The sequence below is a fragment of the Ascaphus truei genome, chromosome 8, assembly GCF_040206685.1.
Source record: "Ascaphus truei isolate aAscTru1 chromosome 8, aAscTru1.hap1, whole genome shotgun sequence".
NCBI lineage: Eukaryota > Metazoa > Chordata > Amphibia > Anura > Ascaphidae > Ascaphus > Ascaphus truei.
In genome coordinates this window covers 4,580,959-4,725,137 of record NC_134490.1, presented here as the reverse complement: position 1 = coordinate 4,725,137, position 144,179 = coordinate 4,580,959, and the positions used below count along the sequence as shown (strand labels likewise).

General features: G+C 50.3%; 2 protein-coding genes across 7 annotated transcripts; one reads left to right on the top strand and one right to left on the bottom strand.

Annotated features, from left to right (window-relative positions):
• Positions 1 to 54,794: 54,794 nt before the first annotated feature.
• Positions 54,795 to 63,170, bottom strand: RPS24 (ribosomal protein S24). 3 transcript variants are annotated; one of them, XM_075610364.1, is made up of 7 exons: positions 63,079 to 63,170; positions 61,293 to 61,358; positions 60,301 to 60,510; positions 58,927 to 59,037; positions 57,456 to 57,473; positions 55,412 to 55,435; positions 54,795 to 54,872 (listed from the first exon to the last, which is right to left on the bottom strand). In XM_075610364.1, exons 1-5 carry the CDS (start codon positions 63,079 to 63,081, stop codon positions 57,468 to 57,470), a joined length of 396 nt encoding a protein of 131 aa, XP_075466479.1. In that variant the 5' UTR covers positions 63,082 to 63,170; the 3' UTR covers positions 54,795 to 54,872; positions 55,412 to 55,435; positions 57,456 to 57,467. The 3 variants fall into 3 exon arrangements, with proteins under 3 accessions (XP_075466479.1, XP_075466480.1, XP_075466478.1); XM_075610365.1 differs by lacking the exon at positions 57,456 to 57,473 and having other exon boundaries at positions 63,079 to 63,169; XM_075610363.1 differs by lacking the exons at positions 55,412 to 55,435; positions 57,456 to 57,473.
• A 1,935-nt stretch (positions 63,171 to 65,105) lies between these two features.
• POLR3A (RNA polymerase III subunit A) lies at positions 65,106 to 128,916 on the top strand. Of its 4 annotated transcripts, XM_075610359.1 has the most exons (32): positions 65,107 to 65,284; positions 69,468 to 69,603; positions 70,660 to 70,797; positions 74,991 to 75,162; positions 77,410 to 77,564; positions 78,726 to 78,965; positions 80,189 to 80,351; positions 80,887 to 81,023; positions 81,362 to 81,465; positions 82,157 to 82,298; positions 84,810 to 84,950; positions 85,109 to 85,178; positions 87,043 to 87,170; positions 87,356 to 87,494; positions 87,734 to 87,898; positions 88,531 to 88,703; positions 89,293 to 89,404; positions 90,628 to 90,746; positions 95,515 to 95,652; positions 102,509 to 102,679; positions 103,699 to 103,812; positions 105,206 to 105,241; positions 108,108 to 108,194; positions 113,662 to 113,744; positions 114,637 to 114,807; positions 115,722 to 115,815; positions 116,095 to 116,187; positions 117,290 to 117,454; positions 124,166 to 124,333; positions 124,669 to 124,800; positions 126,971 to 127,103; positions 128,560 to 128,916. In XM_075610359.1, the coding sequence occupies exons 1-32, from the start codon at positions 65,244 to 65,246 to the stop codon at positions 128,709 to 128,711; spliced, it is 4,212 nt and encodes a 1,403-aa protein (XP_075466474.1). In that variant the 5' UTR covers positions 65,107 to 65,243; the 3' UTR covers positions 128,712 to 128,916. The 4 variants fall into 4 exon arrangements, with proteins under 4 accessions (XP_075466477.1, XP_075466474.1, XP_075466476.1 ...); XM_075610361.1 differs by lacking the exon at positions 95,515 to 95,652; XM_075610360.1 differs by lacking the exon at positions 105,206 to 105,241.
• Positions 128,917 to 144,179: the final 15,263 nt, after the last annotated feature.

Sequence of the window (144,179 nt, the reverse complement as noted above, 5' to 3'; positions counted from 1 at the left end):
TCTTTCTTTCTGTGTCCGGCCCTTCCCCGTCCCGTCTTTCTTTCTGTGTCCGGCCCTTCCCCGTCCCGTCTTTCTTTCTGTGTCCGGCCCTTCCCCGTCCCGTCTTTCTTTCTGTGTCCTTCCCTTCCCCGTCCCGTCTTTCTTTCTGTGTCCTTCCCTTCCCCATCCCGTCTTTCTTTCTGTGTCCTTCCCTTCCCCATCCCGTCTTTCTTTCTGTGTCCTTCCCTTCCCCGTCCCGTCTTTCTTTCTGTGTTCTTCCCCATCCCGTCTTTCTTTCTGTGTCCGTCCCTTCCCCATCCCGTCTTTCTTTCTGTGTCCGTCCCTTCCCCATCCCGTCTTTTTTTCTGTGTCCGTCCCTTCCCCATCCCGTCTTTTTTTCTGTGTCCTTCCCCATCCCATCTTTCTTTCTGTGTCCTTCCCTTCCCCGTCCCGTCTTTCTTTCTGTGTCCTTCCCCATCCCGTCTTTCTTTCTGTGTCCGTCCCTTCCCCATCCCGTCTTTCTTTCTGTGTCCGTCCCTTCCCCATCCCGTCTTTCTTTCTGTGTCCTTCCCCGTCCCGTCTTTCTTTCTGTGTCCTTCCCCGTCCCGTCTTTCTTTCTGTGTCCTTCCCTTCCCCGTCCCGTCTTTCTTTCTGTGTCCTTCCCTTCCCCATCCCGTCTTTCTTTCTGTGTCCTTCCCTTCCCCATCCCGTCTTTCTTTCTGTGTCCTTCCCCATCCCGTCTTTCTTTCTGTGTCCTTCCCCGTCCCGTCTTTCTTTCTGTGTCCGTCCCTTCCCCATCCCGTCTTTCTTTCTGTGTCCTTCCCCATCCCGTCTTTCTTTCTGTGTCCTTCCCTTCCCCATCCCGTCTTTCTTTCTGTGTCCTTCCCTTCCCCATCCCGTCTTTCTTTCTGTGTCCTTCCCTTCCCCATCCCGTCTTTCTTTCTGTGTCCCTTCCCCGTCTTTCTTTCTGTGTCCGTCCCTTCCCCATCCCGTCTTTCTTTCTGTGTCCTTCCCTTCCCCATCCCGTCTTTCTTTCTGTGTCCTTCCCTTCCCCATCCCGTCTTTCTTTCTGTGTCCTTCCCTTCCCCATCCCGTCTTTCTTTCTGTGTCCGTCCCTTCCCCGTCCCGTCTTTCTTTCTGTGTCCTTCCCTTCCCCATCCCGTCTTTCTTTCTGTGTCCTTCCCTTCCCCATCCCGTCTTTCTTTCTGTGTCCGTCCCTTCCCCGTCCCGTCTTTCTTTCTGTGTCCTTCCCTTCCCCATCCCGTCTTTCTTTCTGTGTCCTTCCCCATCCCTACTTTCTTTCTGTGTCCGTCCCCATCCCGTCTTTCTTTCTGTGTCCTTCCCCATCCCGTCTTTCTTTCTGTGTCCTTCCCTTCCCTGTCCCGTCTTTCTTTCTGTGTCCTTCCCCGTCCCGTCTTTCTTTCTGTGTCCTTCCCTTCCCCATCCCGTCTTTCTTTGCACGTCCGTCCCTTCCCCATCCCGTCTTTCTTTCTGTGTCCGTCCCTTCCCCGTCCTGTCTTTCTTTCTGTGTCCTTCCCTTCCCCATCCCGTCTTTCTTTCTGTGTCCCTTCCCCGTCCCGTCTTTCTTTCTGTGTCCGTCCCTTCCCTGTCCTGTCTTTCTTTCTGTGTCCGTCCCTTCCCCATCCCGTCTTTCTTTCTGTGTCCGTCCGTTCCCCGTCCCGTCTTTCTTTCTGTGTCCTTCCCTTCCCCATCCCGTCTTTCTTTCTGTGTCCCTTCCCCGTCCCGTCTTTCTTTCTGTGTCCGTCCCTTCCCCGTCCCGTCTTTCTTTCTGTGTCCTTCCCTTCCCCATCCCGTCTTTCTTTCTGTGTCCTTCCCCGTCCCGTCTTTCTTTCTGTGTCCTTCCCTTCCCCGTCCCGTCTTTCTTTCTGTGTCCTTCCCTTCCCCATCCAGTCTTTCTTTCTGTGTCCTTCCCTTCCCCATCCCGTCTTTCTTTCTGTGTCCGTCCCTTCCCCGTCCCGTCTTTCTTTCTGTGTCCGTCCCTTCCCCGTCCCGTCTTTCTTTCTGTGTCCGTCCCTTCCCCGTCCCGTCTTTCTTTCTGTGTCCTTCCCTTCCCCATCCCGTCTTTCTTTCTGTGTCCTTCCCTTCCCCGTCCCGTCTTTCTTTCTGTGTCCTTCCCCATCCCGTCTTTCTTTCTGTGTCCGTCCCTTCCCCATCCCGTCTTTCTTTCTGTGTCCTTCCCTTCCCCATCCCGTCTTTCTTTCTGTGTCCTTCCCTTCCCCGTCCCGTCTTTCTTTCTGTGTCCTTCCCCATCCCGTCTTTCTTTCTGTGTCCGTCCCTTCCCCATCCCGTCTTTCTTTCTGTGTCCTTCCCTTCCCCATCCCGTCTTTCTTTCTGTGTCCTTCCCTTCCCCATCCCGTCTTTCTTTCTGTGTCCTTCCCCATCCCGTCTTTCTTTCTGTGTCCTTCCCTTCCCCGTCCCGTCTTTCTTTCTGTGTCCTTCCCTTCCCCATCCCGTCTTTCTTTCTGTGTCCTTCCCTTCCCCATCCCGTCTTTCTTTCTGTGTCCTTCTCTTCCCCGTCCCGTCTTTCTTTCTGTGTCCTTCCCCATCCCGTCTTTCTTTCTGTGTCCGTAACTTCCCCATCCCGTCTTTCTTTCTGTGTCCGTCCCTTCCCCATCCCGTCTTTTTTTCTGTGTCCTTCCCCATCCCGTCTTTCTTTCTGTGTCCGTCCCTTCCCCATCCCGTCTTTCTTTCTGTGTCCTTCCCTTCCCCGTCCCGTCTTTCTTTCTGTGTCCTTCCCCATCCCGTCTTTCTTTCTGTGTCCTTCCCTGTCCCGTCTTTCTTTCTGTGTCCGTCCCTTCCCCATCCCGTCTTTCTTTCTGTGTCCTTCCCTTCCCCATCCCGTCTTTCTTTCTGTGTCCCTCCCTTCCCCATCCCGTCTTTCTTTGCACATCCGTCCCTTCCCCATCTCGTCTTTCTTTCTGTGTCCTTCCCCGTCCCGTCTTTCTTTCTGTGTCCTTCCCCATCCCGTCTTTCTTTCTGTGTCCGTCCCTTCCCCATCCCGTCTTTCTTTCTGTGTCCGTCCCTTCCCCATCCCGTCTTTTTTTCTGTGTCCTTCCCCATCCCGTCTTTCTATCGGTGTCCGTCCCTTCCCCATCACGTCTTTCTTTCTGTGTCCGTCCCTTCCCCATCCCGTCTTTCTTTCTGTGTCCTTCCCCGTCCCGTCTTTCTTTCTGTGTCCTTCCCCATCCCGTCTTTCTTTCTGTGTCCTTCCCTGTCCCGTCTTTCTTTCTGTGTCCGTCCCTTCCCCATCCGTCTTTCTTTCTGTGTCCTTCCCTTCCCCATCCCGTCTTTCTTTCTGTGTCCCTCCCTTCCCCATCCCGTCTTTCTTTGCACGTCCGTCCCTTCCCCATCTCGTCTTTCTTTCTGTGTCCTTCCCTTCCCCGTCCCGTCTTTTTTTCTGTGTCCTTCCCCGTCCCGTCTTTCTTTCTGTGTCCTTCCCTTCCCCATCCCGTCTTTCTTTCTGTGTCCTTCCCCGTCCCGTCTTTCTTTCTGTGTCCTTCCCTTCCCCATCCCGTCTTTCTTTCTGTGTCCTTCCCTTCCCCATCCCGTCTTTCTTTCTGTGTCCTTCCCCATCCCGTCTTTCTTTCTGTGTCCGTCCCTTCCCCATCCCGTCTTTCTTTCTGTGTCCTTCCCTTCCCCGTCCCGTCTTTCTTTCTGTGTCCTTCCCTTCCCCGTCCCGTCTTTCTTTCTGTGTCCTTCCCTTCCCTATCCCGTCTTTCTTTCTGTGTCCTTCCCTTCCCCATCCCGTCTTTCTTTCTGTGTCCTTCCCTTCCCCATCCCGTCTTTCTTTCTGTGTCCTTCCCTTCCCCATCCCGTCTTTCTTTCTGTGTCCTTCCCCATCCCGTCTTTCTTTCTGTGTCCTTCCCCGTCCCGTCTTTCTTTCTGTGTCCGTCCCTTCCCCATCCCGTCTTTCTTTCTGTGTCCTTCCCTTCCCCATCCCGTCTTTCTTTCTGTGTCCTTCCCTTCCCCATCCCGTCTTTCTTTCTGTGTCCTTCCCTTCCCCATCCCGTCTTTCTTTCTGTGTCCTTCCCTTCCCCGTCCCGTCTTTCTTTCTGTGTCCTTCCCTTCCCCGTCCCGTCTTTCTTTCTGTGTCCTTCCCTTCCTCATCCCGTCTTTCTTTCTGTGTTCGTCCCTTCCCCATCCCATCTTTCTTTCTGTGTCCTTCCCCGTCCCGTCTTTCTTTCTGTGTCCTTCCCTTCCCCGTCCCGTCTTTCTTTCTGTGTCCTTCCCCGTCCCGTCTTTCTTTCTGTGTCCTTCCCCATCCCGTCTTTCTTTCTGTGTCCTTCCCCGTCCCGTCTTTCTTTCTGTGTCCTTCCCCGTCCCGTCTTTCTTTCTGTGTCCTTCCCAGCACGTACATGTTACTTTGTCATGGAAAAGGAAAAATAAAGTGTTAAAAATATGTGGACAGGTCAGGCCCTCCCAAAATAAGCCTTACAAGCAAACAATATGTATCCCTTTAAAAAATATATATATATATATATATATATTTATTTAATATTTTATATATATATGAAGAATTCTTAACCCAAATGGTATGGATTATACATGATTGTCCATAGCACATGCAACTCTTTTGAGGACTGATTGCTGGCTGGTTCGTGTCTGTCTTTTTTAAAGAATTGCTGATGCAAAAATGTTAAATATAGCAATATCAGATCATGCCCCAATCTTTTTTGATTTAGGTTTAAAGCTGCAGACCAAGCAATATCCTACATGTTTTTTTTTTTTTTTAATAAATCAATTCTGTACTATGAAAAAATACTTGTAGCATTTTTTTTTAAACAACTCATTTTTAATGTGTTTTAATGCAACAAGCCTTTTTTGTTTCTATAGCAACCATTTACAAAGTCAAAGATACTGAGTCAATACTCCTCTGCAGCCATTTAGTGAACCCCCGGAGCCGAATCTTCGGCGAACAATCAGCAACTTAGCACTTATCATTGTGTGGTTTGTATTGATGCACATATTAAAGGGGGAAAATAAATTTAAATAAACTTGTAAACCCAGATCATGTCAAAGGATTTTTAAGATGAGCTGGGATGAGCTGGGATGATTATATATTTAAGCATAAAAATGATTTTATACTTTGTTTGTGAAACATAATTGTATACACAGCCAAAAAGAAGAGACCAATTCGGTCTCCAAAGTGACTATCTAACAGATGATAAAAATACAAAGTTGAACCCATCAGAGGATAACAAAACACTGTATTTAGAAATTATTTGGAGAATATAGATGTGAGTATATATATGTATATGTATATATATATATATATATATATATATATATATATATATATATATATATATATATATATGTATATATATATATATATATATATTTATATATATATATATTTATATATATATATATTTTTTTTTTTTTTATATATATATATATATATATATATATATATATATATATATATTAGAAGTATAGATGTTACAAAGTTGATTAAAAAAAATCAGTAAAATGTTTCGCAGTCTGGGAACACCTCTGAAAAATAAGAATGAACATTTAAATTTTAAAGGCAATAGAATCGTGGCGATTCTTAGCGAAATTTAGGAGAGTTTATATTGCTCTGAAAATACAAATAAACGCAACTGGAAAAAATAATTTCATATCTCTCAGATCCATAATGAATAACTAAGAAGTCCTAGTGATGGTATCGTTAGGGAAACAGCGTTACACGGTATAAACGCGTCGGGTCCCGAGGAGTGTACGTTACAATTCTAGAAGCTGGTGGTCTGGGACAGATGGCCGCTGCCGTTTCACCGCAACCAAATCACCGCCGGTGCTTGGCTGCAACTCACCTCGTTGCCGGGACACTCCGCCACCACCCGCTAAGGTAAGTCCTTAACCAGTACCCTAAAACTCCCTAAAGTTAACTGCCAATACTAATGCTATCTCCTACCCTACAAACCTTAACCCCTTACCCTAAAACCCCTAAAGTTACCCCCAACCCTAACCACTAAAACCCCTAAAGTTACCCCCTACTCTAACCGCTAAAACACCTAAAGTTAACCCCCTACCCTAACCACTAAAACCCCTACAGTTAAACCCCTACCATAAAACTGCTAAACTCCCTAAAGTTAACCCCCTACCCTAACCGCTGAAACCCCTAAAGCTAACCCCCTACCCTAACCGCTAAAACCCCTAAAGTTAACTTCCTACCCTAACCGCTGAAACCCCTAAAGTTAACCCCCTACCCGGCCTCTCTCAGATCCCTAAAACTGACCTTATGTTAGAAGCCGCCGGCGGGGGGGGGGGGGTTCCAGTGGCAGATCAGCTGTGGAGGGGAGTCTGTCTGTGTCCGAATGATGGCGGTCATTTAGTCTCGGCGAAACAGCCACAACCCGACGTCCCATTCCACCAGCTCGCACACCAACTAGCGGATTTATTTAATGATGTATTAAGAGGCAAAGAGAGTCCCAATAATTACCCCGCTTGCTCCACTTTCTCAACACCTATTCTCTCCTAGACCCTCTACAATCTGGCTTCCGTACTGCTCACTCAACTGAAACAGCCCTCGCTAAAATAACTAATGACCTCCATGCTGCCAAAGACAGAGGTCATTACACTCTGCTCATATTACTCGACCTCTCTGCTGCATTTGACCCAGTGGACAACCCTCTTCTCCTCCACATTCTCCATACTCTTAGTGTTCGTAACAAAGCTCTATCCTGGATCTCCTGTTACGTCTCCCATCGTACTTTCAGTGTCTCTTCTGCTAACACCTCCTCCTCCATAGATCTCTCTGTGGGGGTGCCGCAGGGTTCTGTCTTGGGACCTCTCCTCTTTTCTCTGTACACACTTTCTCTAGGTGACCTAATCACATCCCTTGGGTTTAAATATCACCTCTATGCTGACAACACACAAATTTACTTTTCAACTCCTGATCTTACACCTGCTGTACAGACCAAAGTTTCTGAATGTCTCTCTGCGATATCATCCTGGATGGCCCTACGCCGACTTAAACTCATCATGGTAAAAACAGAGCTCCTCATACTCCCTCCCAAACCTGGCCCTACTACCTCCTTCCAAATTACTGTTGGAAGTACCATCATTCACCCAATAGCCCAAGCACGCTGCCTAGGAGTCACACTCAACTCCTCTCTCACATTCTCCTCTCACATTCAAAACATCTCTAAAACCTGTTGCTTTTTCCTCCCCAATATCACTAAGATACGCCCTTTCCTCTGTTGCTCGACTGCTAAACCTCTGACTTAGGCCCTCATTCTCTCCTGTCTTGATTACTGTAACCTCCTGCTGTCCGGCCTTCCTGCCTCTCACCTGTCTCCCCTACAATCTATCCTAAACGCTGCTGCCAGAATCATTCTACTCTTTCCTAAATCTGTCTCCGCGTCTCATGTTGTCTCTGGTTAATTGCTACGTAGCTTTTGTGTAATTACACAGTTATTGTGTATTTAAAACCAGAGACAGAACATGAAACATAGACAGAGCTCAGTACACATCCAGTGAAACCTATACAAGGTACAGTGCCTAAACATATATGTATAGATATCTATTAAATAAAATGGTCTTTTAGTTTAACATTTTGGCCAAAGTGTTGTAAGCCCCTGAGCCACTACACGACAGACCACATCTCAAGGGTCCCTAACACTAATATAAATTCTTAATAACCTGTGCATTACCAGGAAGAATGATTTATAATAAATCTGTCAAAATTAGTTGCATAGTTCTAAGTCTGATTGAAGTTATTATTAACCTGTACATTACCAGGAAAAGAACTCTGTATTAGATTTGTCACAATCATACTGCAAGCAAGCAAGTTCCCCTGAGAGTGGGAGATGCTATGGAGTGTGTATTGTCATGTGGTAGAATCACAATGTACCTGTGTAATTACAAAGTAACGCCTGTGTGCGCCTTCCCGTTATGTAATCACTGTGCTTTTATTTTGGCCTTGCTCGTTAAATACTATGTAATTACTATGTAACTAATTGTTTCTGCCCAATTAATGAAACTCCTGAGTATTTCCTCTTCTACAGTATTTATTCATGTGTTTAATAACTTCAATATATTATTTACTAGCTGAGAGACCCGGCGTTGCCCGTGAGTTAAATTTCCCGCTATGAGGGGGGGGGGGCAGTGGACAGGGGGGGGGGTGACGACAGTGGACAGGAGGGGGGGGGACAGTGGACAGGAGGGGGGGCAGTGGACAGGAGGGGGGGGGACAGTGGACAGGAGATGGGGGGGGACAGTGGACAGGAGGGGGGGGTTGTGGACAGCAGGGGGGGGGTTGTGGACAGGAGGGGGGGGACAGTGGACAGGAGGGGGGGTCCCCACCCCACCCTACAGTGTCTGAGACACACACAGTGACACACACACACACAGTAACACACACACACAGTGACACACACACACACACAGTGTCCCACACACATACAGTGACACACACACAGTGTCACACACGCACACACACAGTGTCACACACGCACACACACACACAGTGTCACACACACACACAGATATGTCACCTCTCTTTCCGGGCGCCGCCATCTTAGGTACTCGGCGCCGCGTGCCTGCCCACTGCCTGTCCCCCTGCCGGGGAGGGAGAAAGAGCTGAGCGCTGGGGAGGGAGAGAGAGCTGAGCGCCGGGGAGGGAGAGAGAGGTGAGCGCCGGGGAGGGAGAGAGAGCTGAGCACCGGGGAGGGAGAGAGAGCTGAGCGCTGGGGAGAGAGAGCTGAGCACTGGGGAGGGAGAGAGAGCTGAGCACCGAGGAAGGAGAGAGAGGTGAGCGCCGGGGAGGGAGAGAGAGCTGAGCGCCAAGGAGGGAGAGAGAGCTGAGCGCCGGGGAGGGAGAGAGAGGTGAGCGCTGGGGAGGGAGAGAGAGCTGAGCACCGGGGAGGGAGAGAGAGGTGAGCGCCGGGGATTGAGAGAGAGCTGAGCGCCAAGGAGGGAGAGAGAGAGAGTTGAGCGCTGGGGAGAGAGAGCTGAGCACTGGGGAGGGAGAGAGGTGAGCGCCGGGGAGGGAGAGAGAGCTGAGCACCGGGGAGGGAGAGGTGAGCGCCGGGGAGGGAGAGAGAGCTGAGCGCCAAGGAGGGAGAGAGAGCTGAGCGCTGGGGAGAGAGAGCTGAGCACTGGGGAGGGAGAGAGAGGTGAGCGCCGGGGAGGGAGAGAGAGCTGAGCACCGGGGAGGGAGAGAGAGCTGAGCGCCGGGGAGGGAGAGAGAGGTGAGCGCCGGGGAAGGAGAGAGAGGTGAGTGCCGGGGAGGGAGAGAGAGGTGAGCGCCGGGGAGGGAGAGAGGTGAGCGCCGGGGAGAGAGAGCTGAGCGCCGGGGAGGGAGAGAGAGGTGAGCGCCGGGGAGGGAGGGAGAGGTGAGCGCCGGGGAGGGAGAGAGAGGTGAGCGCCGGGGAGAGAGAGCTGAGCGCCGGGGAGGGAGAGAGAGGTGAGCGCCGGGGAGGGAGAGAGAGGTGAGCGCCGGGGAGGGAGAGAGAGGTGAGCGCCGGGGAGGGAGAGAGAGGTGAGCGCCGGGGAGGGAGAGACAGCTGAGCGCCGGGGAGGGAGAAAGAGCTGAGCGCCGGGGAGGGAGAGAGAGCTGAGCGCCGGGGAGAGAGAGCTGAGCGCCGGGGAGGGAGAGAGAGGTGAGCGCCGGTGAGAGAGAGGTGAGCGCTGGGGAGGGAGAGAGAGGTGAGCGCCGGGGAGGGAGAGAGAGCTGAGCGCCGGGGAGGGAGAGAGAGCTGAGCACCGGGAAGAGAGAGCTGATCACCGGGGAGGGAGAGAGGTGAGCGGCGGGGAGGGAGAGAGAGGTGAGCACCGGGGAGGGAGAGAGAGCTGAGCTCCGGGGCGGGAGAGAAAGGTGAGCGCCGGGGAGGGAGAGAGAGGTGAGCGCCGGGGAGGGAGAGAGAGGTGAGCGCCGGGGAGGGAGAGAGAGCTGAGCGCCGGGGGGAGAAAGAGAGGTGAGCGCCGGGGGGAGAAAGAGAGGTGTGTGTGTGTGTGTGTGTGTGTGTGTGTGTGTGTGTGTGTGTGTGTGTGTGTTTGTGTGTGTGTGTGTGTGTGTGTGTGTGTGTGTGTGTGTGTGTGTGTGTGTGTGTGTGTGTGTGTGTGTGTGTGTGTGTGTGTGTGTGGCCGAGGGGGAAGAGAGTGGCAGTTGAGTGACGTCAGACCCACCAATCTGATTGGTCAGAGGCTGAGGACCAATCAGATTCACTGCAGATAGCACTAACCTTTCGATTTTATATTTATTTATAAAAATATTTTACCAGGAAGTAATACATTGAGAGTTACCTCTCGTTTTCAAGTATGTCCTGGGCACAGAGTAAAACAAATAATACATGGTTACAAATACAGTTACATAAATGAACAAGGTATACATTTATATACAAGACATTGCATGCACAGTTAAAGAAAATATATATTATGAGCGTATGAAACAGTTACAGACCAGATTAAAGTGTGAGACAGCCTTAGATTTGAAAGAACTTAAGCTGGTGGTGGATATGAGAGTCTCTGGTAGGTTGTTCCAGTTTTGGGGTGCACGGAAGGAGAAGGAGGAACGTCCGGATACTTTGTTGAGTCTTGGGACCATGAATAGTCTTTTGGAGTCTGATCTCAGGTGATAGGTACTGCATGTGGTAGGGGTGAGGAGCTTGTTCAGGTAGCTGGGTAGCTTGCCCAGAAAGTATTTGAGGGTGAGACAGGAAAGGTGAACTTTGCGCCTAGACTCTAGTGATGACCAATCTAGTTCTTTGAGCATTTCGCAGTGATGTGTGTTGTAGTTGCATTGGAGAACAAAACGACAAATTGAATTGTAGAGGGTGTCAAGTTTGCTAAGGTGGGTTTGAGGAGCCGAGCCATATACTATGTCTCCATAGTCAATAATTGGCATTAGCATCTGCTGTGCAATACGCTTTCTGACCAGGAGACTTAGGGAGGATTTGTTCCTGTAAAGTACCCCTAGTTTGGCATAGGTCTTGGTTGTCAGGGTATCAATGTGCATCCCGAATGTTAAGTGGGAGTCAAACCATAAGCCCAGGTATTTAAAACTAGTGACAGGTGTTAGGGTGGTTTTAGCGTTGGTTCTAATCAGGAGCTCAGTCACTGGAAGCTTTACAAATTTAGTCTTGGTCCCAAATACCATTGTTACAGTCTTGTCAGTGTTTAAAAACAGTTTGTTTTGGGAAATCCAGTTTTCGAGTCTCAAAAAGTCAGACTGAAGTATGTGTTGAAGGTCAGAGAGGCTATGGCTGTGTGCATACAGGATTGTGTCATCTGCATACATGTGTATTGAGGCTTCCTTACAAGCTGTGGGAAGATCATTAATGAACACTGAGAAGAGTAGGGGCCCCAGAACAGAGCCTTGCGGGACACCACAAGTGATATCCAGGGGGTTGGAGTTAGAGCCTGAGATGGACACATGTTGGGATCTTCCTGATAGGTAGGACTGAAACCAGTTTAAAGCATGTTTCCCTATTCCAGAGCTCTGGAGTTTGTTAAGCAGGATAGCATGATCAACTGTGTCAAAAGCCTTTGCAAAATCTAGGAATACTGCACCAGTGAGTTGTCCCCGTTCCATTCCACACTGGATTTCATTGCAAACTTTTAGCAGGGTAGTTACGGTGGAGTGTTTGGGACGAAACCCAGACTGGAATTGGCTAGGGAAATTTGTCTTGGTGTAGAAATCGCTTAATTGGGAGTGGACACATTTTTCCATAACTTTGGATAGAATTGGGAGAAGTGAGATTGGCCTGTAGTTTGAGACAGTGTTTTTGTCCCCACTTTTGAAGATTGGGACAACTCTGGCAGTTTTCCAGGTCTTAGGGATATGGCCTGCAGACAGGATAGAGTTGACTATGGACGCAATTGGTTTGGCAATGGTTGGGGCACCAAGTCGTAGGAACCTAGATTGTAGTAAGTCGGGTCCACATTGGCTGCTTAGTTTTAGTTTGAGGAGCGCTTGTGTAATCTCCTCTTCAGATACTGGGCTAAATTGAAAATTGTGAGCAGTGTTGGGAGGGGGTGGGACTATAGGGGTACTCCCAGGATGAGATTCAGGTTTGGGGTTTGTGCTGCGTTTCGCTAATAAGTTAGTGGCACACCCCACAAAGTAATCATTGAATGCATTTGCAATGTCAGTGGGGTTTGTCAGAGTAATATCCCCCTTAGTGATATTACTTGGTTGTTGATGGTTAGGAGGCTGGAATATATTGTTGATAACCTTCCAGAAATTAGCTGGGTTTGATGTATTCTGGAGGAGATTGTCAGAGTAATATTGTGCTTTTGCATGCCTTGTTTGCCTTGTGCACACGTTCCGCAGGCATCTGTAGTGATTGAGATCCTTGGTAGTGCCAGTTACTTTGTAGTTTTTCCACAAGGCATCCCTGAACTGGTAGAGTGCTATAAGGTCAGGTGTAACCCATGGAAGGTGGGCCCCCCGTACCCTTATTTTGCGTAGTGGAGCATGGGTATCGCAGAGTTTTAAGAACTCGGATTGGAAATAGTCGAGCGCAGAGTCAGGGTCGGGGATTAAATCGATTCTGTGCCATGGGCAGTTGGTAAGGTCATCCAGAAACTGTTGTGGGTTAAAGTTTTTAAATGTTCTAGTGAGGAGAACTTTGGGGCTTGAATGGGGCGGTTTAATTTTCCTTACACAGTACACTATTGCATGGTCACTGAAAATGTCAGGAAGGATGCCAGAGGATTGGATTCTGCTGGGGTTTGAGGAGAGAATCCAGTCTAGCAAGGAATGGTTATGCGACTTCAGGTTTATTCGTGTCGGTTGGGAAATGAGTTGCGATAGGTTAAGTGACTTGAGTTGTATCTGGATTTTGTGGTTTTTAGGGTCAAGCCAATTGAAGTTGAAATCCCCTAGAACTAGCAGCTCACTCTTCTCATTCAGAGAGGAAATGGAGGCAAGAAATTGGGTGATATCAGTCAAGGATTGTAGAGGGGCTTTAGGGGGGCGGTAGATGCCAGCAAGCAAGATGGGCTTAGAAAAGGGGAGGCAGATTTTGCCAACTAGAGTTTCAAAAGAGGGTGGACTTGGTGGGCAATGTAGCAGTGTAAATTGTAAGGTGTCTGCAATATAAAATAACACCCCTCCTCCTCTCTTTGACCTATTATTAACATTTATTTAATGTGTTACCAGGAAGTAATACCGTGAGATTTACCTCTCGTTTTCAATGTCCTGGGCACAGAGTTATGATTACAAATAATACATGGTTACAAATACATAGTTACATTAAGTGAACAGGGTTATACATTATATACAAGACATTGCATGCACAGTTAGAGAGAATACATGTTATATGTGTATGTAACTGTTACAGACCACATTAAAATGTGAGACGGCTTTAGTTATTAAAGAACTTAAACTGGCGGCGGCTGTGAGAGTCTCCGGGAGACTGTTCCAGGTGTGAAGTGCTCGGTAAGAGGAGGACGAGCGGCCGGATACTTTTATATTTCCTGTGTATTGCTTTTGCTAGTGTACAGTAGTTACAATGCAACTCATATGTAACATAGTCATGTATATCAATTTCCCAGAAAATACTCTCTGACACACATCTAACTTTAATATTCTTAATCTAATGCAAGAAGCCTGGGAATGAAGTTTCTTTAAAGCAGCAAAATGTGAAAAATCCTATGTTTTGTTAATAAATCCGTACTGTAGTATTAAATAATCCTGTCTGCATTTTTATAAAACTCCTAATGCCATTTCTAACGATTTTTTTAATGGAATGATCATCATCTGATTGCTATAGCAATCATTTAGAAAGTCATATTCACTTCCTCTTTTGAAACAGGCTCTGACACACACCTTTTGAGCTCTGCCCTTTGGCAACAAAGTATCACAAACAGATATGCTGCTGTGTTCCAAACAGCAGACTGCCTATTACTCTGGAAGCAGTAACAATAATGTGTTACACTTAGTAATAAAATGTTACGGAGCAGCTGCAGCATTTCCCAGACCACAGCACAAATTTACAAGGCGGCCATTATGGTAGTCACACAATTAGGAGTTTTACAGATTTGTAACAGGAGCCCCAGACGACTGCCAGTTTAGGTAATAATGTAGAATGATACATTGTCACACGCTTTACATAAAAAAAGAAGAAGAAGAGAAAGGGCAGTGGGGAGGAATGTAGTATTTCTGTTTTAAATTAGAATTTTCTTGGCACAAATCCGTTTGGTAGATTACTCCGATCCGGTGGATTTTGAATGTGAAAGAAAGTCGAAAAAGGATCTCTCAAAAAACACAGAAATTTCACACATCTCAATCTAACTGGCGTTGTGTAGTGCTCCCTTAACCCTTTGAATGCTGGAGGACCCTGCAAAGAATTGCACTGCTTTCACAAGGGGCGAGTTATGGGACCAAACCCAAATGAGGTAAGAACGTGCGTTGATCCCAACGTTGCGGGGACTTAAACATGATTTCATATAAAACTCACCGTGGAGGCCATATTTAAATATCCCCGCAAACGTGAATCCACATCAGTATTTCCCGTGGAAGGATTGGACAGGGAAAAGTCAAATGAAATGATGAAATAAAGCTATGGATAGAGTTAGGGTGATGGCGATGGGGTTTGACCCTCTGACCCAAACAGGGCACATGGGTGCAGAACACGTGGATACGTTGATGCTGAGAGATGCGTGCGGAGAGTATCATTGTGCTGGCAGGAGCGCCATTGTTAGAGCCTCACACACGGACCCCTGGGGCCCTCGGTTCTAGGGCAGTGCCGGGTTCTGCTGCTCTGGCAGGCGGGGAAATGTAAAACACATGTATTCCTGCATCCAAGTCACTGCGGCGGCAGCTGAAATATTCATCAGGGCTGTCTGTGCACCTATTCCTGCGTGCCAGGGTTCAGCCAGAGGGAAATGCTTTGCAGGCCTGCGTACGGATAACCCCTTCACTGCCAGAGAGGCTGGACATGCATTTGAAGGCGCTGTTGACCCCTGTGACAGTGAATGGGTTAACGGTTCAGCCCCACACACTCACCAGTAGAGTGGATCCCTCTCTCTGCAGAACACGCAAAGTCATTCCCAGACATAAAGAAAAGTGGACAGAAACTCCTCCAGCGCAGTCACGTGTCTCAGACAGGTCTGCAACCCTGCCCTTCCCCTTTATCTCTTAGCATACAATCAGGGCCGGCTGGGTATATGGTGGGGCCGGGTGCACTGTGTGCGTGGCACCTCTAACCCCCGCCCGGAGCCTCGTCTCCCGGCACATGATGATGTCATGGGGTGCGTGGGCCTCTTGCCCGCTCTCGTGATGACATCATGTGGCGTGGCGTTGTGAAGGCGATGCGTCATAGCGTGGTGCCTGGGGATGGCGGCTCTTACAGAAGCTCCGCGCTCTCCCCCGGCCCAACTTCGCTAATCACAGTTTAAATGTTGTGGCGTTTATTGTAACCACCATAACATTTAAGTTGGTCCGGGTGAGAGTGTGGGGCCTCTGTAAGCGCGTGGCCCAGTGCTGTGGCACCGCCATCAAGCCGGCCCGGCAATGATACAATGCTTCCACTGCAGCCAGGGATTCTGGGTAAAGACATGCAGATGAATGCTCACGGTAGTTCCAATACTATTGCCTGCAGAGTTCTAGAACATACCCTGGCCTTCTGATTGGGGGCGTTTTATTACGCACCCTTTTGCACTGAGCACGGTCTGTACACAGCACTCTGGTACTGCCCGGATTCTCCATGAGGAGAGATGTCACAAGTCGGTCGGACATCGGAAAGCCAGTGAACAGAAGACCACCCAAGACTGAGAGAGGTCCCGGAGATCCAGACTGGCCGAAGTCTCAGCTCAAAAGAGCGCGGTTGTTTCGGCACCACACACGGATCCCTGGGGGACCTTTCTCTGGTCACTCTGTGCACATACACCCGGGCTTCTATACAATTGTTAACCAAACATATAAGAGGGCCGGGCAGTAAATATGTGTAGGATCTTACATATCCCGGTAACTGGTTAAAATAAAAACACGTTCATTCTTCACAGGATAAAAATAAAATACAATGTTTCATTGAATAAGGAAACCAATTATACTGATACATTGTTCCAGCAATATATTGTCTTGCCCACGATGTGAGACTGTATGTATGTATGTATGAGTGTATGTATGTATGTATGTATGTATGTATGTATGTATGTATGTATGTATGTATGAGTGTATGTATGTATGTATGAGTGTATGAGTGTATGTATGAGTGTATGTATGTATGTATGTATGAGTGTATGTATGTATGTATGAGTGTATGTATGTATGTATGTATGTATGTATGTATGTATGTATGTATGTATGAGTGTATGTATGAGTGTATGTATGTATGTATGTATGAGTGTATGTATGTATGTATGAGTGTATGTATGTATGTATGAGTGTATGTATGAGTGTGTGTATGAGTGTGTGTATGTGTATGTATGTATGTATGTATGAGTGTATGTATGAGTGTATGTGTGTATGTATGTATGTATGTATGTATGTATGTATGTATGTATGTATGTATGTGTGAGTGTATGTATGAGTGTGTGTATGTATGTATGTATGTATGAGTGTATGTATGTATGAGTGTATGTATGTATGTATGTATGTATGTATGAGTGTATGTATGTATGAGTGTATGTATGACTGTATGTATGTATGTATGTATGTATGAGTGTATGTATGTATGTATGTCTTTATTTATATAGCGCCATTAATGTACATTGCTCATCACTGACTGTGCCTTTAAACTGCAGTGCCACGTCCACACAGAACAAAAGAGCGGGTGAAATAAGTGAATATTGGCTGATTGATGACAATACAGTTTCATCCATTTTTGTCCTGGAAATGTTTAACACACTGATCGGAAGTTTCGGGGCGTCTCACAGCCCCAATTTCTGTTTGATCACCCCACTATTCTTCCCCCGTCTGATCACTTTTTGACGGGTATATAGGGCATGCAGAAATCTGATCTCGTTATCATTGGGATAGGGCAAACACACATTTCCCAGCCAGAGCGCCCCACACCCCTAGTCCCCCCAGAAATAACCCCAGAACCCTTTCCATCTCTGACTGGCGTAGAGGCGACAATGGGAATATTCGATGAATATACCTAGCACACGTGTGACTTCAATTTGGTCCAAAATGGGGTTTGCTTTCACCAAGTAGATGAAGCCTAATGGACAAAAGTGTGTAGTTATACTCCTCACTCTCCTATACTGCAGCATATTCTGTTCCAGTGGAGGGGGGCTGTGTTCGTGAACAGGCCATTGCCGGACGCTGTCACAGGCTACTTTGCTTGCGCTTGGTTGCCTGTGTTCCCCGGGCTGCACTAAATGAAGCCCCTCTTCCCCGCACCCCATGCCTGCCCCCCTCCCGCTCTCCTCCTGTGCTGGGGCAGGAGCTGGGGGCATCTTTCACCAACGAGGGATCTAATTAGCAGTAAAATTGAGCATCGTGTCCAAACTCATCAGTCTCAAAGCTTGGTTTCCACAAGCATCCTCCGGAGAGCCCTCAGATTGGGTTTCATTCCTGCACTTGTTTTATCTGGAGCTGACAGTGCGCCAAGAGAGAGCGAATCTCTTCCCCAAAGAGCTCACAATCTAATTCACATTAGCGACTCTAGGACTGTTTTGTAACATCTACAATCGAAATAGGTGCCATTTACATCTTCTCGCAAGAAAAATCCCTTCGCTGACTCAGAGTGCTCAACTCCAGTCTTCAAGACCCCTCAACAGGTCAGGCTTTCAGGATATCCCTGCTTCAGCACAGCTTGCTCAAGCAGTGGCTCAGTCGAAGAACTGTGAATGAACTGTTTCTTTTCAGCTGCGGGGATCCCCTGCTTCCGGAGACACTTACCTCCCAGTCAGAGAAACTGTGTCCTTCACATAAAGGCAGCGTTTAAATGTCCCGCGTCGGGACTTATGGTGACGTCATCGGGAATGGATACCTAGAGAGGGGGCTCCTGAGACCCTCGCATGTGTAACTCAAATTAAGCGAATTTCCAACTCACAAGAAAGATCCAAAACACATCCCAAAGCCGCAAGAATACTCCAGGATGTCGGCAAATGTTGTATATGTATTGGCAGGGTTGGTTTTTTATATGTATTGTTTTATTTGTTTTAATGGCTTGTGCTCTTTTGGAGATGTATTGGGGAATTTTTTTTAGATGCACTGGGGTCTTTTTTATATGTATTTGGGTGGGTTTTATATTTATTGTTTTTTAACAATATATATGCTTCAAGCCCTACTTTGATGTTGTTGAGTGTTAATCCCTCCGCTGCCAGAAGGGCCTGGAACCTATTGGGACTAAGGACCACCCCAAAGGAATCATGTATTTATGTATGTATGTCTTTATTTATCTAGCGCCATTAATATACATAGCGCTTCTCAGCAGTAATACACGTGACAATCCTTTAAATAACAAATAATAGACCATGGGAATAAGTGCTTCAGACATAAAAGTAACATTTAGGAAAAGGAGTTCCTGCTCTGAAGAGCTTACAATCTAATTTTAAAGACGGTGACTGGCACGGAGTTTGAAGCAGGGGAACCTAGGTTCAATTCCCACTGCTGGCTCCTTGTGACCTTGTGCAAGTCACTTTATCTCCCTGTGCCTCAGGCACCAAAATAACATAGATTGTAAGCTCCACGGGGCAGGGACTGTGTCTGCAAAATGTCTCTTTAAAGCGCTACGTAAAACTAGCAGCGCTATACAAGAGCAAGCTATTCTAATTAATTAATTGGTAGGTAGGAAGAATGTACAGAGACAGTAGGAGGGCGTTCTGGTAAGTGTGTCTGCAGGAGGCCAAGGTTAATGTTTGAGGTGTAAATTATCAGCCACGGAGCTACTAATATGCTTTGTTAGGCAGGTGTGTTTTAAGGTGTGTCTTAAAGGTGGATAGAGAAGGTGCTAGTCGGATATTGAGGGGAAGGAAATTCCAGAGGTGTCCAGGGGATCCCCTGAACACTCCACATCCCTGGTGCTTCCTCCTTACTGCGCCACCTTAAAACCCCACGCTACCATTTGACGAGGAGGTATAAAAATACGCCGTGTGACAGCGAGGAATTCCCACTAGACAATCGTGTTTCCAAATCTTCTCATCAAGCTGTCAAAAGCTTTACAAGGCATAATTTATACTCGTCTGTGAGACTTCTAAGCGCTGCTGCCTGGCACAATTATCCGTCAGCGCACAGCGCAGAGAACTAGTCTCACGGCGAAGGCGGTAATTCTATTTCACACACTAATACGGCAGAATTACAATGACAGCTGCAAACTCCCCCCCAGTCCCCTCCCCGAACATCAGGGAACAGCCCAAAAACGTACTTGGCGAGAATTTACTTACCCCACGGTGGACACGCGCGTCATAGGTATTACGTGATAAGCGAGCGTAAAGCTGCCCCCCCCCCTCCTCTGACAAATGTCATATCAACTAGATCAATATGAAGGCCTTTACAGAAGATCTGAAATCTTATTCTTTTTTTCCCCCCTATCTGTTCTTAATTTTAATTTCTATTTAAAGGCATTGCACAGGCTATAAGGAAACACAGAGCTGTCATTCCATGCGAACTGCAAAGGGTCTTATCAGCGAAGAAGCTTTTTCATGGTATTTTCAGATCGGGTGTATTCAAGCCCATTTTTGTCCCTAATTGAGAGAGAGGCCTAGCAGCGATTTCAATTTTAGTTTTGGGCTCATTTTTTAGGAATAAAATTAAGAAAATCGGTGAGCAGGCAAAGACTGGAGCGGGAAAAATCAGACCCCTTGTTGTACATTATGGTGAAGGCGGGCCCCTTTAATGCTATGGGGAGGGAGATATTTAGGCTTACAGTATATTGATCCAGAATACGGCAAACACAACCCAGTGCAACATTTGCCAATTATGTTACACAAAGGGGTAGAAACCCTCCCTGACGGCAGTAAATGGCTCTCCGATCTGTCAGCAGATTAACAACCTGTATGTTTTAACTCGGTCACTAATCAAATCAAATCAAATAAGCTTTATCGGCATGGCGGAAGAACATTTCAGTATTGCCAAAGCATGAATAACGGGGGGGGGGGGTAGGTATAATGATTACACAGTACATGAATAACAGGGGGTAGGGTATCATGATTACACAGTACATGAATAACAGGGTAGAGTATAATGATTACACAGTACATGAATAACAGGGTAGGGTATAATGATTACACAGTACATGAATAACAGGGGGTAGGGTATCATGATTACACAGTACATGAATAACAGGGGGTAGGGTATAATGATTACACAGTACATGAATAACAGGGGGTAGGGTATCATGATTACACAGTACATGAATAACAGGGGGTAGGGTTTAATGATTACACAGTACATGTATAACAGGGGGTAGGGTATAATGATTACACAGTACATGAATAACAGGGGGTAGGGTATAATGATTACACAGTACATGAATAACAGGGGGTGGGATATAATGATTACACAGTACATGAATAACAGGGGGTAGGGTATAATGATTACACAGTACATGAATAACAGGGGGTAGGGTATAATGATTACACAGTACATGAATAACGGGGGGTAGGGTATAATGATTACACGGTACATGAATAACGGGGGGTAGGGTATAATGGTTACACAGTACATGTATAACATGGGGTGGGGTATAATGGTTACACAGTACATGAATAACAGGGGGTAGGGTATAATGATTACACAGTACATGAATAACAGGGGGTAGGGTATAATGGTTACACAGTACATGAATAACAGGGGATTGGGTATAATGATTACACAGTACATGAATAACAGGAGGTAGGGTATAATGATTACACAGTACATGATTAACAGGGGATTGGGTATAATGGTTACACAGTACATGAATAACAGGGGGTAGGGTATAATGATTACACAGTACATGAATAACAGGGGGTAGGGTATAATGGTTACACAGTACATGAATAACAGGGGGTAGGGTATAATGATTACACAGTACATGAATAACAGGGGTAGGGTATAATGATTACACAGTACATGAATAACAGGGGATTGGGTATAATGATTACACGGTACATGAATAACGGGGTAGGGTATAATGATTACACAGTACATGAATAACAGGGTAGGGTATAATGATTACACTGTACATGAATAACAGGGGGTAGGGTATAATGATTACACAGTACATGAATAACAGGGGGTGGGGTATAATGATTACACAGTACATGAATAACAGGGGGTGGGGTATAATGATTACACATTACATGAATAACAGGGGGTAGGGTATAATGGTTACACGGTACATGTATAACAGGGGGTAGGGTATAATGATTACACAGTACATGAATAACGGGGTAGGGTATAATGATTACACAGTACATGAATAACAGGGGGTGGGATATAATGATTACACAGTACATGAATAACGGGGTAGGGTATAATGATTACACAGTACATGAATAACAGGGGGTAGGGTTTAATGGTTACACAGTACATGAATAACAGGGGGTAGGGTATAATGGTTACACAGTACATGAATAACAGGGGGTAGGGTATAATGATTACACAGTACATGAATAACAGGGGTAGGGTATAATGGTTACAGAGTACATGAATAACAGGGTAGAGTATAATGATTACACAGTACATGAATAACAGGGTAGGGTATAATGATTACACAGTACATGAATAACAGGGGGTAGGGTATAATGATTACACAGTACATGAATAACAGGGGGTAGGGTTTAATGGTTACACAGTACATGAATAACAGGGGGTGGGGTATAATGATTACACTTTACATGAATAACGGGGTAGGGTATAATGATTACACAGTACATAAATAACAGGGTAGGGTATAATGATTACACAGTACATGAATAACAGGGGGTAGGGTATAATGATTACACAGTACATGAATAACAGGGGGTAGGGTATAATGATTACACAGTACATGTATAACAGGGGATAGGTTATAATGATTGCACAGTACATGAATAACGGGGTGAGGTATAACGGTTACACGGTACATGAATAATGGGGGGTAGGGTATAATGGTTACACAGTACATTGGGTGTACACAGGGATGTGAGGGTTAGTGGGCGTCTCAGCCTGTGACAGGTGCTGATATAATGTGCAGCCAGTTCTGAGCGGGTTTCATCTTCCCCAAGGAGGATCGCTATTTTTTGGTGCTCTTCTATAGTATTAAAGTTCTGGATAAGAGCAGTGAGTTTCTCTAGGAGGGCACTACTCATTTCAGCGTATTGTGTGCAGCACAGCAGGAAGTGTGTTTCATCATCTACCTCTCCTAGCTCACATCGCTGGCACAGTCTTATCTCCCGGGACTCCCAGTCCTGTCTGTGTCTGCCTGTGTCTCTCACACACCTCTCCTAGCTCACATCGCTGGCACAGTCTCACCTCCCGGGGCTTCCAGTTCTGTCTGTGTCTGCCTGTCTCTCACACACCTCTCCTAGCTCACATCGCTGGCACAGTCTCATCTCCCGGGACTCCCAGTCCTGTCTGTGTCTGCCTGTGTCTCTCACACACCTCTCCTAGCTCACATCGCTGGCACAGTCTCACCTCCCGGGGCTTCCAGTTCTGTCTGTGTCTGCCTGTCTCTCACACACCTCTCCTAGCTCACATCGCTGGCACAGTCTCACCTCCCTGGGCTTCCAGTTCTGCCTGTGTCTCTCACACACCTCTCCTAGCTCACATCGCTGGCACAGTCTCATCTCCCGGGGCTTCCAGTTCTGTCTGTGTCTGCCTGTGTCTCACACACCTCTCCTAGGTCACAGCACTGGCACAGTCTCATCTCCCGGGGCTTCCAGTTCTGCCTGTGTCTCACACACCTCTCCTAGCTCACATCGCTGGCACAGTCTCACCTCCCGGGGCTTCCAGTTCTGTCTGTGTCTGCCTGTGTCTCTCTCACACACACCTATCCTAGCTTACATCGCTGGCACAGTCTCACCTCCCGGGGCTTCCAGTTCTGCCTGTGTCTCTCACACACCTCTCCTAGCTCACATCGCTGGCACAGTCTCATCTCCCGGGGCTTCCAGTTCTGTCTGTGTCTGCCTGTGTCTCTCACACACCTCTCCTAGCTCACATCGCTGGCACAGTCTCATCTCCCGGGGCTGTCTCTGCCTGTGTCTCTGACACACCTCTCCTAATTCACATCGCTGGCACAATCTCATCTCCCGGGGCTTCCAGTTCTGTCTGTCTGCCTGTGTCTCTCACACACCTCTCCTAGCTCACATCGCTGGCACAGTCTCATCTCCCGGGGCTTCCAGTTCTGTCTGTGTCTGCCTGTGTCTCTCACACACCTCTCCTAGCTCACTTCGCTGGCACAGTCTCATCTCCCGGGGCTTCCACTTCTGTCTGTGTCTGCCTGTGTCTCTCACACACCTCTCCTAGCTCATATCGCTGGCACAGTCTCACCTCCCGGGGCTTCCAGTTCTGTCTGTGTCTGCCTGTGTCTCTCACACACCTCTCCTAGCTCACATCGCTGGCACAGTCTCATCTCCCGGGGCTTCCAGTTCTGTCTGTGTCTGCCTGTGTCTCACACACACCTCTCCTAGCTCACATCGCTGGCACAGTCTCACCTCCCGGGGCTTCCAGTTCTGTCTGTGTCTGCCTGTGTCTCTCACACACCTCTGCTAGCTCACATCGCTGGCACAGTCTCATCTCCTGGGGCTTCCAGTTCTGTCTGTGTCTGCCTGTGTGTCTCACACACACCTCTCCTAGCTCACATCACTGGCACAGTCTCATCTCCCGGGGGTTCCAGTTCTGTCTGTGTCTGCCTGTGTGTCTCACCACCTCTCCTAGCTCACATCGCTGGCACAGTCTCACCTCCCGGAGCTTCCAGTTCTGTCTGTGTCTGCCTGTGTCTCTCACACACACCTCTCCTAGCTCACATCGCTGGCACAGTCTCATCTCCCGGGGCTTCCAGTTCTGTCTGTGTCTGCCTGTGTGTCTCACACACCTCTCCTAGCTCACATCACTGGCACAGTCTCATCTCCCGGGGCTTCCAGTTCTGTCTGTGTCTGCCTGTGTGTCTCACCACCTCTCCTAGCTCACGTCGCTGGCACAGTCTCACCTCCCGGGGGCTTCCACTTCTGTCTGTGTCTGCCTGTGTCTCTCACACAGCTCTCCTAGCTCACATCGCTGGCACAGTCTCATCTCCTGGGGCATCCAGTTCTGTCTGTGTCTGCCTGTGTCTCTCACACACCTCTCCTAGCTCACAGCACTGGCACAGTCTCATCTCCCGGGGCTGTCTCTGCCTGTGTCTCTGACACACCTCTCCTAACTCACATCGCTGGCACAGTCTCATCTCCCGGGGCTTCCAGTTCTGTCTGTGTCTGCCTATATGTCTCACACACACCTCTCCTAGCTCACATCGCTGGCACAGTCTCATCTCCCGGGGCTTCCAGTTCTGTCTGTGTCTGCCTGTGTGTCTCACACACACCTCTCCTAGCTCACATCGCTGGCACAGTCTCACCTCCCGGGGCTTCCAGTTCTGTCTGTGTCTGCCTGTCTCTCACACACCTCTCCTAGCTCACATCGCTGGCACAGTCTCACCTCCCGGGGCTTCCAGTTCTGCCTGTGTCTGCCTGTGTCTCTCACACACCTCTCCTAGCTCACATCGCTGGCACAGTCTCATCTCCCGGGACTCCCAGTCTTGTCTGTGTCTGCCTGTGTCTCACACACCTCTCCTAGCTCACATCGCTGGCACAGTCTCTCCTCCCGGGGCTTCCAGTTCTGCCTGTGTCTGCCTGTGTCTCTCACACACCTCTCCTAGCTCACATCGCTGGCACAGTCTTATCTTCCGGGACTCCCAGTTTTGTCTGTGTCTGCCTGTGTCTCTCACACACCTCTCCTAGCTCACATCGCTGGCACAGTCTCACCTCCTGGGGCTTCCAGTTCTGTCTGTGTCTGCCTGTCTCTCACACACCTCTCCTAGCTCACATCACTGGCACAGTCTCACCTCCCGGGGCTCCCAGTTCTGCCTGTGTCTGCCTGTGTCTCTCACACACCTCTCCTAGCTCACATCGCTGGCACAGTCTCATCTCCCGGGGCTTCCAGTTCTGTCTGTGTCTGCCTGTGTCTCACACACCTCTCCTAGCTCACAGCACTGGCACAGTCTCATCTCCCGGGGCTTCCAGTTCTGCCTGTGTCTCACACACACCTCTCCTAGCTCACAGCACTGGCACAGTCTCATCTCCCAGGGCTTCCAGTTCTGCCTGTGTCTGCCTGTGTCTCTCACACAACTCTACTAGCTCACATCGCTGGCACAGTCTCATCTCCCGGGGCTTCCAGTTCTGCCTGTGTCTGCCTGTGTCTCACACACACCTCTCCTAGCTCACAGCACTGGCACAGTCTCACCTCCCGGGGTTTCCAGTTCTGTCTGTGTCTGCCTGTGTCTCACACACACCTCTCCTAGCTCACATCGCTGGCACAGTCTCACCTCCCGGGGCTTCCAGTTCTGTCTGTGTCTGCCTGTGTCTCTCACACACCTCTCCTAGCTCACATCAATGGCACAGTCTCATCTCCCGGGGCTTCCAGTTCTGTCTGTGTCTGCCTGTGTGTCTCACACACCTCTCCTAGCTCACATCACTGGCACAGTCTCATCTCCCGGGGCTTCCAGTTCTGTCTGTGTCTGCCTGTGTGTCTCACCACCACTCCTAGCTCACATCGCTGGCAGTCTCATCTCCCGGGGCTTCCAGTTCTGTCTGTGTCTGCCTGTGTATCTCACACACACCTCTCCTAGCACACATCGCTGGCACAGTCTCACCTCCCGGGGCTTCCAGTTCTGTCCGTGTCTGCCTGTGTCTCACACACACCTCTCCTAGCTCACATCGCTGGCACAGTCTCATCTCCCGGGGCTTCCAATTCTGTCTGTGTCTGCCTGTGTCTCACACACCTCTCCTAGCTCACATCGCTGGCACAGTCTCATCTCCCGGGGCTTCCAGTTCTGTCTGTGTCTGCCTGTGTCTCTCACACACCTCTCCTAGCTCACATCGCTGGCACAGTCTCACCTCCCGGGGCTTCCAGTTCTGTCTGTGTCTGCCTGTTTCTTTTTCCAGGCTGTGGGCGCTCATTCTGGACTGGCCCAAGGTCTGTCTCTGCTTTGGGTCTTTTACCTTCAGTAGATAGGGGGCCAGAGTGTAATCTCCCTGTAGGCTGTAGTAGGTCTCCAGCTCCTGTGAGCGCTGGATGTCATTTTCCCACATAGTCACATATTGTTCCTTCATTTCGCTGGCGGTTGAGTTTATTTGTTTTTTCGGCAGGCTGTTGATCTGTGTGGGGTTTTGTTCTTGGAGCGAGAGGACAAGTTGTTTGATGGCACAGGGGTTTAGTGAGGAGGTCCTGGCTTCTCATTGTTTCTCAACCAAGGTGTCGTGGAGCTGGGGGGGGAAGACTCAGAGTGCACGTCCTGTGCTGCCTGGAGACGTAGAGGCTGGATCCGCCGCCCAGCACAGAGGAGAAAGAGGAGCCTCTTCATCTCCAGACGGCGCAGGAGGCGCCCCGCTGAGCAGCTGACATGTTTGAGGCAAGTGGGTAGGTGGAGGGGAGAAGTGAGGGCTTTGTGTGTGCCCATTACCTCCCTATACCCTGCGCCCCAGGCCCATTACCTCCCTATACCCTGCGCCCCAGGCCCATTACCTCCCTATACCCTGCTGCCCAGGCCCATTACCTCCTATACCCTGCCCCCCAGGCCCATTACCTCCCTATACCCTGCCCCCCAGGCCCATTACCTCCTATACCCTGCCCCCCCAGGCCCATTACCTCCCTATACCCTGCCCCCCAGGCCCATTACCTCCTATACCCTGCCCCCCAGGCCCATTACCTCCCTATACCCTGTGAGTGAGGAGGGGGTGAGTGTGTATGCGTGTGAGCGAGGAGGGGGGAGTGTGTATGTGTGTGAGCGGGGAGGGGGTGAGTGTGTATGCGTGTGAGCGGGGAGGGGGTGAGTGTGTATGCGTGTGAGTGGGGAGGGGGTGAGTGTGTATGTGTGTGAGCGAGAAGGGGGTGAGTGTGTATACGTGTGAGTGAGGAGGGGGTGAGTGTGTATGCGTGTGAGCGAGGAGGGGGTGATTGTGTATGTGTGTGAGCGAGGAGGGGGTGAGTGTGTATGTGTGTGAGCGAGGAGGGGGTGAGTGTGTATGTGTGTGAGCGGAGAGGGGGTGAGTGTGTATGCGTGTGAGCGAGGAGGGGGTGAGTGTGTATGCGTGTGAGCGAGGAGGGGGTGAGTGTGTATGTGTGTGAGCGAGGAGGGTGTGCGTGTGTATGCGTGTGAGCGGGGAGGAGGTGAGTGTGTATGCGTATGCGTGTGAGCGAGGAGGGGGTGAGTGTGTATGCGTGTGAGCGAGGAGGGGGTGAGTGTGTATGCATGTGAGTGAGTAGGGGGTGAGTGTGTATGCGTGTGGGCTAGGAGGGGTGAGTGTGTATGCGTGTAAGAGAGGAGGGAGTGAGTGTGTATGCGTGTGAGCGAGAAGGGGGTGAGCGTGTATGCGTGTGAGCGAGGAGGGGGTGAGTGTGTATGCGTGTGAGCGAGGAGGGGGTGAGTGTGTATGCATGTGAGTGAGTAGGGGGTGAGTGTGTATGCGTGTGGGCTAGGAGGGGTGAGTGTGTATGCGTGTAAGAGAGGAGGGAGTGAGTGTGTATGCGTGTAAGAGAGGAGGGAGTGAGTGTGTATGTGTGTGAGCGGGGAGGGGGTGAGTGTGTATGCGTGTGAGCGGGGAGGGGGTGAGTGTGTATGCATGTAAGAGAGGGGGGTGAGTGTGTATGCGTGTGAGCGGGGAGGTGGTGACTGTATATGCGTGTGAGCGAGGAGGGGGTGAGTGTGTATGCATGTGAGCGAGGAGGGGGTGAGTGTGTATGCGTGTGAGCAAGGAGGGGGTGAGTGTGTATGCGTGTGAGCGAGGAGGGGGTGAGTGTGTATGCACGTAAGAGAGGAGGTGGTGAGTGTGTATGCATGTGAGCGGGGAGGGGGTGAGTGTGTATGCGTGTGAGCGGGGAGGGGGTGAGTGTGTATGTGTGTGAGCGAGGAGGGGGTGAGTGTGTATGTGTGTGAGTGAGGAGGGGGTGAGTGTGTATGCATGTGAGCGGGGAGGAGGTGAGTGTGTATGCGTGTGAAAAGGAGGGGGTGAGTGTGTATGCGTGTGAGCGAGGAGGGGGTGTGTGTATGCGTGTAAGAGAGGAGGGGGTGAGTGTGTATGTGTGTGAGCGAGGAGGGGGTGAGTGTGTATGCGTGTGAGCGAGGAGGGGGTGAGTGTGTATGCGTGTGAGCGAGGAGGGGGTGAGTGTGTATTCGTGTGAGAGGAGGGTGTGAGTGTGTATGCGTGTGAGCGAGGAGGGTGTGAGTGTGTATGCGTGTGAGCGAGGAGGGGGTGAGTATGTATGCGTGTGAGTGGGGAGGAGGTGAGTGTGTATGCGTGTGAGTGAGGAGGGGGTGAGTGTGTATGCGTGTGAGCGAGGAGGGGGTGAGTGTGTATGTGTGTGAGCGAGGAGGGGGTGAGTGTGTATGCGTGTAAGAGGAGGAGGTGAGTGTGTATGCGTGTGAGTGGGGAGGAGGTGAGGGTGTATGCATGTGAGCGAGGAGGGGGTGAGTGTGTATGCGTGTGAGCGAGGAGGGGGTGAGTGTGTATTCGTGTGAGAGGAGGGTGTGAGTGTGTATGCGTGTGAGCGAGGAGGGGGTGAGTGTGTATGCGTGTGAGCGAGGAGGGGGTGAGTATGTATGCGTGTGAGTGGGGAGGAGGTGAGTGTGTATGCGTGTGAGTGAGGAGGGGGTGAGTATGTATGTGTGTGAGTGAGGAGGGGGTGAGTGTGTATGCATGTGAGCGGGGAGGAGGTGAGTGTGTATGCGTGTGAAAAGGAGGGGGTGAGTGTGTATGCGTGTGAGCGAGGAGGGGGTGTGTGTATGCGTGTAAGAGAGGAGGGGGTGAGTGTGTATGTGTGTGAGCGAGGAGGGGGTGAGTGTGTATGCGTGTGAGCGAGGAGGGGGTGAGTGTGTATGCGTGTGAGCGAGGAGGGGGTGAGTGTGTATTCGTGTGAGAGGAGGGTGTGAGTGTGTATGCGTGTGAGCGAGGAGGGGGTGAGTGTGTATGCGTGTGAGCGAGGAGGGGGTGAGTATGTATGCGTGTGAGTGGGGAGGAGGTGAGTGTGTATGCGTGTGAGTGAGGAGGGGGTGAGTGTGTATGCGTGTGAGCGAGGAGGGGGTGAGTGTGTATGCGTGTGAGCGGGGAGGGGGTGAGTGTGTATGCGTGTGAGCGGGGAGGGGATGAGTGTGTATGCGTGTGAGCGAGGAGGGGGTGAGTGTGTATGCGTGTGAGCGAGGAGGGTGTGAGTGTGTATGCGTGTGAGCGAGGAGGGGGTGAGTGTGTATGCGTGTGAGCGAGGAGGGGGTGAGTGTGTATGCATGTGAGCGAGGAGGGGGTGAGTGTGTATGCGTGTGAGTGGGGAGGAGGTGAGTGTGTATGCGTGTGAGCGAGGAGGGGGTGAATGTGTATGCGTGTGAGCGAGGAGGGGGTGAGTGTGTATGCGTGTGAGTGAGGAGGGGGTGAGTGTGTATGCGTGTGAGCGAGGAGGGGATGAGTGTGTATGTGTGTGAGCGAGGAGGGGGTGAGTGTGTATGCGTGTGAGCGAGGAGGGGGTGAGTGTGTATGCGTGTGAGCGAGGAGGGGGTGAGTGTGTATGCGTGTGAGCGAGGAGGGGGTGAGTGTGTATGCGTGTGAGTGGGGAGGAGGTGAGTGTGTATGCGTGTGAGCGAGGAGGGGGTGAGTGTGTATGCGTGTGAGCGAGGAGGGGGTGAGTGTGTATGCGTGTGAGCGAGGAGGGGGTGAGTGTGTATGCGTGTGAGCGAGGAGGGGGTGAGTGTGTATGCGTGTGAGCGAGGAGGGGGTGAGTGTGTATGCGTGTGAGCGAGGAGGGGGTGAGTGTGTATGCGTGTGAGCGAGGAGGGGGTGAGTGTGTATGCGTGTGAGCGAGGAGGGGGTGAGTGTGTATGCGTGTGAGCGAGGAGGGGGTGAGTGTGTATGCGTGTGAGCGAGGAGGGGGTGAGTGTGTATGCGTGTGAGCGAGGAGGGGGTGAGTGTGTATGCGTGTGAGCGAGGAGGAGGTGAGTGTGTATGCGTGTGAGCGAGGAGGGGGTGAGTATGTATGCGTGTGAGCGAGGAGGGGGTGAGTGTGTATGCGTGTGAGCGAGGAGGGGGTGAGTGTGTATGCGTGTGAGCGAGGAGGGGGTGAGTGTGTATGCGTGTGAGCGAGGAGGGGGTGAGTGTGTATGCGTGTGAGTGGGGAGGAGGTGAGTGTGTATGCGTGTGAGCGAGGAGGGGGTGAGTGTGTATGCGTGTGAGCGAGGAGGGGGTGAGTGTGTATGCGTGTGAGCGAGGAGGGGGTGAGTGTGTATGCGTGTGAGCGAGGAGGGGGTGAGTGTGTATGCGTGTGAGCAAGGAGGGGGTGAGTGTGTATGCGTGTGAGCGAGGAGGGGGTGAGTGTGTATGCGTGTGAGCGAGGAGGGGGTGAGTGTGTATGCGTGTGAGCGAGGAGGGGGTGAGTGTGTATGCGTGTGAGCGAGGAGGGGGTGAGTGTGTATGCGTGTGAGCGAGGAGGGGGTGAGTGTATATGCGTGTGAGCGAGGAGGGGGTGAGTGTGTATGCGTGTGAGCGAGGAGGGGGTGAGTGTGTATGCGTGTGAGCGAGGAGGGGGTGAGTGTGTATGCGTGTGAGCGAGGAGGGGGTGAGTGTGTATGCGTGTGAGCGAGGAGGGGGTGCCCTGGCACACACTGTAGGTTCTGCATGTTCGGTGCCCCAGGCGCCTTCCTGGCATTTCTGTGGTTCATTTTGCAATACCTCGCGGGACACAAGCACAGAATGGAAAACTTTTGGACTAAATGGATTTATTCCTTTATTTCCACATCCGTTTGATAGCAGTAAGTATTGAGAGGGAAGTTACTTGTTTATTATGATTCCTCCTCCTCCCAATAACGTGATTTAAAGCGGAAATCCTGACAATTCTTTTTATATTTCTCTTTTTTACATAATTCAAACTGGAAGTATCTTGGGAGCTGTGGGTCTCCGGAGATAAAAAGTAATGAATAAAAGAGACAAACAGCGACAAACAGCCAAGGCCCAGACAGGGGACAGGGGGATCATTACACAGATTTACTTTATTTCGTCTTTACTGAATTAAATTGCAGATAGGGAGACAAGCAAAGAGAAAGAAGATAAAGTAAGCAATATATGATGTGTGTGTATATATATACATATGCTTGTCTCCCTATATATATATATATATATATATATATATATACACACACACTTATAACCACTTCTCAATTTGCAGATATCTCCAAGGAAACTAGATGTTAAAATGTTTATTTTGTTTGTAAAAAAAAATCAATCCGCTGGATTTAACCCACGAAACATCTCACTAAACATAACTTTATTTTGTTGCTAAGTGAAATGCACCATTAACTCCTTCTGTGCTGATGGCGTGTATAGAAGAACCCTGGGTGCGGTGCAACCACACTCGCCCAGACATGGTGGCGTATGCCGTCTTCACTTTGTGCACTGACACTTTGGTGAACTAACGCTCACCTTGTCTCGCTATCGCTAACACTTCCTGTGACCTCACCCTGTCATTATATGACAGGTGCTTTGCACATTGCACCCGGGGGGGTCCCCTGGAGGGCCCGGGATACAGGGACCCAGGGGAACGTTTGATGTTTTCCGCGTTTGCCCCACACAGTCTGTGTTCGCGCGCCCCGGCTGTATCGAGGTGAATGTAATGATCCCACTGTTTAGGCAGCATTAAGTCCCAGCTGCTATGACCTAATCCAGGGGCGGGCAACTCCAGTGCACAAGGGCTACCAACAGGTCAGGTTTGCAGGATATCCCTGCTTCAGCACAGGTGGCTCAATCTGTGTATGTGCGCAGCACAGGTGGCACTGATTGAGCCACCTGTGCTGAAGCAGGGATAGCCTGAAAACCTGTCCTGTTGGTAGCCCTTGTGGACTGGAGTTGGCTATCGTTGTTCTATATAAAAATGTGGTTTTCCACTAAAACCTGCTCTTCGTAAGGGCCAATATGTCTACCATACATATATACTGTACATACATACATACTGTACGTACATACATACTGTACATACATACATACTATACATACTGTACATACATACATACTGTACATACATACGGTACATACATACATACATACTGTACATATATACTGTACATACAGTACATACATACTGTACATACATACTGTACATACATACACACATACATACATACATACTGTACATACATACATACATAGATACATACATACATACTGTACATACATACATACATACATACATACATACATACATACATACATACTGTACATACATACATAGATACTATACATACATACTGTACATACATACATACATACATACATACATACATACATACAAACATACAAACATACCCCTGACCTAATCTGGGACCTGCACATACAAATATAAATGTGAAAAAACAGAAAGGGAATCCCTGCTCTCCTCCCATTGGGCTAACAGTAAATGGGGAAATAAATATACATAGTGACACCTGAGCCTGTAAGACAAAGGAGACTTTTGGTTACATCCTTTGATCAAATAATGACAAGCCTGCTAACCAACGTCCAGGTAAGTCTCAGTAGCAGGTCCCTATGCTAAATGCATGCAAATGTTCTGTGAAATATACCCTGAAAGGGTTAATAAACAAAGTATAAGCTTATGTAACTTAGTGCAGTTAGAAACTGGTATATACCTGTGAAGATACTTACATGTGTGCAAGTAAAGTGAAAAGTGAATGTACATGGACCTTACTGGGAGATTATATACCTTGAAAAGGAGGGACTAACCTCCCACAAGCTGCTCAATAAGCAGTTACATATGGATTGGCTAATTACATTAATCACACCGCGCTTCTCCGTGTAAGGAGAAGTAACACGGAGTAAGTTTTACATACAAACATGTATATATTCACCGCACTTCTCCGTGTAAGGAGAAGTAACACGGAGTACGTTTTACATACAAATATATATATATTCACCGCGCTTCTCCATGTAAGGAGAAGTAACACGGAGTAAGTTTTACATACAAATATGTATATTCACCGCGCTTCTCCGTGTAAGGAGAAGTAACACGGAGTACGTTTTACATACAAACATGTATATTCACCGCGCTTCTCTGTAGGGAGAAGTAACACAGAGTATGTTTTACATACAAATATGTATATTCACCGCGCTTCTCCGTGTAAGGAGAAGTAACACGGAGTAAGTTTTACATACAAATATGTATATTCACCGCGCTTCTCCGTGTAAGGAGAAGTAACACGGAGTAAGTTTTACATACAAATATGTATATTCACCGCGCTTCTCCGTGTAAGGAGAAGTAACACGGAGTAAGTTTTACATACAAATATGTATATTCACCGCGCTTCTCCGTGTAAGGAGAAGTAACACGGAGTACGTTTTACATACAAACATGTATATTCACCGCGCTTCTCCGTGTAAGGAGAAGTAACACGGAGTACGTTTTCATACAAACATGTATATTCACCGCGCTTCTCCGTGTAAGGAGAAGTAACACGGAGTAAGTTTTACATACAAACATGTATATTCACCGCGCTTCTCCGTGTAAGGAGAAGTAACACGGAGTAAGTTTTACATACAAACATGTATATTCACCGCGCTTCTCCGTGTAAGGAGAAGTAACACGGAGTAAGTTTTACATACAAATATGTATATTCACCGCGCTTCTCCGTGTAAGGAGAAGTAACACGGAGTAAGTTTTACATACAAATATGTATATTCACCGCGCTTCTCCGTGTAAGGAGAAGTAACACGGAGTACGTTTTACATACAAACATGTATATTCACCGCGCTTCTCCGTGTAAGGAGAAGTAACACGGAGTACGTTTTACATACAAACATGTATATTCACCGCGCTTCTCCGTGTAAGGAGAAGTAACACGGAGTACGTTTTACATACAAACATGTATATTCACCGCGCTTCTCCGTGTAAGGAGAAGTAACACGGAGTACGTTTTACATACAAACATGTATATTCACCGCGCTTCTCCGTGTAAGGAGAAGTAACACGGAGTACGTTTTACATACAAACATGTATATTCACCGCGCTTCTCCGTGTAAGGAGAAGTAACACGGAGTATGTTTTACATACAAACATGTATATTCACCGCGCTTCTCCGTGTAAGGAGAAGTAACACGGAGTACGTTTTACATACAAACATGTATATTCACCGCGCTTCTCCGTGTAAGGAGAAGTAACACGGAGTATGTTTTACATACAAATATGTATATTCACCGCGCTTCTCCGTGTAAGGAGAAGTAACACGGAGTACGTTTTACATACAAACATGTATATTCACCGCGCTTCTCCGTGTAAGGAGAAGTAACACGGAGTATGTTTTACATACAAATATGTATATTCACCGCGCTTCTCCGTGTAAGGAGAAGTAACACGGAGTACGTTTTACATACAAACATGTATATTCACCGCGCTTCTCCGTGTAAGGAGAAGTAACACGGAGTACGTTTTACATACAAACATGTATATTCACCGCGCTTCTCCGTGTAAGGAGAAGTAACACGGAGTACGTTTTACATACAAACATGTATATTCACCGCGCTTCTCCGTGTAAGGAGAAGTAACACGGAGTAAGTTTTACATACAAACATGTATATTCACCGCGCTTCTACTTGTAAGGAGAAGTAACACGGAGTAAGTTTTACATACAAATATGTATATTCACCGCGCTTCTCCGTGTAAGGAGAAGTAACACGGAGTACGTTTTACATACAAACATGTATATTCACCGCGCTTCTCCGTGTAAGGAGAAGTAACACGGAGTACGTTTTACATACAAATATGTATATTCACCGCGCTTCTCCGTGTAAGGAGACGTAACACGGAGTAAGTTTTACATACAAACATGTATATTCACCGCGCTTCTCCGTGTAAGGAGACGTAACACGGAGTAAGTTTTACATACAAATATATATATTCACCGCGCTTCTCCGTGTAAGGAGAAGTAACACGGAGGAAGTTTTACATACAAATATATATATATTCACCGCGCTTCTCCGTGTAAGGAGAAATAACACGGAGTATGTTTTACATACAAATATAACAATATCATTTTACTCTCATTAGCGCGATATTCTGGAGGCGTTCATGCAGCCACCTCTGGGGCGGAACCGGAGGTGTGGTGCACACGCCAACCGCTGAGAGGAGGAAGAAGGGCTTTATTATCATCCAATTACAGGTGGGTAATGTGGGGCACAGGGAGGTTAAGGGATTATCCTAGGATCAAGTGAGACGACGGGGATTGTGGATGAGCCTGGAATTGAACCCAAAGTCCTAAAGAGCTTCGCCCCTAACTCCAAAGGTTCGTCGTCTTCTCAACCGAAGCGCAGCTCTGTCCCACTGACACCGCTTACAATACAGTGATTAATGGGTACAGGATTGCGACCTGTCCCGGATTACGGATTAACCCCTACCCTGCCCGTGTGGGCATGCGGTGCTTAGCGGGGCAGAGTAAGTGGCGATGCTGATTTAAGACTCCCATTATTTTGGGATTGTGAGATGCGTGAGAGGGGGACATCCTTACTAATAACTATGTTATATTGTTCATGTCTTTCAGCCCTATTGTACTGAGCTACAGAATGTGTTGGTGTCTTCTGAATATGAGATAATATCATAGAATTGATATTAAAAAATAATAACTGTAACAACTGTAACTATTAGAATGTAATTCACAATAATAGCCATTATAATTATTAATAATAATAATAATAATAATAATAATAATAATAATAATAATAATGAATGTTCCAACAAATACATGAAACAAATAAGAGAAAGCGCTTGGCAGTGCGGGGGTTTCAGGTCTCACCCAGCAGGGCAGCTGCTGCCAGGAGAGAAGAGGATTCACATCTGTGCCCATTAATTACCAGATGTCACCTACTGCCGGAGACGCGTCCAAGAGCTACACAATGCCCCGCGCTTTGTGAGCGGCCAGGTGCCCAGCGCCCAACTTACAGTGACACCTACAGCTCCCTACACAGCCCTGCAGCCCGAGTCCCTCTGCTGTGCGACCCCCTGCAGCCCGAGTCCCCCTGCTATGCGACTCTTTGCAGTGCGACCCCCTGCAGCCCTAGACCCCCTGCCGCCCTAGACCCCCTGCAGCCCGAGTCCCTCTGCTGTGCGACCCCCTGCCGCCCTAGACCCCCTGCCGCCCTAGACCCCCTGCAGCCCGATTCTCTGCTGTGCCACCCTCTGCACTGCGACCCTCTGCAACCCGATTCTCTGCTGTGCCACCCTCTGCACTGCGACCCCCTGCACTGCGACCCTCTGCACTGCGACCCTCTGCAACCCGATTCTCTGCTGTGCCACCCTCTGCACTGCGACCCCCTGCACTGCGACCCTCTGCACTGCGACCCTCTGCAACCCGATTCTCTGCTGTGCCACCCTCTGCACTGCGACCCTCTGCACTGCGACCCTCTGCAACCCGATTCTCTGCTGTGCCACCCTCTGCACTGCGACCCCCTGCACTGCGACCCTCTGCACTGCGACCCTCTGCTGTGCCACCCTCTGCACTGCGACCCTCTGCAACCCGATTCTCTGCTGTGCCATCCTCTGCACTGCGACCCTCTGCACTGCGACCCTCTGCACTGCGACCCTCTGCACTGCGACCCTCTGCTGTGCCACCCTCTGCACTGCGACCCTCTGCACTGCGACCCTCTGCAACCCGATTCTCTGCTGTGCCATCCTCTGCACTGCGACCCTCTGCACTGTGACCCTCTGCACTGTGACCCTCTGCACTGCGACCCTCTGCAACCCGATTCTCTGCTGTGCCACCCTCTGCACTGTGACCCTCTGCAACCCGATTCTCTGCTGTGCCATCCTCTGCACTGTGACCCTCTGCAACCCGATTCTCTGCTGTGCCATCCTCTGCACTGCGACTCTCTGCACTGCGACCCTCTGCAACCCGATTCTCTGCTGTGCCACCCTCTGCACTGCGACCCCCTGCACTGCGACCCTCTGCACTGCGACCCTCTGCAACCCGATTCTCTGCACTGCGACCCTCTGCTGTGCCACCCTCTGCACTGCGACCCTCTGTAACCCGATTCTCTGCTGTGCCATCCTCTGCACTGCGACCCTCTGCAACCCGATTCTCTGCTGTGCCACCCCCTGCACTGCCACCCTCTGCTGTGCCACCCTCTGCACTGCGACCCTCTGCACTGCGACCCTCTGCAGTGCGCCTGGGGAAATAGTCAGCACTAAGGCACTATAAGTATCAGTGCTCCCAATTCTCGCCACCTTTACCAGGGGCTGTTATTATATTGGGCGGTGGATGTTAAGGTGAAATCTCTTTTACTTTTGAATTAATTAATTTATCTATAAAATGTGTTACCAGGAAGTAATACATTGAGTTACGTCTCGTTTTCAGGTATGTCCTGGGCACAGGGTTAAGATGGTCGGTATCATGTTATTTTAGAGGAGCAGTTCATGAAATATCCTACTTTTTTTTTAAGAAATCAGTTCTGTAGTATTAGATAATACTTACTACCATTTGTTTATTTTTTAAATTCAATTCATAATGCCATTTTTAATGAGTTTTAATATACTGAGCATTCTTTGATTTCTATAACAGGCTTTAGCACACCTCCCCAGCAGTGCAAGATCTTTGTAACACTTTCCTGTTGTGATCATTTGTTGCCAATATTCCCAGCAGTTTGAGCTGCAAACTGTAACAATAGATAATGTTACCTTAGTAATATAAGAATACATTGTAGCTGCTGAGTTACGCTGACTAAAGGATTGATTTGAAACTGAAAGTCGGCCATTTAGTGAACCCTGGAAAGCAGGATTTTTCTGATCGATCACGAGGGAACGCACCAATCCACAGCTTGGGTAATTAGTTTTTAGTAAAGGTAATCAAAGGCTGCATATATTAAAACACAAATTATTATTATTATTATTTTAAGCTGCATGGTTTGCCTCTTTAAGGGATCTACAACACATTTAAGTTATCAGCACTTGTTTAACCTGTGAAGAACGGCAAAGGCACTATTTTTGAATTAAAATAAAGAAGTGTGGCCTGCGTTATGTTGCTATTGGGAGTAGCCTGATGCATTCCAAGGTAGCCAATTCCGGACATACTAACAGCCATGTTTTTTTTTTTTATCCCAGGCGATTCTCAGAAGTCTCTAAAAATAAATAACATGAGAATAATTGTCTAGTAATGGGAACTGCAGCACTAACAGCTGGAATCAGCTAAAATCCTTGTGTAGACTTACATACATACATCCCCATCTCTCGCTTAATGCAAAAACAAAAAAGTCATGTCCAGAGAGAAGTAACGTCTATGTAACATGAACGGCTATTTCATACTTCCATCAATGTGATTGGAAGTTGTGATTTTCCGCATCTATCCTAATGAAATTATCAAAGAAAGATATAGTCCAGCCCTGCTAATTCTATACACAGATACATTGTACTTTACCAAGTCCACGGTGGCGACAGAAAATAGCGAAAGTACAAAATGATCCTCTAGATCAGGCCTGCACAACTCCAGTCCTCGAGGGCCGCAAACAGGCCAGGGTTTCAGGATATCCCTACTTCAGCACAGCTGGCTCAATTAGTGGCTCAGTATGACTGAGCCACTAATTGAACCAGCTGTGCTGAAGTAGGGAAATCCTGAAAACCAGGCCTGTTTGCAGCCCTCGAGGACTGGAGTTGTGCAGGCCTGCTCTAGATCAAGGGGTGTCCAACTCCAGTCCTCAAGGGCCACCAACAGGTCAGGTTTTGAGGATATCCCTGCTTCAGCACAGGTGACTCAACCAGTCTTCGACTGAGCCACTGATTGAGCCACCTGTGCTGAAGCAGGGCTATCCTCAAAACCTGACCTGTTGGTGGCCCTTGAGGACTGGAGTTGGCCGCCCCGGTTCTGTCTACACAGAAAATGCAGAAATAAATCCAAAGAGAGTCAGAATCTAACTCCAAAGTAAAATGTCGCAAAAAAGTGGAATTAGGGTCCTCGTTTCCTTGTTGCAAGGAACGTTCGTCAGCTAAAGACAGTGAGTGTGATGCGGCTGTATCCTCAGGGGCGGATCTCCCATTAGGCCTGGGCCTAGGGCGGCAAAATTTGGGAGCAGCAAAAATGTCCGCCCCCATATACACTTGCTGCCCTATCGGGCCTACAGGGCCTGATGGGCAGACACAGCAGTGCCGGCCGCCTCCTTACTGCCGCCCTCCTCCTTTCGAATCACAGCGTCCAATGACGCCGTGGACGTCACCACCGTGACATCGCAGGGCATCTCGTTGTCACACCGTGTGACGTCACATTCGTGACGTCATTTGCCGCTGTGATTCAGGAGGAGAAGCAGAAAGGAGGCGGCAGCAAGGAGGCGGCAGCCCCCGGCAAGTGCCATGAGGTGGCAAATTTTCAAATCCGCCGCCGTTTATCCAGATATAGTACAGGTCAAAAGGTCACGCCAAGCAAGGGTGACAGTGTCCACTGATCGCCATAAATAGGGGATCCTGTGGCGAAAAACTGGAATACATATTATTCCCCCTCTTGTCCTCCAGATGTCTGGTAAAGATCTTATGGTTTTGCCGCCAGTAGAGGAGTGGCATTGAGCCGGTGACCTGCTTACCGACGCTGACACATAGTGGCACCTGAGCTGGCTCACCAGCTGTCCGCTCTTCTAGAGCCTGATTTCCCAATAGGACCATCAACCCCCAGCCTGGGACCCTCTGAATCTTAGGGGCCGCTGGCCACAGCAGGCCCAACAGCTTGTTGAACTAAACTTATCAGCGGCTGTGCCGTTTGGGGGTATTTTTTGGGTGGGGGGATGGGGAGTCTGGTTACCGGCTAGGGCCCCTACTTGGGTAAAATCGAGCTCCGCTCTCCTGGTCCTCCTTCTTCAGACTGGGAGAGGTTAAGTGAGGGGCACGGAGTGCTGTTAGGTCGGGTGAGAAGAGGGTGAGGAAACAACAGTACTGTAGGTTCTCAACGCATTGTACTTCATCATAGCACATAGGGAACCAGAATGAGGGGCAGGAGCGATGGTCCTGCTAGAAAACAAGGCTGGCAACCCTTTCCGGTACGCCAACGCAAGGCAAGCTTCATTTCCGGCAAACGGTTCGCGATCACTGTGCTCCTAGCACAGAGGTGGCCAACTCCCATCTTCAAGGGCCACCAATGGGTCGGCTTTTAAGGATGTCCCTGCTTCAGCACAGGTGGCTCAATCAGTGGCTCAGTCGAAGACAGAGCCTCTGATTGAGCCACCTGTGCTGAAGTAGGGACTGATTGAGCCACCTGTGCTGAAGCAGGGATGTCATTAAAACCTGACCTGTTGGTGGCCCTTGAAGACGGGTGTTGGCCACCCCTGTGCTAGAGATGTATCCCAGGTCAGTGGGAGAATGGTAAGCACACGTTTATACAATAGGTTCCCATCCTACACCCCTTGTATGTCAGTCAGGCACGCTGGGACATTGAGGATCTGGAGACTTATGAGGGCGATTAGCATCCAATTATTCTACTAAATGAGAGTCTTCTTCTCCCTTATGTTTGTAAGCCCCCCCCCCCCCCTGTCCCCTTCCCTCTTACAAGATTACTAGCAGGTTGGTATATGCTGGGCCCCACCCTGTGTTGCCATGGGGATTCTGACGTCACAGGACAGTATATAGGATAGGGAGAAGGTCCAAGAGAGGAGGTTCCTGGAGGATACGAGGAGAGGAGCCTCGGGGAGAGGAGATGGGGATAGACCCATAAAATAGAACAGCTCAGGCCCCCCTTTATTTATTATGTGGTCCATAGGGACAGCGCCCTTTAAGTTAGGATCCCAGAAGAAGGATGTGATGGTAGGGGGTAACCAGGCTCTCAAATAAAGGTTAAGCCCGTTTTTGGTTACCCCTGACCTGTGTATAAGGGTTCAAGAGAGTTAGCTCTTGGACCCAGTAGCATTGAATGCTTCAATTGTACTTTATTAAAAGTATTTTTTGTGTTTTTACCTTTCCGGGCATGCCAGCGAGCAGGGAGTGCTAGGGGATGAGTTTCCGGGCATGTCAGCGAGCAGGGAGTGCCAGCGAGCAGGGAGTGCCAGCGAGCAGGGATTGCTAGGGGATGAGTTTCCGGGCGTGTCAGCGAGCAGGGAGTGCCAGCGAGCAGGGAGTGCCAGCGAGCAGGGATTGCTAGGGGATGAGTTTCCGGGCGTGTCAGCGAGCAGGGAGTGCCAGCGAGCAGGGAGTGCCAGCGAGCAGGGATTGCCAGCGAGCAGGGATTGCTAGGGGATGAGTTTCCGGGCGTGTCAGCGAGCAGGGAGTGCCAGCGAGCAGGGATTGCTAGGGGATGAGTTTCCGGGCGTGTCAGCGAGCAGGGAGTGCCAGCGAGCAGGGAGTGCCAGCGAGCAGGGATTGCCAGCGAGCAGGGATTGCTAGGGGATGAGTTTCAAGGAGGATTTTATGGAGGAATTGTCAGAATGTGCCTAGGCAGTTGGGGTCCAGAGTTGTCTGTTCCCCATAAAATGTACCCGGGAATCATGCCTGATTCACGGATACATGTAGGCACATTGTCCCGGGCAATATCTCCCCTTGAAAACGCAAGTGCAACTCAACACTAGGGTACCCTGCTTCAGCATAGCCCAGAGAGGTGAATGGGGCACAGGGATGAATGTGTCCCTGTAGCTGAGGGGATCCCGAGGTTAAAGGGAGTACCCCAGCTAGTGCCCAGGTGACCCAGAACATGTATTGGGTTTGTGAGGTGCCCCAACCAGAGATAAGGTTGTGGGGGGTACTCTCAAAGTCCAGGAGATGGAATGCGCGGGGAATAAATGCTGATAGGAATAAAAGTACATCTTTCTATTCTATTCCCCATACAAAGAGGCTTAGGAATGTATTAAAACTATATTTTATTAATACTGTAAGGTACTGTATGTACTGTAATGAGCTGGGACTTTCGGAACCGATGTTCAAACAGACTGCCAGGGCTAACCCATAGGTGCCAGTAAGTCTGCTGGACCTCGTAGTTCAAAGTAGCCAGAGATGCCAAGGGTGTGAAAGCCATTTGGGCAGCAGGGAAGGGCTGAGTACCCAGGTCCGGAGAACAATGGCAGTCATACGGGCTGCCATTTGTCCTGCCAGACCTAGTGGAGCCTGACCCAGCGGGGGGCATTGAGATAGCCAGGGACGGAGGTGGCAAAATTGTGCATGTCCCTTGGCCATTTCATATTTCCTGCTGACCCGGCTTTCTATACCAGCTTGGCTCTGATTGGCTACTGGTAAAATCTCAAATCGAACGCAGCGGACACGGCTGGGATTTGATGCCAATTTCGGTTCCAGGGGATCGGTGGCAGCTCGCGGTGAAGAAAAGTCCAAGTTCTCAGAAGAGAAGGGAGCGGAGGCGTGTGGAACGTCACGCCGATTTGGGAACCCAGCTTATAAAAAAACTAAAAATAAGATAAGGTCAAATAAAAATCAAGCACAAGAAATAACGGATATTTCATATGAGTTACATGGAGACAAACCAAATGAACAAAGACAAATCAAAGAATTGGTATAAAGACCAAATATCAATGTCTTCATGCAGACCTTCTGGAGTTATAGTATCTAACCTATGTATCCAAAATGTCTGTAAATATCAACTAAAAAGATCACCGTCACATGTCTGAGACAGGTCTGCAACCTCATTTCTTGCCACCTTTTTCACCCACCATAACTTAAAATGTGTATGGAATATATGTATATATACTGTATATGTATTTGATTTATTGGTTGTTCATGGCTGTATTTATGTAGCGGCTGTAAAATATGGATCCTTTCTGCGAGGGAGGGTGGGTGCATGCATACATCTGATTACATCTGATCACATCTGATCACATCTAATCACATCTGATCACATCTGATCACATCTGATCACATCTGATCACAGTGAGAGAGAGAAAATGTGTTCTCACTACTTCAGTTTGACCCTAAATGGGACAGCACCTTTAACCCCTTACAGTGTGAGTGGCCGGCAGAGCATTGAATTGTGGCTGATGGTGCAGCTACCTTTGTAATAAGAACACCGCTTTTGAAGTGGGGATAACCTGGATTAAATCCCAATGTCAACTCTACGGGTGACATTGGGTAAAATACATGACCTCTCTGTGCCTCAGGCACATTAGATGGCAAGCTCTTTAGCCCAGGGACGCATTGTTCCTGCCACATTCTTTGTGCAGCGCTTTTGAAGAAAAATGATTACTGTACCGGCCCGAATATAGCCCGGCCTCGCACATAATACGACCCTAACGTTTGGAAGGTGCTCTACATGAAAAATAAAAGGTGTTGGGCTGTGTATATAATACGAGGACAGTTTTCGGAGGACGTTTTTAGGGGGAAAAGACGTAGGACTTTATTCAGGCCAATACAGTATTTTTAATGCAAATCTTATTCCCAGAAACATCATACAACACTGCCACCTGCTGGTGACTGCCGCCACCTGCACCCGCACTACGCGGTGACCGCTGATTACATCTCGGTGGGGGGTCCAGATTGGTGTTTTTAAACCTTCTATTTAAACGCTCCGCTCTGCTACCCCGTAACTGGCTGCGAGCTCCAAGAACATGCCCGCCAGGGCGGAGGAATTCATATTTGATCATTATTGATCATTATCACGCCTAATTAGCACACTTACGGCTGATCTTGCATCTAATTGTGATGCAGATATGTATATACAATGTCATTACAAAGCATCCCTTTGTGAGATAAATTCTTATCTGTGCTGCGGTGTCTCCAGCGAAGCTTTGTTCCTGCACGGCTCCGCAATGGTATAATACAGGGGTGGCCAACTGCAGTGCTCAAGGGCCACCAACAGGTCAGGTTTTCAGGATATCTCTGCTTCAGCACAGGTGGATCAATCAGGGGCTCAGTGATATACACAATGATATCCACAGACCTGCAGGTGTGTTACACACTGATAAACAATGATGCACACAGACCCATGTGTCACACAATGATGCACACAGACACGTGTGTTACACAATGATGCACACAGACCCATGTGTCACACAATGATGTACACAGACACGTGTGTTACACAATGATGCACACAGACACGTGTGTTACACAATGATGCACACAGACCCACGTGTCACACAATGATGCACACAGACACGTGTGTTACACAATGATGCACACAGACACGTGTGTTACACAATGATGCACACAGACCCACGTGTCACACAATGATGCACACAGACACGTGTGTTACACAATGATGCACACAGACACGTGTGTTACACAATGATGCACACAGACCCACGTGTCACACAATGATGCACACAGACACGTGTGTTACACAATGATGCACACAGACACGTGTGTTACACAATGATGCACACAGACCCGCATGTGAGTTACACTGATATACACTGATGCACACAGACACACATGATATACACAGACATGTGTGTTACACACTGATACACACAATGCTGCACACAGACCCACACATGCTGTTACACACTGAAATACACAGACACATGTGTGTTAAACACTGATATACACAATGATGTACACAGACACACGTGTGTTACACGCTGATATACACAATGATGTACACAGACACACGTGTGTTACACACTGATATACACAATGATGTACACAGACACACACTGCTGGCCCGGGGTTTTCGCTTGAATACCTGCTGTATCCCAGGCATATGAAGCTGCTCTTATCTCCCAGCATTGGAGACATTAGCGCAGCCATATCCGGCAGCTAAAAATACCATAATTACCCAAATACAGTCTGACAACTGACCCCATGGTGACTATTTAATGGTGCGAGTGTCAGCAGCGACTCCTCCATTGGCAAAAGAGACAGCCGCGTCGGACCGACCCCACCGGTGGAGAGTCCCACACAGGCTCCCGTGCGTCTGGCTGAGTCTGCCAGGGACCCCCCCGCGCCTCCCATCACATGAGACATGGGACCTTCTCTCTCAGCAGCTTTACACCCCCCCCCCAACCCTCATAAACATACAAAAAGCTGCAAAACATTGGGGATAGAGCCCCCCCCGTCCAACTATGCCTCGGACCCCGCAAAACCTACAGCCGCCTCAGGTGTCCGTGAATTTGTGTGCCCCGTGGGGGAGAAAATGATAGCATATTGAATATGGCCCAGAGAGAGGAGCGATTTCACCAGCAGTAGAAACCAGAGCGGGGGTACAGAAAATCAGCACCTTAACCACTACACCAGGGGTAGCCAACTCCAGTCCTCAAGGGCCACCAACAGGTCCCATTTTCAGGATATCCCTGCTTCAGTTTGGAAACGCTCAGTAGCACACCTTTTTGTCACAAATATACAGTATATGCTGTGCATATGATGCGTGGGGATTGGGGTTTGGGGTTTCTGGAGCTTGCTGGGGATGTGTGTTTATTCATTTTGGTTTTCAGCTGGCATCAGTAATTTGGAGGTGGGTGGCCCCTCCTGCCAGGGTTTAAGCTCGCCCCACTTTCCAAATAGCAGTTTGTTCTCATGGTCCTGTATATGACAGACCCAATGGGGTCATTCTCCCTCCAGCAGAGGGACATGAGGATTTTATCAGGCAGTGTTAGGACCTGCATACTGGTCACGCCGTGACGTGGCTGCATACTGGTCATGCCGTGACGTGGCTGCATACTGGTCATGCCGTGACGTGGCTGCATACTGGTCACGCCGTGACGTGGCTGCATACTGGTCACGCCGTGACGTGGCTGCATACTGGTCATGCCGTGACGTGGCTGCATACTGGTCATGCCTTGAGGTTGGCTGCATACTGGTCATGCCTTGAGGTTGGCTGCATACTGGTCATGCCGTGACGTGGCTGCATACTGGTCATGCCGTGACGTGGCTGCATACTGGTCATGCCTTGAGGTTGGCTGCATACTGGTCATGCCGTGACGTGGCTGCATACTGGTCATGCCTTGAGGTTGGCTGCATACTGGTCATGCCGTGACGTGGCTGCATACTGGTCATGCCGTGACGTGGCTGCATACTGGTCATGCCGTGACGTGGCTGCATACTGGTCATGCCGTGACGTGGCTGCATACTGGTCATGCCGTGACGTGGCTGCATACTGGTCATGCCGTGACGTGGCTGCATGCTGGTCATGCCGTGACGTGGCTGCATACTGGTCATGCCGTGACGTGGCTGCATACTGGTCATGCCGTGACGTGGCTGCATACTGGTCATGCCGTGACGTGGCTGCATACTGGTCATGCCGTGACGTGGCTGCATACTGGTCATGCCGTGACGTGGCTGCATACTGGTCATGCCGTGACGTGGCTGCATACTGGTCATGCCGTGACGTGGCTGCATACTGGTCATGCCGTGACGTGGCTGCATACTGGTCATGCCGTGACGTGGCTGCATAATGGTCATGCCGTGACGTGGCTGCATACTGGTCATGCCGTGACGTGGCTGCATACTGGTCATGCCGTGACATGGCTGCATACTGGTCATGCCGTGACGTGGCTGCATACTGGTCATGCCGTGACGTGGCTGCATACTGGTCATGCCGTGACGTGGCTGCATACTGGTCATGCCGTGGCGTGGCTGCATGCTGGTCATGCCGTGACATGGCTGCATACTGGTCATGCCGTGACGTGGCTGGATACTGGTCATGCCGTGACGTGGCTGCATACTGGTCATGCCGTGACGTGGCTGCATACTGGTCATGCCGTGACGTGGCTGCATACTGGTCATGCCGTGACGTGGCTGCATACTGGTCATGCCGTGACGTGGCTGCATACTGGTCATGCCGTGACGTGGCTGCATACTGGTCATGCCGTGACGTGGCTGCATACTGGTCATGCCGTGACGTGGCTGCATACTGGTCATGCCGTGACGTGGCTGCATACTGGTCATGCCTTGAGGTTGGCTGCATACTGGTCATGCCTTGAGGTTGGCTGCATACTGGTCATGCCTTGAGGTTGGCTGCATACTGGTCATGCCGTGACGTGGCTGCATACTGGTCATGCCGTGACGTGGCTGCATACTGGTCATGCCTTGAGGTTGGCTGCATACTGGTCATGCCGTGACGTGGCTGCATACTGGTCATGCCGTGACGTGGCTGCATACTGGTCATGCCTTGAGGTTGGCTGCATACTGGTCATGCCGTGACGTGGCTGCATACTGGTCATGCCGTGACGTGGCTGCATACTGGTCATGCCGTGACGTGGCTGCATACTGGTCATGCCGTGACGTGGCTGCATACTGGTCATGCCGTGACGTGGCTGCATACTGGTCATGCCGTGACGTGGCTGCATACTGGTCATGCCGTGACGTGGCTGCATACTGGTCATGCAGTGACGTGGCTGCATACTGGTCATGCCGTGACGTGGCTGCATACTGGTCATGCCGTGACGTGGCTGCATACTGGTCATGCCGTGACGTGGCTGCATACTGGTCATGCCGTGACGTGGCTGCATACTGGTCATGCCGTGACGTGGCTGCATACTGGTCATGCCTTGAGGTTGGCTGCATACTGGTCATGCCTTGAGGTTGGCTGCATACTGGTCATGCCTTGAGGTTGGCTGCATACTGGTCACGCCGTGACGTGGCTGCATACTGGTCATGCCGTGACGTGGCTGCATACTGGTCATGCCTTGAGGTTGGCTGCATACTGGTCATGCCGTGACGTGGCTGCATACTGGTCATGCCGTGACATGGCTGCATACTGGTCATGCCGTGACATGGCTGCATACTGGACATGCCTTGAGGTTGGCTGCATACTGGTCATGCCGTGACGTGGCTGCATACTGGTCATGCCGTGACGTGGCTGCATACTGGTCATGCCGTGACGTGGCTGCATACTGGTCATGCCGTGACGTGGCTGCATACTGGTCATGCCGTGACGTGGCTGCATACTGGTCATGCCTTGAGGTTGGCTGCATACTGGTCATGCCGTGACGTGGCTGCATACTGGTCATGCCGTGACGTGGCTGCATACTGGTCATGCCGTGACGTGGCTGCATACTGGTCATGCCGTGACGTGGCTGCATACTGGTCATGCCGTGACGTGGCTGCATACTGGTCATGCCGTGACGTGGCTGCATACTGGTCATGCCGTGACGTGGCTGCATACTGGTCATGCCGTGGCTGCATACTGGTCATGCCGTGACGTGGCTGCATACTGGTCATGCCTTGAGGTTCGCTGCAGGCTTATAACGCTTTGGCCAGAGGGTTTAACTAAATGGCCCTTACTCCTGAGCAGATTAGCACTGGATTATTGCCCTATGTGTTGTGTCACTGTGGAAGTACCACTGGGCATTTCTGTCATTTGTTGTATAACTTTGGCCACGCTCAGTAGCACTCCTTTTTGACACAAAAGTATATGCTGTATATATGACGTGTATATAGTGTATATGACGTGTATATGACGTGTATATGACGTGTATATGACGTGTATATGACGTGTATATGACGTGTATATGACGTGTATATGACGTGTATATGACGTGTATATACTGTATATATGACGTGGTCGGCTTTGGGGTTTCTTGAGCTTGCTGGGATTTCTGTGTTTGTTAACTCTGCTTCAGCACAGGTGGCTCAATCACTGGCTCAGTCAATGACCGAGCCACTGATTGAGCCACCTGTGCTGAAGCAGGGACTGATTGAGCCACCTGTGCTGCAGCAGGGATATCCTGAAAGTCCTGGAGCCGGTTACCCCATTTGTTCTGCCTCTAACAACAGTTGTAGCCGCACATTGGCACCATACACCCGTCTTTACATGGCCTCGTTCAAGTCCAAACTGCCGGACCATTTTACTGGGTCAGCATTCATACCGCCATCTCCGGGGTGCGTCCCCAACATTGGCAGTATGGTTTGAAAGGACGCAGAGGGATTTATCCGGGAGAACGCATGAACAAGTGGCTGCCGGGTTCCCTGTGGCACAGACATGGTTAATGGCAGCAAACTGCGCAGGGAGAAAATCGAGCTCAATAAACAGAAAATCAAACCGACCACAGGGGAAAACATTCAGTAACATATTAATTCTCCACAGCCATCTGTCTGAGGTTGGGAGGAATTGCTCTCCCTCTATCTCGCACACCCCCCCCCCCTCCTGCGCCATTTTACAATTCACCATTCGGTGGAAACTTTAATCAGCCTTTCTACGCTTTCTCGGGTGACACTTCATTTCGTTTTCTACATTGTACCGCTATGCCTTAGTCGTCATCTTTATAACCTGTTTCAAAGACGGCTCATCGTTCATATCACGGGCAATACGGGAAAGTTTTAGCCAATAACAATACCACGTTGTGAGCACATTCACACGTCTCAGACAGGTCTGCAGCGCTGCCCTGCCCCATTATCTGTTAGCATACAGTGCTTCCACTGCAGCAAGGGATTCTGGGAAAGGACATGCAAATGAGGCCACCTTTAAGTTATACAAGGAAAGTCATAGGACCTCTGTTGGTCCGGGGGGACGTGTAAATCGTCATCAATTTAAATGGATGATAAAAAGGAAACAAGTGATTTTTCTACAGCGTTTTACACGATAATTTCCTCTGTGGAGAACTCTTCTGCAAGAAACTATAACCTTCAGTTTTATACACTAACAAAATATATGCAGGGCCTTACAGTATAAACATACACACCAAACACAGACATCCCTGGGGCAAAGACTTCTCTTACTGTTGACTTTTTATTTGACACATTTATCTCCGTTTGGCATCATATTTCCAGGAACGCGTGTTGTATACAGTCTGTAAATAGCTGCATATTTGGTTGGCTATGTAGGAATACAAATACATACAGTGAAAATACTGCTACAATGACATAAACACTCAATAAACAGAGGACTCTGTCCCAGGGAGTTTACAAAGTGAATAAATACGGTCTTAAATATTTCAGAAAGGAATTTATAGCAGCAGCCCACGCTGAGCGGAATTTGTATCTTGCATTTTGCTTTCTTCGCTTACTTTAAGAGACGTCCTCCTGCCTTTCCCAACTCTGATCTCTTCATTAAACATCCGAAGCTCCGTTCGGGAGATATAAGCGTCTGAAATATTTAGTGTCTGGGAGGTTAAAATGGAGCTCTCCCCCGGAGCCCAGCGCCGGCAACGTTAAATCCCCACGCTAACCTTAATGGAAGCTAGGGAATACGAGAAGATGTGGCCATTGTAGGTCCTTATAGGGCAGTATTTAGCAGAGCTCTGCGGTGGCAAAGTCGCAGTTAATTGATATCACTCTCGAGGTACCAGAGAAGCCCGTGACTGCGCACGCGTACGCCCGGGAGGTTCTGCGCAATATTATGGCGCTGGTCAAGTTAATCTAACAATTACAGGGAGAGAGTTGGTGAGACTTTTCTACTCTGTGATGAAGTACAAAATAAAATAATTGTCTTCTCCTAGACCCCAGGTTATAAAAGTGTCCCTAGCGATGGGGTGCAGATAACCTCCAGAACACGCCAGAAGTCTGGATTCTCTCTTAGATCAAAGGATTGCTGGATATATCTCTCGCCTGGTCACGTTTATCTCCCTCCACACCCTCCAGGTCCTAATTGGTCCTAATTAATTACAACCGCTGGGTGTCCGATAGCGGAAGTTGGGCCCGACCTCAAGCAGGACCACCCCAGGGCAGGTCGTCCCCCCCCTGGGCCCTATTCCTTGGTGGAATATTAATTCTAGTGGTGGTAGTGTAATTGTGTAGTGAGGGTATTTGTGAGGGTGCGTGCTCACCTTTCTGCCCCACGAGGAGGTAATAGATAACATGGCGGCTCCTCCTAATTCCTTGGGCCTGTTTACCCCACAATTCACCGCAAATACAGACATCCCAGGAAGTAAATGCCCCCCCCCGCCCCCCATCCCATGGAGATTTGGGGAGCGGGGGGAGAAAGATCTACCGTATGCACCTTCCAGACGGACTAGGAGAATGCTCAAATCTTGGCCTAAATATCAGGGAGCTTGCTTAGTGACAAGGGAGATTTAGGATACAAAAGGTATGACAGGCATACGTATAGTATCTTATATAGCGCAGTCAGTGTACCCAGCGCTGCACATTGTAGGCACAAGCCCTTGCCCAGAAGAGCATACAATTTGTATCACCCAGTTAGATAAAGGAGCTTATCAGAGGTCCCAAGGACAGTTGACACCTACATTCGGACCATGTCAAAGGCAGTGACATTATCACTCAGTTACTCATTCCGCACTGTACATATACAGCATCTACACGAATGTTAACAGTGGCGATGCCTCTGGAATATTAATGTCCCCCCCCCCCCCCCCAACACCCGTCACTGCCCCCTCTCTCTCTCTCCTTATAATGATGTGAGGCTTTCCCTTTCGCAATAGAGAACAAGCTGTATAGAAGACATTAGACTTGGCTGTTTATCGTAACGAGGAGGCTGAGCTGGACATGTAGCCCAGTGGGGCCAATTACAGCTTTTACCATGAATCACACAGAGCAGTATCTCCGCTATACCACCCCCACACCTCCCCCTGCCACCTGCTGTACCACAGAACAACTTGGCAGCCATGCCCGGATCAATACTCTGGTGGGCAAATGAAGGCAGGAGCCTTGTGGCTCCCACTTGTTCCATTGGCTGGGAAGTGGCCCCTGCTCCAGTGTTGTCAAGGACACCGGCTGAGAATCCTTTCATGGGAAGAATAAAGGCTTTTCCTTAGCCGTGTACCCTCCTCGGTGCAAAGCAAGCATGCAGTAGCATTAACCCTCCATGGGGCTTAAGGCGCCAACGTATTCCATAACATAGCGCAGGCAGGTAACAGGCATTCAAGAGAGCAGTAACATGCAGCAGATCAGGGAGATCTAAGCTCATGTGTTTTGCAGGACAGAGAGACCACCCAGAGACCACCAAGGCTGTATGTGTACAAATCAATGCTCGGTGTGAATGAAGGTAACCGCACCGTTTTATTTGTGTCCGTCCTTTTCACCTCATTGTACAGCACAGCCTTATGAACACTGCTAATGATCAGCCCTAGAAAGGGAGGTGCCCTGCAGTCAGACACGAGTTCCCCTCCATTCCTGCTCTGCCGTCTCGCCTCATTGCTGTGCCAGGCCTAGAGGTGCATCTCTCACAAGAGCACACACTGAAGTACTCCGTATGCAAACCCTCGAAACCTCTTCCAACACAAATCATGTGTAACAGCTGTGAGAAGCATCACACAGGAGACGAGAGTCCCCAGCCACATCCAAAATTGCCTTTTACCTACCGATTAACCAGCAGAGCCATGAATCAAGCCTGACTCACCGAGGCCCAGCCTCTAACAGCTACTGGCTCATCACCTGCTACCTGCCATCTGCAATACACATTGTTCTCCCCATGCAACCAACCTCTTAATAAAGAGAAGCAAAAACCTCCGGATATTTGCAATGTGGCAGTTTTAGGCATTTGGTTGTTTTTTTTTTTGAGGGAGGATGTGTGTGTTGATATGTATGCAAGCATATGTGTGTCAATATGTATCTTAACATATATGTGCTGTGTGGATATGTATGCAAGCATGTATATGTAAGTGCAATCCCCCATTGATAACAGACCAAGTGCATATTTATAACAGTATTAATAATATTGTTATAATCACCAGTGAGTGCTGTCCACTATATATATATATATATATATATATATATATATATACACACACAGCAAGCATACGCTTACAGGGCACCATGTTATATGGTTTTGATGCAAAAGGTAGTGCTCGTTTGCATGTCATTTCCCAGAATGACTTGCTGCAGTGGAAGCACTGTGTGCGGAGTTATAATGGTGAAAGGCGGGGTTGCAGACCTAAGACATGGAAATGAACATACAGTAATATTTCCATTTGCTATATATGTTTTTAATAAATCAGTTTTTTTCTACTCTTGTGGAATTTTACAGGTTTGCCAAGACGACTTGATAGCAATACAAGGTCTTTTGGAGAGGGGTGGAGGTGGTATTGGGAACGAATACAAAAATACTAGCTGATATACCCGGCGTGGAAGGGCAGGGGGCATGGAGTGGATGGGGCGTGGAAGGGGCCAAGGGGCGTGGAAGGCAAAGGGCAGGGAGGGCAAAGGGCAGGGAGGGCAAAGGGCAGGGAAGGCCGGAGGAGCAGGGAGGGGCGCAAAGGGCAGGGGTGGCAAAGGGCAGAGAGGGGCGGGGCAAAGAGCAGGGAGGGACGGGCAAAGGGGAGGGACGGGCAAAGGGCAGGGAGGCCAAAGGGCAGGGAGGGGCAAAGTGCAGGGAGGGGCGGGGGGCCCAGAGGGCAGGGAGGGCAAAGGGCATTGGGAGGGAGGGCAAAGGGCATTGGGAAGGAGGGCAAGGGGGCAAAGGGCAGGGGGAGCAAAGGTCAGGGAGGGCAAAGGGCAGGGGGAGTCAGGGACGCGTTAAATAACCCATTCCCCTGCGTTTACTCATCTTGCACACGGCCGCCCTCCTCCTCCACCTCGGGCTCCTCAGCGGAGAGGCTGAAACGCTCCGGCGAGGAGGTGCTGTGTCTCTCGCGGGGAGAGGCGGAGACAGCCGGAGGAGAGGCCTGTGTGAGGGGAGAGCCGCCTGCTCTGTGTGTGTGTGGGGGGGGGGGAGCGCCGCTCAGTGCTCTGTGTGTGTGGGTGGTGAGCCGCTCAGTGCTGTGTGTGGGTGGGGTGAGTCCCCCACTGTGTCCTGGGCGCTCGCTCCGCTCCCCCGCTGACTGTAGCGGTGGGGGGGGGGGGGGGAGGGGGGGAGAGAGGGAGGAAAAAGTGCGGGAAACCGGGAGACCCGGGGAGAGGAGGTGCACGCGGGTCCCGATTAGCGCCGCGCAGTGTGTGTGTGTCTCGTCACTCCGCCTCAGGCCAATGAGAGGTGCGGGGGCGGGCGGCCGGCCAGCCCAAGGGACCAATGAGATTTCCCCTAGGGACACAGGAGATGCAGACAGGCATACAGTGCTGTCACAAATATATAATAAAAGATATATTATTTTTTTTTACTCCTAATGCCATTTTTTTTTAACATATTGATCATCCTTTGGTTGCTACAGCAAGCATTTTGATCTGCCCTTTCATAAACGTATCACAAACAGATCTGTTGCACTACGTAATATAAAGTTACATAGCAGCAGCATTTCAGCCTGCAGCAGTCAGAAAGCAGTCTTTTCGTTAGGCACACAATGAAAATTTTCAGATTAATCTACGTGTTATTATATTGCTCTGCATATTATACAATTTGTTAAAAATGCAAAAACATGCGTATTTTTCTAATCAGAGATATTACCCTTTATTAAGGAAGTTTACGCTTAGAGGCGCTGGCCTGACCCTGTCAACCATTCTGTCCTCCGCTCGCTAAAGCCACTTGTGCCGTTTGCTTAGCAACATTTCTTGCCTTTGCCACAGTGGCTACCAATGTGTTGCTGGCTCCTTAAATAATTAAAGGAAGACCCCATCGCTGATTGCCTACTTGCACCCCCATGTGGGGTGAACCTTTCCCGGCCAGCGAAGCCTGCACCATATTTCAGAATGCAGGGCATTTATAGCATGGGGACATCAGATGTAGTATTGGTCAGGGCATGAGGTTCTCTGCTGCAAAGGCGAGCTTTAACATTTAACAGTGAGAATCAGGTACACATCACCACCTAGTGTTTACAGGGGTGCGGACACAAGTTAATCCCCATGCCGTAGAAATGGGCAAAAGGAAGCTTTTATATTACAGGAATGCTACTATAGCCAGCCAACTACAGGGAACATGCTACGGATTTAAATCTCCTCCGCTCTTTGCGATGGTAGCAATATGACAAGGAACCAGCAGTGCAGCACAGGACTGCTGATTGCAGGCAAACTGTGAGTAGGAAGTGATTGAATGTATTGAGACACAGGTGAGCAGGCATCGATTTTTATACATTTTATTACACGCTCCTGGATCCAAATATCTTCAGCCAAGTCATCTCGGGATGCTCTAATCCTTCTGTGGAAAGGGAAAAACAAACATGGTAAGTTACGATTTAATGGTCTTCACCCTTTCAGTACTAAGGACCTGCTATGCAAAGCAAACTGACTCAGGTCCAGTTAGCACCGAATTGGTTACTTGCAGATTGTTGTTGAGATTTGATTTACTTGGGTATTAAATCAGGCTTCAAGCATGAAAAATCAGCCAGGCTGAAGCATGGGAAGCTGGGTAAGAGGGGGGGGGAGGGGGGTAAACGAGGAAGAGGAGGGCCCGAGCCAGTGCGATCTCATAGGAAGCTCAATCAGTGGATATATGTAGCGAAGCGAATACTAACTGGCCATGCATGATTACATAACATTTGCATTGCTTTTTGCTAAATGTTCTTTAAAAGCTTAATTACTTAGCAGGTGAAAGCAAACCTTGGCTGAGAGCAAACTGAAGCGGCGCAGTTTTGTGAGCACGCTGAACTGCATCTCCCCATAGCCGCAATTTGTAAACATTGCAAAATCATTCCCATGCAAACATGCGTCATAAGAAAGTTTTGCGGACATATATACCTGTGCCAACTACTCCCCAGCTCACTGAGAAAGTGGCAGGAAAACGAAGGGAACAAAAAAACAATTATTAACATTTATTCTAATATTTCAAACCATAAACAAGAATTCAAGGCACCGTCCCCCTAAATCAACCTCCATTTTTACTTTTTATCGATAGGTTTGGAGCGGGGTTCCTTTAGGGCCGATTCACGCCCAGCTTTAAACTCCCGTCACTTCACCGGTAAGCATCATGGAAACCAGCGGATCCAAAGACCTCAACGTGGCATTTGACTGTGGGAGCCCCGCTATAAAAGTTACGTGGGACTGCTCCTTTAAAGAAGCAGCTTCCACAGATTCATTTGCATGATGGTGTTGCACTGACAGACGGGGGGAGGGATAGCGTGTGTTCGGGCAGGATTCTCCTTATACCAGCAGTTTGGGGGTGTTAACACGGCCAGGCAGGAAGACGGGCTCCCGATGTCCTGGGTTGGTACACACAGTGAGGTTCATGGAAGGCCCATATTTAGACCGTTCTATATTGTCCCCAATGCCAATTACAAGGCCCAGATTTTACCTATAGCATATTTCCTGTTGCAAGTCGCCTGTGCAATCCATGCCGACAGCGGGTAAATGTTCAGTTAGCAAGCAAACGTCTCTTTGCTTTTATACGAGCAGCCAAATTATCTGACGTGTGAGCAATACGGTGTATTAAAAACGGCAGGACAACCATAAAAACTTTTTGGAATATTTATGAAATTTAAAGGCTTATAAACAAAAACAACTTACTTCACCAGTAGTAAATGTTTCTTCGTGTGTGAGTAGCGATATTCAATGTTTCCAGTAAAGTAGCTGCAGACTGCTACCTCCGCCCACCAAGTGATGTCACTGCCACTAGGTCAGAGGCGCACGCCTTACAGGCAGCGGATCAGTGCGGGGGCTGTGGGCAGGCGGCTCTGCAGCGACTTTAATATTCCCGACTGAACAGGAAGCATTAAATATCGCTAATAAAACACAAACGTTTGCGGCTGTTCATGTACATTTACAAGTGCCCGCGCGTGTGTATATATACAGGTTGAGCTGCCGCTTTATTTGGGAATAACAGAGGGAGGGGTTAAAAGCTTTAAAAAAAAAAACACAATAAAAATACTACAGGCCATATTAACCAAACGGTGTTAAGCCATAAAACACTTTACACCCATTCCCTTGAAAGCGCCATAGTGCATCTTGCAGTTTAGCACCGCTTGTGACCGTACCCAAATACATTATGGGGGAGCACAGACTGCGGAGCCCCCGGAAGTCTCAGTGACAGCACATTAGCTGGTGGCGACTAGCATAGACTTGTGACAATTGTGTACATCTTATGGATCAGTTTAGCAGTTATTTTTACGCACATCTAAATGATGTCATGTGCCCTTCCTAACCCCTCCTCTGTGGCTTCCGAGATACCCCCACTTTACTCTATGCAAGTACAACTCCAGAAAGCTTAACGGTGTCATCTAGATAGCTGGAGAATGCCTAGAACCTAAATAGGGCTACGGACAGATTATGGCACCAAGTCGTTTTGAAAACAGTCTCCAAACTAATCGGGGCACAAGTTAGGTTATCACAAATTAAGCCAGCTTTCAGGAGACCCCGGTGGGACTACTCAAATTGGAAACCAGTTAAGAGCTACATTGGTTTCAGGAGCGATTTGGTCAGACTGCGGTATTCCTGTATAAATTGGCATTTTTACACCACAGATTCAGTCCCTGCATTAGGTGCATCATATTTACTAGTGTTCTAGATCAGAGAATAAAGGAAAGGATATACAGATGCCAAACTAAATAATCTGATAAAGCAAAATGTACCTGCCCCCACTTACCCCAATCTGTACCCACCCCGTTCTAAAACAAGTGTCTAAAGTTCCCCAGAAGGAGAGCTTTTATATTACCGGTGCAAAAATCTATTTACCGGGCTACGGATAAAGCTGACAGACTAGAGCAGACACATGCAAATAAACTCGTTTGGAGGGGTGTGAGGAATGCACGATTTGTATGGTTGTCACACTCATGCCAAGTGTCTGTACCTGCAGGACACCTCATTTCTGATGGAAGATTCCAAGCGAGTGTGAAACAGAAAGGCAGAGGAGACGGTCAGATAATTACATGGGTGCAGAAAACAGTCAGGAAAACAATCCACACTAAAAACATGCCACTGCAGAGATGCTGCATTCATTTGCAATGGGTTGTTCAGCTTACCAGCAGCGAGAAGGTTAATTGAATTCATAGAGCAGCTTTGCCTCTTCCCGGCAATTGTTAACTTAAGTGGCCAAGTAAGAAGCACTTAAATATGGCTCAAATGAGGCAACGTCGAAATGCTACTGTGTACTACTCTCTGATGCAGGGGTGGGCAACTCCAGTCCTACCAACAGGTCAGGTTTTCAGGATATCCGAGCTTCAGCACAGGTGGCTCAGTCAAAGACTCACCTGTGCTGAAGCAGGGATATCCTGAAAACCTGACCGGTTGGTGGCCCTGGCCACCCCTGCACTAGTGGCTAAGACATAAAGGGACACGGCTGTTTGAAACAACCCATGCCCAAGCTTCCCAAACCTGGCACACGTGAGCTAAAGGACACGCGAGCTTTAGAAAAAAGGTCACAAGTTCACGCAGCGTGGCTCTTCAACCACGGGAAGACGCAACAAACCTTCATTCACCGTACTCCATTCTGGAAGCGAACAGCTGGGATGCAGATCATTAAAGAGACACGGGGGCCCTCTAATCATTATTGCTGGTGACCCCACTTGCCAACACGATGGGAACTCTAAAACAAGCACCCCAAACTAAGAGACACTATTGCTACATTTCTACTTGAGCCAGCTACCACAAACTGAATAAGTGTAAGCCGAAGATGTCTCCCAGCAGCCACAGCACGCAAAACTGTAGGTACTGAGGGGAGAACCTCAACGGGCATTAGTGGAGTACATCCGTTAGTCAAAAAGGAAGTACTATTTACATATAATTGATTCAGGTGTGACCAACTGCAGTCCTCAAGGGCCACCAACTGGTCGTTTTTAGGATATCCCTGCTTCAGCACAGGTGTCAGTCCTCGACTGCATCACCTGTGCTGAAGCAGGGATATCCTGAAAACCTGACCAGTTGGTGGCCCTTGAGGACTGGAGTTGGCCGCCTCTAACTTAAACGCTAAATGGCGCTGCTGCACAAACCTACGGCCTCAAATCTCTTACGAAGCACTAGCATGTGAGGTTTTGAACACGCCACCATAGCAGCAGCAGCATCATCCACCTCTTCTATGGACAACTCTAATGCCTGTAAAATGTACACAAGCCTTCTCAATGCTCCAATATCCCCATACCAGATGTAGAGAAGCCAACTACTTTACTACTGCTCATCTATACCAAGTTTAAAGACGCCGCGCGTTACCTTCTGAAATCCGACAGATGAGGATGGGAAAGACGAAGAAAGTTATTTTGCAGTAAAGAAGTTACAATGTAACACGATGACAAACCGCAGCGCCACCGCTCTTTTCAAGCGCTTACCTTTTTGCCGGCGCCCACGCTTGCTTTGCCTGTACCCCGGACTTTCTTCATTCTGTTCTTACGTTCTTTACGCTGTTTTCTGGATGTCTTTTTCTTCTCGTACAGGCCGTGCTGGTGAGGGGGGGGGGGGGGCGCAGAATAATAAGTTACTATATACAGGGGCACCACTTTTGTAACCTCACCTCCGAGTTAAATTCACGTATCCCCTGATAGTGGTCAATGGAATTAATTTCGGTCGAGAACAGGGCCCAGCAAATTCAAGCGGACCTCTGAAAATGGCCAGCCATGCCAATCCAGCACCTGAAGGGTTAAGACAGGGGTTTCGCAACTCCAATCGTCAAGACCCCACCAACAGGTCAGGTTTTAAGGATATCCCAACCTCAGCACGTGGCTCAATTAGAGGCTCAGTCTTCGACCTGAGCCACGTGTGCTGAAGCAGGGACTGATTGTGCCACCGGTGCTGAAGCAAGGATATCCTGAAAACCTGACCTGTTGGGGGTGTTGAGAACCCCTGCGTTGGCCATCACACGGAATATTCAGGGTACATCTGCATTGGGATATTCTGGAAACCCACCTAGTGTCCCATTTATTTCAACTTCCTGCAAACCCCCCGACCCCCCCATTCAACCAATTGAGGATCTCCGTACGTATATCAAATATTTTTGCACTTCAATACTACCGAACCCATCACGGCAGCTGAGAGGCCATCAACAAAATAAACTATTTATTCAGGTGCAAAAATGTAGTTGTATAAGTGTTTAAGTGCCGGAAAATTATAACACATAAGCCAAGGCACAGGATAAGAGGCCAGTGGTATATAGAGAGAGTAAATAAACCTGAAGTCCTGTAAAGGGACAATATAACCCTGAAGGGAGAGCAATGGGACTAAGCCCACCGCTCACAACCTCATTGGGATAGTCCCAGGACCACTGTTATAACACATGAAGTAATAGCAATATACTCACAAATATGCAAATGCCTGTCCTGTGCCCCTTGTTAGGCGCGCTGCGGATTCTAGGTAGAGATGTACAAAAATAGGAAATACAGCGCACAGCAAAGAGTGGGTCCAAAGATGATACAAAAATATTTCTTTATTGAGCCCATTAAAAATGGAGGTGTAGACAGACCACCTACTCCTTGATAAAGTGCAATGCGCTCGAAACGCGCAGGTCTGCTTATACCATCATTTTTAATGGACTCAAAGAAATTATTTGTTATATCTTTGGACCCACTCTCTTTGCTGTGCGCTGTATTTCCTATTTTTGTAAACGATTTATTCAGACTCATTTTAGACTGTCCCGCTTAAGCTTTAGGTCTCTATATTCTCACTCTACCCTACAAGGTAAGAAGGGGGCTATATAAAGTAATAATTACTCTGGCCAGTCTGTGCTTGGGCTCGTTCTTCTTTGCATAGTCCAGGGAATCGTAGATCATGCCAAAGCCTGTGGTTTTGCCGCCGCCGAAGTGAGTCCTGAAGCCGAACACGAAGATGACATCGGGGGTGGTCTTGTACATTTTTGCCAGCTTCTCCCTGATTTCCGTCTTGGGGACGGTGGCTTTTCCAGGATGAAGAACATCAATGACCTGCAAGAGAAAAAAAAAACACCCAGGTGGCGATTAACTTTTCCAGTACAGGTCCCCGGTCCAATTACAACTCCCTGCACTTAAACACAACAATTACTGGTCATGTCATTTAAAAGCTCCATGATGTTCCCCAGAAGAGGCTTCCAAGACACCGCCCCCTACTCCCCTCTTCTCAATATAAGCCAATCGCATCTGCTCTGATGTCAGCCATGCTTGAGCTTTCTTCACTGTAGCTAACATTTTACACCACTAACAGAGGAGAAACTAATTTAAATCCGCTCTACCAGCTTCTTTGTTTTTACCCATGACTTTTTTTGTAATTGAATTGCAACCGGGATTTAACCGACGCTAAACCTTATTTTTCCAGAGATACTTACCGGTAAAGGCAACTGTGTTTAAACGTCATCCAGGGAAAACAAAATGGCCACGAAACAGCCAACAGGAAGCTACATCTTGGTTTGCAGCTTCCTATTGGACAGCCATTTAAATCCCCATAGTAACACCGTTAATTGTCACCTGTATCAACTCCGGGAGATGCACCGGTAAAAATCCCATATATACAAAAAAAGGACAATTGTTTGAAACAGCGGAAGGATTGCTGCATTATAAACAATTTGGAGTTAAAAAGGGTAAATGGTGGTAACTATGAGCCTCCTGTATAAATTTCAGTCACAAAGAAAAACAGGTTAAACCGACGGTCACAAGAGAACCCCAAAGTACCCATCTCAAACATTTGAGAGAATTGTGTAACATTGAGATCAGAGCTGGGACTGGATTCTTACCATCTGCTTGCGCTGCAGAAGTCGATTTGTCATGAACTTTCTGGTTCTGATGGTCACTGTGTCATTCTGAGAATGAGAAGAGATAAGCCTGTATTACACCAAGGCTTGCAAACTGAGGCAAATTATACAATTCCAATCAAATTTATATAAAGCCATCTCCAAAATCCAGGGGGAATATCAGACTTTGGTGCTCTTAAAAGAATGATCCACATATCACAACCCTGTTATCCATTAATTAACCCAGTGTCACATTATTATGACATAATGCAAGGTGCTATGTCAGTGTTCCTATTAGTACTTTTGGTCTGAATGGGATTGTTCCCATTAAAACAACAAATGTATCATTTGTTATGATACAGTTATTAGTGATCAGTCTGTGACCCAGGACAGACCACATCGGTCCATTTTCATTTTACGTTATCGAGATAGATATATTTATATATAAATATATCTATCCCTGAAGGGATCTTCGCACCAGGATTTACAGGTGATGGTGTTTTTGAAGTGGCCATATTGGCTGCAACCAGCACAGTGTGTCGTAAGCTCTATATATCAGCTAGCCAACTATAAGGATGAAAAGATCATTAGCCTGACTGACCCACAAAGGACTCGGATAAGTAAATACTAAATTCACACTGTAGGTGCTTTTACCCCTATAGATTCATGCAAGGCATAAATATTTCGGATATGCTAATTTTTCTTTAAATGGACACTTTAAATGTTACACAACCAGGAACATTAAAATATATTGCACCCCAAATCAGTTTATACATTTTTACTGAAGATGGATTATAAATAAAAATAAACATAACATTGAGACAATCTACAACAGAGAGCAATATACAGGGGCTCGGAGTCGTCGTTTTTAATAGACTGGAAGAGCCACATTGACAGAGATAATACTCCACCTCTTACATCAGGGTCCCAGACATACCTGCTCTTATATTAGGGGTGCTCAACTCCAGTCCTCAAGACTCCCCTCCAACAGTTCAGCTTTTAAGGATATCCCTGTTTCAGCACAGGTGGCTCAATCAGTGGGATTGCGACATCTGTGCTGAAGCTGCTATGTAGTTAAAAACCTGACCTTGGTGACTCGGGCACCCCTGCTCGGGGGAGACCCACGTTCTCCTTTCAAAAGAATCAAATATAAAAACTGCTCAAGCCCTGGCAGCCTCTTTATTCTAGCTCTCCCCCCCCCCCCCCCCCCCCGGGGCCCAAGCTCTGTCCCAATTCTGTACCCCTCACCAGGTCCCAAGCTCTGCCCCCCCAATTACAGGTCCCAGCCTCTGCCCCCCCTTACAGGTCTCAATTCTGCCCCCCCCCCCTAGCTGTGTCCCAAACCCTCTTCAATTCTGTACACCTACATACCCTATACCGTCCCCAGATCTCCTCCCCCTATAAGAACCTCACCTTGTACACCCCTAAAACACCCCCATGCCTTAGCGTATACCCCCCCCCCCTCTCTCTCTCTCTCCCTGGTAACACATGCAGCTGTACAACAACGAGATCTTTAATAACGAATACAGGTGGGGGTGCAAGGCAAACACGTGACAGGAGGCCGAGGAGAGACTCACTACCAGCGTAGGCTTCCCCCGTGACTAGGCCGCGGCTCCCCCCCCCCCGGCGCTCGCTGTTCACTCTCCCATCGCTCTGCCCCGGGCCCCCCGCTCACAAATACCCCGGCCACCCGCCGCGGAGGGGTGCGAGGAAGGTTATAGGAGACTCCCGGAACCCTCCGAGGCGGGATGGCGCAGGGATTGAACGGATTGTAACCGGCGGCACTCACCATCTTGGCGGCTGTCTCGCGCAGGGACGTAGGAAAGGAAGAAGCAGCCGCGCTCAGCCAATCATATCGCGAGGAGTGTGCGGTGAGGGCGGGATTAACAGGTCCAATCAGAACGGCTGGAAAGTAAACAGTGAGTGTCAATCAAGGACAGACTCCTCCCATTGGGCTGATCCTAGAGATGCAATGGGGGTTACTGGGGCCGAGGAGGGATTGTAATGGGAGGGATTGTAATGGGAGGGATTGTAATGGGAGGGATTGTAATGGGAGGTACTGGGGCAGGGGAGGGACTGAAATGGGAGGTACTGGGGCAGGGGAGGGATTGTAATGGGAGGTACTGGGGCAGGGGAGGGACTGAAATGGGAGGTACTGGGGCAGGGGAGGGACTGAAATGGGAGGTACTGGGGCAGGGGAGGGATTGTAATGGGAGGTACTGGGGCAGGGGAGGGACTGAAATGGGAGGTACTGGGGCAGGGGAGGGACTGAAATGGGAGGTACTGGGTCAGGGGAGGGATTGTAATGGGAGGTACTGGGGCAGGGGAGGGATTGTAATGGGAGGTACTGGGCAGGGGAGGCATTGTAATGGGAGGTACTGGGGCAGGGGAGGGACTGAAATGGGAGGTACTGGGGCAGGGGAGGGATTGTAATGGCAGGTACTGGGGCAGGGGAGGAATTATTATGGGAGGTCATATTAATGGGAAAGTGCTGATTTTTCACCAGTTTTTATTTTATTTATTTATTTATAAAAATGTGTTACCAGGAAGTAATACATTGAGAGATACCTCTCGTTTTCAAGTATGTCCTGGGCACAGAGTTATAAAAAATACATGGTTACAATAAAAGAACAGGGTTATACAGTCACTTCAGACATTTCATGGACAGATAAAGTAGGAAAATTGGGTACAGGGGATAAAGGGCTTGTGAGTTTCAGATAGAAATAGAGCAGCTTTAACATCAACTAACATCAGCGAAGGGCAGCAAACGGCTCACGCCCTTTGGCTGCGCCAAAGGCTGTGCGCCTTTGGTGCAACGCAGATGTAAGCTGGAGTGGGAAATATTAATGGGAAAGTGCTGATTTTTCACCAGTGAGACTGCACTAAAGTTTATGAGATGCGGATGTTAAATATAAGTGAGACAAAACCCAAATCAGGGTACAGGTCCGATAGTTTCATGATGGGGGTGGTTGTGCAGGCACTGCTGGTGCTGATTTCATTAGAGGCACACAATATTAAACCTGTTATTTGTTCACAGCACAGCATGCCCACACTGCAGCACAACTTGCCCATACTGCAGCACATCATACCCACACTGCAGCAGCACAGCACAACTTGCCCACACTGCAGCAACACAGCACAACATGCCCACACTACAGCACAGCACAGCATGCCCACACTCCAGCACAACATGCCCACACTGCAGCCCAGCACACCATGCCCACACTGCAGCCCAGCACACCATGCCCACACTGCAGCCCAGTACACCATGCCCACAGTGCAGCCCAGCACAACATGCCCACACTGCAGCCCAGGATGCACACACTGCAGCACAACATACCCACACTGCATCACAACATACCCACACTCCAGCCCAGCATGCACACACTGCAGCACAGCACAACATGCCCACACTGCAGCCCAGCACAACATGCCCACACTGCAGCCCAGCACAACATACCCACACTGCAGCCCAGCACAACATACCCACACTGCAGCCCAGCACAACATGCCCACACTGCAATCCAGCATGCACACACTGCAGCACAACATGCCACCACTGCAGCACAGCATGCACACACTGCAGCACAACATGCCCACACTACAGCACAACGTGCCCACACTGCAGCCCATCACAACATGCCCACACTGCAGCACTACATACCCACACTGCAGCACAGCAAAACATGCCCACACTTCACATTGTCCCAGCTGCTGCAGTTTGGGGCCCTGCCTGCGTGTGGCGCTGTGCGAGCACAGACAGGTTCAGCTCTCTGATGCTCTTCCCGGACTCTCTGGCCACCAGCCAGGCTGCTCTATGGTTGTGGCGTCCCGGAAGTGGCAGATGCAGCATGGAAAGCTGAGGGCAGAGCTGGGCTCCTAGTGAAAGCTCACGTGTCGCGACTGGTTTGTGTCGCGACTGGTTTGTGTCGCGATAGGAGAAAGAGCAGCAAGATGAAGGAGCAATTCAGAGAGACGGATGTGGCAAAAAAGATGTGAGTGTGTGAGAGAGTAATAAAGAGACAGGCAGGTAACTAACTAGAGAGACACAAAGTGACAGGTGTGTGTAATATATGAGCAAGTGACAGGTTAATAAAGAGAGAGACATAGTGACAGGTAAGTGTGTGTAATATATTTGTGAGAGTGACAAGTATGTGTATATATATATTATATGTGCAGAATAAATGAGTTCTTCAGTATTAGGTGATACCTTTTTTATTGGACTAACAATTTATCACCTAATACTGAAGAACTCATTTATTCTGCACTATCGCAACTGGACTAACACGGTTATTTTCTGCTTTATATATATATATATATATATATATATATATATATATATATATATATACATACATACATACTAAAGGGACAAAGTGACAGATAAGTGTGTATAAGGAGGGAAAATATATAAAATAAAAAAGATAAAGTGATAGATAAACATGTGTATGTGTGGAGAGAGAAACAGGGAAATAGCGAGACAAATTGACAGGTAAAATATATATATTTATATATAATAGAGACGCAAAGACAGGTGTGTGTGTGTATATATATAATATGTATGTATATATACATATAAAAAGAAAAGAAGTGCCAGCTCCATAGCAGAATACTGTATACAAAGTAGAATCTTTATTACAGACTAGAGTTGCCAACAGGACATGCACTCACTTCAAATAGATTAAAAAACAACCTCATTGGAGACAATCTGTAAAGAGTTCAGAACCTCATGAGGGACAAATCAACTGATTAGTACACAATGGAACTGTGGTGGCTGCTGCTAAACAGATACTCATCTGTGGTGTAACATGCAGCTGCTTTGTCCAGGGGTCCCTTCCGTGTCTGGAGTGGTAATAGGGTTTCCAACGGGCTCTCACCCCGATCTGGCAGTAGTGGCTTCAGCCTAGTCCATGTAGCAAATGCAGATGTACCGCCTCAGGCTCACTGGTATACAGGCTAGCCAGCACGGAACGCCTCACCTAGCACAGCTCAGTACACGGAGGTAAACACTGCCCATGACACCGCACCCCAATTTCACACCAGTTAGTTGATAGTACTGATCATAATACCTAACAGTTCACAAATTGACCATACTGGAACCATATATGATAAATCAGTTTCATGGATAATTTGAGTCAGTAGGACATACTATAGACTACCAACTTGTTAAAATATAAAAAAGCTACAAACAACACTGAGTGTTAGAAACGATCAAAATAAAAAATGAATGATAAAAATAAGATTGGAATGAACGGAAACTGAATGATGGATTAACATAATGCAGCCCTACCTTAAGGGCTAGGAACCAAAACCAACAATACGAATGAATATATAAATAAAATGACCAAGATACATAAAGTGTAACTGCAAGGCCAGGTGATGGCTGAAATGATAGGAAGGGGTTCAAAGCAACATGAGACAACCATAAACAGTGTAATAGCAACAGAAGGCATGACACCAGACTAAACCAAAATGCTGGTGTCAATGCACTCATTGAGACCTTGGTGTGCCAATGTGCCCAAACGGTAAATCCAATAGGACTCACGAATTCATAAAGTTTTTAACCTGTCACCTCCTAATTTTGAGCTAGGTATAGCCTCAATGCCAGTAATCCTAAGGCTCACTGGGTCCCGAGAATGCATGGTGGAAAAATGACGTGGAACACTATGGGTTAACATCCCCCTAATGATCGCACGGCGATGCTCAAGAAACCTGAGACACAGTGAGCGTTTGGTCCGACCGACATATTGAATATTGCATGCACAAGACAGGACATAAACTACATGGGTAGTTAAGCAGTTGATGGAACGTTTGATAGGGTGTGAGGACCCATTAAAAGAGGATGAGAAGGACTGTGATAGAGGTGTTTACACATAAGACACCTGGACCTGCCACAGCTATGACTGCCAGTAGGTGCAGTCCTACAATTAGTGACAGGAACCAGATCCCTTAATCTGCTGGGAGCCAATACTTTTTTAATATTGGTGGCTTTATGAAAAGCAACCGGCACCTTGGGTGTTAAATGTTTTTTCAAATATGGATCACACATGACTACACTGCAGAGTCAATTAAGCACATCTAGAAATAAAATAACAAGTAAATAGATTGACGCGGTGAGAGTGAGAAATATTAAATAGATGACAAGAGGGTAAAGGGTAGGAAAATATAGGGGTAGAGGAGAGAGATAGAGGCGAAGGGGACAGGCTGAGAAACTGATAGGTCAATAGACGGAGAGGAAGGGCTAGGGAGAAAATGACAGACAGGTATATAGATGAAAAGAGAACAGAAAGATGGATGGACGTGGAGAGAGATTGGTGGATGGTGGTAGAGATGCTGATAAATATATCGGGTAGGAAAAAGCAACACAGGGCACTACGGATTTAATCATCTATTTATTGAGCCAAATAGCTAGGCTATTTATTAAGCGGCTATTTGGCTTAATAAATAGATGAGAAAATCCGTAGTGCACGGTGTTGCTTTTCTTACTATATTTAGTGAATTACTCACAGGCTGTCCCTGATCACAGGAGCAGCGGTAACTGTATCACTGATTTCATTTATGGTGTGCAGCAGGCATCATTATTTAGCAGTGATAAATATATAGGCCCATGTCCATTAAACGGTGCTAAGCGTTATCACGCCTCCGCTCTCATATGAATGGGAGTGCTAAAGCTTTGCATCCTTTTGTGGATCTGTGCCATAGTGAGAGAAACACACAGACAGATCTATACATTGTAAGCTCCTAAGGATTTATTTCTACTAGTGTTTTCTTTGGTGCAGTTTCCCCATGTTGTACTGTATTACCTGGCATTTTGTTTGTAATGCGCTGTGTACATGGGTGAGTGACAATATTAGCACCTGCAGAGACTGAGAGTGATACCCTGAGACTTGGGGAGGAAGAGAGACCTGCAACTTTTGAGGGAAATACATTTATTGCAGAGGTTGGGAGACAAAGATACTGGTAGTGCACCAAATATCTGTGTTTCTTACGAATCAGAATCAATGCTCAACTGCAAAGCTGTTTACAATTGTTGTTGTTCATAATAAATAAGTTATTATTTCATATAGCACATTTCTCCCAATGGGGCTCAAAGCGCGTCACAATTACAGTATAGTGCGCGGTACATAGGAATTTCTACAGACAGTCCCTGCCCTGTAGAGCTTACAATCTATTTTGGTGTCTGAGGCACAGGGAGATAATGACTTGCCCAAGGTCACAAGGAGCTGACACCGGGATTTGAACCAGGCCCCACTGCCTCGCACTGTCTCATTATTTCCAGTCAGTGTCTGCACTCACTGAGCCGCTCCTCCTAAACATTAGGACAAGTCACGCGGTGTGCAAATCTTGTAAAAAAAGACTATTATTATGACAGATTTCACATTCTGAGTCTCCTTAGCCAACCCATAGTATCATGGTACTCGTAAAAACTAAATACACTGAGATTAATGGGGCAGTTCCACTTGGAACATACATGTGAGTTGCAGTAAAGTACTCAACAAAGTGTCTTTGTACTTTTTTTTTAAACTTTGTAAAATTTATACATTTTAAGTTAAGGCGGGTGACCATAACTTAATGTATATGGTAAACCTAACCAAATTGCAAAGCCAGCAGTACAACCAACCTCACACTGATGAGACCCATTAAGTTTGAAACTTGTCTGTGAGTGGTTTGACTGGCTTTGCATCTAATCCCATGCTGTGCTTAAAAGCTGTGTGAACAGCAGGGCATTTGCTTATATGGGTTCCATGTAAATAGATTTCAGGCAAAAAGTGATACATTGTGTGCTCATTTGCATGTCATTTCCCAGAAGCCCTTGCTGCAGTGGAAGCACTGTATGCTAAGTGATAATGGTTGAAAGGCAGGGGTGCAGACCTGTCTAAGACATGTGAATGTGCTCAGAAGTGATATTTTATATATCACAAGAAGAGACACATGATTTGTGTGTGTATATATAATATATATATTTATTGTATGAGGAGACACATACATGGTGTGGGTGTGGGTGTGGGTGTGTGTGTGTGTGTGTGTGTGTGTGTGTGTGTGTGTGTGTGTGTGTGTGTGTGTGTGTGTGTGTGTGTGTGTGTGTGTGTGTGTGTCTATATAGGAAGGACACAAGATTGGGTTGTGCCTCCTATCAGGAAAGACATTGTTACCTCCTTTCTCGCTCTATATCCGTAGAAGCCACATCTGTTTCGGGGTGAAGTCGGCCGAGCAGATGCGCCAGCAGGCGCACATTCAGGTGGTCAGCAAAAGCCTGTACAGCCAGGATAATAACCACTCGCCCCTTGCGTTCGGGGTCCTGGATCACCGCATGGTAAGGAGCTCTGAGCAGCAGAACGCTGGATCATTTCTAACCTGCATTTGCCGTGTGAGCGGACCATTATAAAATAATACCGCGTGGAACCCTCACCCAGTGAGCTCACACTCTAGTTTTTGTTACACTGCCCCCTTGCTTTAGGTACGTAATCACAGAGCCATTCCACAGTTTTTAAACCACTAGATGGGGATCTTACTCAGTCCCTCAGATGTTGGATAGGACAAATCTTTTATTGCAGGGACACCTGTGTCTAATGTAAAGACTGGTAATCTATAAGGTACAAGAGAGTCATCTTTCAGAGACACCAGAACAAGCAGTCACGCTTTCAAATTGGAGTAGTAGGTGCAGGAAACGGCCTGCCAGCAGAAGTAGTAGGGTAAAGGACAGTCCATAAAATGAAAGCATGCTTAAGGCCTGGGACATAGTGCCCAAAACAGTGCGGAGGCGCGCTGTGGCTCAGGGAAAGCGGTGCTTTCCCTGGCCTTACACAGCGCGCCGTCGGGGGGGCGGGCCAGTGACGTCACGCAGCTGGTTCGCCCTCATTGGGCGAACCGCTCACGTGACCGGCCCGGCGAGCAGGAAAATCTCAAACCTCCGTCAGACACACGCTTCCCCAAGCGTGCGGACGCGTGCGCGAGCCCCTGCTAAAGCTGCTCTCATTGCGGCTGCAGGGGCTCAGTGCCGAGCAGCAGCACAGTTCAGCACATAAGCGCTAACAATGTCCGAGGCCTAAGATAAACACAAAGGAACTCTGAGGATCAGGAAGTACTGAGTAAAGGGCCCTCGATCCTGTATATCCTATGCTTTTGTAAGGGATAATGGGCAGTCTAGTTGCACAAAATGGTCTTTCGTTGCGGCGCAAAAAAAAAAATCTGATGTCTATTGTTCAGGCGGGGACATTGTTAACTCGCCTTGTAGTGACTGGTCATTTATAAAACATTAATTAATAAACACGCATGTATATTTTATATTAAGAAACAGATTGCAGAAAGCAAACCCAGTGAGTTTTTTTCGCCCCTCTTTGTTTCTGGCATGTCACCTCTCGGGCTTCAGGGCACCAGCGAGAAGGACCGTCCATGCCTGACCTGTGGGAAGAACCTGGCAGAATGTCTGGGGCACTACGGCTACCTAGACTTGGAGTTACCCTGCTTCCATGTGGGGTACTTCAAGGCCGTCATTGGAATCCTGCAGGTGAGAGACACGGTCAGACAGAGGTCACGCGCCAGTGTTAGTGGGTTATTCATTTCACTGCTAGAGGGGAAAGAAATGCAGATTAATGCTTATTTGGGACAAACCGAACCTACTAGGAATCCCATATACTGCAGGTTCTCTTATATTTGTAGCATCCCAAATGACCACACACAAATATAAGTGTGTGTGTGTATGTGTGTGTGTATATCTTATACTATATTAGTGAAAGCACTGTATGTTTGCCTGCCTGCATGCATGCCTGCCTGCTGGATGTCCGGTGTCCCTAGGGGAAATCTCATTGGTCCCTTGGGCCGCCCCCGCACACCTCTCATTGGCCTGAGGCGGAGTGACGGCCCAAAGGACACACAGGGACAAAAACACACACACAGGGATATACACACACACACACGGACACACACACACGGACACACGGACACACGGACACACACACACACAGACAGTAGGGGGGGGGTGTACATTAGCAGCATGTATAACCCGGGGGGGGGGGCCCTCACATACCCGCCGGAGCCTCCGCCTCTTCCTCCCCGAAATCAGCCTTCCCCCCCCCCCCCCCGGCGCCGCTACAGTCAGCGGAGGAGCGAGTGCCCGGGACACAGCGGGGGAGCGGCCACAACAAGCTGCCTCCCGCCTCAGTTCCACGTGGGAGCGGCCGGACGGGTGAGTGAGCGGCCTTCACCTCCCCTCACCCCCCTTCAAATCACCTCCCCCCCCTTCACCCACCCCTCACCTCACCCACCCCTCACCCCCCTTCAAATCACCTCCCCCCCCCCCCCGGCGCCGCTACAGTCAGCGGCGAGTGCCCGGGACACAGCGGGGGAGCGGCCACAACAAGCTGACTCCCGCCTCAGTTCCACGTGGGAGCGGCCGGACGGGTGAGTGAGCGGCCTTCACCTCCCCTCACCCCCCTTCAAATCACCTCCCCTCCACCCCCCCCCCCCCCCCGGCGCCGCTACAGTCAGCGGAGCGAGCGAGCGCCCGGGACACAGCGGGGGACCGGCCACAACAAGCTGCCTCCCGCCTCAGTTCCACGTGGGAGCGGCCGGACGGGTGAGGGAGCTGCCGAACGGGTGAGTGAGCGGCCGGACGGGTGAGGGAGCGGCCTTCACCTCCCCACACCCCCCTTCACCTCCCCACACCCCCCTTCACCTCCCCACACACCCCTTCACCTCCCCTCACCCCCCTTCACCTCCCCTCACCCCCCTTCATCTCACCTCCCCTCACCCACCCCTCACCTCCCCTCACTCCACTTCCCTTCCCTTCCACCTCCCTTCACCTCCCCTCCACCCCCCCTTCACCTCCCCTCCACCCCCCCCTTCACCTCCCCTCCACCCCCCCTTCACCTCCCCTCCACCTCCCCTCCACCCCCCTTCACCTCCCCTTCACCCCCCCCCACCTCCCCTTCACCCCCCCCGACCTCCCCTTCACCCCCCTTCACCTCCCCTTCACCCCCCTTCACCTCCCCTTCACCCCCCTTCACCTCCCCTTCACCCCCCCCCCCCACCTCCCCTTCACCCCCCCGACCTCCCCTTCACCCCCCCCACCTCCCCTTCACCCCCCCCCACCTCCCCTCCACCCCCCCCCCTTCACCTCCCCTCCACCCCCCCCTTCACCTCCCCTCCACCCCCCCCTTCACCTCCCCTTCACCCCCCCTCACCTCCCCTCCACCCCCCTTCACCTCCCCTCCACCCCCCCCCTTCACCTCCCCTCCACCCCCCCCCTTCACCTCCCCTCCACCCCCCCCCCCCCTTCACCTCCCCTCCACCCCCCCTTCACCTCCCCTCCACCCCCCCCCTTCACCTCCCCTCCACCCCCACCTTCACCCCCCCTTCACCTTCCCTTCACTCCCCCCTTACAACCTCTCACCACCTCCACCCCCCTTCCCACCTCCCCCACCCCCCTTCCCAACTCCCCACCACCTCCCCCCCCTTCCCACCACCTCCCCCCACCCCCCCCCTTCCCACCACCTCCCCCCCCCTTCCCACCACCTCCCCCGCACCCCCCCCCCTTCCCACCACCTCCCCCCCACCCCCCCCCTTCCCACCACCTCCCCCCCACCTCCCCTTCCCCCCCCCCCCCCTCCTTCCCACCACCCCCACCACCTCCCCCCCACCCCCCCCCCCTTCCCTGAGGCGGAGTCACGGGCCAAAGGACACACAGGGACACAGACACACACACACACACGTAGACACACACACACACACACAGACGTAGACACACACACACACGTATACACAAACACACACACGTAGACACAAACACACACACGTAGACACACACATACACACGTACACACACACGCACGTAGACACACGCACGTACACGTAGACACACACACATGTACACGTAGACACGCACACACACATGTACACGTAGACACGTACACACACACGTACACACACACACACACATGTACACGTAGACACGTACACACACACACATGTACACGTATACTCACACACATGTACACGTACACACACACATGGAGACATACACACACACACATGGAGACATACAAACACATACGTGGAGACATACACACACACACATGTACACATACACACACACACGTATACACTCACACACGTATACACACAGGTATACATACACATAATGTATACACACACACACATGTATACACACACATGTATACACACACACACATGTATACACACACACACACACACGTGTATACACACACGTGTATACACACACGTGTATACACACACACGTGTATACACACACACATGTGTATACACACACACACATGTGTATACACACACACACACGTGTACACACGTACACACACACATGTGTACACACACACACACACATGTGTACACACACACACACACATGTGTACACACACACATGTGTACACACACACATGTGTACACACACATGTGTACACACACATGTGTACACACACATGTGTATACACACACATGTGTATACACACACATGTATACACACACACATGTATACACACACACACACGTATACACACACACACACGTATACACACACACACGTGTATACACACACAAACATGTGTACACACACACACACACACACACACACACACTTATACACACACACACACATACAATGTATACACACAAACATGTATACACACACACAAACATGTATACACGTGTATACACACATGTGTATACACACACACGTATACACACACACAATATATACATACACACAATGTATACACACACACACGTGTATACACACACGTGTATACACACACACACATGTGTATACACACACACACGTGTATACACACACGTGTATACACACACACACGTGTATACACACACACACACGTGTATACACACACACGTGTATACACACACACACGTGTATACACACACACGTGTATACACATACACACACACGTGTATACACACACACACCCCAGCACCACCACATCAGCACACCGGTATCCCATGCCCCCCCAGCACACTGGCATTCTCGGCTCCCCACCATTCCCAGCCCCCATCAACACCATCAGCACCCACACATCGCCACCTTTGCACCTCCCCCATCGGCACACCCACATCCGCACCCCCACATCAGCACCAAACCCTCCCAAATCAGCACACCAATACAATCACCATCAGTACAGCCACAGCAGCACTACCACCGCACATGGGCCGCGTGGACCACTCCCCACCCAAATGCCACACCCACACCACAAACATCCCGGGCAACGCCGGGGCTCTCAGCTAGTATATGTATATATATAGAGAGAGAGAGACACAGAGAGAGAGAGACAGACAGACAGACAGAGACACACACACACTTAGTTAAGTATGGTGGGTAAAAAAGTGACAAAAACCCTCCACAATAGAGCATATAGCAAATGGAAATATTCCTGTATGCTCATTTGCATGTCTTAGACAGGTCTGCAACCCCGCCTTTCACCATTATCACCCAGCATACAGTGCTTCCACTGCAGCAAGGGATTCTGGGAAATGACATGCAAATGAGCACACAGTGCCACTTTTTGCTTCAAAACCATATAACATGGTCTCCTGTAAGCTTAAGCTTGCTGCATATCACAGCTTTGAGCACAGCCTGGGTAAGTTGCATAGCCAGTAACCCCCCCCCCCACACGCCGGAGCGCTCCCTGTGCTTATCCCTCCTCTCTCCCACGCCAGATGATCTGTAAGACCTGCTCCACCATCATGCTGTCTGCAGAGGAGAGGAAGCAGTTCCTGGATTTCCTGAAGAGGCCCAGCCTCCCCTACCTGCAGAAGAGAGGCCTGAAGAAGAAAATCTCAGACAAGTGCCGCAAGAAAACCATCTGTCTACACTGCGGGGCCTTCAATGGTGAGAGCCGGAGGGGAGGGTCACTGCTTCGTTCCTTGGCTGACATTTGAATGGTCACTTCTTCATTCCTGTGTGTGTGTGTGTAAATATGTATATGTAGCCCCCTTTCCCTATGCTTAAAGGAAAACCCACGGGCAACTACACGTGCTGCTGTACCTGTATGCTCACAGGAGGCCTGAGCCTCCGCTTCTGGGAGCCTGGGGTGAGATCTCTCCGTGCAGCACCTCCACCTATGAGGGATCCCAGTGTGGGCGGGATGACTCCTCACAGAACACAATACCCTCCGTAATAACAATATACACCACACAATATATATATATATAACGGATCTTTACTATACACAACACAGTAGAATAATAACATACACACCCTGGGGTAGCTAGCCCCAAATAACCCTGAGGTGCTTGTGCACCTGTATACCGGTGTCTAACACACTACCTCCCACAAATATGTGTCCCAGGGCAGCGCTACCCTCCCTTGGCCAGATGGTGCACGTTGGATACCTTCCTGGGTACTGCAGTACTCAGGTGCAGCTTGCTGATGTGTGTTTGAGCAGGTCCCACGCAGCGGGGCCTCCGACAGCAATGTCCCCTCTCGCCTAAAGGTCCCAGTCCTCCACGTGGTGTGAGCTCCAGCCGGAGTGTCTCGCACAAATGTCCCTACAGCTGCAAGCTGGTCCCAGGCCGCAGTTCGCCGCGTGGACGTCCGTTCGCCGCGTGGACGTCCGTCCACCGGTACAGCAGTGCAGTGACTGATATAAGGGGAAGAGTCCCTATCTGGGGCCTTCCCTACAACACTTAGCAGGTTGCGACTCAGGGCCTAGCTGAGGGCCTAAGGGACAAGGTCTGGCCTAATCCAGGTAGCTACTGCTCCCGGGACACTACCTTCCAGCTTGCCGCCTCCGTCAGCTCTGGTTCGCGGGGTCTCTGCCTACGGTAGATAACCTGCTCCTTCAGGCTGCTTCCAGCCCATTGGCTGGATCCGCCCACGTGATCTCCATCCCCCTGAGGATTCTGGGACTCGTGGTCCCGCTTCAATCTATGTGGAGCCAAATCCAAGATGGCCGCCGCGCTGACCACACTGCGCATGCGCGCCCCTCTCCAAGATGGCCGTCCCTGCCAACTCCCCAATCCCGTGGAACTCCGCCGAGCAGCTACCCCTCACCGGAGGTAAGGAGGGGGACTCTGCTACATATATATTTATAACTATAGAGAAAAGAGAGGAGAAAGCACACGCCTCATAGTGTAAAAATTACATTTAATGTTGGAAAAGGGGTAGGGAAGGGAAAAGGCTCACTCACATGGGTAGGATAAAATAAGGCAGTTGTGAATATATTATCACTGCCAACGATATGGATCCGCGGTGCTTGTCCTCGCAGGAAATGTACAGCAGTCCACTGGAACCAGTAGAAGCCTCACACTCCGGGGACTCTGTTTGTAGAGAGACTTTGTATCTCGCTGCTTTCAAATCTGCTCCGGCCTAATCGCGCTCTTACGTGATGACATGTCGTCGTTTGATGATTCCGACGCGTTTCGTCACTCGGGTGACTTTTTCAAACGTACCAGAAGTGCCTCCATTGAGATATATTGGACATTTAAGGGACTGTTTTTTTTTTGTTTTTATGTTGTGTGTTATTGTTTGTCCTTCACATATTACCACTATATAATTATCCCTTTCAATTAGACATTAATACACTATCATTGTTTGACAGATCAATTATTTTATATACATAATAATTTTTAGATTATAACTTATTTATTATATTTTTGTCACTATTCACCTTTTTTCATATTTATAACTATACATAGGTTTTGAAATATTTGTGCTTTGTGCGTATATTAAAATATATATGTACACACACACACACACACCCTAGTTGTATTATATACGTATGTATATTTTTATATGACTGTAGCCCCAGCAATGTACGCAGCTGGTTTAACACAATAGATAATACTAGAATATAGGGAATTATAACACAATAAGTGCATCAAACATAAAAACACATGATTGGAATTGGTACCCTTTGTCCGGAGAGCTTACAATCTAACTAGTATGTTGGGAGACTGAGACATTAGGAGTAAATGCAAGAGTCCAGGTTTATATATTTATACACATATGTTGATATGCAAATGTTTATAGTTTGAAAATGTGGCGTTATGTAAATAGTCTCGCCACTCGGCATCTAATCCAAGCCGCGCATTGGGGGGCGCTGCTGCTGTAACTGACTCGCGTGTGTCCCTGCAGGCTCGGTGAAGAAGTGCGGCCTGCTGAAGATCATCCACGAGAAGTACAAGTCAACCAAGAAGGTGGTGGACCCCGTGGTGTCCCACTTCCTGCAGTCCTTCGAGACGGCCATAGAGCACAACAAGGAGGTGGAGGCTCTGCTCGGGCGGGCACAGGTGAGTGCATCGCTGTCCCTCCACATGCTGACTGTTCCATGAGGCTGCAGCTGGTAACAGTGGCCCAGGTGGAAGAGGCCGAGTGTGTAGCTCACATCACTTGGTGACACAAGGGAGACATGAACCGTAGTTTGGTTCTCCCACAACCAGGAGGAACAGATGTATGTATTCTGTACTTCCTAACAAGGAGGGACAGTTCCACATGGAAGGACGTTATGGCCCATCAAGGCTAGACCTCCCAGTGCAGGAGGATTCATTGATACATAAGAGCCTGTAGTACACCCTGTCCATCCCTTCTGCAACATGGTAATGCAGTGAAATCGAGGGAAGCGATATATAGTCGCCATATCAGCTGCTACTGACGGGCGAGACGTGAATCTGTTAGACTCACAGCCGGGACACACACCCAGTCCCTTTCATGGCTGGATCTTGTAAGATAAGTGTGCAGGTTGGGTTAGTCAGGCCCCTATGGCTTACCAGTCTTGCAGGGTGACTGATGGCCCATTTAGTTTGCTTGTCCTACTACAGGGTAACACAGAAAAGCTACTTTGCTGCAGTTTCTTTTACATGGACCCATACACACTAAATGAGTGGAACACGTGGCTAATCCTGTCTTGAGACCTTAATTTGTTAGTTTATTATAAATCTGTTATCAAAAAGTGCTTGAAATTACAATATAGCCTGAAGTTCCACTTAAATTGTTAAATTGATGAATGTAGGATTCCATTTTCAATGAAAGGGTTGCTTTGCCCATTACAGCGGTTTGAGTCAATAAGGATGCTCTGTGTTATCCATTATAGAATGATGCAGCCATATGCTTGGCTGGACTCACATGTTTGATGGGCTACCAAGCTTGTAACAAAAAAAAAATATTGGTAAGAGTACACTCCTAGTACTCACTGTACCGGAACGGATAATGAGGGTACCATTTGCTTTCAGGTGTCTAATCCTGAACTAGATCCCATTTTGGAACAGATTTAATTGTAGAAAGGCAGCGTACAATCGTAAATTGAAGAAAAAAAGTGTCCTGATTGAGGTTTCCTATTCCTCCTACGCGTTTCACTCCCAGCTGAGACCGACACGCGTTTTTCCCTTCAATTTACGAGTACCCGCTGCTTTTCTATTTTCGAATCTCTACAAAGCTTGTCTCAATCCCTGCAGGAGAACCTGAACCCACTGGTGGTGCTGAATATCTTAAGACGGATCCCGGCAGAGGACATCCCACTGCTGCTCATGAACCCGGAGGCAGGGAAGCCCGGCGACCTCATCCTGACCAGGCTGCTGGTTCCCCCGCTCTGCATCCGCCCGTCCGTAGTGAGCGACCTCAAATCTGGGACCAACGAGGACGACCTTACCATGAAGCTGACCGAGATCATCTTCCTGAATGATGTCATAAAGAAGGTAAGCCTGACCATCCAGAGCGCCGCCCTTCTGTCTGTGTCTTGGGGCCCTGTGGGATTGGTCATTGGGCATATTTAAATATATCGGTTTAAGGGCAATTACCAAGATTATCACACTTAGAATTCTACTTTCGATCATCTGTTATTTATAGGTAATCGGGTTTCAATGATTTCTAAGCTAAGGGTTTTTTTGCCCCCAATGATGAAATTGTTTTCATATTTATAAGGGACGGGGTACAGAAGCCAAAAAATGGGAGAAAGTCCACAAAAAGAAAACAAGAGAATATCTAAGTGTAGATGTTTTAATAATGCTGGTGGGTGTGCAGAGCCTTGGCTCCTATAGAATGCTTACTCACCGTGCGATGAGTTATAAATGGCAGATCCAAAACGGTGGCAAACGTGCTGGTGTAAACTCGCTGGTAAAGTAGTCAGAAGAGATGCACAATTTGTACGAATTTTAAAAGCAAGATCACAACAATGACGACATCGCCATGGTGGGGCTGTTTTTCCTGAAGACAGGAAAATTGAGCTCAATACTCGCGATGAGTGCAGTGGTCACGCCCCCCCCCCCCCGGCGGTTGAGCCAATGAGGGCGAACCTGCCAGGTGATGTCATAGCCGCGCCCCCGTCACGACCTCCCTGTCTTTCCCCGTGCAGCTCTGCGCAGACCGGGGAACAGAGCTGCACTCGCGGGCAGGTGCGCATATAGCGCCGGGGCCGTAGCCTAATGTTTCTTGCAGAGACAGGTCTTGGGAAGAGAGGAAGCTGATCAGGATACAACTGTATTTATAGATCACTAACTCGGCCCCCTTTTTCCACGCGGTTCTCTGTAACAAAGAACTTTTAGCCACGTTAGCTTTTCAGACCAGGCCGGAAATGTGATCGCTAGGCCAACCTCCGACATCTGTTCTGCATTAAACCCTGGGTGCAATTCACCTCTTTTGGCTGCATATGAATTCTAAATCTTACAACATATTCACATTCAAATGTCTCGATATATGTTCTCATTCATACATTTTAATATAACAAACGGAATTCTAACAATCTGCGTCTCCAGAATTGGAGTAAACGGCACCAGATTTCTCACAGAAAATGAAACCTCTTACAAGTATTTGCCGTTCGGTGAACGTGGTGCACATTTCGGGGTTTTGCTGGGGTTTTTTGCTGCGCGTGTGCAGCGGTGAGACCTTGGCCTGATGCCTCTCTCTGTGTTTCCATTTGTAGCACAGGATTACAGGAGCCAAAACCCAGATGATCATGGAGGACTGGGACTTCCTACAGCTGCAGTGCGCCCTGTACATTAACAGCGAGCTCTCCGGCATCCCCATGAACATGGCCCCCAAGAAATGGACTCGCGGCTTCGTGCAGAGGCTGAAGGGGAAGCAGGGTGAGCGGCACAGACTAATCGTTCTGCACGTGACTCCTAGTGCTGAAGTCTCTGCAGTAATAAAACCTGTATTAGCTGTAATCATCCCGTTTCATTCGCTGGGCTGCTGGAGCTTCTACTTTGTAATCATTTTATTGTTTCCTGTTTTAAAACGTTTTTATTCGTTTTTGCCGGTTCGTTAATGGATTAAATACGTCATTTTACCATCTGGTGGTTCAGTGGACCTTCTCTGGGAAGCGACCCGTCCCTTCTATCTGTGTTTGTCACCATGAAACGAGAGGGACAAATTCATGGGCCCTAGTTCTTTTCTGTGTGTGTTTGTGTCACACTAAGAGGGACAGATAGCCGATAAATCCTGTTTGGCAGTCGCTTTGTCCCTCTGTGTGGTGGGAGACAGAATGGATTGACCATTGGTTCCTTCTGTCACTTCGACACTTTGCGCTGGTAATGACTGGCTAGAGGGGTGACCAGTCCCTCCGGTCACTGTCCTTGTGCTAGGCGACGGACAGACCTAACGACGGCTTTGTTTTCGCAGGTCGGTTCAGGGGGAACCTCTCGGGGAAGAGAGTGGACTTCTCCGGCCGTACGGTCATCTCTCCAGACCCCAACCTCCGGATTGACGAGGTTGCTGTTCCCGTCCATGTGTCCAAAATATTGACCTTCCCTGAAAAGGTGACTAGTCGCAGTCCTCCCATATAACTATAAACATTACTCGTTCCTGAAGAAGAGCCACTTGGTGACTATCCGAAGGACCTTATCTATTGCTACAGTCCTGCTTTTTATTTGACCAATTCCATTTATTTTTGAACACATTTTAAAATCCTCCAGCCGTTCTCAGGTTATTTTTCTGCAGTGGTCGAAATGACCCTCTTTGATTCATTAAAATTGCTTTTGACTTCAGCAACTGCAAAGGGATTCTCTGCTGATAAGGATCCTTTTTAGATCGCGAGGGATCGCAGTCTGTTCACGGCTTGTCGTTCTGCTAACTAGCAGCTGCCCTCCTCTTACAGGTGAACAAGGCAAATATCCACTTCATGAGGAAACTGGTGCAGAACGGCCCCGAGGTCCATCCGGGAGCCAACTTCATCCAGCAGAGACACACCCAGATGAAAAGGTTTCTCCCACTTCTATGTCCGTCTCCATCTCTGCCTTGTTGTGCTCTGCGGGAGTTAGGTTACCCTGAAAGTGTAACTTCCCACGGCCAAACTCCCAGAAGCTCCTGCATTAGCAAGCAGTTAAATCTAAATGATGATTCCTTGTGATATTTTTAGTTGTGTGTGTTGAAGCCTGTGTTTGTATTGTACACCATAGAATACAGAAGGCACAGCCAAGCGTTTGCCCAAGGAGCTTACCGTCTAGTCCGTTGTTTTAATACAAAGGAGGATAGATTTGTTTGCTGGCGCACGGTTTGGAGCGTCCCTGATTTCATGTAAATGTAACGAACGACTCCGTCTCTTACTCGCAGCGAGTAATGGTTTTCTACCAACGCCCTGCGATAACACACTTATTTGTTTGTTTTTTGCCCTCTGGATAAGTGGGTTTAACCAGATACTGTCTGGATTTAAGCTGAAACCTACCAGCCTTATAACCCAGATTCACTATTCGTTGCTAAGTGCCCGTAATATATTAGGAATGGAACCTAAAGTGCACGTCGGTGCTGTGCAGATGTAATTCTGTATGTGGTTAATAAACCCGACTCACCTTGTAGATATTTTTATGACACATATTGAATGATTAATATAATAGTTGCAAGCTTCAGGCATGTTTATTATATGATGATAGATCTCTGCCGTGTCTGTGGATAGGTTCCTGAAGTATGGCAACCGTGAGAAGATCGCTCAGGAGCTGCGGTACGGGGACATCGTGGAGCGCCACCTTATAGATGGAGACATTGTCCTGTTTAACCGGCAGCCTTCTCTGCACAAGCTCAGCATCATGGCTCACATAGTGAGTGATACAGGGAATCGTACGCACACTCGCTGTGCGACAGGCAGGATCGCATGCACGCTCGCTGTGCGACAGGCAGGATAGCATGCACGCTCGCTGTGCGACAGGCAGGATAGCATGCACGCTCGCTGTGCGACAGACAGGATCGCATGCACCCTCGCTGTGCGACAGGCAGGATCGCATGCGCGCTCACTGTGCGACAGGCAGGATCGCATGCACGCTCACTGTGCGACAGGCAGGATCGCATGCACCCTCGCTGTGCGACAGGCAGGATCGCATGCACGCTCGCTGTGCGACAGGCAGGATAGCATGCACGCTCGCTGTGCGACAGACAGGATCGCATGCACCCTCGCTGTGCGACAGGCAGGATCGCATGCGCGCTCACTGTGCGACAGGCAGGATCGCATGCACCCTCGCTGTGCGACAGGCAGGATCGCATGCACGCTCGCTGTGCGACAGGCAGGATCGCATGCACGCTCACTGTGCGACAGGCAGGATCGCATGCACACTCACTGTGTTACCAGACTCAGGTGGGACAAACAGGATCGCATGCACACTCACCGTGGGAAAGGCAGAATCGCATGCACACTCACTGTGCGACAGGCAGGATCGCATGAACACTCGCTGTGCGACAGGCAGGATCGCATGCACGCTCACTGTGCGACAGGCAGGATCGCATGCACGCTCACTGCGACAGGCAGGATTGCATGCACACTCGCTGTGCGACAGGCAGGATCGCATGCACGCTCACTGTGCGACAGGCAGGATCGCATGCACGCTCACTGTGCGACAGGCAGGATCGCATGCACACTCACTGTGTTACCAGACTCAGGTGGGACAAACAGGATCGCATGCACACTCACCGTGGGAAAGGCAGAATCGCATGCACACTCGCTGTGCGACAGGCAGGATCGCATGAACACTCACTGTGTTACCAGACTCAGGTGGGACAAACAGGATCGCATGCACACTCACCGTGGGAAAGGCAGAATCGCATGCACACTCGCTGTGCGACAGGCAGGATCGCATGCACGCTTACTGTGCGACAGGCAGGATCGCATGCACACTCACTGCGACAGGCAGGATCGCATGCACGCTCACTGCGACAGGCAGGATTGCATGCACGCTCACTGCGACAGGCAGGATCGCATGCACACTCACTGCGACAGGCAGGATTGCATGCACGCTCACTGTGCGACAGGCAGGATCGCATGCACACTCACTGTGTTACCAGACTCAGGTGGGACAAACAGGATCGCATGCACACTCAGCGTGGGAAAGGCAGAATCGCATGCACAGTCGCTGTGCGACAGGCAGGATCGCATGCACGCTTACTGTGCGACAGGCAGGATCGCATGCACACTCACTGCGACAGGCAGGATTGCATGCACGCTCACTGCGACAGGCAGGATCGAATGCACACTCACTGTGATACCAGACTCAGGTGGGACAAACAGGATTGCATGCACACTCACCGTGGGAAAGGCAGGATCGCATGCACACTCACTGTGCGACAGGCAGGATCGCATCCACACTCACTGTGTGACAGGGAGGATCGCATGCACACTCATTGTGCGAAAGGGAGGATAGCATGAACACTCACTGTTACCAGACTCAGATGGGACAAACAGGATCGCATGCACACTCACCGTGGGAAAGGCAGGCTCGCATGCACACTCACTGTGCGACAGGCAGCATCGCATGCACACTCACTGCGACAGACTCAGGTGGGACACAGGCTCGCATTCACACTCACTGTAGGACAGGCAGGCTTGAATGCACACTAACTGTGTTACCAGACTAAGGTGGGAGACAGGATCGCATGCACAGTCACTGTGCGACAGGGAGGATAGCATGCACACTCACTGTGTTAACAGACTCAGGTGAGAGACACAGGATCGCATGCACACTCACTGCGACAGGGAGGATAGCATGCACACTCACTGTGTTACCAAACTCAGGTAGGGGACCAGGATCCCATGTACACTCACTGTAGGACAGACAGGCTCGAATGCACACTCCCTGTGTTACCAGATTCAGGTGGTGGACACAGGATCGCATGCACACTCACTGTGGGACAGGCAGGATCGCATGCACACTCACTGTGCAACAGGCAGGCTCGCATGCACACACTGTGTTACCAAACTCAGGTAGGGGACCAGGATTGCATGCACACTCACTGTGTTACCAGACTCAGGTGGGACACACAGACTCTCATGCACACTCACTGTGCAACAGGCAGGCTCGCATGCACACTCACTGTGTTACCAGACTGTCTCTGAGGTGGGACAGACGGGAATATTGTATTTATGCTCCGTACAAGGCCAGGAGCAGCCCGCGTCTCTTGTTCGCACTATTACACATTACATCTGCATCTAATTAGGGCAGCTACTGATCTCCCTTTAATACGCGGAGGCGATACAGCGCTGGTGTGACCAGCTCCTATTCTCACACCACTAACCCCTCCGTATATGCGCCCTAAGCCTCACATCTGCACCCTGCCGCACACAGGCCCGGGTCAAACCGCACCGGACCTTCCGCTTCAATGAGTGCGTCTGCACGCCGTACAATGCTGATTTTGATGGGGATGAAATGAACCTTCATCTTCCCCAGACAGAAGAAGCCAAGGCTGAAGCCTACGTGTTAATGGGGGTAAGTTCACGAGTGCGAGTAGGCACGGCGCAGACCGCTCTCCTGACCAATGAAATAACTGCAGTGCATTGTGGTCCTCGTCTCGGCAGCGAGGAGATGGAGGCTGCTATTTATTTGGCAATGTGGCGCATGGAGGTTTCCTGTTTTTTGTCCCGCAGACCAAAGCTAACATGGTAACACCGAGGAACGGGGAGCCGCTGATTGCCGCCATCCAGGACTTTCTTACCGGTCAGTTCATGCGGCCGGTCAGTGCCGGGGATGATTGACATGTGGCAGTGAGATGAGACGGGAGCAGTGTGTGCCAATGTTTAAGAGAAAAGGCAGCCGTGGATGAGACATGCCGTATGCCAGAGCCACGGGCTCCTAATTTAATATGCTGTGCAGCCACATCCCGGGGACGGGGGAGACTCGTTCCTTTAAATGTATGGGACTAAACTCCTGTCCAGCACTGGGACGATGGCTACACATGAATAAGGACCAGAACTGAGTAGCCGTGCATGTTATGCATGTATTGTGTGAGAATGAGGCCACTGTACCCAGAGGTGTGTGCTGCAGTGAGAGAGCTGTGCTTCTCTCCGTGGCCCCTGCAATGAGAGAGCAACTGGCCCCTGCAGTGAGAGAGCTGTGCTTCTCTCGTGGCCCCTGCAGTGAGAGAGAGCTGTGCGTCTCTCCGTGGCCCCTGCAGTGAGAGAGTTGTGCTTCTCTCCGTGGCCCCTGCAGTGAGAGAGAGTTGTGCTTCTCTCCGTGGTGCCTGCAGTGAAAGATCTGTGCTTCTCTCTGTGGTCCCTGCAGTGAAAGGGCTGTGCTTCTCTCCGTGGTGCCTTCAGTGAGAGAGCTGTGCTTCTCTCCGTGGCCCCTGCAGTGAGAGAGCTATGCTTCTCTCGTGGCCCCTGCAGTGAGAGAGCTGTGCTTCTCTCCGTGGCCCCTGCAGTGAGAGCTGTGCTTCTCTCGTGGCCCCTGCAGTGAGAGAGCTGTGCTCTCCGTGGCCCCTGCAGTGAGAGAGCTGTGCTTCTCTCCGTGGCCCCTGCAGTGAGAGAGAGTTGTGCTTCTCTCCGTGGTGCCTGCAGTGAAAGATCTGTGCTTCTCTCTGTGGTCCCTGCAGTGAAAGGGCTGTGCTTCTCTCCGTGGTGCCTTCAGTGAGAGAGCTGTGCTTCTCTCCGTGGCCCCTGCAGTGAGAGAGCTGTGCTTCTCTCGTGGCCCCTGCAGTGAGAGAGCTGTGCTTCTCTCCGTGGCCCCTGCAGTGAGAGCTGTGCTTCTCTCGTGGCCCCTGCAGTGAGAGAGCTGTGCTCTCCGTGGCCCCTGCAGTGAGAGAGCTGTGCTCTCCGTGGCCCCTGCAGTGAGAGAGAGCTGTGCTTCTCTCCGTGGCCCCTGCAGTGAGTAAGCTGTGCTTTTCTCTGTGGCGCCTGCAGTGAGAGAGCTGTGCTTCTCTCTGGCGCCTGCAGTGAGAGATCTGTGCTTCTCTCTGTGGCACCTGCAGTGAAAGAGCTGTGCTTCTCTCCGTGGCCCCTGCAGTGAGAGAGCTGTGCTTCTCTCTCTGGCCCCTGCAGTGAGAGAGCTGTGCTTCTCTCCGTGGTGCCTGCAGTGAGAGAGCTGTGCTTCTCTCCGTGGTGCCTGCAGTGAGAGATCTGTGCTTCTCTCCGTGGTGCCTGCAGTGAGAGATCTGTGCTTCTCTCCGTGGTGCCTGCAGTGAGAGAGCTGTGCTTCTCTCTGTGGTGCCTGCAGTGAGAGATCTGTGCTTCTCTCCGTGGCCCCTGCAGTGAGAGATCTTTGCTTCTCTCCGTGGCCCCTGCAGTGAGAGATCTGTGCTTCTCTCCGTGGTGCCTGCAGTGAGAGAGCTGTGCTTCTCTCTGTGGCCCCTGCAGTGAGAGAGCTGTGCTTCTCTCCGTGGCCCCTGCTTTGACTCTGCTTTTCCCATGCTGGAGAAGATTTGAGTCCCATTCATTTGAGAGGAGCTGAACGCTTTCTCCAGCGCTGGGATGCGGCTTCACATTATATTAAACAGAGGCCAGCGCGAGCAGACACATGGAAACCACGCTGTCACTGTGATAGACATGTCTCTTCCCCCATAACCACCCAACTTCTCCATCGCCAGGCGCCTACCTTCTGACCCTGAGGGACACTTTCTTTGACCGCTCCAAGGCCTGCCAAATCATCGCCTCCATCCTGGTGGGGAAAGACGAGAAGATTAAAGTGCGCCTGCCACACCCGACCATCCTCAAGGTGCCCCCTCCATAAATTATCTGGGAGGTCTTGCAAGACCGTTAACGAGCACAGCGTCTCCCCCCCCCCCCTGCTCCCGCTGGGTGTATATGCTTGTTGCAATGGCCTCTGCCATGTGTTTTCCGGGGGTGCTCCGATCTTCCCCCCGGCGTGCTGTCTCATCGCCGCTCTCTTTGTATCCACAGCCGGTCACTCTGTGGACAGGGAAGCAAGTTTTCAGCCTCATCATACAGCCCAGCCTTGACAACCCAGTACGTGCCAACCTGCGGACCAAGGGCAAGCAGTACTGCGGCAAGGGCGAGGACCTGTGCCACAATGATTCCTGTAAGTGCCCATCGCTCGCAGCGTTGTAACCGCTTTCTCTGGGTGTACGGTTCCCATTCAGTGATACAAATGCAGATTACATCTGTGTGTGTGTATATTGGAGCTGATGAAGCCGAAGTAAAGTAGTCCCGAAACGTTGGAGAACAGCTGGCCCGTACCCTCTGATGTGTCTGCATGAGGCGGGGGTCCCAGATGTGCCCCCCTCTTTCGTCATTGTTGGTCCGTGCCTGTATCCGCAGACGTGACCATTCAGAACAGCGAGCTGATGTGCGGCAGCATGGACAAGGGCACCCTGGGATCCGGCTCCAAGAACAACATCTTCTACATCCTTCTGCGGGACTGGGGACAGCTGGAGGCGGCCAATGCCATGTCCCGGCTGGCGAGGCTGACACCGGTCTTCCTGTGTGAGTGGGGGAGTGGGCGCGGTGACGCGAAGAGGGTGCTGGGGGATCGGCCTGTAGGGCGAAATAGTGACGCAGAAACAAAAGGAAACTGGACCAATAACATGGTCTATACCCGCGGCGGGCAACTCCAGTCCTCAAGGGCCCCCAACAGGTCAGGTTTTCAGGGTATCCCTGCTTCAGCACAGGTCGCTCAGTCTTTGTCTGAGCCACTGATTGAGGCACCTGTGCTGAAGCAGGGATATTCTGTAAACCTGACCTGTTGGGGACCCTTGAGGACTGGAGTTGCCCACCCCTGGGTTGTATGTTTCTTCTGTCTCCGTTACTATCAATTGTTTCCTTGTCCACTGCAGTGACACAGAGTGACATAGAGGGGGAGAAGGGACCTATAGAGTCTGTCCCAGCCATTGCAAGGTGACCTATAGACATAGTGTGCAGTGACAGAGAGGGGCATATCGCCCACATGACTGTTAGTCTGGCTTCAGGATGTTGGTGATAGAAAGACGGGAGGTATCCATGTACCATGGGGCCATAAGAAGTGACTGGGACACAGAGACCAAAGGGAGTACAGAGCCTGTATCTCGCACTGCGGTGCTGACCTTACGTCCTCTTGCTCCCATATGTCCCTCCGTCAGCCAACCGCGGCTTCTCCATTGGCATCGGGGACGTCACTCCGGGGCAGGGGCTACTGAAGGCCAAACAGGACCTGCTGGACGATGGATACAGGAAGTGTGACGAGTATATTGAGGCTCTGAACACGGGCAAACTGCAACAGCAGCCTGGGTGCAGTGCAGAGGAGACACTGGAGGTACAGCACGATGCCCACGTAACTCCTGCAGCGCATTGCAGAACTTTAGAATAAAGAATGTTGGCCCTTTCTGGCACATAAGGGGTTACAGTTGCAGGACCCCCAAAAATAGTGTGGCCCTAAAAAATAAAAATAAAAACTTGTATTGTTGGTCAATTATATTCCAGCAGATATTAATGGGGCTAGTCTAATAAACATCACTGTTATTGAGTTACAGCTGTAGCCTCGCTGTGATTTATCTTTACTTCCTTTACACACTGTGTTTTGTGCACCAGATAAATATTCATGTTAAATATGACTTTTGCTGGTCTATGTTCTTTCTCTTTAGCCAGGATTTAATTACCCCTGCTGGTATCCTCCAACCCTCCCGCTGCCAGAGGGGCCTGGCGAGCATTGCAGATCGTGTTCCAGGCGCCTCTGGGGCTTAAAGGGTTAATCATAAGCTTTGAGGTCGCCCCTCTAGCCCCGGTTAACGAATTAACAAAACTTAGCCAGGACCCCAAATTCATGTGAAGCCAAAGCATTGGGCACCTGTACCCCCCTTTCTAAGCAGCCCTGTGTGTGTTTCCTTACTTGCTGCTTGTGCCAGGCCCTGATTCTGCGGGAGCTGTCCGTGATCCGAGACCATGCGGGCAGCGCCTGTCTGAGAGAGCTGGACAAAAGCAACAGCCCCCTCATCATGGCCCTCTGTGGCTCCAAAGGTGAGACCCCGCTGCATCTCCAAAGCCTGAATCCTTAATCCCCCCCAAAGGTAACACCCCGCTGCATCTCCGAGGCCTGAATCCTCAACCCCTCCCCAAAGGTAACACCCCGCTGCATCTCCGAGGCCTGAATCCTAAACTCCCCCACCCCCCAAAGGTAACACCCCGCTGCATCTCCGAGGCCTGAATCCTCAACCCCTCCCCAAAGGTAACACCCCGCTGCATCTCCAAGGCCTGAATCCTTAACCCCCCCCAAAGGTAACACCCCGCTGCATCTCCGAGGCCTGAATCCTAAACCCCCCCAAAGGTAACACCCCGCTGCATCTCCAAGGCCTGAATCCTCAACCCCCCCAAAGGTAACACCCCGCTGCATCTCCAAGGCCTGAATCCTTAAACCACCACCCCCCAAAGGTAACACCCCGCTACATCTCCGAGGCCTGAATCCTCAACCCCCCCGCCCCCCAAAGGTAACACCCCGCTACATCTCCGAGGCCTGAATCCTCAACCCCCCCAAAGGTAACACCCCGCTGCATCTCCGAGGCCTGAATCCTCAACCCCCCCAAAGGTAACACCCCGCTGCATCTCCAAGGCCTGAATCCTCAACCCCCCCAAAGGTAACACCCCGCTGCATCTCCAAGGCCTGAATCCTCAACCCCCCCAAAGGTATAAAGCAACTCATTGCAGGCAACTTTGGTAAGGAAGGGGTTAAGCCAGGGGTGGGCAACTGCAGTCATCAAGAAACACCGTTAACACCCAATGCTTGAAATCCGTCCACGAGGTTTTAAACGGCAGATATTCCGATTATTTGTCAGGCAAAAGAATCGCACCCAATGTATCAAAGGGAAAAAGCGCCACTTGTGTTCGATAGGATTCCTTTAATAAACATAGTGCTGTGTTTTGCACTCGCTAAACTTTAGGAAATCGCACCCTTGATGTGACCCGAAGATATCCTATTTTAGCTTCCGATTCCTTTTTGCCTGATTTTTCCCTCAAGCTTCAGCCTGTCTGAATAGTGCAGGGGTGGCCAACTCCAGTCCTCAAGGGCCACCAACCAGTCAACTTTTCAGGGTATCCCTGCTTCAGCCATAGGTGGTTCGTCAAACATTGGGCCACCTATGCTGAAGCAGGGATATACTGAAAACCTGACCTGTTGGTGGCCCTTGAGGACTGGAGTTGGCCGCCCCGGGTATGGCCTCTTCATGTACCCTGGTGTCTTCCTGCAGGTTCCTTCATTAACATCTCTCAGATGATTGCCTGCGTGGGCCAACAAGCCATCAGTGGCTCTCGTGTCCCCGATGGCTTTGAGAACAGATCGCTCCCACATTTCGACAAGCACTCAAAGGTAAGACCCCACTCACTCCCAGGGCTAGGATTCCTCCTTTTACTCTGTATCCCCAGCTCTGTAACCCATGCTTTTCTCCCGCCTGAGTTAGGAGTGTATCTGAGTGTGCCTGCGTGTAAATGTTACCTTAAGCCTTTGAGAGAAGAAGAACTGTGTGGAAACAATCCCAATTGTGCAGAAATTACACTCCATTTTTTTTCCCCGCTCTCCTGGCTGGAACTGTGTAATTATATATAATTATTTCACATCCGATTTGTCGGCAGCACCGTAATACTGTAGCTCGGGCTCCGTGTTGGTCTGATATGATTTGTCAGAGCCACGGAGTCAAAGAATATAAAAAATAAACATGTAACAAAGGAGGGAGTAGGAGAAGGAGGTACGATAAATTTTATTGGACCAACAAGTAGTTGTAACATCAATCTTCCCACCTCTCAGGGTCCTGCATCGGGCGTGTCTCTGCCTGAGCGGTGGGAAAGCCTGTAACATGTCAATCTTCCCACCTCTCAGGGTCCTGCATCGGGCGTGTCTCTGCCTGAGCGGTGGGAAAGCCTGTAACATGTCAATCTTCCCACCTCTCAGGGTCCTGCATCGGGTGTGTCTCTGCCTGAGCGGTGGGAAAGCCTGTAACATATCAATCTTCCCACCTCTCAGGGTCCTGCATCGGGTGTGTCTCTGCCTGAGCGGTGGGAAAGCCTGTAACATATCAATCTTCCCACCTCTCAGAGTCCTGCATCGGGTGTGTCTCTGCCTGAGCGGTGGGAAAGCCTGTAACATGTCAATCTTCCCACCTCTCAGGGTCCTGCATCGGGTGTGTCTCAGCCTGAGAGGTGGGAAAGCCTGTAACATGTCAATCTTCCCACCTCTCAGGGTCCTGCATCGGGTGTGTCTCTGCCTGAGAGGTGGGAAAGCCTGTAACATGTCAATCTTCCCACCTCTCAGGGTCCTGCATCGGCTGTGTCTCTGCCCGAGAGGTGGGAAAGCCTGTAACATATCAATCTTCCCACCTCTCAGGGTCCTGCATCGGGCGTGTCTCTGCCTGAGCGGTGGGAAAGCCTGTAACATATCAATCTTCCCACCTCTCAGGGTCCTGCATCGGGTGTGTCTCTGCCTGAGAGGTGGGAAAGCCTGTAACATGTCAATCTTCCCACCTCTCAGGGTCCTGCATCGGGTGTGTCTCTGCCTGAGCGGTGGGAAAGCCTGTAACATATCAATCTTCCCACCTCTCAGGGTCCTGCATCGGGTGTGTCTCTGCCTGAGCGGTGGGAAAGCCTGTAACATATCAATCTTCCCACCTCTCAGGGTCCTGCATCGGGTGTGTCTCTGCCTGAGCGGTGGGAAAGCGTGTAACATATCAATCTTCCCACCTCTCAGGGTCCTGCATCGGGTGTGTCTCAGCCTGAGAGGTGGGAAAGCCTGTAACATGTCAATCTTCCCACCTCTCAGGGTCCTGCATCGGGTGTGTCTCTGCCTGAGAGGTGGGAAAGCCTGTAACATGTCAATCTTCCCACCTCTCAGGGTCCTGCATCGGGTGTGTCTCTGCCTGAGAGGTGGGAAAGCCTGTAACATATCAATCTTCCCACCTCTCAGGGTCCTGCATCGGGTGTGTCTCTGCCTGAGAGGTGGGAAAGCCTGTAACATATCAATCTTCCCACCTCTCAGGGTCCTGCATCGGGTGTGTCTCTGCCTGAGAGGTGGGAAAGCCTGTAACATGTCAATCTTCCCACCTCTCAGGGTCCTGCATCGGCTGTGTCTCTGCCCGAGAGGTGGGAAAGCCTGTAACATATCAATCTTCCCACCTCTCAGGGTCCTGCATCGGGTGTGTCTCTGCCTGAGTGGTGGGAAAGCCTGTAACATATCAATCTTCCCACCTCTCAGTGTCCTGCATCGGGTGTGTCTCTGCCTGAGAGGTGGGAAAGAATGTAACATATCAATCTTCCCACCTCTCAGTGTCCTGCATCGGGTGTGTCTCTGCCTGAGAGGTGGGAAAGCCTGTAACATATCAATCTTCCCACCTCTCAGGGTCCTGCATCGGGTGTGTCTCTGCCTGAGAGGTGGGAAAGCCTGTAACATATCAATCTTCCCACCTCTCAGGGTCCTGCATCGGGTGTGTCTCTGCCTGAGCGGTGGGAAAGCCTGTAACATATCAATCTTCCCACCTCTCAGGGTCCTGCATCGGGTGTGTCTCTGCCTGAGCGGTGGGAAAGCCTGTAACATGTCAATCTTCCCACCTCTCAGGGTCCTGCATCGGGTGTGTCTCTGCCTGAGCGGTGGGAAAGCCTGTAACATGTCAATCTTCCCACCTCTCAGGGTCCTGCATCGGGTGTGTCTCTGCCTGAGCGGTGGGAAAGCCTGTAACATGTCAATCTTCCCACCTCTCAGGGTCCTGCATCGGGTGTGTCTCTGCCCGAGAGGTGGGAAAGCCTGTAACATATCAATCTTCCCAACTCTCAGGGTCCTGCATCGGGTGTGTCTCTGCCTGAGAGGTGGGGAAGCATGTAACATGTCAATCTTCCCACCTCTCAGGGTCCTGCATCGGGTGTGTCTCTGCCTGAGAGGTGGGAAAGCCTGTAACATGTCAATCTTCCCACCTCTCAGGGTCCTGCATCGGGTGTGTCTCTGCCTGAGAGGTGGGAAAGCCTGTAACATGTCATTCTTCCCACCTCTCAGGGTCCTGCATCGGGTGTGTCTCTGCCTGTGAGGTGGGAAAGCCTGTAACATGTCAATCTTCCCACCTCTCAGTGTCCTGCATCGGGTGTGTCTCTGCCCGAGAGGTGGGAAAGCCTGTAACATGTCAATCTTCCCACCTCTCAGGGTCCTGCATCAGGCGTGTCTCTGCCTGAGAGGTGGGAAAGCCTGTAACATATCAATCTTCCCACCTCTCAGGGTCCTGCATCGGGTGTGTCTCTGCCTGAGAGGTGGGGAAGCCTGTAACATATCAATCTTCCCACCTCTCAGGTTCCTGCATCGGGTGTGTCTCTGCCTGAGAGGTGGGAAAGGCTGTAACATGTCAATCTTCCCACCTCTCAGGGTCCTGCATCGGGTGTGTCTCTGCCTGAGCGGTGGGAAAGCCTGTAACATATCAATCTTCCCACCTCTCAGGGTCCTGCATCGGGTGTGTCTCTGCCTGAGCGGTGGGAAAGCCTGTAACATGTCAATCTTTCCACCTCTCAGGGTCCTGCATCGGGTGTGTCTCTGCCTGAGAGGTGGGAAAGCCTGTAACATATCAATCTTCCCACCTCTCAGGGTCCTGCATCGGGTGTGTCTCTGCCTGAGAGGTGGGAAAGCCTGTAACATATCAATCTTCCCACCTCTCAGGGTCCTGCATCGGGTGTGTCTCTGCCTGAGCGGTGGGAAAGCCTGTAACATATCAATCTTCCCACCTCTCAGGGTCCTGCATCGGGTGTGTCTCTGCCTGAGCGGTGGGAAAGCCTGTAACATATCAATCTTCCCACCTCTCAGGGTCCTGCATCGGGTGTGTCTCTGCCTGAGAGGTGGGAAAGCGTGTAACATGTCAATCTTCCCACCTCTCAGGGTCCTGCATCGGGTGTGTCTCTGCCTGAGAGGTGGGAAAGCCTGTAACATATCAATCTTCCCACCTCTCAGGGTCCTGCATCGGGTGTGTCTCTGCCTGAGAGGTGGGAAAGCGTGTAACATGTCAATCTTCCCACCTCTCAGGGTCCTGCATCGGGTGTGTCTCTGCCTGAGAGGTGGGAAAGCCTGTAACATATCAATCTTCCCACCTCTCAGGTTCCTGCATCGGGTGTGTCTCTGCCTGAGAGGTGGGAAAGCCTGTAACATATCAATCTTCCCACCTCTCAGGGTCCTGCATCGGGTGTGTCTCTGCCTGAGCGGTGGGAAAGCCTGTAACATATCAATCTTCCCACCTCTCAGGGTCCTGCATCGGGTGTGTCTCTGCCTGAGAGGTGGGAAAGCCTGTAACATATCAATCTTCCCACCTCTCAGGGTCCTGCATCGGGTGTGTCTCTGCCTGAGAGGTGGGAAAGCGTGTAACATGTCAATCTTCCCACCTCTCAGGGTCCTGCATCGGGTGTGTCTCTGCCTGAGAGGTGGGAAAGCCTGTAACATATCAATCTTCCCACCTCTCAGGGTCCTGCATCGGGTGTGTCTCTGCCTGAGAGGTGGGAAAGCCTGTAACATGTCAATCTTCCCACCTCTCAGGGTCCTGCATCGGGTGTGTCTCTGCCTGAGAGGTGGGAAAGCCTGTAACATATCAATCTTCCCACCTCTCAGGGTCCTGCATCGGGTGTGTCTCTGCCTGAGAGGTGGGAAAGCCTGTAACATATCAACTACTCGTTGGTCAAATAAAAGGTATCATACCCCCTCCTCCCTCTCCCTCCTGCGTTACTACATGGATGAAAGAACCAACCCGGCGATGAACCCCCCCCCCCCCCCTACCTTCCCCCCCACCCTTATTTGTTTAAAAATAAACATAAATAATAATAATGTTCTGCCCTTAGCCAGTCGCCATCGCTTTGCTATTGAACGCACTTGATACATTGTTAGTCATTATAGTTATTGTGACAGTAATTAATAATTGATTCATTGATATTTCTTGTGTAGCACTTACAGTGTACGCTGCGCTGTACATAGAATTTTTGCAGGCACCCATCCCTGCCCCGTAGAGCTCACAATGTATTTGTTGGCGCCCGAGGCTCAGGGAGATACAGTGACTTGCCCAGGAGCTGACGCCAGTAATGGGTAACAGCGCAGGTTTTCACTCTTGCCTCCTCCACCTTCCTGTTTCTAGCTCCCAGCCGCCAAGGGGTTCGTGGCCAACAGCTTCTATTCGGGGCTGACCCCCACCGAATTCTTCTTCCACACCATGGCCGGGCGGGAGGGCCTGGTGGACACGGCTGTGAAAACAGCAGAGACGGGATACATGCAGGTGAGGAGGCGGGGGATACATGCAGGTGAGGAGGCGGGGGATACATGCAGGTGAGGAGGCACGGGGATACATGCAGGTAAGGAGGCACGGGATACATGCATGTGAGGAGGCACGGGGATACATGCAGGTGAGGAGGCGGGGGATACATGCAGGTGAGGAGGTGGGGGGATACATGCAGGTGAGGAGGCGGGGGATACATGCAGGTGAGGAGGCACGGGATACATGCAGGTAAGGAGGCACGGGATACATGCAGGTGAGGAGGCGGGGGATACATGCAGGTGAGGAGGCACGGGATACATGCAGGTGAGGAGGCACGGGATACATGCAGGTGAGGAGGCACGGGATACATGCAGGTGAGGAGGCACGGGATACATGCAGGTGAGGAGGCACGGGATACATGCAGGTGAGGAAGCACGGGATACATGCAGGTGAGGAGGCGGGGGATACATGCAGGTGAGGAGGCACGGGATACATGCAGGTGAGGAGGCACGGGATACATGCAGGTGAGGAGGCACGGGATACATGCAGGTGAGGAAGCGGGGGATACATGCAGGTGAGGAGGCACGGGATACATGCAGGTGAGGAGGCACGGGGATACATGCAGGTGAGGAGGCACGGGATACATGCAGGTGAGGAGGCACGGGATACATGCAGGTGAGGAGGCACGGGATACATGCAGGTGAGGAAGCACGGGATACATGCAGGTGAGGAGGCGGGGGATACATGCAGGTGAGGAGGCACGGGATACATGCAGGTGAGGAGGCACGGGATACATGCAGGTGAGGAGGCACGGGATACATGCAGGTGAGGAGGCACGGGGATACATGCAGGTAAGGAGGCACGGGATACATGCATGTGAGGAGGCACGGGGATACATGCAGGTGAGGAGGCGGGGGATACATGCAGGTGAGGAGGTGGGGGGATACATGCAGGTGAGGAGGCGGGGGATACATGCAGGTGAGGAGGCACGGGATACATGCAGGTAAGGAGGCACGGGATACATGCAGGTGAGGAGGCGGGGGATACATGCAGGTGAGGAGGCACGGGATACATGCAGGTGAGGAGGCACGGGATACATGCAGGTGAGGAGGCACGGGATACATGCAGGTGAGGAGGCACGGGATACATGCAGGTGAGGAAGCGGGGGATACATGCAGGTGAGGAGGCACGGGATACATGCAGGTGAGGAGGCACGGGGATACATGCAGGTGAGGAGGCACGGGATACATGCAGGTGAGGAGGCACGGGATACATGCAGGTGAGGAGGCACGGGATACATGCAGGTGAGGAAGCACGGGATACATGCAGGTGAGGAGGCGGGGGATACATGCAGGTGAGGAGGCACGGGATACATGCAGGTGAGGAGGCACGGGATACATGCAGGTGAGGAGGCACGGGATACATGCAGGTGAGGAGGCGGGGGATACATGCAGGTGAGGAGGCGGGGGATACATGCAGGTGAGGAGGCGGGGGATACATGCAGGTGAGGAGGCGGGGGATACATGCAGGTGAGGAGGCACGGGATACATGCAGGTGAGGAGGCACGGGATACATGCAGGTGAGGAGGCGGGGGATACATGCAGGTGAGGAGGCACGGGATACATGCAGGTGAGGAGGCACGGGATACATGCAGGTGAGGAAGCACGGGATACATGCAGGTGAGGAGGCGGGGGATACATGCAGGTGAGGAGGCACGGGATACATGCAGGTGAGGAGGCACGGGATACATGCAGGTGAGGAGGCACGGGATACATGCAGGTGAGGAGGCGGGGGATACATGCAGGTGAGGAGGCACGGGATACATGCAGGTGAGGAGGCACGGGATACATGCAGGTGAGGAAGCGGGGGGATACATGCAGGTGAGGAGGCACGGGATACATGCAGGTGAGGAGGCGGGGGATACATGCAGGTGAGGAGGCACGGGATACATGCAGGTGAGGAGGCACGGGATACATGCAGGTGAGGAGGCACGGGGATACATGCAGGTGAGGAGGCGGGGATACATGCAGGTGAGGAGGCACGGGATACATGCAGGTGAGGAGGCGGGGATACATGCAGGTGAGGAGGCACGGGGATACATGCAGGTGAGGAGGCACGGGATACATGCAGGTGAGGAGGCACGGGATACATGCAGGTGAGGAGGCACGGGATACATGCAGGTGAGGAGGCACGGGATACATGCAGGTGAGGAGGCACGGGATACATGCAGGTGAGGAGGCACGGGATACATGCAGGTGAGGAGGCACGGGATACATGCAGGTGAGGAGGCACGGGATACATGCAGGTGAGGAAGCGGGGGGATACATGCAGGTGAGGAAGCGGGGGATACATGCAGGTGAGGAGGCGGGGGATACATGCAGGTGAGGAGGCACGGGATACATGCAGGTGAGGAGGCACGGGATACATGCAGGTGAGGAAGCGGGGGGATACATGCAGGTGAGGAAGCGGGGGATACATGCAGGTGAGGAGGCACGGGATACATGCAGGTGAGGAAGCGGGGGATACATGCAGGTGAGGAGGCGGGGGATACATGCAGGTGAGGAGGCGAGGGGATACATGCAGGTGAGGAGGCACGGGGATACATGCAGGTGAGGAGGCACGGGGATACATGCAGGTAAGGAGGCACGGGGATACATGCAGGTGAGGAGGCACGGGATACATGCAGGTGAGGAGGCGGGGGATACATGCAGGTGAGGAGGCACGGGATACATGCAGGTGAGGAGGCACGGGATACATGCAGGTGAGGAGGCACGGGATACATGCAGGTGAGGAGGCACGGGATACATGCAGGTGAGGAGGCACGGGATACATGCAGGTGAGGAGGCACGGGATACATGCAGGTGAGGAGGCGGGGGATACATGCAGGTGAGGAGGCACGGGATACATGCAGGTGAGGAGGCACGGGATACATGCAGGTGAGGAGGCGGGGGATACATGCAGGTGAGGAGGCACGGGATACATGCAGGTGAGGAGGCACGGGATACATGCAGGTGAGGAAGCGGGGGGATACATGCAGGTGAGGAGGCACGGGATACATGCAGGTGAGGAGGCGGGGGATACATGCAGGTGAGGAGGCACGGGATACATGCAGGTGAGGAGGCACGGGATACATGCAGGTGAGGAGGCACGGGGATACATGCAGGTGAGGAGGCGGGGATACATGCAGGTGAGGAGGCACGGGATACATGCAGGTGAGGAGGCACGGGGATACATGCAGGTGAGGAGGCACGGGATACATGCAGGTGAGGAGGCACGGGATACATGCAGGTGAGGAGGCACGGGATACATGCAGGTGAGGAGGCACGGGATACATGCAGGTGAGGAGGCACGGGATACATGCAGGTGAGGAGGCACGGGATACATGCAGGTGAGGAGGCACGGGATACATGCAGGTGAGGAAGCGGGGGGATACATGCAGGTGAGGAAGCGGGGGATACATGCAGGTGAGGAGGCGGGGGATACATGCAGGTGAGGAGGCACGGGATACATGCAGGTGAGGAGGCACGGGATACATGCATGTGAGGAAGCGGGGGGATACATGCAGGTGAGGAAGCGGGGGATACATGCAGGTGAGGAGGCACGGGATACATGCAGGTGAGGAAGCGGGGGATACATGCAGGTGAGGAGGCGGGGGATACATGCAGGTGAGGAGGCGGGGGGATACATGCAGGTGAGGAGGCACGGGGATACATGCAGGTGAGGAGGCACGGGGATACATGCAGGTAAGGAGGCACGGGGATACATGCAGGTGAGGAGGCACGGGATACATGCAGGTGAGGAGGCGGGGGATACATGCAGGTGAGGAGGCACGGGATACATGCAGGTGAGGAGGCACGGGATACATGCAGGTGAGGAGGCACGGGATACATGCAGGTGAGGAGGCGGGGGATACATGCAGGTGAGGAGGCACGGGATACATGCAGGTGAGGAGGCACGGGATACATGCAGGTGAGGAGGCGGGGGATACATGCAGGTGAGGAGGCACGGGATACATGCAGGTGAGGAGGCACGGGATACATGCAGGTGAGGAGGCACGGGGATACATGCAGGTGAGGAGGCGGGGGATACATGCAGGTGAGGAGGCACGGGATACATGCAGGTGAGGAGGCACGGGGGGATACATGCAGGTGAGGAGGCGGGGGATACATGCAGGTGAGGAGGCGGGGGGATACATGCAGGTGAGGAGGCACGGGGATACATGCAGGTGAGGAGGCGGGGGGATACATGCAGGTGAGGAGGCACGGGGATACATGCAGGTGAGGAGGCACGGGGATACATGCAGGTGAGGAGGCACGGGGATACATGCAGGTGAGGAGGCACGGGATACATGCAGGTGAGGAGGCGGGGGATACATGCAGGTGAGGAGGCACGGGATACATGCAGGTGAGGAGGCACGGGATACATGCAGGTGAGGAGGCACGGGGATACATGCAGGTGAGGAGGCACGGGATACATGCAGGTGAGGAGGCACGGGGATACATGCAGGTGAGGAGGCACGGGATACATGCAGGTGAGGAGGCGGGGGGATACATGCAGGTGAGGAGGCACGGGATACATGCAGGTGAGGAGGCGGGGGATACATGCAGGTGAGGAGGCACGGGATACATGCAGGTGAGGAGGCACGGGATACATGCAGGTGAGGAGGCGGGGGATACATGCAGGTGAGGAGGCGGGGGATACATGCAGGTGAGGAGGCGGGGGGCAGGGCCAGGTCACCTGTGTCTTCTTTGTAGTCTCATTGTATTTGTAAGTTTTTCTTTAACGTGTGTGTGGTGTGTGGTGTGTGTGTGTGTGTGTGTGTGTGTGTACAGGACTGGCCTCTTTTCCATTTGATCAATGTTAGTGAGCATGGGTTTCCTCTTGGGCCTTGGACATAGTAGTGTGAGCAAGGCTGAGCCGTGCTGAGCCGCGCTCACACTCGGCACTGAGCCCCTGCAGCCGCAATGAGAGCGGATTTAGCAGGGGCTCGCGCACGCTTGCGGAAGCGTGTCTCACAAAAGTTTTCAGATTTGGCGCTCGGCGGAGCGCAGGGCCGGTCACGTGAGCGGTTCGCCCAATGAGGGCGAACCAGCTCCGTGACGTCACTGGCCCGCCCCCGACACGCCCACGGACGGCGCGCTGTGTAAGGCCAGGGAAAGCACCGCTTTCCCTGAGCCTCAGCGCGCCTCCGCACGGACAACATGACTATGTCCCAGGCCTTAGGTGGGTGTCACACTGAAGTCTTGGATCCTCTTGTATCTTGAGCCTTCTTCCGTCGGGGAGAAGCATGCCGTGCCCTACTTACACTGTGATGCCAAGGAGAGACTGATGTCGCTGGGTCATGTTACATCGCCACAAGTAGCTCGAGGAGGACGCTCTGACATGTTGCCTCCTCGCACGAAATGCGTCAGAGCGTCCTCCTCGAGCTACTTGTGGCGATGTAACATGGTTTGAAGACCTCAATAAAGATGATATTTTAGTGACCCAGCGACATCAGTCTCTCCTTGGCATCACAGTGTATGCAGCGCACGACATGCTTCTCCCCGACGGAAGAAACCTCTACTTGCTGTCTACATTTCAGCTGCCTCTCCAGGAGTATACTTCAATGAGTACACTTCAATATTTTTACTCGCTCACTCACCAGTTCTGATCCAGCTCTCGGGTAGTGTCACTGCAAGCTGTTTTGTTTTTTGGTTGATCCTGTTGGTGTTCTCCCTGAGACGTCCCCATTCCAATGCTTGGTCTACCCCTGTATATCTGAGCACAATAGGATCAAGATTATTGTGGATGAATTTAAACTGGATTGACTACACTTTTGCAGATGTGTATTAACCCATCAGTGCCTGCTCACATGCTTTACTGAGCTCTGTTATTGGGAGTTGTTCTCCGCCTGTTTCTTCCTCTTGTATCCTGTATCCCCTTAAAGCAGCCGTCCAAGCTCCCGTTTTTTTTTAATTCTTTATTTAATTTTCTTTCCCTTTAATACCAATCCACACAATGATGAGTAATTGGCCAAGTTGCCGATCGCTCCGTTCTCCCGTGATGCCATTAGTACACTGGTCCTGGGAGGGCGGCATTGCCCCTTTAGAAGGTGTCACAGCATGCGATGCAATGTGTCCATAATAACAGCCGGTGCCCGCCGGGTGTATTTCTGAGAGAGCCGGAGTTGCCGCCCCGGCAGTGCATTATGATGCACCGTACTGTGCAGGTTGCTGTTGGTGAATGCGTTATTATCTGCAGCCCGCCGGGTGTATTTCTGAGAGAGGCGGAGATGCCGCCCCGGCAGTGCATTATGATGCACCGTACTGTGCAGCTTGCGGTTGGTGAATGCGTTATTATCTGCAGCCCGCCGGGTGTATTTCTGAGAGAGCCGGAGATGCCGCCCCGGCAGTGCATTATGATGCACCGTACTGTGCAGCTTGCTGTTGGTGAATGCGTTATTATCTGCAGCCCGCCGGGTGTATTTCTGAGAGAGCCGGAGTTGCCGCCCCGGCAGTGCATTATGATGCACCGTACTGTGCAGCTTGCTGTTGGTGAATGCGTTATTATCTGCAGCCCGCCGGGTGTATTTCTGAGAGAGCCGGAGATGCCGCCCCGGCAGTGCATTATGATGCACCGTACTATGCAGCTTGCTGTTGGTGAATGCGTTATTATCTGCAGCCCGCCGGGTGTATTTCTGAGAGAGCCGGAGATGCCGCACCGGCAGTGCATTATGATGCACCGTACTGTGCAGCTTGCGGTTGGTGAATGCGTTATTATCTGCAGCCCGCCGGGTGTATTTCTGAGAGAGCCGGAGATGCCGCCCCGGCAGTGCATTATGATGCACCGTACTGTGCAGCTTGCTGTTGGTGAATGCGTTATTATCTGCTGTCCGCAGAGGCGTCTGGTTAAGTCCCTTGAGGACCTATGCTCTCAGTATGACCTGACTGTCCGGAGCTCCACGGGGGACATCATCCAGTTCATCTACGGGGGCGATGGGCTGGACCCTGCGGCCATGGAAGGGAAGGACGAGCCCCTGGAGTTCAAGCGTGTCCTGGACAATGTTCGGGTGAGTGACGTGTGCGGAGCTCATTCTGTCGCGTATTTTAAAGGCTACAAGGTACCGCTACTGGTCTAGTAATCTTCCACTTTATTTTACAAACAAGAAAGGATTTATGTTAAAGTTAAACATTTGATTCTATAATTTTAGTATAATTATAAGTTTAAGCCAAACTCTCCTTATATCTGTAGTATAATACAACTATATATATATTTTGTATAGTATTTTTTATTAATACCACTATATTTTTAGCAGCATCTTTTTCTCTTTCTCCCTCTCTCTCTCTCTTTCTCCTTCTCTCTCTCTTTCTCCCTCTCTTTCTCCCTCTCTCTCTCTCTTTCTCCTTCTCTCTCCTCTCTCTCTTTCTCCTTCTCTCTCCTCCTCTCTCCTCCCCCCCTCTTTCTCTCTCTCTTCTCTGCCCCTCTCTGTCTCTTCTCTGCCCCTCTTTCTCTCTCTCCTCTCCCCCTCTTTCTCTCTCTCCTCTCCCCCTCTTTCTCTTTCTCCTCTCCCCCTCTTTCTCTCTCTCCTCTCCCCCCTCTATCCTCCCTACCCCCACTCTTTTCTCTCTCTCCTCTCTCCTCCCTGCCCTCTTTCTCTCCCCCCTATTTTGCTCTCCTCCCTCTCCCCTATTTCTCTCTTTCTCCCTCTCTCTCTCTTTCTCCCTCTCTCTCTCTTTCTCACCCTCTCTCTCTTTCTCACCCACTCTCTCTTTCTCACCCTCTCTCTCTTTCTCACTCTCTCCCCCCCTTTTTCTCTATCCTCCCCCCTCTCTCTCTCTCCTCTCCCCCTGCTCCTTCCCCCCTCTCCTCCTTCCCCCCTCTCTCTCCCCCTCTCTCTCCTCCCCCCTTTCTCTCCTCCTTCCCCCCTCTCTCCTCACTCTCCTCACTCTTTTCTCTCCCTCCTCCCTGCCCTCTTTCTCTCCCTCTCCTCCCCACCCCCTATTTCTCCTCTCTACCCCCTATTTCTCTCCCCCCACCCCCCCATCTTTCTCTGTCTCCCTATTCTCCCTATCCATGCTCATTGACTAGGCTGTCTATCCCTGCCCGAAAGAACCAGCCCTCAGTAAGAATGAGCTTGTTCTAACCACCGAGTCCATCATGAAGAGATCGGAGTTCCTCTGCTGCCAGGATACGTATCTGCAGGTAACCAGCCTACCTGCGCTGCCCACCAACGTCCTGTAAGCAGCAGTGCGAGTGCTCACCCTAAGCAGGCAGCTTCCTCCCCCCCCCCCCCCCCCCCCCTTATATTGACATATTCATTAAGTGGTGCTATTCCATGAAACACCTCCCAGTACTTTATAACTCATTCACTTCAGTGAACTGTAAGGGGGCATAAGTACAGCTTAGTAAATCTGGGCCACAGCCTCCCAGTCAGCCTGATCGTATAGCCCAGGGGCGGCCAGCTCCAGTCCTCGGGGACCATTAACAGGTCTGGTTTTAAGGATATCCCTGCTTCAGCACAAGTGGCTCAGTCAGGGACTGATTGAGCCACCTGTGCTGGTGCAGGGATATCCTTTAAAACCTGACCTGTTGATTGTGCCTTGAGGACTGGAGCTGGCCTCTCCTGGTATAGCCACTCGGAGTGTGGTCTCTTCCTATGTTCCCTCATGGTGTTATATCCGGCTGGTAACCCAACGCCTAGCACGGTAACAGGCCTACAGAGGGGCCCCTTTGCCGGAAGCCCACACGGCTTGGATACCACTCATCAGATTGACAACAAGTAACATGGGGGGTTGGGGGGGGAGAAGGGCACAGACACAGCGTCTGGTTCTCAACTTGCGAGCGCTGTAAAATGTCACCTTGAGCCGCTGGTACAATGGTCACAGCCGGGGGAGGGGGGGGGGAACGTGAGTCAGGCGGGGGGGGGGGGAACGTGAGTCAGGCGGGGGGGGGGGGGGGGACGTGAGTCAGGCGGCGGGGGGGGGGGGAACGACGTGAGTCAGGCTGCTGCCGACCTATGATCCATCGCTGCCTGTCAGGGAGGCGGCAAGGAGTTTGTTTTATGGGCCTCTTCTACCTGACCTGAAATCCAAGCAGCCAGAGCCCGTGCAACGTGCACAAATAAAAGCCACATGTGTCCTCCGACCAAGACGGATGTCCTCCGCTCTGTATAGAAATCGGGCGTCACCGATTGTGTGTGCGAGCTGGTAATGTATGATGCTGCAAACTGAAAAACAAGCTGCTCCTTAAAACGTGCTGTGACCCTCCCATCTCTCTGCCGCCGGCGCAAAGGGACATCCCGAATAAATGCAACGTTGTAAAGCAACGTATTGAGTTGTAGGCTGTGGATAAACAGATTTTATAAAGTAATTATAATGCCAATTAACCCCTTTGTTTCCAGAGATGAAGATATCATGTTTATGTTGCTTTGCAATGCATTGCAGGCCCCTCTAGCTGCAAAAGGGTTAAGAATGATTAGAGCCGTTAATATGCATAAATTAGCCGGGATTATTTATTGATCACCTATTCTGAGACTTGACACTCTCTCTTCTTTTGAATTCTCTCCTCTCTTTCACACTCCTTCCCACGCTCCAAGTCGCTCACAGACACAGGGTACAGACAGTATTACGAGGTAACAGCATGGGTCTAACAGCCTTACCCGCTGCACTAACGCGCGGTACATGTACAGTATGTGCGTATGTACAGTATGTGCGCATGTACTCCTCGCTAGGGGTGGGGGGGTACAATGAGTATTTGGATCTCTCCAGCACAACATTATCCCCGTGAAAATTAACATGCAGCAGAGTATAAAGGTACCGAGCATGGCGATACACTTTTCGGAACCCATGTTCCAGAAGATATATTTTGAGTTTAGGGCCCTTAGCAGCCTGGCCTTGTTCAGTTCGCATGCTGGCTGCTTACGCTGCCTTTTTCATTGACACAAATAGCAGCAGCAGTTGTGTTCTCCATGGCAGATGTTTCTCTGGGGGGGGGGACAATAAATAGTTAGGAGCCAGCGTGGTATTGGAGAGGGGGGGAGGGGATCAGTCGGCAGCTCTGTTTCACTGTGTGTGTTAGTGTGTATCTGTGACACTGACACACACTCGCATCTTCGCTCTCCCCTCTGACTACCTCCGCCCCCAGCAGTCACACACACCTCCTCTCCGCTCCCCCTGCTCTCACTAAACTGTGCAGCGGTAACTTCACCTGTCAATCAGGTGAGTCATCACTGCGCACAGCGCAGGCGCCAGGGGGGACATTTTAGGCACCCAGGATTTTTCCATTCCGGTCATAAATATATACACACATACATACATACACACATACATACATACATACATACATACATACATATATATTGTTAAACATGTGTAAAAGAAATATATATGCATAGTACATAGTTACATACACACTTTCTGTATCGTTTAACTGAAGTAACTGCCACTATAATGTTTATACGCTTTTATCAGATCATTTCTTTGATTTAAAAGAATCTGAGGTTCATCCATGTGGCTGCAGGTCATGCTTTGTATTCCTTTACACTGCGGCATGTTAATTTTCAGGCGAAACAGGAGACGCTTTTTGCTTGACTTCTCTAGCACCGTATGGGCTCTAACACTGTGTGTTTACCGTTAACTGATCTTGCGTTGGTACGCAAGGCACTAACCATTCTCTGTGCCACCCGGAGCATGCCTCCATGTCTCTGTGCCACCCGCAGCATGCCTCCATGTCTCTGTGCCACCCGCAGCATGCCTCCATCTCTGTGCCACCCGGAGCGTGCCTCCATGTCTCTGTGCCACCCGGAGCGTGCCTCCATCTCTCTGTGCCACTCGGAGCGTGCCTCCATGTCTCTGTGCCACCCGGAGTGTGCCGCCATGTCTCTGTGCCACCCGGAGCGTGCCTCCATGTCTCTGTGCCACCCGCAGCGTGACTCCATCTCTCTGTGCCACCCGGAGCGTGCCTCCATCTCTGTGCCACCCAGAGCGTGCCTCCATCTCTCTGTGCCACCCGGAGCGTGCCTCCATCTCTCTGTGCCACCCGCAGCGTGACTCCATCTCTCTGTGCCACCCGGAGCGTGCCTCCATCTCTCTGTGCCACCCGGAGCGTGCCTCCATGTCTCTGTGCCACCCGCAGCGTGACTCCATCTCTCTGTGCCACCCGGAGCGTGCCTCCATCTCTCTGTGCCACCCGCAGCGTGACTCCATCTCTCTGTGCCACCCGGAGCGTGCCTCCATGTCTCTGTGCCACCCGGAGCGTGCCTCCATGTCTCTGTGCCACCCGCAGCGTGACTCCATCTCTCTGTGCCACCCGGAGCGTGCCTCCATCTCTGTGCCACCCGGAGCGTGCCTCCATCTCTCTGTGCCACCCGGAGCGTGCCTCCATCTCTCTGTGCCACCCGGAGCGTGCCTCCATGTCTCTGTGCCACCCGGAGCGTGCCTCCATGTCTCTGTGCCACCCGCAGCGTGCCTCCATGTCTCTGCCACCCGGAGCGTGCCTCCATGTCTCTGTGCCACCCGCAGCGTGCCTCCATCTCTCTGTGCCACCCGGAGCGTGCCTCCATCTCTCTGTGCCACCCGCAGCGTGCCTCCATGTCTCTGTGCCACCCGCAGCGTGCCTCCATCTCTCTGTGCCACCTGGGGCTTGCCTCCATCTCTGTGTGCCACCCGGGGCGTGCCTCCATCTCTCTGTGCCACCCGGGGCGTGCCTCCATCTCTCTGTGCCACCCGGAGCGTGCCTCCATCTCTCTGTGCCACCCGGAGCGTGCCTCCATCTCTCTGTGCCACCCGGAGCGTGCCTCCATCTCTCTGTGCCACCCGGAGCGTGCCTCCATCTCTCTGACACCCAGAGGTGCCTCCATCTCTGTGAAGACTAAACACAATGTAGCCAGAACATGTATGGATATAGTGTACACCGCATGCTGCTTTCCACACTGAGCGTGGCTGCATGTTTGCTTTTCCTTGCAGTGGTTTGAGAACTTGGCATGGTGAGCTTGAGCAAACGTTTGTGCAGATGTCACCTCGTCTTTCTGTAGCCCAGGGGGTGGCCAGCTCCAGTCCACAAGAGCTACTGTCAGGATTTCAGTTGAATATTGAGCCACCTGTGCTGAAGCAGGGATTTCCTGAAACCCCGACCTGTTTGTAGCTCTTGTGAACTGGAGTTGGCCGCCCCTGCTGCAGAACAGAACAATTTGACATGTTTTACAGGTTTTTTTAAGAATCATTTAATTTTTTTTTAAAGAAACCAAATCTAGCAAAAAATAATGATTTGAAAGTAAATTTTTTGCCGTCCTCAAAAAACCTTTTATTGAGTCTCAGGGGTCGGCATGTGGGAGTCCAGAGATCTGTGGGACACAGGCAGAACCTGTTGATCCCAGAGGAAGGTAGAATAAATAAACAGCCGGGTCAGAACCTCTTCCTTGATCCCGCGTAGGGGGGAGCAGACGCACGAAGCTCCGTGTGTTCCTTCTCTGGCATCTCATTTGCCCGCTTGTCTTCCAGGAGATAAAGAAGTTTGTGCAGGAAGTGTCTGAACGCATTAAGAAGACCCGCGATAAATATGGCATCAATGACAACGGCACCACTGAGGTAGGTAACCTTGATGGACGAGGTGTGTTGAACCACTGCTGCTGGAATACGTCGGAGGCCTGGTTCTCGTGGGACCGGAGTCTATTATCCTCCTCATCCTATTACAATGTGTCACCATCTTAATATTCTGTAGGGTTTTTCCCCATTGTCTTTACCTCTAGTTCTGTGCTATGGAGCATGTTGCCGACATGTAATCTCTCTCTCCTCTCTCTCTCTTTTCTCTCTCTCTCCTCTCTCTCTTTTCTCTCTCTCTCTCCTCTCTCTCGAATAGAAGATACCGTTCTTTGGCCAGCTAAATGCTTTTATTTGAGCGAGCTTTCGATATACACTGATCTCTTCTTCCAGAGATGTTGCAATGAATAAAGCAAGAAAGGTTTAACTTAAAATAATACTGATAATTGTATGTACTTCAGAATGGGCAGCAGTAATAACCTGGGGGGTTTCCTTTTTGGGAAAACTGATTAACTCGATGTTAGTGATTTTGTATTATGATTATACACAAAAGACCATAGGAATGTATACTTCCTGCACAGGCGTTAGAACACTATGTTGAGTTGTGTATGTACGCTTCGGGTATTTTTTCACGTCCTAGTGTTGACAGACTGAGCTGCTTCAGCACTTGGGTCATATAATGAGCATTCCCTGTGGAACTGAGGGTGTGAAACGCTGCTCTGGTAAGAGTGACCCGAGCATCGCTTCTGTCTCCCTGCCAGCGGATACATGTAACATTGTATCATTCTAACGGAGTGTGTTCTCTCGGTGTGTCTGATCACCGTGTTCTCTGTGTGTGTCTGATCACCGTGTTCCCTCTGTGTGTCTGATCACCGTGTTCCCTCTGTGTGTCTGATCACCGTGTTCCCTCTGTGTGTCTGATCACCGTGTTCTCTCTGTGTGTCTGATCACCGTGTTCTCTCTGTGTGTCTGATCACCGTGTTCTCTCTGTGTGTCTGATCACCGTGTTCTCTCTGTGTGTCTGATCACCGTGTTCTCTCTGTGTGTCTGATCACCGTGTTCCCTCTGTGTGTCTGATCACCGTGTTCCCTCTGTGTGTCTGATCACCGTGTTCCCTCTGTTTGTCTGATCACCGTGTTCTCTCTGTGTGTCTGATCACCATGTTCTCTCTGTGTGTCTGATCACCGCGTTCTCTCTGTGTGACTGATCACCGTGTTCCCTCTGTGTGTTTGATCACCGTGTTCTCTCTGTGTGTCTGATCACCGTGTTCTCTCTGTGTGTCTGATCACCGTGTTCTCTCTGTGTGTCTGATCACCGCGTTCTCTCTGTGTGACTGATCACCGTGTTCCCTCTGTGTGTTTGATCACCGTGTTCTCTCTGTGTGTCTGATCACCGTGTTCTCTCTGTGTGTCTGATCACCGTGTTCTCTCTGTGTGTCTGATCACCGCGTTCACTCTGTGTGTCTGATCACCGTGTTCCCTCTGTGTGTCTGATCACCGTGTTCTCTCTGTGTGTCTGATCACCGTGTTCTCTCTGTGTGTCTGATCACCGTGTTCTCTCTGTGTGTCTGATCACCGTGTTCTCTCTGTGTGTCTGATCACCGTGTTCTCTCTGTGTGTCTGATCACCGTGTTCTCTCTGTGTTCTGATCACCGTGTTCCCTCTGTGTGTCTGATCACCGTGTTCCCTCTGTGTGTCTGATCACCGCGTTCCCTGTGTGTCTGATCACCGTGTTCCCTGTGTGTCTGATCACCGTGTTCTCTCTGTGTGTCTGATCACTGTGTTCCCTCTGTGTCTGATCACCGTGTTCCCTCTGTGTGTCTGATCACCGTGTTCTCTCTGTGTGTCTGATCACCGTGTTCTCTCTGTGTGTCTGATCACCGTGTTCCCTCTGTGTGTCTGATCACCGTGTTCTCTCTGTGTGTCTGATCACCGTGTTCTCTCTGTGTGTCTGATCACCGTGTTCTCTCTGTGTGTCTGATCACCGTGTTCTCTCTGTGTGTCTGATCACTGTGTTCCCTCTGTGTCTGATCACCATGTTCCCTCTGTGTGTCTGATCACCGTGTTCTCTCTGTGTGTCTGATCACCGTGTTCTCTTTGTGTGTCTGATCACCGTGTTCTCTCTGTGTGTCTGATCACCGTGTTCCCTCAGTGTGTCTGATCACCGTGTTCTCTCTGTGTCTGATCACCGTGTTCTCTCTGTGTCTGATCACCGTGTTCTCTCTGTGTCTGATCACCGTGTTCCCTCTGTGTGTCTGATCACCGTGTTCCCTCTGTGTGTCTGATCACCGTGTTCTCTCTGTGTGTCTGATCACCGTGTTCTCTCTGTGTGTCTGATCACCGTCTTCTCTCTGTGTGTCTGATCACCGTCTTCTCTCTGTGTGTCTGATCACCGTGTTCTCTCTGTGTGTCTGATCACCGTGTTCTCTCTGTGTGTCTGATCACCGTGTTCCCTCAGTGTGTCTGATCACCGTGTTCTCTCTATGTGTCTGATCACCGTGTTCTCTCTGTGTCTGATCACCGTGTTCCCTCTGTGTGTCTGATCACCGTGTTCTCTCTGTGTGTCTGATCACCGTCTTCTCTCTGTGTGTCTGATCACCGTGTTGCCTCTGTGTCTGATCACCGTGTACCCTCTGTGTGTCTGATCACCGTGTTCCCTCTGTGTGTCTGATCACCGTGTTCCCTCTGTTTGTCTGATCACCGTGTTCTCTCTGTGTGTCTGATCACCGTGTTCCCTCTGTGTGTCTGATCACCGTGTTCCCTCTGTGTGTCTGATCACCGTGTTCCCTCTGTGTGTCTGATCACCGTGTTCTCTCTGTGTGTCTGATCACCGCGTTCTCTGTGTGTCTGATCACCGTGTTCTCTCTGTGTGTCTGATCACCGTGTTCTCTCTCTGTGTCTGATCACCGTGTTCCCTCTGTGTGTCTGATCACCGCGTTCTCTGTGTGTCTGATCACCGTGTTCCCTCTGTGTGTCTGATCACCGTGTTCCCTCTGTGTGTCTGATCACCGTGTTCTCTCTGTGTGTCTGATCACCGCGTTCTCTGTGTGTCTGATCACCGTGTTCTCTCTCTGTGTCTGATCACTGTGTTCCCTCTGTGTGTCTGATCACCGTGTTCTCTCTGTGTGTCTGATCACCGTGTTCTCTCTGTGTTCTGATCACCGTGTTCCCTCTGTGTGTCTGATCACCGTGTTCCCTCTTTGTGTCTGATCACCGTGTTCCCTCTGTGTGTCTGATCACCGTGTTCCCTCTGTGTGTCTGATCACCGTGTTCTCTCTGTGTGTCTGATCACCGTGTTCTCTCTGTGTGTCTGATCACCGTGTTCTCTCTGTGTGTCTGATCACCGTGTTCTCTCTGTGTGTCTGATCACCGTGTTCTCTCTGTGTGTCTGATCACCGCGTTCTCTGTGTGTCTGATCACCGTGTTCTCTCTGTGTGTCTGATCACCGTGTTCTCTCTCTGTGTCTGATCACTGTGTTCCCTCTGTGTGTCTGATCACCGCGTTCTCTGTGTGTCTGATCACCGTGTTCTCTCTGTGTGTCTGATCACCGTGTTCTCTCTCTGTGTCTGATCACCGTGTTCCCTCTGTGTGTCTGATCACCGTGTTCCCTCTGTGTGTCTGATCACCGTGTTCCCTCAGTGTGTCTGATCACCGTGTTCTCTCTCTGTGTGTCTGATCACCGTGTTCTCTCTCTGTGTGTCTGATCACCGTGTTCTCTCTCTGTGTCTGATCACTGTGTTCCCTCTGTGTGTCTGATCACCGTGTTCTCTCTGTGTGTCTGATCACCGTGTTCTCTCTGTGTTCTGATCACCGTGTTCCCTCTGTGTGTCTGATCACCGTGTTCTCTCTGTGTGTCTGATCACCGTGTTCTCTCTGTGTGTCTGATCACTGTGTTCCCTCTGTGTCTGATCACCGTGTTCCCTCTGTGTGTCTGATCACCGTGTTCTCTCTGTGTGTCTGATCACCGTGTTCTCTCTGTGTGTCTGATCACCGTGTTCCCTCAGTGTGTCTGATCACCGTGTTCTCTCTGTGTCTGATCACTGTGTTCTCTCTGTGTCTGATCACCGTGTTCCCTCTGTGTGTCTGATCAACGTGTTCTCTCTGTGTGTCTGATCACCGTGTTCTCTCTGTGTGTCTGATCACCGTGTTCTCTCTGTGTGTCTGATCACCGTGTTCTCTCTGTGTGTCTGATCACCGTGTTCTCTCTGTGTGTCTGATCACCGTGTTCTCTCTGTGTGTCTGATCACCGTGTTCTCTCTGTGTGTCTGATCACCGTGTTCTCTCTGTGTGTCTGATCACTGTGTTCCCTCTGTGTCTGATCACTGTGTTCCCTCTGTGTGTGTCTGATCACCGTGTTCTCTCTGTGTGTCTGATCACCGTGTTCTCTCTGTGTGTCTGATCACACTGTTCTCTCTGTGTGTCTGATCACCGTGTTCTCTCTGTGTGTCTGATCACCGTGTTTTCTCTGTGTGTCTGATCACCGTGTTCTCTCTGTGTGTCTGATCACCGTGTTCTCTCTGTGTGTCTGCTCACCGCGTTCTCTGTGTGTCTGATCACCGTGTTCTCTCTGTGTGTCTGATCACCGCGTTCTCTCTGTGTGTCTGATCACCGCGTTCTCTCTGTGTGTCTGATCACCGCGTTCTCTCTGTGTGTCTGATCACCGTGTTCCCTCTGTGTGTCTGATCACCGTGTTCTCTCTGTGTGTCTGATCACCGTGTTCTCTCTGTGTGTCTGATCACCGTGTTCTCTCTGTGTGTCTGATCACCGTGTTCCCTCTGTGTGTCTGATCACCGTGTTCTCTCTGTGTGTCTGATCACCGTGTTCTCTCTGTGTGTCTGATCACCGTGTTCTCTCTGTGTGTCTGATCACCGTGTTCTCTCTGTGTGTCTGATCACCGTGTTCTCTCTGTGTGTCTGATCACCGTGTTCTCTCTGTGTGTGTCTGATCACCGCGTTCTCTCTGTGTGTCTGATCACCGTGTTCCCTCTGTGTGTCTGATCACCGTGTTCTCTCTGTGTGTCTGATCACACTGTTCTCTCTGTGTGTCTGATCACCGTGTTCTCTCTGTGTGTCTGATCACACTGTTCTCTCTGTGTGTCTGATCACCGTGTTTTCTCTGTGTGTCTGATCACCGTGTTCTCTCTGTGTGTCTGATCACCGTGTTCTCTCTGTGTGTCTGATCACCGTGTTCTCTCTGTGTGTCTGATCACCGTGTTCTCTCTGTGTGTCTGATCACCGTGTTCCCTCTGTGTGTCTGATCACCGTGTTCTCTCTGTGTGTCTGATCACCGTGTTCTCTCTGTGTGTCTGATCACCGTGTTCTCTCTGTGTGTCTGATCACCGTGTTCTCTCTGTGTGTCTGATCACCGTGTTCTCTCTGTGTGTCTGATCACCGCGTTCTCTGTGTGTCTGATCACCGCGTTCTCTGTGTGTCTGATCACCGCGTTCTCTGTGTGTCTGATCACCGCGTTCTCTCTGTGTGTCTGATCACCGTGTTCTCTCCTTGTTCTTGGTTTAGCCGCGGGTGTTATATCAGCTGGACAGAATCACCCCCACGCAGCTGGAGAAGTTTTTAGAGACCTGTCGCGATAAGTACATGAGGTAAGTGCTGTCCATGTAACATTTGTGTGGGATGTGTAGGGTGCATAACACTGCACCTTGTGTCATTGTGTCATCTTTCTGAGAGGTACAGACTTGGTGTGTGTTAGGTACGTACAGTCTCTGTATTGTGAGGGATAGACTTGACAGGAGTGGAGACCTTTTGACTTAAGTGAGCGAAACTAGTCCCTTCAGACTCTTGTCAATGTCTCACTGGTGTGTGGTAGGTAGACTTGATTCATCCTTTTTGTGTTTGTGCCTATAACAATGTTTATCCCTTCCTGTATAAGAGCCACACTGTGAGTTATCTGTGTCTTTTGTGCTTGTTACTATATGTAGAAGATAGATATCGCCTGCCTGTGCCCTCCTCTTCTAGTGTTTTGCTTGGGTGTGACTAAGGCTGCGAACCCTCTGCGGCCGGCGGGGCGCGCGGCCGCGAACCACCAGACCCTTGCCCGAATGGTCCCTGCCCCCGCTGCCTCCTTCCGGCAGGGCTGACTACGTACTGTGACGCGTCAGCCGGCCGATACTGCAAGAATCTAGTGATTTTCGGTGTTGACGCGTCACGTGGTACGCGAGTCAGCCAATGGGGAGGAGGGGAGGGAAGGAGCTAGATGGGAGGCGCCTTGGGCGGGGAGCAGTGAAGGAGCTGTGGGTTATTAAAGTGTGTGTGTGTGTGTGTGTGTGTGTGGACGGCACCACGATCAGAGCCCTCCCTCCCACTCCCGCCCCCCTCCCTCTCCGGCTCCCTACAGACCGCATATCGCGGTCTGTGTCTGTAAGCGCCCTGGCTGTCTGCAGTGCGGGCGCGCTGACGGAGGGAGCGGGCGAGTTAGCCGCGGTATCACTTTTCCCCTGAGCTTCCCTGTACTTCTCCTCCTTTGTCCCTCGGCAGAGCTCAGATGGAGCCAGGCTCCGCTGTGGGGGCTCTCTGTGCACAGAGTATCGGGGAGCCCGGCACGCAGATGACCCTGAAAACGTTTCACTTTGCTGGAGTGGCTTCTATGAACATAACCCTGGGTGTGCCTCGCATCAAGGAGATCATCAACGCCTCGAAGAACATCAGGTGTGTTCATATTTACCAGTCTGCCAGAAGTGCGGAAAGGTCTCCTATTTAGAGGTGTGTAATGGTGGGGTCAGATTGCTACATATTGGATAAGTTAAGGGAGTATTTTAATGGCCGTGAGGGAGAGGTTTGTATTACGGATGAGCGTGTCACACATTGGGCGAAATATGTGATGGGGGTCAGGGTGTGTGATGGGGGGTAGGGTGTGTGCGCGATGGGGTTAGAGTGTCACCCACTGGGTGAGAGATTGGTGAGGGTGTCCCATTGTGTATGTGATGGGCTTAGGTTGTCACACATTGGGTATGGGTGAGGGTGTCACATTGGGTGAGAGGTGTGTGTGATGGGTGAGGGTGTAGCACATTGGGTGAGGTGTGTGTGTGTGTGTGTGTGTGTGTGTGTGTGTGTGGTGAGTTTAGGGTGTCACTCATTGGGTATGAGTGAGGGTGTCACATTGGGTGAGGTGTGTGTGTGGTGGGTTTAGGATGTCACCCATTGGGTGAGAGGTGTGTGGTGAGTTTAGGGTGTCACTCATTGGGTATGAGTGAGGGTGTCACATTGGGTGAGATGTGTGTGTGGTGGGTTTAGGATGTCACCCATTGGGTGAGAGGTGTGTGGTGAGTTTAGGGTGTCACTCATTGGGTATGGGTGAGGGTGTCACATTGGGTGAGGTGTGTGTGGTGGGTTTAGGATGTCACCCATTGGGTGAGAGGTGTGTGTGATGGGTGAGGGTGTAGCACATTGGGTGAGAGGTGTGTGCGTGATGGGTGAGGGTGTCGCACATTGGGTGAGAGGTGTGTGTGATGGGTGTGGGTGTCACCTATTTGGGTGAGCTGTACTTTCTGCCCTCTGCTAGAAGCCGGGGTGAATCCCGCCTGGATTGTAACTTCATGTCCTCACCGCTTGCTTCACTGCAGCACGCCCATCATTACCGCCCAGCTGGACACAGACAATAACGCTGATTTTGCTCGTCTGGTGAAAGGCAGAATCGAGAAGACCTTGCTTGGAGAGGTAAGCGACTGGAAGCTCTTCTGGCCAGTGCTTCCGTCTCCCTGTATTGCATCTCTGTTCCTCCATATTACACTGTGTACTGTATACTTGTACAATAAAGTGCTGTGTGCTTGGTCAGCACTATATATGAGTAAAGCATTTATAATAATGCCCCTGTGCTGGTGCCTTCATCCTGCAGGTTTCACCCCTCAGCTCTGGGGAGCCTGCGTTGTGTTGGGTTACATTGTGTTTCTGAGTGCCCGGAGCTTTATTTGCTGTGTTTGTTGCATCTCTGTACAGATCTCAGAGTACATTGAAGAAGTGTTTCTTCCTGATGACTGTTTTCTCCTGGTGAAGCTTTCTATGGAACGCATACGGCTTTTGAGGCTGGAAGTAAGTAACTCTGGACCTAACACTACTACCTTAAAGATATTAGGTGGCACATATTTCTAACCCCTGCTTTATATAGGGTCTCATATACCAGGAACACATCCCTGTCACTCGGACATTAGGGACAGGTACCTCTCTCTTTCCCTTGTTCACTAACAGTGACATCATAAAACACTTACCTGTCGCACTATTCTTCAGAGGTATCAGGAATACTTACCTCTCCCTCTGCCGCCCCTCGCCTCTCCCTGTGCCACCCCACGCCTCTCCCTGTGCCGCCTCTCGCTCTGACGCCCCTCGCCTCTCGCTCTGACGCCTCTCGCTCTGACGCCCCTCGCCTCTCGCTCTGACGCCCCTCGCCTCTCGCCCTGACGCCTCTCGCCCCTCGACTCTCGCTGTGACGCCCCTCGCCTCTCGCTGTGACGCCCCTCGCCTCTCGCTGTGACGCCCCTCGCCTCTCGCTGTGACGCCCCTCGCCTCTCGCTGTGACGCCCCTCGCCTCTCGCTGTGACGCCCCTCGCCTCTCGCTGTGACGCCTCTCGCTGTGACGCCCCTCGCCTCTCGCTCTGCCGCCCCCCCTCGCTCTGCCGCCCCCCGTCGCCTCTCGCTCTGCCGTCGCCTCTCGCTCTGCCGCCCCCCCTCGCCTCTCGCTCTGCCGCCCCCCCTCGCCTCTCGCTCTGCCGCCCCCCCTCGCCTCTCGCTCTGCAGCCCCCCCTCGCCTCTCGCTCTGCCGCCCCCCCTCGCCTCTCGCTCTGCCGCCCCCCCTCGCCTCTCGCTCTGCCGCCCCCCGTCGCCTCTCGCTCTGCCGCCCCCCCTCGCCTCTCGCTCTGCCGCCCCCCCTCGCCTCTCGCTCTGCCGCCCCCCCTCGCCTCTCGCTCTGCCGCCCCCCCTCGCCTCTCGCTCTGCCGCCCCCCCTCGCCTCTCGCTCTGCCGCCCCCCCTCGCCTCTCGCTCTGCCGCCCCCCCTCGCCTCTCGCTCTGCCGCCCCCCCTCGCCTCTCGCTCTGCCGCCCCCCCCCTCGCCTCTCGCTCTGCCGCCCCCCCCTCGCCTCTCGCTCTGCACACACACAAGCATGTGCTGTGATGTTATTTTGATGATCTTTCCCCGAGGTGAATGCAGAGACCGTGCGATACTCGATCTGCATGTCCAAGCTGCGTGTGAAGCCGGGAGACATCGCCGTGCACGGAGAGGCGGTGGTGTGCGTCACCCCACGAGAGAACAGCAAGAGCTCCATGTATTATGTCTTACAGACCCTGAAAGGGGAGCTCCCAAAGGTGAGCACGTGGTCCACCACGTGGCAAAGAGCAAGACTGAGTGCAGAATGTAATAAGTGGGATCACAGCGTGGGCTAATGAAAGTGCTGGGGACAGAATCCCGCGGCCTTATTTACCAACATACATTTTCATATCTTTTTTTTTTTTTCTCTCAAGCAGCCTCCCCCCCTCCCCCCTCCCCCCCTCATCACCCCTTTAATATGTGCATCAATACAATTCACACGATATCTAATTAGCTAAGTTGCTGATCGATCGGCGAAGATTCGGCTCGGGGTTCACTAAATGGCTGTCAGTGCAGCAGAAGAGGGCCAAAGATGCAAAGTTCTGTGGGGAAGATCATGTGACCAGGCAGTCACTGGATACAATTGGTGTAATGCTAGAGAGAGGGCAGGGCTCAAAAAGGGGTGTGCCAGAGCCTGTTTCAGAAGAGGAAGGGGATGTGACTTTGTAAATGGTTGCTATAGAAACAAAAAATGCTTGTTACATTATAATAGGAAACAATTGAGGACACTAGATATGTGTGTGCGGGAGAAATTCACTTAATTGCACGCCACAAGTAGTATAAAATATAACTTTTAATAAAGTGTTTTCTTAAAACACATATCGCTGAGTGTGGGTATAACAGTAATTAAAAAATCATCCAAAAGTGCAGCAATGAGCCCAAAACACCCTCCTAATAACTAATCTGACACAAACAATTAGTACAAAAAAAATCGGAAAGCGGCACACAGCAATAAAAAAAAGTCCAAAATGCAACTAATAGGAAAAAAGCTTAATTAATGAAAAATACAGAAGATTACATTGCCAAGCGCAGATATATACACTAATGACTATAGTTGACTGCATTATGTTCTATATTAATGTATGGTTAGCAGGTAGATTTTGTGCATTATACTTGCTCTGTTTATTTATGGGTCAGGTTTTGCTATGGAGGTCTGTATTGTGCCTTTTACCCTATTACATTGCGCATGTGTATATCCAGGAGTCTCTCTCCTCACACTTGCGCTGTGACTAATGTTACCATGGCAACCTGTTCCCTTTAAATAGCTTTGCTTACATGCTCCTGCAGAACTGTCCCTGACAAAGCTCCGTAGCTGGACGGAAACGTGCGTTGGGCACGTAATGACGTCATCAGCCTCCGTTATGGAGCTGTGTTAGTGGCTAGTGTTGCCGATGTCTAAAGCCTACCGGACCAGCTTATGAATATATTACTATTTAGATATTAACTTTACGCGCGCTCTTCTCATTGCTGCTAGTGTTCGCTGGGGAGAGTATTATTCATGTGACTACTCCCGGTCTAGCTATTACCTTGAGCGCTAGAGGATATTACCTTGAGCGCTGCCAGGCGGCCACTGGGAACGCGTCACGCAGCCTTTTAGCTGTGCGCCAATTACTTGATCTCCATTAGAGATGTATTAATATCTCTGTATACATTAGTATATTCTGGCTGCTTACTATTACATTTATATCCATTATCGCTCACAGGGCAATGGATTGATTTGTGGAACACTCTATACCGGCTACACCTCCTTATTTATACTACATGGTTGCACTATCTGCTTCAGGGCTAGCTTTTACTAGCAGCATCACTGAGGTGTTTAGCTGAGGCTGTGTCCGGAGTTGGTGGATATTTACCATCATTGCTTATATATAGCCAACATCTTTTCCCCATCTGACTACTAATTGTTTGTCAAAACACAGAACCCCAGTAAGCTCTTTTTGGGAACCCCTGAGCCCCCACAAAATATATATATATATATATTATGTATATATATGTATATATATATATATGTATAGGTGTCAAAATGGAGTGCTATTGAGCGTGGCATATGTATACAACAGACGACAGGGAAGCCCAATGCTACATCCAACATGACAGAAATACACAGTAAAATACTCATTGTTTGTGTCAGATTAGTTATTAGGAGGGAGTTTTTGGCTCATTGCTGCACTTTTTGATGATTTTTTTTATTACTGTTATACTCGCACTCAGCGATATGTGTTTTAAGAAAACACTTTATTAAAAGTTATATGTTATACTACTTGTGGTGTGCGTTAGTGTTGGACCGGGTCCTACTTAAAAAAAAAAAAAATAACAGGTAACGGGTACCCGGCCAAAATTAAATGATCTTCCCGGCCCGGTACCCGGTTACTCGGTTGGCACTTACTTGGGGGTGGAGGAAGACAGCGGCAACATCTAGGCAGGTCAGCAGCGGTCCGGTGGCGGCATCAGCAGTTTGTGTTCAGCCCGCGCGGGGGCTGCAGGACTCCATAGAAGTGCGAGCTGGGGAACCATGTGACCGGAGCAGAAGCGTTCCTATTGGACAGCCAGCTGGGTCTTCAGGTATTACCCGGCGCCGGGCCCACTTCTCAGTTGCCGGGTCCGGGTAATGTCCGGGTAGCTGAAAACCTGCCGGGTAATTTCCGGGTACTCGGTACATCACTAGTGTGCATTTAAGTGAATTTCTCCCGAGCACACTATCTAGTGGCCTCAATTGTTTTCCGATTCACTTTCAGATCACAGTCTGCACCCACTTTTTATCACTATTACTTATTTTCACTATTACTTATTTTCACTATTACTTATTATCACTATTACTTATTATCACTATAACTTATTATCACTATTACTTATCACTATTACTTATTATCACTATTACTTATTATCACTATTACTTATTATCACTATTACTTATTATCACTATTACTTATTATCACTGTTACTTATTATCACTATTACTTATTATCACTATTACTTATTACATTTTTGTCTACTAGTATGGTTACTAGTTGATCACGTCCTACCACCCCCACCTTCTCCCCTCTGACATTATAATACATTAAAATTTGAATTCAGAGTTGTTTTAAAAAAAGAAAAAGTATTTTCTCATAGTACAGAACTGATTTATTTAATAAAAAAAAAAAATGAAAAACCCACGTGGGATACTGCTAGTTCTGCAGCTTTAATATGCTAAGGCCTTGTTTAAAGGTCCTTGTACAGTAAGTGACTGATGTACAGGCATACCCCGCATTAACGTACGCAATGGGACCGGAGCATGTATGGTAACACAGGCATACCCCGCATTAACGTACGCAATGGGACCGCAGCGTGTATGTAACACAGGCATACCCCGCATTAACGTACGCAATGGGACCGGAGCATGTATGTAACACAGGCATACCCCGCATTAACGTACGCAATGGGACCGGAGCATGTATGTAACACAGGCATACCACGCATTAACGTACGCAATGGGACCGCAGCGTTTATGTAACACAGGCATACCCCGCATTAACGTACGCAATGGGACGGGAGCGTGTATGTAACACAGGCATACCCCGCATTAACGTACGCAATGGGACCGGAGCATGTATGTAACACAGGCATACCCCGCATTAACGTACGCAATGGGACCGGAGCATGTATGTAACACAGGCATACCCCGCATTAACGTACGCAATGGGACCGGAGCATGTATGTAACACAGGCATACCCCGCATTAACGTACGCAATGGGATCGGAGCATGTATGTAACACAGGCATACCCCGCATTAACGTTCGCAATGGGACCGGAGCATGTATGTAAAGCGAAAATGTACTTAAAGTGAAGCACTACCATTTCCCCACTTATCGATGCATGTACAGTACTGCAATCGTCATACACGTGCATAACTGATGTAAATAACGCATGTGTAACAGGCTCTATAGTCTCCCCGCTTGCGCACAGCTTCGGTACAGGTAGGGAGCCGGTATTGCTGTTCAGGACGTGCTGACAGGCGCATGCGTGAGCTGCCGTTTGCCTATTGGGCGATATGTCCTTACTCGCGAGTGAACTTAAAGTGAGTGTCCTTAAACCGGGGTATGCCTGTATTGTGTTCTTTTTCTCACACTGTATTGCCGTAATATTTGTCCTTGCTACATCACTCCTAGTGGTCACTGCGTGGCATGGCACCCGTGGAGCTTACCTGCTTACTGTATGCGGGATTTTCCTACCGAGCGTGTCCCTCCGTGTTATTACCGCATACATATAGTATAAACCTTTTGTGACCATCCAAATTGTTTGTGCCCTTGTTTAAAACAGACTCTGCTGAAATCGGGCGCAGGGAGGGCAGGGTTTCTTCCAAGATATTTAATGTTTTCATGTTTTTTTAAGGAGTGTATTGGGGTAGAAAAACAAGAGGAGGGGGTTCTGCAAAGTAGTAATAACAGACAAAAAGGCAAACACCGGTCTCCAGTATTAACATTTGGTTTCAAATAAACAGCAAGTCCTTGATACGATGTGTATTTCACATAGTTAATATCAAAACCAGGGGTCGCAAGGGCCACGAACAGGCCAGCTTTTATGGATATACCTGCTTCAGTGCAGGTGGTTCAGTCGAACACTGATTGAGCCACCTGTGCTGAAGCAAGGGTATCCATTAAACCTGGCCCTGTTGGTGGACCTTGAGGACTGGGTTTGAGACCTCTGATCTAAAGCATGAGACCCCATCCGTGTAGGTCTAATCCAGGGGTAGCCAGCTCCAGTCAAGGGCCAGGTATTCGGGATATCCCTGCTTCAGCACAGGTGGCTCAGTCGAAGACTGAATAAATTAGGGCTGGGACCCGCTGCGGGCGGCTGCACGGACGGCTGCACGGGCTTTCCTCACCAGCAGGGGAATCCTCCCGAGCCGGTCCCGGTCCCCCCTGGCTGCACAGCTCACTACACGCTGTGACGCGTCAGCCGCTACGGGATACAAGAGAATTGTAATCCCTAGCTTCGACGCGTCACGTGGTGTGGCTGTGAGCCAATGAGGAGGGGAGGCTTCGGGAGCGGGGAGGAGTGTGGAGGGAAAGCAGCATGAGTGCCTGTGTGTGTGTGTGTGTGTGTGTGTGTGTGTGTGTGTGTGTGTGTGTGTGTGTGTGTGTGTGTGTGTGTGTGTGTGTGTGTGTGTGTGTGTGTGTGTGTGTCTGAGTCTGAGTGCCTATCTGTGTTTGTGTGTGTGCGTGAGTGCCTGCCTCTGTCTGTCTGTCTGTCTGTGTGTCTGTGTGTCTGTGTCTGTGTATGTGTGTGCCTGAGTGCGTGAGTGGCTGCCTCTGTCTGTGTGTGTGAGTGTGTGTGTGTGTTGCTTGTGATCAGCAGCTCGAGCCCGTGGAGGGAGGGGGGGAGAGTAGCGGGTCCCTCTGCTCAAGCCACGCCCCCCTCCCGCTCAAGCCTCCCGCTCCCTACAGACCGCATATCGCGGTCTGTGTATGTCAGCGCCCCACCTGTCTGCAGTGCGGGAGCGCTGACGGACGGAGCGGGGCCTTAGCCTAATAAGCAAAGATTCTCATCCCCTCTTAAAGTACAAGTGTCACTTGTTTGCTTCTTGTGCAAAATGTGATCAGTTCCTGTTATCTTTGAGCCTGTTTAATGTAATCTTATCTGGCAGTGTTTGTTCAATCCCTGAACCTCTTGAAGCTAATTGCGCTGCCACCGTTAGCCAAATAAGCAGAGAAACCCATCTGGATCGATTAATGTTCCTGCACGTGCAGCGGCGTTCCCAGGCAGTCTCATCTCACAGGTGCAATCCCATGTCGCTGAACAAAATCCATGTTGTAGAGTATGTAACAATATAACTTCCTTTAAACTATTCTAACCATGCTAAAAGCAAAGCAAATTATTTTTCTTCTGGGCCTTTGAATGGGGGAGTGTTTTGTCAAACACATCTTGTGTTTATGTATGTATGTATGTATGTATGTATATATCTGTATATATATAAAAAATGGAAATATTACTGAAAGCTCATTTGCATGTCTTAGACAGGTCTGCAACCCCGCCTTTCACCACTTTCACCCAGCACACAGCGCTTCCCCTGCAGCAAGGGATTCTGGGAAACGACATGCAAATGAGCACACAGTGCCATATTTTGCTTCAAAACCATTCAACATGGTTCTTTAACCCTGGCTGTGCTCAAAGCTGTGACGATGCAGCAAGCTTAAGCCTATAAGGGAACCATGTTGAATGGTTTTGAAGCAAAAGGTGGCACTGTGTGCTCATTTGCATGTAATTTCCTAGAATCCCTTGCTGCAGTGGAAGCACTGTATGCTGGGTGATAATGGTGAAAGGCAGGGTTGCAGACCTGTCTAAGACATGCAAATGAGCATACAGTAAAATTTCAATTTGCTATATGCTTTGCTGTGGACTATGACATGGGGTTGCACAATCTTTTCCGGGGCACAAACATTCCCTATTCCCTTCCTCAGGGGTAGGTCTTTGGCACTAGATGTGAATGTTTGGCTTCACTTGTTTGTGTGATACGGTGTACCTGGGACTGGTTTCTGGGGGTCCGTCTCTAAGAAGACCGTACAGCACCACCAAACGACTTGAGGGCACATTGAATACGGAAGGGGTGCTGGCAAGTACACATTTTTTCCAGACCCCGTCTTTATTAGAGACAAAGATCAGGGGAAGGAGAAAGGTTATTATTATTTTTTGCCTGTGCAAACTCTTGTTGAACACAAAAAAGTGATATCGAACAACGGGAGCAGGCAGGGGAAATCAAACCCCCTCCCAAGTCCCAGCTCACCGTGGTGCAAACTAAAACACGGTCTCAGGATATGTCTCGTGTCCGATTTAGATAAGTAGGACAGGTCCCTTTTAGAATGGCTGGCACGGTGCCGCACTGGAGACCTCCTCCCCCCCAAGGTTTGAGAGTAACCCCCACCCCCTCTCTTCTCCCCCCTCCTCCCAGGTGGTGGTACAGGGGATCCCCGAGGTGACGCGCGCCGTTATACACATTGACGAGCAGAGCAGCAAAGAGAAGAAGTACAAGCTGCTGGTGGAGGGGGACAACCTCCGGGCGGTCATGGCAACGCACGGAGTCAAGGGGTCCGGGACCACGTCCAACAACACCTACGAGGTGAGCGTTACTGCCCTTCGGGTCTGTGCCGGGGGCAGCGCTGGTGCTGGGAACCCCCCGCAAATCCGCAACAAAACCAGTAAAATAATGCAGAACCTAATCGATCGGGTTTTAATTTTTTTTTTTAATTATTATTATTAATTAAAAAAATGTAATTGAAACAAACTTCCCAATTAGTATTGGTAACTCTCTTGCTGCCAACGGGGCCTTCAGCAATAGGATGGTGTTGGGGCTTCCAGCCCTCGGGTTCATTGTGAAACAATGTATCTATAAAACACAGGCTGCCTAATTTGTACTCTCTCTTTTTTTTCCCCCTCCTCCTGGTCGTTTGCCAGGTGGAGAAGACTCTCGGTATCGAAGCCGCCCGCTCCACCATCATTAACGAGATCCAGTACACCATGGTGAACCACGGCATGAGCATCGACCGTCGTCACGTCATGCTGCTGGGAGATCTCATGTCCTACAAGGTGAGGACCGGGTCTGGTGGCACAGGGTCGCTCCTAGCTGTCCCAGGTCACCTTGGAGCGTGACTGGTGCTAGGTCTAGTGGCACAGGGTCTCTCCCAGGTCACCTTGGAGCGTGACTGGAGCTAGGTCTAGTGGCACAGGGTCGCTCCCAGCTGTCCCAGGTCACCTTGGAGCGTGACTGGTGCTATGTCTAGTGGCACAGGGTCGCTCCCAACTCTCCCATGTCACCTTGGAGCGTGACTGGTGCTATGTCTAGTGGCACAGGGTCTCTCCCAACTCTCCCATGTCACCTTGGTGCGTGATTGGTGCTATGTCTAGTGGCACAGGGTCTCTCCCAACTCTCCCATGTCACCTTGGAGCGTGATTGGTGCTATGTCTAGTGGCACAGGGTCTCTCCCAACTCTCCAAGGTCACCTTGAAACGTGACTGCTGCTAGGTCTAGTGGCACAGGGTCTCTCCCAACTCTCCAAGGTCACCTTGAAGCGTGACTGGTGCTAGGTCACTTCTCAACTGTTGCCCACAGGTCAGGCCTTCAAGATGTTGCTCATTAACATATAATCAACCAATGAATCTACATTAGCTCTGATTGTCACTACGGCAGCTCGTTTAGGAACAGTGTATGTATTGGCCTGAAACCTTGGCCTGTTGGTGTCCTTTTATAAACTGAACTTGGACCTGCCTGGGTAGGGAGACCAGTACATGGCGGTACAAAGTTATAACGCTACCGTACGTTCAATTCAGCCTAGACTGGAGATCTGGTCTGTTTATAAACTGCTACTATGGTGGCAAGTGACGGTCTTCCCATCCCATGTGAAGCAGAGGAGGCTGCTGTAAGTGTAATGATGATAGGGCAAAGGTTGAAGCAGTTTGGGGAGGGATCGCTGGAACGGTCCCTTTGGGATGTGGCCCTGTGCCTTGGCGTCCCTATGCTGAGGGCTACTACTCCGATCCTAATGTTAGAACCCGGCTATGGCATGTATCGGGTGACTACTGGAAGGATTGGGCAACCAATCACGCACCTTAGTACTACGTTTTAAACAGCAAAATCTGCAGGCACAAGGGTCCATGTCCCAGCCTTATACTGTGTGCGTGCGTGCGTACTACAGTTTACACTTATGTTCCCTTCTTCCCTTGCATCTTCCTCTGGTAAATGTGGATGATTTTCCGGCTCTTGTGGCATTACTGGGGTTAATTCTGTTTGATTAATCGGGGAAGCAAAGTGATAACATGTCATTCTGTGGCTGCTGCATCCTCACCCCTGACTCTCTCCTTCCACGTGTGTCTCTCTCCTCCTGTGTGTGTGTCTCTCTCTCCACCCGTGTGTCTCTCTCTCCTCGCATGTCTCTCGCCTTCCGTGTGTGTCTCTCTCCTCCCGTGTGTGTCTCTCTCTCTCCTCCCGTGTGTCTCTCACCTCCCGTGTGTGTCTCTCACCTCCCGTGTGTGTCTCTCTCCTCCCGTGTGTCTCTCTCTCTCCTCCCGTGTGTCTCTCTCTCCTCCCGTGTCTCTCACCTCCCGTGTGTGTCTCTCTCCTCCCGTGTGTCTCTCTCCTCCCGTGTGTCTCTCTCCTCCCGTGTGTCTCTCTCCTCCCGTGTGTCTCTCTCCTCCCGTGTGTCTCTCTCCTCCCGTGTGTCTCTCTCGCTCCTCCCGTGTCTCTCACCTCCCGTTTGTGTCTCTCTCCTCCTGTGTCTCTCTCCTCCCGTGTCTCTCTCTCTCCTCCCGTGTCTCTCTCTCTCCTCCCGTGTCTCTCACCTCCCACGTCTCTCTCTCTTCCCACGTGTCTCTCTCTCCTCCCACGTGTGTCTCTCTCCTCCCGTGTCTCTCTCACCTCCCGTGTGTCTCTCTCTCACCTCCCGTGTGTCTCTCTCTCACCTCCCGTGTGTCTCTCTCTCACCTCCCGTGTCTCTCTCTCACCTCCCGTGTGTCTTTCTCTCCCCTCCCGTGTGTCTCTCTCTCCCCTCCCGTGTGTCTCTCTCTCCCCTCCCGTGTGTCTCTCTCTCCCCTCCCGTGTGTCTCTCTCTCCCCTCCCGTGTGTGTCTCTCTCCCCTCCCGTGTGTCTCTCTCTCCCCTCCCGTGTGTGTGTCTCTCTCTCTCTCTCTCTCCTCCCGTGTGCCTCTCTCTCTCCTCCCGTATGTCTCTCTCCTCCCGTGTCTCTCTCTCCTCCCGTGTGTAGGGTGAGGTGCTGGGTATCACTCGCTTTGGCCTGGCGAAAATGAAGGAGAGTGTCTTGATGCTCGCTTCCTTCGAGAAGACGGCCGACCACCTGTTTGACGCGGCCTATTTCGGGCAGAAGGATTCGGTTTGCGGTGAGGAGAAGGATTCAGGGGCTGGGTTGTGGTTCTGAATAACCTGGACACTGTAAGACAGGGGCGGCCAACTCCCAGCAGGCCCCAACAGGCCAGGTTTTCAGGATATCCCTGCTTCAGTCGAGGACTGAGCCACTGATTGAGCCACTTGTGCTGAAGCAGGGATATCCTGAAAACCTGACCTGTTGGGAGCCATTGAGGACTGGAGTTGCCCACCCTGCTGTAAGAAATAGCAAAGTAGATACAGATGCAGCCAGCATTATTGCGGCCCGCGGCGGGACGTACACAACGCACCAGCGGGAGAAGTGGCCATTGTTTTGAATCAGCCGTGTGTTAGAAGGGGGCGGGGCTATCGCCACGGGTTGCAACAATGTTACCTACATCTGTACAACACGTGCAGCTTCTGTAGGCGCTGGACGCTGCAGGGGTCTCCATGCCGCAGTGATCAGGAATGTTACACGTCGTTTTCTAAAGCAGATATACTACACCACCCGCCCCCTCTCTTTTCTTATTTGTATATGTAAAGCGTGCGGCAATGTATAATTCTACATTCTTACCTACGCTGGCAATCGCTTGGGGCTCCTGTAATAAATCTGTAACAATCCTGATTGTGTGCTTCAGGAAATGGCCGCCTTCTAACTTTGTGCTGCACTCTGAAATGCTGCAGCTGATATTACCAAGTGTTACACATTATTGTTATAGCTTTCAGAGTAATACAGTCTACTTTTTGGAACACAGCAACATATCTGTTTGTGATACTTTGCTGCCAACGGGCAGAGCTCATAAAGGTGTGTCAAAGCCTGTTTCCAAAGAGGCAGTGGATATGACTTTCTAAATGGTTGCTGTAGCAGCCAAAGGAGTTGAAAAATAATGCATACCGTATTTATCTAATACTGCAGAACTGATTTATTAAATTAAACATAGGATCTTGTAACGTTTTGCTGCCGTAATGGCTATGTCCATCAAAGTGGAAGTGCATTTTTAAGGCTCTTATTCGATAACGCAGATGCAGCGCGGTCTCACGAACGCTCCCTTGGCAATGCTATAGAATAAGGGCCTAAACGTGAGATGCGCCCCTGAAATATATTTTTGGTAGGGACGTGGGGGAAGCAAATGGCTTTTTATTGTAATTCTCTTTGGAATTGATACAGAAAATAACAATATGATGGAAATGACTGCAATGCCGCAGCATAAACCAGGAATGCAAATTAAGGAGCAATTTGGTGCGAGAAAAATGTTTTCCTGCCCCCCCCCCATCCCCCCCCCCAAAACGTGCACCATGCATTGCATGTGTAAATAACAGCAGAGAGGAGAGACCATGAGAAGCTCATACGCGCCCTCAGGCCTGACACTGTGTCACCTATAGAGGTGCGACGTGATCACAAAGCTGTCCCATGAACACGCAGACCTGACCAGCCACGCGCCCTGGGTTTCACACTCCTCTCTCTCCCTGCAGGGGTCTCCGAATGCATTATAATGGGCATCCCTATGAACATCGGGACCGGCCTCTTCAAGCTCCTGCACAGGGCGGACAAAGACCCCACTCCTCCCACGAGACCACTGATCTTCGACCACAAGGATTTCCACCTGCCCATCACCAGCACGTAGCTGGGATTCCTCCTCTTCGCCCAGGGGGGGCCGGGTGGGCGCAGGCTTCACCGCCATCGCTCCCGAGTCCTTCCACGAATCTCCTCTTAAGTTATTACATTTCGTGGGAGGAAACGGTTACAAGAACACAGGAGCACCAGGGTTATTACACTGGGAACGATGGCGAGGAGCATTGTAAATGTGTGAGATATTGGGAGTTCAGAGCAGGGTGTTGGGGTGGGTGGGTGGGGGGGGGGGTGGTAGTCGAGTTGATTGATGCAAAGCACGACTGTGTTTACAGGAAAGTCTGCACCGAAACCAAACCAGGAAGCTTAAACACCTCGGAGCAATGCAGTGCACTTACTGTCTGGGTGTGTCGCTGTCTGTGTGTGTCGCTGTCTGTGTGTGTCGCTGTCTGTGTGTGTCGCTGTCTGTGTGTGTCGCTGTCTGTGTGTGTCGCTGTCTGTGTGTGTCGCTGTCTGTGTGTGTCGCTGTCTGTGTGTGTCGCTGTCTGTGTGTGTCGCTGTCTGTGTGTGTCGCTGTCTGTGTGTGTCGCTGTCTGTGTGTGTCGCTGTCTGTGTGTGTCGCTGTCTGTGTGTGTCGCTGTCTGTGTGTCGCTGTCTGTGTGTGTCGCTGTCTGTGTGTGTCGCTGTCTGTGTGTGTCGCTGTCTGTGTGTGTCGCTGTCTGTGTGTGTCGCTGTCTGTGTGTGTCGCTGTCTGTGTGTGTCGCTTGTCTGGGGGTGTCTCTTGTCTGTGGGGGTGTCTCTGTCTGGGGGTGTCTCTGTCTGGGGGTGTCTGTCTGGGGGTGTCTGTACTTCGAGACAGAACCAGGAGAATGACACTGACTGCTCCTTCCATAACCCCCTATGTGTTGAACAGTAAATAGTATATAGTATACAGTATATAGTATACAGTATATAGTATACAGTACATAGTATACAGTAGCCTGAGCACAGGCAGATTCTACGTTTAAAAACGCACCAACCTGCATCATGGTGTAACTCCCAGAAACGCAGGGTGTGGGCTTTTTTTTGTTGTGTTCATAGGTAACGTTATTATCCGGCGTGGAAGCGGGGTATGATCCGGCGTGGAAGCGGGGTATGATCCGGCGTGGAAGAGGGGTAGGATCCGCCGTGGAAGCGGGGTAGGATCCGCCGTGGAAGCGGGGTAGGATCCGCCGTGGAAGCGTGGTAGAATCCGCCGTGGAAGCGGGGTAGGATCCGCCGTGGCAGCGGGGTAGGATCCGCCGTGGCAGCGGGGTAAGATCCGCCGTGGCAGCGGGGTAGGATCCGCCGTGGCAGCGGGGTAGGATCCGCCGTGGCAGCGGGGTAGGATCCGGCGTGGAAGCGGGGTAGGATCCGGCGTGGAAGCGGGGTAGGATCCGGCGTGGATGCGGGGTAGTATCTGGCGTGGATGCGGGGTAGTATCCGGCGTGGATGCGGGGTAGTATCCGGCGTGGATGCGGGGTAGGATCCGGCGTGGATGCGGGGTAGGATCCAGCGTGGATGCGGGGTAGGATCCGCCGTGGCAGCGGGGTAGGATCCGGCGTGGCAGCGGGGTAGGATCCGCCGTGGCAGCGGGGTAGGATCCGGCGTGGAAGCGGGGTAGGATCCGGCGTGGAAGCGGGGTAGGATCCGGCGTGGAAGCGGGGTAGGATCCGGCGTGGAAGCGGGGTAGTATCTGGCGTGGATGCGGGGTAGTATCTGGCGTGGATGCGGGGTAGGATCCGGCGTGGATGCGGGGTAGGATCCGGCGTGGATGCGGGGTAGGATCCGGCGTGGCAGCAGGGTAGGATCCGGGGTAGGATCCGCCGTGGCAGCGGGGTAGGATCCGCCGTGGAAGCGGGGTAGGATCCGCCGTGGCAGCGGGGTAGGATCCGCCGTGGCAGCGGGGTAGGATCCGCCGTGGCAGCGGGGTAGGATCCGGCGACCTGCTGGAATCTTTTTATTGGATTACTGGCGGTGCCGAACTGGCTGCTTTGGTGTGTTGCCTTTTGCTTGGGGGATAAGCAGTATATACTGGTAGTACCACTCTCGGGGCAGAATGGGTTACAGCAGCGGTTCTCCAGTACTCAAGCCCCTCCCCCCAACAGGTCAGGTTTTCATGATGTCTCTATTTCAGGAACAGGAGGCTCAATCAGTGCCTGCTTCAGCACAGGTGGCTCAGTCTTTGACGGAGCCATCTGTGCTGAAGCTGGGATATCCTGAAAGCCTGACCTGTTGGGGGTGGAGACCTAGAGAACTGGAGTTGATCCCTCCCCCCGCCCCCCCCCCCCCCCGGGTTACGGGGGATGCTGATGTTAACCCTTTCACTGAATGGGGCTAATGTTAAGAGATTTAACTTCTTTTGTTTAACGGTCTTCTGCACTATTTTTTTAAGAAGCAAAAGCACTGGTTGTTCATGGCCCTTTAACATTGAAGGGGTATTAACCACTTAGTGCATGGGTCAACTTCATATACTCAAGGTCCACTAACAGTCTTCGACTGAGCCACTGATTGAGCCACCTTTGCTGAAGCAGGGATATCCTGACAACTTGACCTAAAGCAGGGATATCCTGAAAACCTGACCTGTTGGTGGCCCTTGAGCACTGGAGTTGGCGGCCCCTGCATAAGTGCAATATGTCCCTACAGAGACCACTGCTGTGGCTCTACCTGTTAACTCCTTCATTGCTTGCAGCCTCTCACTGTGCTGCTTAGTTGCTAGCATTAAACCCTCATACTAGGAAGGAACCTTCTCACCGCTACGAGACCCCCCCACCCCCCCCATCTCCGAGTTTTGGGACAAAGCTCTGAATATGTACAGTTTCCCAGGAAATACGGGTGAGGGTGGGGGAGGGAGGGAGATTTGCGTTAACCTGCACTGTATATGTGTACAGTATATGAAGTGTCACTTTGTGTTGTGAATAAAGAACAAACTACCATTCTCTGCTGAGATGTTTTATTTTTAACATTATTAGCAATTAGCTGAAAGTAGCCGGCGTTCCTCTGGAATTCTAAGAAACCAGAAAATACTGAGATTTATAAATGGATAATTAAAAAAAAAAAATAGTTTCTTAATGAGAAAAAAAAAATCCTGTATTTTTATTCTAATGCTGCTGGGCAGACTATATTTTTTGTTTTTCCATCAGGTGCAAAAACATGCACATTTTTTCCAGTTTCCGCTCTGGAGCATCCAACAAAGAGTCGACCAATGTGCCAAACATGGATCTAAATTCAGTCCCGCTGTTTACAATCCTGCCGAATTTGGTTAAAATCAGCGCCGTTTCGAAAGGTTCAGTGCGCATTCTTGATTCCAAATTGGCATCCAATTGTATCCAAACACAGACCAATGCTGGTCTCCGGAACCATCATGCGAAATGTAGTTACGATCTCTTAAGAGATGTTCAAGCTGCGCATTGCTTTGTCACCCCATATACCACAAAGCATCCAATCAGAAGTGCTACTCATTCAGCTATTTTGACCACGTCGCCTCTTGCTGCCTCGCCTGATTCTGCATTTGTGCGTTGATGAATGTGATTGCTACTTGCTGCCGTATATAAGGCATTTTGGCCCAGATTCACTGAGCTCCGTTGGGCTCATTAGCGTAATGTTAACCTAATTTAATGGCCGTCAATCATCACGCTCTTCACTAAAGCCAAATGTAACCAGGATTTACTCCCGTTACAACAATAACATTGTCATGGAACAAGAATCACATCCCTGTTTCACCCCCCTCTTTCCTTTGCAGGTTCTGCCTGTCAGTTCTTATTTCAGCTGCATGGAGTTTGCACACACACACTGTGCCTGTGTGATATGTAACAATGTTGCATTTCTTGCCTCTGGGCATGTAATCAGTGAGTTGCTACTGCAGCCTCTGAGATCCTTACCAAAATGGGCTATTCTGCCCTCCCCCCTGTTTTGTTCACAGATAGTCTGTCCCAAGACTATTCCTTTTACCCACATTGCTCCTCACTTCCTTTTCCACCCTGCAGACAGTGAGTACAGCATGCATCTCTGTTACTCTCCTATGGCAAGGCCATCTCTTTCTACCTGCTTCTAACTACAAATCACTACTACACACCATTCACAAGAACCTGTATTCTGCTGCTTTTTCCAATAAAGTGGAGGAAATATTATAGGACTTGTAGTGATTTGCAAAAGGGGGCTGAGTTAATGCTATCGGGGGCCATTCACACATCACACGTGACCCTGGCTTCAGAATAAACATGTTTAACAAGTCTTGACACAATAATGATACTCCTTCCTTATTCACGGAGCTCGGTTAAATTTAGGCTCCAGGACATTAATCCTGGCTACCCCCCTTTATTTTTATTTTTTTCTCTTTGGAAATTGATGTCTTCAACAGGATTCGAACCTTGGATCCTCTGGAGCTGAACCGCTCGGTTTTCAGCTTCGGGGACCCCCGGATTCCTGACGTACTTAGTTTTTAGTGCCAATGTTCTCCCATTTCGAAAGAAAATGGCCAACAAGCGATGGACAAACAGGAAGCTGCAACGGGATGACGAGCGCAATCATAAGAAAGTGCCCCCGGCACTGAAAACAAAGTATTTTCAGCTTCGGGAAACATTGGTTCCAAATGTAAAGTGGTTCAGTTCTGGAGATCACTTTTGGTTTAAAAAAAAAAAAATATATATATATATATATAAATGTAAATACAACTGTATGCTCATCTGCATGTCTTAGGCAGGTCTGCAACCCCGCCTTTCCCCATTATCACCCAGCACACAGCACTTCCACTGCAGCAAGGGATTCTGGGAAATTACATGCAAATGAGCACATGTGCCACTTTTTGCTTCAAAAACCATTTTTAACATGGTTCCCTATAGGCTGCATGGTCACAGCTTTGAGCACAGCCAGGGTTAAGGTGCATACCCAGAAAACCACCCACAGACAGCTGTTTCGACCTTAATGGGTCTCATCAGTGTGGGGTTGATTAACTGGGTATGCAAAGAAGCTAAAGGATGGGCCAACCATAATACTGAGTTATATATATATATATATATATATATATATATATATATATATATATATATATATATATTCCTAAGAAAAAAGAAAAGTGTCCCACTAAAAGCACTCAAGCATAGTTAATAATGAGATGTTTATTCAAGGACATGGATTACACACAAAAAAATAAAAATTACAAGATTAAAACAGTTCCCGTAGGATCCCTACAGCCATAGAAAATACATAACCTGGAATACTGTAATCCTGAAACTATACGTGTTGAGAACAGAATATTGCTACCCAGGAGAAAAAGTAAACTCCTGAGATGTAAGTGAAGACTGGCCGGTCCAAAAATATATGTAAGCTGTATGCTGTGAACTCAAGTCTGCCAATATTATGGATTGCCAATACAATCCCACCTAGGTCACAGAGAAGGCAGGTAGAAGTGCATGAAATCACCCCTGTAGGAGTAGGTCAGCACTATGTATACTTGCAGATCATCATATAAGGTATGTCCTGGTTGTGAGGTCCTGAGATGGTATGAATGGCAAAAAGTCCGTGGTATTAATGCAGCGAAGGTTCACAGCAGAAGAATGGGATCCTGGGGGAGTGCACACAAAGACAACCCCGACACGGCGTTTCGCACCCTTTGCTTCTTCTGGGGGCTTATATATATTTACTAGCTGAGAGACACGGCGTTGCCCGGGAGTCACACTGTCGTCCCCCCACACACACACACACACACACACTGTCCCCCCCCTCCCCCACACACACACACTGTCCCCCCCCTCTCCCACACACACACTGCCCCCCCTCCCCCACACACACACACTGTCCCCCCACACACACACACACACTGTACCCCCCTCCCCCACACACACACTGCCCCCCCCCTCCCCCACACACACACTGTCCCTCCCCCCCACACACACTGTCCCTCCCCCACACACACACGGTGTCCCACACACACTGTCCCCCCCTCTCCCCCCCACACACTGTCCCCCCCCCCCACACACACACTGTTCCCCCCCTCACACACACACACACACACACTGCCCCCCCTCCCCCACACACTGTCACCCCCCACACACAAACACACACACACACACTGTCCCCCCCTCTCCCCACGCACACACAAAGCCCCCTCACCTCTGCCAGGACTCACAGCACCGCTCCTCTCTCCCGCGCTCCTCCGATTGTTGCGCGCCTGGCCCTTCTCTGCTCTCCCTCCTCCCGTTCGGGGAGCGCTGCGCACGTGCCCCCTCTCTGCACCTGTGAGCGCGAGCCGGCAGGAAACGTGCAGCAGGGAAGGTGCAGGGCCAGTCCGTGTGACGGGGGAGAGTGACGGCCACCGGGAGGGGGGAAGGTGAGCTGCGGTCCGGGTGACACGGGAGAGTGACGGCCACCGGGAGGGGGGAAGGTGCTGGGCCTGTCCGGGGGGGAGGGGGGAAGGTGCGGGCCTGTCCGGGGGGGGGAAGGTAAGCTGCGGTCCGGGTGACGGGGGAGAGTGATGGCCACCGGGAGGGGGGAAGGTGAGCTGCAAGGGGGCCTGAAGCAGTGGTGTGAGTGTGTGAGGCCAATGAGAGGTGTGCGGGGGCGGGCCAAGGGGGCCTGAAGCAGTGGTGTGAGTGTGTGAGGCCAATGAGAGGTGTGCGGGTGCGGGCGGGCGGGCCAAGGGACCAATGAGATTGCCGCTAGGGACAGGGAACACACCAGGGAAACATACATACATACAATGCTTTCAGATATATATATATATATATATATATATATTGACAGAATTATTGACAGCGCCCCTTACCAATTACACCAAAACTGCTGCAACGCTGATATATGTGGTAGGTGTTTGCACCAGGTGGATAAATTGAGTTCAAACAGATAAATATTAATATACAAAGTGGCAGGGGCCGTATGTATGCCCAATTGATAATATTATAAAAAATGTTAAAAAGAAAAAGTGTGCATATACATCAAAAAGAAAAATAGAAAAATATGAACAAAAATTGATTCAAATTCTATCAAAAATAGAGGACAAAAGAATAACTGTGCAATTAACATAAATAACTAAAAATATGCAAGGTCCAACCTAACCTAAATTGTGAATTAAATTCAAGTCATAACAAATAGTGGACCGAAAACAATATTATTCAAAAAAAAAAAAATTTGTAAAGCAATTATGAATGTTCACAAAAAATACTTAAGTCCTCAGATTGTCCAGGATTTATGAATCACAAAAGTACAGGCTGCTTCTTCTTGGGTTCACCGAACTCCCACAGCACCTATTTGGAAAAAAGAGAAAAGAAGCGCCCGATCCTTGTGTAAAATCAGATAAGAATTTTAATACATCACGGACAAGACAAATGCACACTTACAATTTGTCTGATAAAATCAGGCATATTATGGGACCAGCCCATGCACCAACTGAAGACCACGATCGCCTCTGTGTATAATGAAGTCCTTTGAAGTGCTGGATCTTGTGTCTGTATCAGCCGTTGTTCCAGAGAGTTGTCCCAGAGAGTAAGGGAATCTGTACTTTCCTTTGCGGCTGCTTAGTTGTAGCGTGCGGCCGCCATTCACCTCTCTCGTGGAGCACTGGGACCCGGAAGGGACTTCACACACGTCTCTGCGTCTCTGCGTCTTCACGTTGGTAACTGGGAGCTGCTCGACCACCGTAGGTTCACTACCACATATCCCTACGCGTTTCTTCCGTCCTTGCGGATTTCATCAGGGGATGGATACCACACTGAACTGCCTGGTGTTAAATAGTCCCTTCGACCAATGCCTAACGTTTTTACACAGCTGTATTCAGTTCAATGGGCAATGTTTAAGCTAATTAAAACCTGGTGCAACGATGTTCATCTACAAATGAGTTAACTAAAAAAATAATAATCAATTGGCATGTTAACATCTTTAAAACAAATAACAAATACATTAATCTAATATATAATAAATTGGAACATAAATATCTAAATACTGAAAACAAATTATATAATAATAATATTTAACAACAAAAGCTAATATTTAAAAATAAATAATATAACCTTTTTCACCTAATCAATTTAGAGACAAATAAAACGAAGATAATATATATTATAGGCGTATGTAACCGTTACAGACCAGATTAAAATGTGAGACATCTTTAGTTTTGAAAGAACTCAGGCTGGTGGCGGCTGTGAGAGTCTCCGGTATACTGTTCCAGTTTTGGGGTGCACGGTAAGAGGAGGAGGAACGGCCGGATACTTTGTTGAGCCTTGGGACCATGAACAGTCTTTTGGAGTCTGATCTCAGATGATAAGTGCTGCATGTGGTAGGGGTGAGGAGCTTGTTCAGGTAGCTGGGTAGCTTGCACAGAAAGTATTTGAAGGCAAGACAGGAAAGGTGAACTTTGCGCCTAGACTCGAGTGATGACCAATCTAGTTCTTTGAGCATTTCGCAGTGATGTGGGTTGTAGTTGCATTGGAGAACAAAGCGGCAAGTTTGCCAAGGTGAGTTTGGGGTGCCGTGCCGTATACTAGGTCCCCATTGTCTATAATTGGCATTAGCATCTGCTGTGCGATACGCTTTCTGACTGGGAGGATGTGTTCCTTTATAGTACACCTAGTTTGGCATAGGTTTTGGATGTCAGGGTATCGAACCTCTCAGGGTCCTTCATTTGGTATGGCAGAGCCCTGACAGTTTGGAAAGCTTATATCGTATCAACTACTTCAATAAAAGGTATCGTACCCCTTACTCCCTCTCGCTCCATTGTTACAATACGGAAGGGTACAGCTATACCACAGGTTTGAATGCTAAAATAAACAGAGGGGAAAAAAATCTAACCCAAGGTAGAATCCAAGTCCACTAAAATCGGCTGGCAACCCATCGCTTTTGTTGTTGGAGAAGCCTGAAACACATAAAAAAAAACAAAAACAAAAAAACATTACGTTGATAAAAAAAATCCTACAAACTTTCCTCTTTTGATAAATCCTGTGCTGTGTTTGCATTGGTAATGCCCAGCTCTGTAGTTCGGAGTCTGTTACAAGTAGACCCCATAAAAGGATTACTCTTATTTATTAGAGTTAATTTAGATGTCATTCAACAAAAGTTATGTTAACTGATTGGAAGGTGTGGCCATCTGACATAGACTGTGTGTCTTGGATTGGTTGATGCATTAACCTGTAGAGGTATTTAAGCACCACCATGAGACCACATGACCATGCCCTGAAGAAGTGTCATTTGACACGAAACGCGTAGGTGGTGATGACATACGCAGCAACGTTACGTCCGTGACGACGGACCTACATGCTACAACCCTGAGACACCGCGAGGAAGCCGTTAGGATGTTCCACAGAGCGATAAGGTCAGTTTTATACCAACGTGGCAGCCTTGTGCGCTCTCTTTTTTTTTTTTTTATTACTTCAATTTTTATTGAACATTTTCAAACATACAAAATAAGGTAAACACAGCATATTACACAAAAGAAAAGGGGGAATACAGTAATACAAATAAACTGGCTGTGGAACAATAGAGAAGAGGGAGATGGAGATCAGGGAGGAGGGGGAAGGGGTAGCATTTGTACCAATATCGCACTGTATTCAACAATTTAAATACCACATGTATCACTCTGTTCAAAGTATTGTAGTCTATATTTGGGGATATACCTGCATGGCGGAACCAAGGAGCCCAAATCTCAGAGAATTGCGAGGTAGAGCCGTTTAGATAGGCTGAGAGTTTTTCCATATAGACTATATGCCAAATTTTGTTGTTTATTTGAATTAAGGATGGGGGGGCCAGTTGTTTCCAATTTTTGGCAATTGTACACCGTGAGGCGTTTAAAATTTGGGTTATTACTCTCTAGCTTTTTTTTTTTTTTTTTTTAGAGATATTAGCCATTGGTTTTCCTAGTAATATATATACTGGGTCGTGTGGGACAGAGATTTCTAGTATCTGGTGTATTAAGGTGAACACTTCCGTCCATGTTTGTTGGATTTTGGGGCATGACCGGAATATGTGCAGTATATTCCCCACTTCACCACAACCACGCCAGCACAGAGGGGAGACGCCTGGGAGAAAAGAGTACAACCTGGCAGGAGTCATATACCATCTGAATATTAACTTGTAAATATTCTCCTTAATTACAACACATGATGAATTTTTGGAAGCAGCTTCCCAGATGTCTGGCAAGGTATCGAGATCTATATAGACGTTAAGATCCTTTTCCCAGGATACCATATAGTTATCGGGGGTTTCCCAACTGATGAGGGTTTGGAAAATCGGGCGCAGCATTTATATGCACAAGGTGGTGTCTTGTAATGAGCGAGGTTTGCCCCGAGAGTATAGCTTGACAGTCACCGATGCAGCGGGGCGGGAGGTGAAGAAACCAGACCCTCGACACTACTATTAGGTCCCGTCAAAGAGTGGTCTGCCCTTTTCTTTAACGCTCCCTGCTGGTCAGTGAGTGGAAGGTTCTTACATTATTATGTGGATGTGATACCATTTAACGCTTAATTTGTGTGTTCTTTTTCAGTGTTTCCTGGAGCAAGGTACACCAAATTTAGGCCCCAGCCGGGACGGTGGGAATTCACCAGGGGGAGTATATAGCCATGCATAATAATGGTATATTACTTTCTCTCTGTTGGCAGTAAGTCCTGGTAAGTACAGGTATGCCAGCAGTAGTTATGGAGGTTTTCCCTCACACCATGGTGAGGTGCCCTATGTATGGAGGGGAGTGGCTGTATGCTCTGAGTCCCTGGATAGTGACATCAGGGATGCGCCTGCCTCCTGAAGTATATAAGGCACAACACAGTTAGTTATAGTGTGTTCCAGCAGCTGTGGGAAGTTGTTGGGAAGTTGTATTTTCCTGCATAAGGGATTGTAGGAACACTTTGTGACCCTAGTGAAGTAACTAGCGGTCCAGGTTGACCAATCAGCCTGTCTAAGCCACTCTGTGTCCAGGGACCTGGCACAGAGAGGATCTCCCTAGGAGAAGAGGGAGTCCCACTTCAATTTGGGAGGGCGTACCTGGCAAAGGGACAGCACGGAGAAACGTGCGGCTAGAGCCGGCAGCTGCATGGGGCAGTCTGCTACATCCCAATCTGCAATAAAGATGACCTTGTTAACGATACCCCCACTGTGTGAGTGTGAAATTACTCAGCAGTGGATGGCACCACCAAGAAGGAGTTCCTCACCAGGACCATCTCCCTGCGGAATCACAGATCCTGATGAGGTGGAGGCGCTGCACATGATGTAAGTTGAACTCGCACCCACTACCTCAGCTACCTGTCCTGCTGGAAATCCCCTAATAACATCAAGCGGGAGACTCAGGAGTCCTGTTGCCTGCAGGTGCACCACCAAACAAACACGTAATGGGGGTTGGTTGTTAGAGTACCCGGGCCAATGTGAGATTGGGGGGGGGGGGGAAACCCGTTACAACTGTCTTGGGGGAAGGTCTGGGCCTAGTCCAGGAGCTACTGCTCCCTGGACACCACCTTCCTCCTTGGTGCGTCCGTCAGCACTGACTATCCTTCCTGGTCCGTGGAGGATGTCCTGAGTCCCAAGATGGCCGCTCGTGCCTTTTCCTGCAAGGCATTCTGGGACTTGTAGTCTCTAGTTGCTTTCAGAGCCATTTCAAGATGGCTGCCCCTCGGCCCCAACTGCGCATGCGCACCAGGTCAGAAATGGCCGCCGCCACTTCTCCCCGATCACGCGGAGGTGAGGGGGACTCTGCTACATTTATATTTGGAATAGTCAAAGCACTCAGGCACCGTGTCTTAAACACGAAAGCCTAACTCCAAAAAAGCACAATAGGAAAATTCCCTTATGTCCTGAGTTTTTAAAGCACTTCTTTTTTAGGGTCCGTGTCTTAAAAATGAACATGCTTAAAACATATTTAAGAGCCAAGTGCCTTAAATTGGATTACAATACAATAAAAGGTGTAACATGGCTGGTCCAGATTGCCTCTCTGCCCTTGTCACATAAATCCTGCTATCGCTGCAGACTGTGAAACCCAGTGACTTGGAACGGCGCAATAACCAGCAGTAAATGTGAACAAATAAATAAAGAATAAATTATAAGGTGTTTCTGAAATATTTTCAACCTTCCAGGGAATATGCACTGATTCCCTTACAAGTAGTCAGGATCCAGGGCAGGAAGGGAGCGATGTCATCAGGACCACCCAGAAAAAAACACATAAAATATCATAGTGCAGTAGGTAAAATAAACGTGAATAAAATAGGATAACTTGGCTCTAATAGATGACCTACTTACAAAAAGTAAGGTAAAAAACAGCATGTGGTTTAAAGATGAATCTTTGGACACTTCAGCTTGTAATGGCAGATGGATGTGACCGCAGCACGCAACAGTGAACACTGGTAGCAGGCTGGATGGTGTATTCACGAAGACTTCAGCGCTGCAGACTGTAACAAGCTATTCTATGGGGCAGTTGACCCCCCCCCCTAATGCTACTCTCTGAGTGACAGGAGAGGAGGTGACCTGGTGTTTGTGTACAGCCAATAATGGTGCAGACACTAGGCCCTCCCCTTCCAGATCTTAGAGAGGAAGTGTCAAACTGTTAGTCAGTTCTAGTCTGGAAGGGCTGTGAGTCTCTCCCATCCAGGATGAGCGTGCCCCCCAGCCCCTAGGCGGCTGGGAGAACACCTAAATTACACTAGAGGCCTCAAGATTACCAGAGGGACCTGCACCATCCAGAGGCCTGGGATCCTCTGACATTCATCTTCTACGCTGTAAAGACCAACTGCAGTGACTGCACGCAATAAAGCCCTACTGACCAGCAGGGAGCGTTAAAGAAAAGGGCAGACCACTCTTTGACGGGACCTAATAGTAGTGTCGAGGGTCTGGTTTCTTCACCTCCCGCCCCGCTGCATCGGTGACTGTCAAGCTATACTCTCGGGGCAAACCTCGCTCATTACAAGACACCACCTTGTGCATATAAATGCTGCGCCCGATTTTCCAAACCCTCATCAGTTGGGAAACCCTCTGCTCAGCCTGAACTCCCTTAATGGCGCCCCCCTTATTAACGATATAATATTCTATATCATTACGAAGCCACCTCTCTCGATTGTCCTCTATTTCCCTCATCAGAGGTTCGGGGACATATGGGTATTCAAGCCCATGAGACCTTTTATATTTGGCTGTAATAGCCCATTCAGCTCGACAGGCCCGGGTTAATTTAGTTTGCCCAGCCTTTCCCGGTAACACCCATGACAGGGGCTCATCTAACTCCACTGGATCATCTAACCCTTCAGATCACTTTGGGGTAATAAGACCTCCTTGGATTCGATCCCACCTTACTCATAGCTCCTTGAGATAGTCCTCATCGTCGAAATCCCCAGGGGCCCACCAATGATCAACCACCCCATCCCTTTCTAGAATGAAACGGGTGCGGTCTATCCAGGCGACATAACCCTCATATAATGGTGCCCATCACCTAGTTTCCCGTACCTCCTCTGAGTTGGGTTCTAGTGGCTCTTCCTCCTCAGGCCCGCCCGAGGATACCCCTGAAGTACCCTCAGATGGCGTAACCTTTCCCCGACGCTGTGACCAGTGTCCACCTGTGATACTTAGCATACTAGTGCTATCACTAGCTACCGACCCTCGTCGGGAAATCCTCCCTCCACTTTCCGACCCATCATCCGAAGTTCCCCAGTCCAGGCTTCCAGTCCTTTCTTCGGTAGGACCCCGGGAATCCCCTGACATCCCCAGGCTAGAGGTAGACCCGAAGGAACCGGTGACAGGGACAGGGGATTGAACTAGGGCCTTGGGGCTAACTTTGGGGATGGACGGGGTTGGGGGACGGGGCCGGACGGTAGGTACCGGCAGGGTCACGGCCTGCTCCTCCGTAATACCTGACTCACGTCCGCCACAAAGTCCATTCTTTCCTTTGGCAGCTGAGCCTCTCGCTCTCCGGTTCGAGCGCCCACTCCGTCTGTCCGTAGGGGATCGACTCCCACTGCTCGACCGTAGAGGCGCGATCGCCTCCCACTCGACACAGCTCAGGTCGTCCAGAACTGCCTCTGGACACGCACGTGCTGCGACGCCATCTTGGGTTGGGTCCCCAATCGAGACCTCTTCCTCCACGAGGACATCCGGCAACGCCCTTCTGCTGCGCGGTCCAGCCTGACCCTGGATCCGCTCTTCGTTCACCTCCACTCCCGGGATCTGCGGTGAGCACGGAGTTAACCTACTGCTCCGCAGGGTCGGGGTGGATCGACCTCCTTCCGACCCGCTAGTCACCACGGCAGTGGGATTCCGGTGATCGGGTTGGCGCGGTACTGGAGACACTTGACTCCGTGTCTCCACACCACGAGGGATAGCATCTCGCCACGGAATACCACTGGTATGCTACTCCGCCAACAAGTCCTGTGCCTCTGCCAGCCTGGCACACTCCTCGTCCGAGGACTTTAATTTACAGTTCGGGCGGGGTATTCCAGTAGGGGACCGTCGATGGGCTCCTTTCCAGTCACCTCTCCGATGGCTGGTTTTCTCGGCCTTAAGAACTCGGCTTGATTCCGGCTCCGCGGGACCTGCACTCGCACTCCATAGTGCACCCGGAAGCTCCGCTGCCGACATCGGGGTAGGATCTCTCATCCCCACGGCTTGTACCGGCACAAACGTTGTCATAGGCCACATATATTGCAGTCCACAATGAGGGCATCGAGCCTCGCTGCCCACCGCTCCGCCCGGCAGTCTGCACTGCAGGCAGAGACAGACCACTGTCTCCACACCCTCTACGCGGATAATCAGGAAGCCTCCTGGAGCCGAATAGGGGTGGGTAGATATCAAGGGACTCTGTTCCACTTTCTCCGTTTGCTGAGCCATGGTCACCAACGGAAGCACTCGTCCTAGCGGTCTGTATTGATCAATGGCTCTTCACAACTGAAGTGCAGGGGATGGTTGAGCAAGCCTTTCCCCCACTTCCTCCATCGGCATCCGGTGGAACTGCAGACCACTCCCTCTGGTTGAAACTAGGGGGATGTCTCGCCGCTTGTAGGCTGACCCAGCACTGGGGCGGAGTGATTCACAGTCCATGAGGGCGCAGCTCCAGCTTTCGCGCCAAACTCCCCAACTGGGTGGAGTTTCCTCGTTGCCGCCAATCCTGGCCAACAATTAGCAAACTGCAAAGTTGCAAGACTTTCTGCAGCTGGCCCATGCGGTGTCCCGGGAACGCGGGAACCGCCATTTTGGTAAGTACTGTCCTTCTTCATATTTGAGTTAGCGTCTGGCTGTTTGTTTATTGGTGTATAACAAAGTCCATTTTGTTCCTCCAATCTCGCAAGGCTGTCGTCCTCACTAGTCTCGGGGGTATCTTCCCGAGAACATAGGCAGGACAAACACGGCGCAGCCACGGCTTTCACGCCCTTTCCTTACAAACACACAAGAGTCTCTCCTGTAGCTTGTTCTTCTTCCTCATCCCGGCATCCTGGACCTTCTGCTCTTTGCAGATCCTCCATTCTGACGGTTGTTTCTCGATCACTGTATACTGGATTATTGTACATGGAGCTCCGCTCTGCGGGGCAGCTACCACATCCGTACAATAAACATGCCT

Coding starts and splice junctions, on each gene's coding strand:
- POLR3A (XM_075610359.1), top strand. CDS start 65,244: ATGAAGGAGCAATTCAGAGAGACGGATGTGGCAAAAAAGAT. Junction 82,299..84,809: donor TCAGCATCATGGCTCACATA/GTGAGTGATACA, acceptor TGCCGCACACAG/GCCCGGGTCAAACCGCACCG. Junction 124,801..126,970: donor GAGATCTCATGTCCTACAAG/GTGAGGACCGGG, acceptor TCCCGTGTGTAG/GGTGAGGTGCTGGGTATCAC.
- RPS24 (XM_075610363.1), bottom strand. Junction 60,511..61,292: donor TTCTGCAGCGCAAGCAGATG/GTAAGAATCCAG, acceptor TTTCTCTTGCAG/GTCATTGATGTTCTTCATCC. Junction 59,038..60,300: donor CCAAGCACAGACTGGCCAGA/GTAATTATTACT, acceptor CCCCCTCACCAG/CACGGCCTGTACGAGAAGAA.